The following is a 144,179-nucleotide window of genomic DNA, read 5'->3' as shown; positions in this document are numbered from 1 at the left end:
AGAAACCATAAGAATTTTTCAACATAGTTAAATAAATTTTTATTTTTCAAGAGATTAGTTAAACTGTATAACAGATTAAGCATTTTCAATTTCATCACCAACACGCAAAACATTTTGTTCAACCTGCAAGATTTTAAAATTTTTGAGCTCACTTTCTAACACCGTCTCCCCCTATCAGTAACAATTCCTCCAAGAATAACAGTTTTCCGTACATTAAGAATTTTTAAACAGAAAAAGACATTATTTTTGGATTTTTTATATTTTCTGAAAGCAAGTAAATAACAAAAACAATAAACACTCTATTTTTGTGAGAATCACTGGTAAGAAGATCATATCAGCACAAGCAAACTGTTTCACACAATCATATAATTCTTTATTTAATTTTTCCTGAAAAGCAGTTCAAGACGATTACCAGTATGTTTGTCCACTTAAACAAAATGCATGAACATTTCAAGTACCATTACCATATGATACGTTAAGGTAATTTTAATTACTGATATATTAGTGTGTCCCACTTCAGGATATACCCCCACGATCAAGGTATGCACAAAGATTCATCGTAGTAGGTGAGTATACTGATGTCATCCTTTAAGATATCCTGTCTGTGTTTAGTTCTGCATTTAACCTGTTTTATCATGTTTTGATTTCGTAACCATGAACACCCAAATAAATACTAATCAAATCCTGGAAATAAAAACAGCACATTCTATCATGCAAGTATCTTCCCTACCACATATTTCACAAGTCCAATCCAGATTTCTGAAATCTTAACTGGGAATAGGTTGAGAAGAGAACAGAATAGATCTTTAGTAGAGATGGTATAATATACAAATCAAATGAGATTTTCTCAGTTTGATATAGGTTTATTGGGTTTCTTTTGGGCACTAGAGGGCCTCTTTCGGGTGTATTAGATCTATAGTGCGACAACGTACAGCTAGGTCAGCATGTATCTGGATGCAGCAGAAGCTGTCGTTGCCTAGCACCTCCAGGTCAGCATATATCTGGATGCAGCAGAGGAGGTACACGACTTTTGTCAGAGAAGATTTCAGAATCGGATCAAAATTGTGTGTATCGGGAAATATACAGACATTCAAATAGAAATGAGCTAATTCCAAGTGACTATCTTTCCTGGGGTCATGTACAATTTTAGTTCTAACAGACAGACAGCCAAGATATCCCTAGTTGAAATAACAGTATAAAGACCCAAAACTTCAGATTTTGGCAATCTATCAACGCAAGAATTAAGGTCATTAAACCATACACCACTAATGTGTTCCCCACTCATATTCAGTTCATTTATGTTTATATCACATTGGTAAGTTGATTATTTCATGCTTTTTGCCTACTGGTACATCGTATGATGAAGCTGCTATCACACTTAAGCAATTTAATTTCAAGTTCAGTGTGACAGTCTAACTTGCTGATGTACTATCATTTCTTCTTTTCACACAGTGATAACTCATTTTTGATTTTCTAATTTTTTTTTATGTTTTTGATTTTTCAATTTTTTTTTTTTGTGTTTTTTATTTTTAAGAAATGCAATAAATTATTTACAAAAATTCTTATGAAAAACCAGTTATTCAGGATTCCTCATCCCGTTGAGTTCGACTAAGTGTTCAAAGCGAGCCCTGTCAAATGCTTTAGTATAAAGATCTGCCAGGTTATCCTCTGTGTCTACTCGATGTAATTCAATTGGTCTCTTTTCAGCACAATCCCGTATAAAATGATGACGTATGTCAATATGTTTTGTGCGACTGTGGTTCACGGGATTATTAGTTATTGAAATAGTGGCATTATTGTCTATCATAATAGGAGTACGAGTGAAATCCAAACCGTAATCGCGCATTTGCTGTTGTATCCAGAGAACCTGAGAGCAGCAGCTTCCAGCAGCTATATATTCAGCTTCACACGTAGAGGTAGACACACAGGATTGCTTCTTGCATTGCCAAGACACGATCCTGCCTCCTAAGAACTGACAACCACCTGTTGTAGACTTCCTGTTCGATTTGCATCCTCCAAAGTCTGAGTCAGTGTAAGCAACAAACGTCAAATCACTATCAGCTGGATACCACAACCCAAGTTTAGGTTTCCCCTTCAAGTAACGAATAATTCGCTTCACTGCTTTCATGTGTGACTCTTTAGGATTCGCCTGATATCTGGCACACAAGCATACGGCAAACATGATGTCTGGTCTTGAAGCAGTCAAGTACATTAGAGAACCAATCATTGCCCTGTATTGAGTAGGATCAACATCTTCAGTACTTTCATGATCTGGGCCAAGATTGTGATTTTCACATATGGGTGTGTTGGAAGTAGTGCAATCATTCATTTTGAACCGACTCAAAATGTCATACACATACTTTGTTTGATGAATAAACATCCCATCCGCCTTCTGTTCAACTTGTAATCCTAGAAAGTAGGACAGCTCACCCATGGCACTCATTTCGAATTTGCTCTTCATCACCTGCTCGAACTCTTTACACATGCTTTCATCAGATGACCCAAAGATGATGTCATCCACGTACACCTGTACCAGCAGAAAATCTTCCTTCTTCCTCTTGATGAACAGTGTACTGTCAATCTGACCTCTTTCAAAACCATTCTTTATCAGATGTGTAGACAGTGTCTCGTACCACGCCCTGGGAGCTTGATGTAACCCATACAAAGCCTTATCAAGTTTGTACACTCGATCTGGATAATCTGGATCAACGAACCCATCTGGTTGTGAGACATACACCACTTCTTGGACTTTCCCGTAAAGAAACGCACTCTTCACGTCTAGTTGGTAAACTTTGAAGCCCTTGAAAGAAGCAAAAGCTAGAAACAACCGAATTGCCTCCAACCTCGCCACTGGTGCAAACACCTCATTGTAATCTATCCCTTCTTGCTGATTGAAACCTTTGACCACCAATCGAGCCTTGTTTCGCGTGACTATACCTCTTTCATCCTTCTTGCACCTAAACACCCATTTAGTGCCAATCTCTCTTTCACCTTTAGGAAGATCAACCAACTCCCAAACCTTCAACTTAGCAAACTGGGCCAATTCCTCTTGCATTGCTTCAACCCATGAATTGTCTTTAAGAGCCATATGAATGTTCTTCGGCTCCTCTTGGGAAATAAAGCAACTGTACAAGCACTCGTTCACAATCCCAGTCTTCTCAATTGAAACAAATAACCCTGTATTCGCTGCTATGCTTCTTCTTGTTTGAACACCTGCAGTAGGATCTCCCAGTATCATGTCAACTGGATGATCTCTATTTGCTCGTGTAGTAGCAACAGCATCGACTTCTATATTGTCACCAAGGTTTGAGCCAACCTCCCCCTGAATATGCTGATCCGCAAACGGATTAATGAAATCCTCCCCCTGATTTGGTTCGGGTTCATCGTCACTTGAATCAGTATCAACAGCATCTTGGGAAGGTCCCGGAGCATCTGTTGTATCAACATTCGATCTAGGCATGAACTCGCCTTCATCATCACCAATCACTGTTTGAATCAGCTGAGACTCATCTGCATTGGAAAACTCAGGAATATTAAATGATTTAAAGACACTTTCATAATCATATAATATAGCTGGTCCACTCGTTGACTGTTGAGGTTTGTAAGAAGTGATTTCAACATTAAACACAACCTCAATTTTACCAGTTTTTAGATTAAAAACCCTTTTATTCGGTGCGCCAGGTACGTAACCTAGAAAGTAGCCCTCGTCAGCCACCTCACCGAATTTTTGTTTATCTTTATTTCGCACAATGGTGCAGGGTAATCCAAATGGTTCAAAGCCTTCTAAGTTTGGTTTCTTGTTAAACATTAATTCATGACAAGTTTTGTTAAAACGTTTAACAGTCAAAAATTTGTTTAGGACATAGCAAGCTGTATTCACAGCTTCTCCCCAGAAAAGAACTGGTAGCTTAGAATCTGAAAGCATTGTCCTAGCGGCTTCAATCAACGTCCTGTTTTTCCTCTCAGCAACTCCATTCTGTTGAGGCGTATAAGGAGCAGAATATTGATGTTCAATTCCCTTGCGAAGACAATAGAGATCTAGAATACGATTCTTGAACTCCGTGCCATTATCACTCCTTATCCTCTTGATCTTTGCATCATGGACGTTTTCCAATTTTGTAAAAAGATCTATCAACATCTCTGCTGTCTCATCTTTTGTACCTAAAAAGAAAACCCATGAATAACGTGAGTAATCATCAGTGACAACTAAACAATAGTACTTTCCACCTATGCTCCTCACGTTCACTGGACCGAATAAATCCATGTGAAGTAATTCGTAAGGGGCATCTATGGAATTTACTGTTTTTGATTTGTGAGGTTTCTTGTGTTGTTTTCCCTTTTGACATGGAAGACATTTGTCTTCCACTTGAAACCTCCGCAATGGAACCCCTCTCACTAGCTCATTTTTAACAAGATAGTTCATTTTGCGATAGTGAATATGGGCCATGCGTCTGTGCCACAACATCGATTCAGCTTCAGATGCTTTTGATAGTAAACACGCCACCACTGCAGTTGGATCCTTTGCACCCATGTCCATGACATAAGTGTCATTTCTCCTTGGCGCTCGCATCACTATCCAATCGTCCGGTATCTTCAAACCTGGTTTCAGCACTAAAGCTTCATTCTTGGTAAAATGGACCGAGTGACCCTTGTCGCAGACTTGTGACACGCTCATAAGATTGTGTTTAAGCTGCTCAACATAGTTCACTTTGTCCAGTGTGATCTTCCCATTGGTCACCTTTCCTCGACCTGTAATTCTACCACCTTTTGCACCCGCAAAATTCACTTGTCCTCCATCATATTCTTCAAATTCAGTCAACAACCTCGCATCCCCCGTCATGTGCCTGGAGCAGCCACTATCAACATACCACAAGTTGATAATCCTCCTTAGCAGCTCCTGCACACACCAACCAAGAAATTAGTTAGATTGGGGGACCCAAGCCTTAATGGTCTTGGGTCGTCCAAATTCACCAACCACCGGAACGTCCATCCAATATCCATTACTCCTAACTGGAGTCTTGGATCTTAGACCTGTTGGAAATTGATTTTGACTTCCACTAGGTCTTTGGTCCTGAGGGTTCCTTTGTGTGTTTGGACTATTTGACCTTTTAAAATTTGGATTTTGATTCCAAGAAGCATTATAGTTATAATTTCTAAAGCCATTGTTATAAAAATTTCGACTACCATTATTTTGGTATCGATTTTGATATTGACCTTGACTTCTGAAATTATTTGTATTTTGATTGTTCATTCTTGGTGAACTGCTTCTAGGTCTCTCAAATCTGCCTGATGGAGATCTAGGCTGAAATCTAGGTTGATTTCTTTGAAAACGAGGAACTTGTGGAGTTCCTTTTTCAGCCTTATCCTCACCAACAGCAACTGGCTCTGGTTGCTTAGTAGCAGATTTCTTTGGAGAGTTGGACACTCTCTCCTGCTGATCACCATTTTTCTCTGGTGACTTCTCTCTCTTCCTCTCATTCATCTGTGCTTCATTCGTTTTGTTAGGACAGCAGCTAGCTACATGTCCTTTGGTGTGACATTTGAAGCATGACATCCTTTTCGAAGACTTCTTATCTGAAGCCTTTGAACTAGATTCAGGTTTTGATGATGATGGCACAGAAGGATTTGGTTCAGTTTGCTTAATTTCAGAAGTTTCTTTGTTTTTATTTTTAGCAAACTCTATGTTCGATTCATTTTCAATAACAGCTGTTTCGTTTTTCATGTCACTTCCTTGAACAAAACTAATCTTTTTAACAGAAGTTGAGTTTTTATTCCTAGGTTGTGAGGTTTTCGTTTTCAAAACAGGTTTGCTGTTATTATCCTTCTTGGCCTCATCTCTCTCAGACTCCTCTCCTCGACCTGCTGTGGAACTACTCGGTGCTGTTGACATGAATTTGGTTAGCTCATCTTCATCAGGTAGGAATGAATAATCATGACTAAGAGGAGGTGGGACTTCATTAAAGCCTTGGAATCCCACACTCGTCTTGTCATTACTCTTCTTTAACCCACCCATCATGTGTTTCATAACAAAAGCAGAATCCCTGAATTGACCCAATTTCTTTTCAAGTTCAACAATTTTGAGTTGAGCATCTGACAACTCTTTGTTTTTATCAGAAATCTCTTTTGTTTTTTCAGCCATCATGTCATGAGCTAAGTCAATGACTTGAAGTTTTTCATTTAATTTGCAGGTTACGGCTTCAAGTTCACTTTCATAACCTTTTATTTTCTTCAAGTATGACGTTTCGTTTCTTTTAGCAAAAAAGTTTGATTCTTTAATGTTAGACATTTCGCTTACCAAACTTTTGTTTTGTGCAGACAACCTGTCAACCTCACCCTGCAGTTCACGACATTTTAAACACACAGAATTAGATTTTACCTCTCCTGTTTGTTTGTCAAGGTTGGCCATTAGAGCAGCAAGCTGAGCTTCCAATTGTTTATACTTAGCATCCTTTTCCTCAGCTTCTCTTTCATATTCTGACTTTTGTTTTTCATCTTCAGCACCTGTTGTCTGATCAACTTTCTTTTCTTCAGCTCTATTCTCTACCTTCACCTCAGCATCCACCTTTACATCAGCATCCATCTTCACATCAGCAACCTCTTTCACTTCAGCATCATCTACTTTAGCTTCACCATCATCGATTGGAGTAATCTCTGCCATGAATGCTTGAGAGACATCTCCATCATTTTCTAAGTGAATGCTCCAATCATATGAACCCTCTCTTGCCGTAGAAATCAACGCCTTTGAGCTAGAGTTGTTTGATGCATTTCTGTTGTTTGAACTCTGGCTCGAATTATCTTGCTTTTGTTTCTGACATTCCCTAGCAAAGTGCCCATAACTTTGACAATTAAAGCACCTCACTTTGGTCTTGTCGAAACCAACGCTCCTTCCAACAAATTTCCTCCCAGTTCTATTCATAAACCTCTTCACACGCCTAGAAATCATGGCCATTTGCCATTGCAAATCCATCTCTTCAAGATCATCAGGGTCAATCTGATCATAGTCTTCATCTAAAGTAGCAGGATCAGAAATCTTTCCCTGAATATAGTTTTCATAGGAAGCAACAAACGAAGCAAGTAGAGCCAGATGCTCTTCAGCAGACTTCACACTCATTGGCATTGACTTAGCAGTAGTACTCTGCTTAGAAGCTGACGATTTCTTAACTCCTGATGATCCTCCTGAAGCAGCAACAAAACACACATCACCATCCTGATTCACCATAACCTGCTCATTCTCACATGATAAAAACGCAGTAGCAGAGTCGCTAGAAGCGTTGTGAGATGAAGAAGATGTAAGCCCATTGTACACTGCCGGATCTTGAACCTGATCATATCCAGTATCTTTCTTCTTCATGCTGAGCTCATAAGCTCTCAACTTTCCTACAACCTCTTCAAGCTCTTTTGTTTCATAATCTGCTTCACCCTTGATCATTAAAGTGTAGATATCCCACTTAGTAGGCAAAGCATCTAGCAGCTTGTCATTCTTCTCTACATCAGAATAGCAATCGATCTCATAATTGTCCATTTCTGACATCAGATGGTAGTAACGAGTGATGACGTCTTCAAGTGACTCATGCTTCATGTACTTGAAAACAGCAAACTGCTTCTTCAGTAGATCAATCTTGTTCTTCTTGACATCAGCATTACCAGCGTATCTTTTCTCCAAAGCATCCCACATATCCTTTGAGTTAGTGTACTTTTTGAAGGTATGTTTGATGCTATCAGGCAACGACATTTTGATTGCAGCCAAGGCTCTCTTTTCAGCCTCATACATCTTTTTATCATTGTCTTGCATGTTCACATATTCTGTTCGACGTGGTCTGCCCTCAAAGTCGTGTGTTGGATTCACGTATCCATCTTCGATGCATATCCACATGCGCGTATCCTGATATTCAATGAAGGACTGAAAACGATCCTTCCATGTCAAATAGTTCTCCACCTTCATCATCTTAGGTGGTTTGTTGGTAGTACCAACCTCATGCTCCATTCTCAACAACTCGTTCAAACTAGACATGTTCGACATTTTAACGTTAACAGACTGAGAAAACCGTACAAAATTTTTCCGAAAACAGTGGTTATCAAATTACACCGTTAGAATCGTCTCGAAAAGACGAATCCAATGATATATAATGTCAAAAACCGAATTCGGGATTTTCCAGACTCTTTTTTTTTTTTTTTTTTTTTTTTGTCCTAAAAATCACACGAGTTCAACGGTGCAAACGGTTCTGTCTAACGAGTTACGGATCAATTTCTATTTGCAAAACACCGAAAAATTTCCGACGCTTGCCAACTGAAATTCCACCACTTGGTTCTCTCTTAATTTCGCTGGTTTTAAGTTAATTTCGCTTGGTCAGTCCAAGTTCAATTTCGCTGGAAAATCAGGTCAAGTTCGCTGGTCAGTCCAAGTTCAATTTCGCTGGAAAATCAGGTCAAGTTCGCAGGTCAAATTCGCTGACAACTTCGCTCCAAAATTGTCAAATTCGCTGGTCAATTTCGCTATTACGACGACCAGTAAATTCGCCGAGAAACCGTGTTAATTTCGCTGTGGAAAATTTACACGGTCACCAAAGTCGCCTTTGGATTTAGCTTCGCCGGTAACTTTGCTGGAACTTTTAAATTCGCTGGTCAGTCAGCAAAATTGGTCAAATTCGCCGGATAAATCTGGAAACTTGATCTGTTCGAAAATTTGAAGATTTTTCTGATTCTCTAACAACTTCCTGCAAAATTAAAGCAGCAAATCAGCAAAAAATTTCAAAAATTTATCAAGAACAGATTGAATAAACTCAAGAACACGAAGAACAGTCTTCGAATCTTCAAGTCTATCAGCCACAAACTTTTCCAGAATCAGCCAAATCTTTCCAGAAAAAACCTGCAAACCACCAAACAAACAAACCAGAAGATCAAAACAGCTAACAAAAATCAAAAATCAGAATCAAAACACACAAAAATTTCGAACATCTCAAAACCCTAATTTTTCAGGTTTCAAATTTTCGAAAATTCTTCCTTGTTTCTGCAGCAAACAATTCTGAACCGAGCAATCAAGAGCCTAACGCTCTGATACCAATTGTAGGTCCCCTTGAGTCTTATAGATCGTCACAGAATCGTCTTTCCAATCAAGAGTGCGGAATCCTCTTGATCAGAATTAGCAGAAAAGTGTAGAAACAGAAACTGCAATTCACTTTCAAACCGGATCTTTATTGATTATCTATCAATCTGATTACAATCAATCCAAGATCCCTAACCAAACCCTAATTTCGTCCAAACCCTAATGTTCTCACGAAATTGCTCTCTAACAACTGTTTTGGCTGATTAACTGATTAACTGATCAACCTAAACCCTAAAGCCTAACCTTGTTTATATAACACAAGGTTTACTATTTGGGCTAGGGTTTCCTACATGGGCAAAGCCCAATTCGTTCCCCCTTGACCCAAATGGGTTTAGTTAGCCCAAACATAACAACTAACTATTACAAAGCTAAACCCGCTAACTGTTTATCGTTTAACTAATTACAAGATATCCAAAGACCAAATCTAAGCTGTTGTCACAAACATGCACCAACAAAAACCACATAAAACACATAAAATTCCACATAAAACGACAAATATCAGAGTTAGCAGTTGCGGGCTCAGAATCGAAACACATAAAATCAGTGATCGCGAGCTTGAAATCGAAAATAGATTGTCTAAGGCTCGATAGACATTGACTACCCAAAGTGGTTCGACTATTCCCAATGACTTCGAGTACACGTTCTGGCATAATGGACTGTGCTTTATCAGCAGTACACGGTGAATGGCACGCATCCTTTTGGCTATATACGCAACTCGAGTCGTTGGAATCCATCGAGACTTTGGTGAGAGTTTTGTAAAACTAAATTAAAGAACAGAACGAGTCATCAAGGTTTGGGTTTCACCCCTAACTTAGGGACTTCATTCCTGTTTGTGCGATGAAATCACGAGATGGAGAGAAGAATCTGCGTCGAAGTACGGATTTCACTCCTGATTCAACGCAAATTCTCGTGTTTATAGTAAAAATACGAGTCGAACAAGCGATTTAATCGAGAGTTTGCGGTTTTGACACCTAATCTCGATCCGATCACTGGTTCATTTTCGTAAATAGTGCAGTGCGACTACCTTAGGAAAGGTTGTGTGATGGTATAGTGTAAGCGCGAGTCGATCGAGAAATAGCAATAGGCTCGTACGTAACCCCTAACGGGTTCGCACAAAGCGGTCTGTTGGTACTTATACTATAGACTAGGTCATTTCTAAGACTTCGACCGGGACTAGGTCGAGTCTTGCCTAATTCCCTATAGTTATGGCTCTGATACCAATTTGTCACACCCCAACCGATGGCGGAAACACCGGGGCATGGCACTGAGCGAAACAGATTGTTCAAGAGATTCCACAACAACTATTAAATTACCAAATCCTTAATGTTAATATCCAATACTACTAACAGATAAAGTAAAAATAGTTATTACAGATAATTGTCTAAAAAACAAGCAAACTGTTTCGACAACTCAGATTTTTATTAGGTTCGTTTCTAGACTCCATCCTAGCTTGATTCCAGCAAATAACAAGCAACATCCTAGCATTCAGACACCTGTCACATACGTTAAAATACGGTCAATACACATAGTGTAAAGGTGAGCATACAAGTTTGATAATAATAATAGAGTTCAAAATAGTTTACGCATAACCAGCATGTAACATGTACAAAGTGAAGGCAAGTAGGTTATCGACAGAGAAATATGCACAGACGTGACTGTGAGTTGTAGAATGCGCAACACATATCCCCACTGGGATACATGAAGTAAAGCCCTTAACAACCCCTGTCCGCGACAGGTGCTGAGTCCAAACTATAGTACTATCGTTGCTAAGGTGTCAGACAACAATCACTGTGTTAACATAACATACAAGCATTCATCGAATAACACGTAGCATGCAATAACGGTCAGCGTATAAATAGTGTTTGCGTTGTGTGTAGATTGTGATTTAGAATAAGTACGTATGTAACACCCCAAAAGTGCGTAAAGCAAAAAGGGTTCGAGTATACTCACAGATTGTGTTTAAGTAAATAAACACTCTCTTGGATTGAAGGGAGCGCTGAGAGATTAGCCTGAACAGTTAACGATAGCATAAACGATAAGCGACGCGTAAAATGGTGCAAAGTATCAAGTATCGGATGGTAATCCGATCAGATGGCAATCCGATCGGATGACCAGTCGACCGGATGTCAATCCGTTCGGATGGTCACCCGATCGGATGGCCATTCAATTGGATTGGCATCGTTTGGTAAGGATGTATTTGTGTATGATGGCTTTGAAGTTTTCGTTGTAGCATTTTGAAATCAGAGAAGTATCTCTACCCTTCAGGTCGATCCATCGAACGGTCGTTCGATCAGATAGCGATCCGATTGGTAGGACATTTAGTGAGAACAAGTTCACAGCAGGATTGTTACTCGATCGGATAGCAATCCGATCGGATGGCAATCCGTTGGAACTGACAATGTATTGAACATGTTGAAAATTGTTTAAGTGTTGAGACCAAGTGCACCCCGATCGGATGGTTGTTCGATCGGATGGCAATCCGATCAGACAGCAATCAGTCCCAAACGGCCTGATCGTCTTGACACTTGTTTATTTTGAAGGTTTTGTAGTTTTGATCGAGACGGTGTGATAACGTGCTAAACAACAGAAACCCCATCAAGACCCAAGTGACCCGATCGAACAGGAATCACCCTAGTCCGATAAGTCAACTGTTCGAGACGGTTGTTAATGTTTAACCCAAAATCGGTAGTCTCTTTAATAGAAATCAGATCTTGAACCGACACATCCCTAAGAAGGAGTAGAATATCAGAACGAGCTCCGATTCTATCGGTTTTGAGTGCTTTGAGTGTAAAAGAGTTGAAAGAAAGTTAGAAAACCATCTTTCAATCCTTTTAACCATTAATATGTGTAGATCTATGCGAAAACATTGTTTAATCATGTGGGAATCCTTCAGATCTGAGTTGCTCTTGGTGGAATGATGTCAAGACTTGAAGTTCATAAGAACCCCATGATGACATCACCCTAGAACACCTCTAAACCACTGATTTCACAGTTAAAAGTTGAGATTCAAAAGAGAAAAAGATGAAGAAATGCGTGTAGATCATAGAAGTACAATATTTATGTTGAAAACTTACAAGAATCGCGAGAAATGAGTGCTTGAGCGAGCTGGTCGAGTGGAGGGGCTGTCACATCACAAATGATGTGACAGGAAGGTATTTATAGGGTTTCCAAAAGAGGAAAGTGCGCAGGGTCAGATTGGCCACCGATCGGATGGCAATCCGATCGGATGGCCACTCGATCGGTTGGCCACTCGATCCTGGTGTCCGGCGTGCTGAGTTTTTGTCGTTTTGATTCGCGTGTTGAGCGTTGCGATGCGTTTCGAGCGAGCGATGCGATAGATTATTAATAAACACACAAATACTATATCTAACATACAATCATCATAAATAACTGGCGTTTAGCGTTTATAATTCGATTGCGATAGAGTTGCAATTGCGTTTCGATTAATCACCACAAACATAAACATAATTAGACATGCACAAGTAACACATAAATAACACACACACGTAAAACAATATCCAGAACGCATAAGTCGAGTTGCGCATGCGATTGCGATGCGATAAGCGATAAAGCGATAAAACATGCGATAAATAACGATTAAACCTCGATCATTAACAAGTACTCCACATAATACAACTAATGCGATAAAATAAATAGATTATCTACAAGCCAAAGAAGTCAAAGCAGGAGTTGAGCAAGGAGTGACAGATCGCAATTAGCAATCTTTTCTTCCTTTGACTTCAATCTTGACTTTGACTTTGACTTCCGTAACACGGGGTGTTACAATCGAGAACCTGGCTCTAAACACGAATATTTAACAGTTAAAGATCTTTGGTTATTCAGGACAGATAACCTGGCTCTCTCCCCCTATCAAATAACTAGATATCTGACCGGGAAAGAATACAAAATCCTCACAGATTAATCATCCAAGTCCAAATTAATGACCTTGGAGATTTCACAAACTATTTTTGAATTTTTCAGATAAAACCTCAATTTTCAAATTAATGAACTTGTTTATTTTTTAGAGACATGTTCAACATATTAAGATTTTGAAACTCAACTTTCAAACATCGGTTGTCGAACATAAAGTAGAAACAAAATCTTTTATTCTTTCACAAAGTTTATGCTAAAACACTCCAAAAATCTTTTTGTAAATTTTCTTTAACATAAAGCAGTAAAGAAATATTTACAGACAATATTTTTGTTTGAGTCCGCGTCAGAGGATCATATCAGTTTATGACAAATCACTAGCATCGTTGACCTTTAAAGACTTTAAGTCCTAAACGAGTCACTTAGATTGTGAGCATACCGATCCACATAAATTTTCACACAAACTTCAATTGTTTCGAGATATGAGATTTAGTGTTTTAAGAACTTAACTTATTCGCGTGTCCAACCTCAGAATATACTCCCGTATCAAAACCCAAGAACAACCTCCAAAATTTCGAACTAGCCTTCAACAACTCTCCAAAACCCAACAAACAATTCTGAACCGAGCCAATCAAGAGCCTAATGCTCTGATACCAATTGTAGGTCCCTCAATCCTATGAATCTTTCACAGAATTTTCTATCTAACATAGAGTGCGGAATTCTCTAGATCAGATTGTTACAAAAAATAGTAGAAACAAAATTATAATTAAACAATCTTCTATTGATTATCTAAACTTGCAGTTTTACAATCAACTCAAGACTCACACAACCTCACAGCCTATCTCTGTGATCTTGCTTATCACACTAATTTGTTTCTCTCTAGAATTCTCTAAAGCTTTCTATAGTTCTTGTTACAAACCCTAATCATAAAACATGTTTATATACCACATGTTTGTGAACTGGGCTTCTAACTGGGCTAGGCCATTCTCTAAGTCCATTACAATAATTAACTCTCTAACCAATAATGCTAAGCCCAATACAAAATATCCAAAGACTAAAAACTTAAACTATTAAGCTGTTGTCACAAAATATGCACCAATAGACTCCTCATTGACAATAGCTTCATCGTGTAACTTTGTCTTCAAACGTCGTGCAGTCTTTTGGTCTTTGGATAACTTCAGCTACACACAGTTTCTAACATCAACAAAGAACAAATGGAATTTAATTCTTCAAGTGTCGTACAAAGTATTTGAGAAGCTTGCCTGCGAGAAATCTGTATCACTTAGTTCAAATTGATCTCAACCACAGAACGTCTAACGCAAATGTTAAACGTTTGATTAATATCTTGAAAGCTGGAAGTCGTGATAGTAAATGGAAGATGTTTAAGTCTGCTGTTTGGAGACGTGTTAGAAGCAAAGATTCGGTGACCGGCAAAAGAATTAATATGATGGTGTATAAACTGGCTAGGTGTTTGAGAAAAATACCGATGAGGGAGTTCGACTTGAATATCTTGAAAGGTATTAACAGTTGGTATATAGACGGGAAAATAGGTGAAGGGGTGATCATGTGTAAAAATGTCTTGGATGAAATAGTTCATATTCTGGATCCTATGTGGCTGGTGAATATGAAGATGGAAGATCTGAAGAAGCTAAAAAGACATTCTTTAAAGTACACACATGATACACGAACGTTAGTTGTGCACTATATCAAATTTGTTCAGTTTTGTGTTAAACATGGAGTATGTGCTGGAAGTGCTTTCTCATCTCGTGAATGAAAACAAGCCAACAAAAGTTTTTGAAGATCCGAGCATTCATCAAGGGAGAGTCTGTAAGTGCACTAAAAGTGATGAAGTGCTGGATGTGACAAACCTGAGAAGATAAAGGGTCTTAGTGTAACTTTTGTTAATCAATGTTTGTATTACATGTATTCCGTATTAGTGTAAGTTCTGAATTACTCTAAGTAATTCGGAACAATCTTTGTTTTGTTATTTTGGTTCCGTATTATTAAGATGGGTACTACATAACATGTGTTAGTTCCATAGTACCAAGTATAAGTATGGTTTGTAACTTGTATTCAATAGAACTTATCAGGCATTTGTAGATCTGAGAAAACTCCGTGTTTTCTCTGTGTGTTTATACAAGTGCAATTTTGGTTAAAATCATATGTTTCTACTCTTTCTGATTGATAATCTACTCAGTATGAATGTGTAGTAGTTTTCGCATATTACATGTGGTTAGTTGTTCATAACAAATCCTATTTAGAGAGGTTAGGCGACCTATCATAGGTTTGTTTTGGTATGTTTCTCTCTCTAGGTTCTCACATTAAAACACACTATCACAGATGAATCAACTGCTTTAAACTTCCAATGTTGCACACCGTAATTAAATAAACTCCCTAGAAAGTTTTTGAATTCAAAACGCAGGGGTGAGAGATGCGAGCAATGATTGAAAAGTCTGTAGTTTTTTAATTCAAAACGCAAAGGCAAAAGATGTGAACAATGATAAAGAAATCTGTAAACTTCGGTGAAAACTGAAAAGTGAAACCCTAATAAGAGAAGTTTGGGTCTAAAAACCTTATAACTAAAAGTTGAGTTAAAAGACAATGAAGAAGCATGAGATGAGAATCGAACCAACATCCACCTATTAATACATAACGCTTACCATTGTTCGGTGGCCCCGCCCACACAGGGTGTAGGCCGGTTCTGCTACTAACCACTTTATTTTAGGTCATGTTTACACGATATATAACTTGTATACCTTTGTTATCCGTCGTAAATTTCGAACAAGGTTTGAAATAAATAGGGGTGTTCACAGTATGGACAAAGCTTGAGCACTCTTTTACAAGATAACCAAGACTACACTTTTTGGTTAAAGTACGGATGTGTGATTCTTTTTAGTAAGGCAATTCTTAACAAAAAAAAAAAAATTACGATCATAACACCTAAGCTCTTCATCAAAATAAGGGGCTTGTAGTCATGTATATCAAGATCATTTTTGTTACTAACATACGTTTATCTTAGTAAAAAAACCTCTATATGGTTACCGTAAAACATAAATCCATTATATAGAGTTAACATTACAAATTCGATTCGGTTATTTCGGTTAACCAAAGCTTCATAACCATAACCATAACCAATTGGTCGGTTAATCAAAGTTTCATAATCATAACCATCAGTTATGTTGCCATCAGTTATGTTGGTTATTGGTTAATAGCAGTTTAGTTATGTCAGTTATGGTTTGATTATTGATTATGGTGGTTAATTTGCTCACCCTGTATCGAACAATAACTCCAAACACGATAGACTAAAAGAGTTTGGTGTTCGAATCCACCTAACCATACAACCACACCAATTAGTCAAAACCTATCCCTCATTTCAGTGGAATCATCTCAAATCGTGGTTCACGATACTCATCGAGACACCTGCGCCCAGGGTGAGGGCTCGGACACAGACAGATAGACCTATAGATACATCTCAACCCTAACGATGGCGATGCAGCCGATCATGGCGGTGGTTCATGGCATTGCCACCACACACGCCGCTCTACTACCCTACCTCCTCCTCCTCCTCTCCACGCTCCTCCTCATCCTCCTCCTCATCATTTTCATCGCCTGTAAACCATGGCGATTTTTCTCTCGTAATCTCCGTTCGCAGACCATCAAGGCCACCGCATCCTCCGATGTATGTTTCTCATTTCATCGTTGATCAATTGCATCATTTCTTATTGTATGATTTTTCTTTTTAGGGTTTTTGTTCTTCTTTTATTTTTTTTTTCAAATGAATCTCAACTTGCGATCTGATCTTGTTGCGGTGATGTTTGTTAGAATTTAAATTCTTGTAATCGTGTGTTATTGAATACATGATTAAATGAACGATGTGAGGTTGTTTTGTATCGATCAAGTATGCACATTTATGAACAAGGTTTAGTAGAAGAGACTGGGAATGTTGATGCTGTTATTGATTTGGTCGGTTTTCGATACGTTTTGTATGTATTCATTTGATAAAAACTCTAATCAGACCTTAATGTCAATGTTAACAACACTGATGCACATAATAACCTTGTAAACTTAAGTATCAACTTCACATAATGATGCATACAAGAAAAGGCACCTGGTTGGTTTAATCGAACATATCTCACACTTTGCTATTAGCAAGTAGCATGATCTGCACTTTTGAACGGTATAGGAAATAAGAAAGAAGGATAGAACAAGCTGGATCGTGATTCTTTTTTGGGGAGTTTAAGGAAGCAACTCTCTTTATTATTTTGAGCAATACCTTCATAGGTCCTGTAACTTTGTTCATTTTAGTGGAACCATCTGAAGTACACTAGTAGTCTAGCACTACTTTACATGCAACTAAGATTGAATTAATATTGCACTATACATATGTTTGTTTATTTATTTTTGTAGTTGTGTTTTTTATGTGAGGAATGAAGTTAAACTAAATCATCAATTTTAATTTGAATTAGAAAGTCAAGTTGTGTGGCCTCATTCAGCATAAATTGGTTGCCTTAAATAAGTGGTGGGCTATGAGTGTCAGTTTCTTCTTACCATATGCCGATCCACCAAAAGATAATTGATTTTCATTGACTGATCAAGGAATACAATAGAGTTAATATAGTTTACCAAGCTACACTTAGGTATCCTCACTTTATCTAACAAACATAGAAACAGTATTAGTTTAATACACAATTTGAACTGTAGGGAGTTGAGATCGGTTTACAGAAAACATTTGCACTCTTATTGTTTGTAGAAATGAGTTTGATCGAAATTCAAATATTTTTATATGAGAGCTTTTTACAAATGAAGTGGAAATCATCTCTAACATGTTTTTTACTAGCATGAGTTATTGGATTAGCGGAGAGATAAGTTGCTCCAATATCATCATTCATCACACTAGAATATCATTATATCAGAGGTTGTTTTGGTGAAAGAAACTTGTAAGTTTATGATGAAGAGCTTGAAGCTAATCAAGTTGAGCAACTGCATTTACACGTGCTTTGCACTCTGATTCATTAGAGGATCTATAAAAATTTTGTTGTTTACGGGTTGTGCATGAAGTAAGATTAGCACCCCCATGTGAACCCCGTTTAAATCTAAGACTGCCTTTTGAATTTTGTTCTGCTTTTCTTTTTATCAATAGGCATCGTTAGAGGTTTGAATGAGGATTGAGTCTAGAGGCATGGCGAATCAATACACTATGGTAGGACAGCAAACCAATGCTTATCTTATGGAAAATGCATAAACTAGTACACTTTGTTAACTGTGAAGTGATATCAGGGCGAGGTAGGGTGCCATTTGAAAAGAACTGCCTACTTAGTCTGTGACTCTGAGATCTCAAAAGCAACACCCAAACGTAATTCAACGTGATTCATAGTTTTCTGATTATTAATGGTAACAATAATGTCGTCATCTTAAACCAACATGTACAAGAGAGTACCACCGTTAGAGTAGATGAACAAGGAAATATATGTTGTGGGTAATTTAAGTAGCAAGTTGATTTAATGATGTATCTCTATCAACAAGTTTTACTCGAATGTTTAGACCTAAAATATGATTTCATAGCCTCACTTACTCATCAATCCAGTATGGAATGTTGAATATATTCTGTTTCTACAGTGGTTCGTTATGGGTATATATAATGTCTTTACTGTAAATGTTGTGGTATAGACGTGATATTTAAATAATTATAATAATCCATGCTAAGGTCATGACATCATTTATTTTAGCCTATTGTTGCATAGAGCTACGGCGTTTATTAGTGAATTTAGCGTATCGTAATCTGAAAGGCATGCTGATTTGAATTTTTTTTACATCTTGTTGGTGTTTGTTTATATTTTCTTGTCCATGATTTGCTTTAAGGGAAATAAGAAAAAAGAAAATTGTATAACCCTGCCAACAGGCTGCTTAAATTGTGATTCTTTTGAACAATTTCATGAAATATATGTCTGCTACGTTTGCATTGTTGTATATCTTGCTGCTTACACACAGTCTGATATCCTGTTTAGGTTGACGAAGACGTACAACAGCCTCTCGTTTCTCAAGATTTAGAGAGCAACATCACTGAGCATTCTAGCAATTCCGCTTCTGAAGATTCATGTCATCAAACTGATGGGCTGCATCTCAGTTCACCGCGAACCCATGGCCCCACTCATAAACACAGGCTTCCACCCACTCCTTCGCAATTGTCACATGGTATAGCATGGTTCATTTTATTTTGTCATGAGTAAAGTTTTTGACAGTAAACAGAATCGATCTTCATTCTTCATACACTCTTTCCAGGTGACACCCTTATGTTTGATATGTCTGACCATTCTGAGGGTGTTGTGATTGGTCAAACTTTAAAGCGTCCTTCCGGAGAACTAAAATACGATGCAAAGGATGATACGAGTTACAGATCGAATAATAATGGTAGTTCCAGTCAGTCAGTATCTAGGTCTTCTGCATATCAAAGTAATTTCTTCTTTCTATGCTTGTGAGATTAGTTTTTAAGCCACTTGTTCCATGATTCTGTCTCTTGTTGGTTGAATTTGCGAGACGTGTCATCAAGTATTTCTGTTAGAAGTGCAGGAAGCATCCTTAATTTGGAGGTTATATCTGGTCCGTCGTGCGGTGCACATTACTTTGTACAATCAACAGACAGGTCTAAGCTCCCGTTGACTCTCGGAAGAGTTTCACCAAGTGATGTATTAGTTGTAGATTCTGAAGTATCGGGAAAGCATAGCATGATTAACTGGAACCTGAATGTAAGAGCCTATTATACTTGCTTCCTTTATCTGGTGTTGTCATAGGCCCGTAAATGAACTGAACGAACATGAACAAAGGCGTACATGAACAAAGGCGTGTTCGTGTTTGTTCATTTAACTTTAACCGAACATATAATCGGACACATTTATTTGTTCATGTTCGTTTATTAAGAAAATGAGCATGTTCGTGTTCGTTTATGTTCATTTGTTTACCAAACATTTACCAAACTTCAACGAACGTAAACGAACATAAACAAACAAACTTCAACGAACATAATTTACCAAACATTTACCAAACAATAAACAACACAAATGAACATAATTGAAGAAACATAAATGAACATAATTGACTAAATATAAACAAACATAAAGTGATATTTATGTAAATTAGTGATTAATACCATAGTTATTAAAGGCGTTAGGCGCACCCAAGGCGCATAGGCCTCGCTTGGGGCCTAGGCGCAAGGCGCAAATAAAGCGTGGGCCTGAGAAAAAAAAAGCGCACAATAAAAAAATTAAAATATTTTTGTATAACAGAAAATTAATACTATTTTTATAAACATTTAGTATCGTCTATTTAGTACCAAAAGTTATAAAATGCTAGTTTATTAGTGTAGAAAAGTAGTTTCATTTCATTAGATAAAAGTAGAAATCTAGCTGTAATCTTGCTGGAATTTAGAGAATTTGGCCGGAATCTGCGCATGAACCATCACATGGAGAATTAAAGCGCAATTGCCTCGACTTAAGGCGCAATTGGCTCGCCTCGCTGGGAAATTGGGCCTAGGCGCAAGAGGCGATGGCTTTTAACAACTATGATTAATACAATTCCATTGGAAAACCCATTTTTATTACTGGAAAGTCTAATTACCAATTATATATTTGTATAAGTAGTTAGAAGGTTTCTTTTATGTTTAATATTTATATAATTATAAGTATAAGTAGTTAACGCCCCGCTTGCGGTGTGCACGCATAATGTATATATGTGTGGGCCCTGGGGGGGGGGGGTGGAATTGCACTAATTTTAACCTTATTTTACTAATATCATGAAAATAACGGTAAAAGCGGGGAACGGTTAATCATGCATCATGTAGTGGCGTTGATAGCCGAAAGACAAGGGTGTACATGCACTAATCGGCCTTTTTGCCGAGAGTTATGCACCTTGTGTCTAAGGCTTGATGCAAAACTACTATGGAGTCGGGGGTCTCACTGAAAATAGCCTCTCTATTCCTATGGGGTAGAGGTAAGGCTGTCTACATCTTACCCTCCTCAGACCCTACCTTAGCTTTGCTATTGGTGGGATTTACTGAGTATGATGATGATGATGATGATGAAGTATAAGTAGTTAGAAAGTTTCTTTTATGTTTAATATTTTATAAATAATTATAACTACTTATGTATATAAATTGAAACGAACATAAACAAATGTAAATAAACAAACATAAACGGATGATCACGAACAAAAAATGTGTTCATGTTCGTTCGTTTATTAATAAACGAACTTCCCGCCGAACAAGTACATGAACGTTCAGTTCGTTTTACAGGCCTGGGTGTCGAGATTGAATCACTAATTTTATCATGCATATTTATTTCAGAAGTTGAAATGGGAGCTGGTTGACATGGGTAGCTTGAACGGAACTCTCTTGAATTCACGCGCAGTTCACCATCCTCAAACCGGTAGTAGAAACTGGGGTGATCCGGTGGAGCTGAGTAGCGGAGACGTAATCACTCTTGGCACAACTTCAAAGATATCCGTGAGTCAACATGCCAAGTTTTACTTTTATGCTTATTCATTATTATGTATACACATTCACATCATTACACATGTAGGGCTGCAAACGAACCGAAGTGTTTGTTTGTTAAGAAAATATATGTGTTCACAAGCTGTTCATGAACACTTTCCGAACGAGATTATGAACGTGTTCGCTTGTTAATTTTAGGTAACGAATGCAAACAAACGTTCATGAACACAAATGAAAACAAACGAACACAAACAAGTGTTCATGAACATAATATATAATACAGTAGATACTTATTAAATATTTTATTTATCGGAAATTTTTAAGTATTTAAATAAAATATAAAAGTTAAAAACACTAATAGACTATCAAACACAAACGAGCATAAAGGAACATGTTAACGTACGTTGACGAACATAAATGAACGAACACGGCCTCTGTTCATGTCTGTTCATTTAACTAAATGAACGAAATTTCTTGTTCGCGTTTGTTCATTTATTAAATTAAATGAACAAACACAAACAAACTGCCCCCCCTAATGGTTCACGAACTGTTCGCTGAAAATTTAGTTCGTTTGCAATTCTAACCACATGGATTTTTTTATAGATTTATTATTTTTATTATTTTAATAGCGTAACAGGGAGAATGAAAGTAACCCGTAGTCTAGGGAAGAGCTCGGTACCGGAACCGAAAGTACCGGTACCGAAAATCCCCAAAAGTAGGTACTGGTACCGGTACCGAATATACCCGGGTACGGTACAGTTCGATACCGGTACGGTACGGTACGGTTCGGTACCGGTACGGTACTGGTATTTGAGGGTAAAAACCGGTAAATACCGGTACCGAAAATGTCAAAAGTCGGTACCAAATCGGTACCGAAAATGTATCCGGTTCGGTAAATTCGGTACCGGTACCGGGTACCATTTGCTCATCCTAAACCCGTACTATATACCTTTATCATGTGAAAATACTTCCCTTACCTAAGTTCATTCAAAGCTTACTCTCACATTTATTTTAAAAATCAGTACGTTTTGGATCAATTTGCAGGTTCAAATTAATAAGCTTCCATTTGGAATTGGAGTAGTGTCAGATCCAATGTGTGCGCGTAGAGGTGGTAAGAAACTACCAATGGAAGATGTATGCTATTGCCATTGGCCTTTGTCGGGGGCTGATCAGGTACCCTAATTCTCCAATTCATTACTTCAAACTTATGCTCGTTATTCAAAAAGCTAGTAATATATACAATGTTTCATTTGCAGTTTGGACTGTTTGGCATATGTGACGGGCATGGCGGAGTGGCTGCTGCCTCATCTGCCAGCAAGTTTGTATTCCGTTAATTTTTTAATATATTTTTATTGTTTTAGCAATAAGTAGTTTATTTAGTAAATAAGATGTGTGACATGTGTCTGACTTAAGGCGTAAATTGATGTTTATTAGACATAGGTCTAAGCGAAATATGTGCACACAAACTAAAGAGATGATGTTTGTTGGGCCGAAAGGCCCGAAACCCAAAATTTGGGCCGATAATTGAGTAAACCGAACCGAAATGTGAGCAACAACCGAATTAAGTGAAACCGAATTACCCTATTAGCTAACTTTTTTTTTCATGTGCCCATTTGATCTGCGTTGTGATTTGCGGAGGCTTATTTATTTATATTTTTTGTATTTTTTTTTCTGCAGATTAATGCCTGAGATGGTTACTAGAATCTTATCAGATACGCTTAGAAGAGAGAAGGTTTTTTCACGGTGTGATGCTTCAGATGTTCTTCGAGAAGCGTTCTCTCAAACAGAAGCGCATTTGGACCACTTATATGAGGTTTTCCCCTCCCTTCACTTCTGTATAAGTTCAAATATGTTCTATCTTAATATCTTTAAATATTAGGATCGCATATTGATTATAAACTAGTGGGTTACCACCCGCGCTCCGCAGTGGGTTCGAAACTTAGATGAAAATAAGCAAATCACGAGAGTTAAAGTTGTATGATGTTTTAGTCAAGCGGCTAAACATGTCATTATTAAAGTTGAGGGGCTAAAGTTGTTTATTATTAAAGTTGAGGGGCTGACGTTGTTTGATGTAGTTAAGGGGCTAAACATGTCATTATTAAAATTGAGCGGTTAAACATGTCATTACTAAAGTTGAGGGGTTAAAGTTGTTTATTATTAAAGTTGATTGGCTAATGTTGTTTTAGTTAAGGGGCTAAACATGTCATTATTAAAGTTGAGGGGTTAAAGTTAGTTAATGCCAAAGTTGAGGGGCCAAAGTTGGTTGATGGGACAAAATAGCATATTTATATTTTATAGTATGTATAATTATTCAAATTATCTCGTCTTCAAATATGTGGATCACTTATTGATTATAATTTATCCTATGTATTTTGTTATATTTTTATGTATTTAGTAAAACTGTAGAAGTTCAGTTTTTATGCTAAAAGTTGTAATATTTCATTGTGAAGTTGATTAACATTTAGCGAATAGCGACAAATAGCGACAAGGGACCTATATGCTACATAGCGAATAGCGACACATAGTGACCGCTATTTTATAAATAGCGATACACTAGAAAAAGAATTTTGAAAATTTTATATGTATATTATATCAAAATACCTTGGTATATATGCCATTTTACATGTATATTTAACAAAAACCTGTAAATCCAGCTTAGCTTTATCTAATTGCTATTTACATAAAAAAAACCTAACTGTCGCTATGCACGCTATTGGTTGCTATGACCCAGATAGCGACACTTGGTCGCCTCGCTACATAGCGCGCTATAGCGGTCGCTATAGCAGCTATTGACAACAATGCATTTAACATAAAGCTCCACTTTGATCTTTATTTGATAAAAGGGCAAACGGGCAATGTCGTTAACCCTTATGATGATTTAAGTTACTAATCGAACTGTTTTCAGGGTTGTACTGCAACAGTGCTTCTAATATGGGCTGATGGTCATGACAATTACTTTGCTCAATGTGCAAATGTTGGAGATTCAAGCTGTATTGCAAAGTATATCTTGTGCTCATACATTTTCATTGTTAATGATTTGTTGTGTTTTGTTAACATTGAGCCTTGGTATTACTGTGCAGTATCGAAGGGCAACTCGTTAAGATGTCGGAAGACCATCGCATATCCAGTCACACTGAAAGACTGCGGATGGCAGCAGCTGGAGAACCACTCAAGGACGGGGAAACACGACTATGCGGTAATCGAGGGTTTGTTATAAATAATTACGCATCTTTAACTACTTATTACTTTCTTTATTCAATAAGCAAGTTTGGATACACGTTCAGGGTTAAACCTTGGACGAATGCTGGGAGACAAGTTTCTTAAGCAGCAAGATGCGCGATTTAGTTCTGAACCTTACATAAGTCAGGTCGTGTACATGAATTCAGAAAGCCGTGATTTTGCTATAATGGCCAGGTAAAGTTAATATTTTATGCTTTATAGCTTGCTTGAAATCAACATGTAACTAGGGGTGAGCAAATGTCTGGTTTATTACAAATAACTGGAACCGATAACCGAATTTCGGTTTTAGCAAAAACTATAACCGAAACCGATCGGTTAAGTCGGTTTGGTTAATTCGGTTAATATTTCGGTTATCGGTTCGGTTTCGGTTATGTTCGGTTAATTACCAAAAACAAAACTTTTGTAAATGATAAACTTAAAATAGTTGGTCAAGTGTTTTGAACCATTTTCAAGCACACAAATCCATGAGATCACATGAAAAATACATGAAATACCCAGGAAATACATGAAAATGTGGTTCAAATACATGCAAAATACGTGAATTACATGAAAATATGTTTCAAATACATGGATATACATGAAAAACACATAACTATATAACTATCGGTTCAGTTTCGGTTATTTGGGTTATGGAAGAAGGGCAAACCAAAACCATAACCGAATGATTCGGTTTCGGCCATATCTTAACCGTAACCTATCGGTTAAGTCGGTTTCAGTTAATTTCAGTTTGGTTTTCGGTTTTCGTATGCTCACCCCTACTTGTAACAAACGAGCTTGCTCGTTTAAATTTCAAGCCAAGGGGAGCCTGCTTGGTTCTACTTGTGAAGAATGATTCAGTTTGTTAAAGGTTTTTAGTATTGAATATGAACATTGGGTTTAGGCTTTAGGGTATGAAACTGGTTCGTGTTGTACTTGTCTGAAGTTAAAATGGTTTTGAATTGAATGCAGTGACGGGTTTTGGGACGTGGTTAACACGAAGAAGGCCATGCAAATTGTCCATCAGGTTACACATTCATCCAAAACCAAAAGCGATTAGTTCTTATCAAGTCACTTGTAACATGAGTTTTTTTCTTTTCTGCAGGAAAGAGAGAGAAATGCTGCGAGTTCTGAACATAGTTCAACAGAAAGGATTGCCGAGGCGTTGTTGGGTGAGGCTAGATCACAGCGTACGAAAGACAACACATCTATAATTTTCTTAGATTTTGACGTATACGATTCTTGTAAACGTGACGATGTATAGAATAATAAAGTTGACATCTAATTTATTATTATTTTTGTTATATGTAAAATATAGCTTAACACTTGTTGAAAGGTGTTTTTGTTCATATATAGGGAAAGTTGCACCTTGTGTTCTGGTGCCATTTTTTTCTTTTTGAAAGGCAGTGTTCTGGTACACTATTATAAATTATAATGGTAAAATAACACAATGTTCATTATAAATCTATAACGATAAACAATATAATCATATGGTAAAGCATCACAACAATTTGTTTTTTTTTTAAATATAATAATATTATACTTAAACTAACAATTTAAGTGTTTGTTTTTGTGGTGCAACTTCTAAAATAAGTAATAACTAGGATTTTGCCTGCCGCGCGTTGCGGCGGCACACGACGGGTGGAAACATATAGTAAGACAAAACACGATTCGTAAAACCCAGTGCGTAAAAGAGAATTACAAAAAAAATGTAAATCACAAAGGTAGACACAAAGTGTACAAAACAATGCCAAAGACATTTCGAAAAACACAATGCATTGTCATTTGCAAAAGTATGAGTTGTAGTCTAGGGGTTACAGTTGCAATTTTTTTAAAGTTTGGCCGGTGTAAAAATGGAGTAATAGTGCAAGGGGTAAAAACGCAAAGTCTAAAAAAGAGAGTAAAAGTATAGGGGTGGTGACGGAAATGTGTAAAAGATGAGGGGGTGTTGGTGGAAATGTAAAAGAAGAGGTTTGGTGGCGTAACTGTGTAAAAGCTAAGGGGGTGATGGTGGAAAACCAAAGTAGAGGGTTGGTGCTAGCAAAGTTTGAAAGATGAGGTTGTGGTTTTGGAAATCCAAAGTAGAAGGTTTAGGGACTAAATTTGTCATTTTATAAAACTTTGAATATACCAAAGTCAAGGGGCTCCAATTGCAACATCGTGAACGTATGGGGGCAGGGAGGCAAAGACAGTGGGAACCTGCGTGCGTTGCGGCGCAAGTACATTGCAAACATCGAATAGATTAGTCGAAACGTTATGTAATGCGTTAAACATATGAAAACGCACATTTTGACGTATCCAATTTAATTCAATAGCATTGTAGCTGAATAAAAATGTAAAGTATATCGTATTTATATGTGACCCGACTCATACATAGGAAACGTACAAAAAGCATAAAATGTGTATCAAGGGAAAACTAACACGTGTAATGAAAAGTGATATTCATATCAACGGAAAAAATTATACCCTTAGCGTGTTGCGGTAGGGTCGAAACATAGAATTGAAAACGTACATAAAACAATCAAAAACCAAATATATTTGACCTGGCCTGTTCCCTAAAAAAGTTTACATCGAAACGTATACCAACTCGAATTTATACCGACACATAAATTTTAATATTCATAATGCAACCCGCGTGCAATGCGTCGTAGGCACGTTGCAAACAGATTAGTCCAAGCGCCATGTCATGCGCAAACCATATGAAAGCGCATGTCTTGACGTATTTAGTTCAAGTTCAACTCAATGTATGGTTGAATCCAAACGTTTAGTTTTTTAAAAAAGAAATTAGCGAACGAAAATAATTAAAGAAAGCAATAAGCCAAAAATGTATAGATATACGGTACAAACGATAAAGTTGAAACATTATAAAGTTTTGAGATTAAACCTCAATGGTCTAATATTGCAATGTAATTGAAGTTTAACTTGGAAAGGAAATGGACCCAAAACACAATTTAACAAAACTAAAATCAAAGTGCCAAAATGTATTTTACTCAAAGTATGGATGAAAAACTGAAGTTTAACTTGAAAAGGAAAAAGACTCAAAACGCAGTTTAACAAAATTAAAAGCAAGGGGTCAAAATGTATTTTACTCAAAGTATGGGTGAAAAGAGAAAATGTCAAAATGGACTCAAAACGCAATTTAAAAAAACTAAAAGCAAGGGACCTAAATGTATTTTACTCAAAGTATTATGTGAAAAAAGGAAAATGACATATGCATTTGAGTGAAAAAGGGAAATGGCATGTGCATGACGGTGGCCTATGCCATCGACTTTGTACTTTAAGTTAATTGCTCCCCATGTATTTAATATATATGCTACGTAATTAAGTTCATAGGGCAGGAGGACATTTAATTGGACCATTTTCTATAAAGTGGACTTTTAGTAAATTGTAATAGACCACCCAAATGACATGTGCTCACGGCCCAATCCAGTAATACCTTCTTCTCCTTTAAAGAAAAGTCAACCAAAGCCGGTGGAAACCCCACCAGCTTTGGTTTTTAGAAAAAGTGGCCTATTTCCATACTATAAATTAAATTCATGTGCTTCATATTGTTGTACCCTATATGTTGTACCCTATGTTTAGGGAGTACTTCAAAAAAGTTTTTAATATTTTTCACTTTTAACCTAAAACATCTTATCTTTGCAATTTAACCTCTTTGATTTTTTTTACTTTTAACACAAAACTTTTCACTTTTTGCAATTTAACCCCAACACTTTTATGCTTTCAACTTTGGCCCCCATAGTTTTCATCTTTCGCAATTTTTTTGTTTTACGTTTCGTTCAAAATTTTGCGAGTTAACACGCCGCAACGTGCGTCTGTGGTTCAAAGTTTTTTCGTCTATTTATCCCATTTGAGAAGTTTGTCGCAACGCGCGGGTCCTAGATCGACTTAGGTAGTTTTCTATGTTTTACGTTTCAGCCTAAATTTTTCACATTAACACGCCGCAATGGGTGTGCGTGGTTCAACGATTTTACATCTGCTTTTCATTCGACTTTATTTTTATCCTTCTCTATTTATTTTGTTTTTATGAGTTTTTCGGCGTTGGTTGCTGGTAGTGGTGTGGCATTGGTGCTACTTTGTATGGTTTTACACCCCCGCCGCAACGCGGGGGCCTTAATACTAGTTTGAAAAAAAAAATTAACAGTTGTTGCCTATCTCCACTTTGTAAGTAGAACATCTTTTGGCAATGATGGCTAAGAGTGGGAGGGGTGCTTAAACACACAGGGAGTGGTAAACTTATCACCTAGCCAATCAACACATGTCATGTTAACTCTTCTCTCCACTCCTCATTTTGCACTCACACACTAATCTGATTGGTATAGGGTAATGAAATGATGAGGGAATAGAATGAACGAGGTAATGGAATGGACAAGAGAATAAAACTAATCATTTCATTCCATGGTGATGTTTGATTACTTATGTGAAGAGAATGAATCAATACTTTGTACAATTTGATAAAAAGAACAAAGTAACGAAACACAATTGTATTAAAAACGAAAGAGTAAACTACCATTTTGGTCCCTGAGGTTTGGGCACTTTTGCCACTTTAGTCCAAATCTCAAACCTTTTGCATCTGGGTCCCCGTGGTTTCATTTTTATTGCCATTTTGGTCCAAAAGCAAAATCAACTTAGATTTCTAAAAAAAACCATGCTATTTTGTCCTTTTCCTTGGGGTCAAAATGGTTATTTAAGCATTATATATATACATATAAATAAAATAAAAAAACCTCAAAACACCCCTCTCTCTCTATAAACTCTGCTCTTTCTCTCTCTCTAAATACCCCTATGTCTCTCTCTCTTCTCTCTCTTTCTAACACCACCGCCATCAAACCTCTGATGATGACGACGGTGCTCTGATGGCGGTTCTGATTAAAGGTGTTTGTAGATCGAATTTTAGGGTTTGGTTGTAGGTTTGAAGGTGATGAAGGTGCTAAATTATTGAAGGCGACGACAGTGCTGAATTTTAGGGTTTGGTTGTAGGTTTGAAGGTGATGAAGGTGCTAACACCACCTATGTCTCTCTCTCTTCTCTCTCTTTCTAAATACCCCTATGCTGCTCTTTCTCTCTCTCTAAATACCCCTATGTCTCTCTCTCTTCTCTCTCTTTCTAACACCACCGCCATCAAACCTCTGATGATGACGACGGTGCTCTGATGGCGGTTCTGATTAAAGGTGTTTGTAGATCGAATTTTAGGGTTTGGTTGTAGGTTTGAAGGTGATGAAGGTGCTAAATTATTGAAGGCGACGACAGTGCTGAATTTTAGGGTTTTGTTGCAGGTTTGTAGGTCAAATTTTAGAGTTTTGTTGCAGATATGTTGTTAATTTCTACTGAATTATTGAAGGTGTCTGATGGCGGTGTGTGATCCTAGGGTTCCGGAGTTTCGGCGCGGCGTAGGAGAGGCGGATCTCGGCGGTGGTGGCAGTTTGAAGACGAGAGTTATGTGGACGGAGTTCTGTGAGTAAACTGCCATTTTAGGGGTGGCCGGAGTTCCTGCTTTGTCGCCGAAGTTCTATGAGTTTTATCACCGCTTGTGGGGGTTGTTGTGGTGTGGGGGTGGTGATGCGAGAGGGTGGTGGCAGGTGGTGGTGCTTGTGGTGGTAGAGAGGAGAGAGGGAGAGAGAGACCAGCATCTTGCATCAAAGCATGATCATGTGCAACCTTTTCAACCCTAATTCTGTCCATGTCTTCATCCCCATAGCTCTTAGTTGACTTGGTTCTCCAAGTTGTCACTTTAGGAGGACACGAGGGAGCAATTGGCGCCTGAATTGAAGTTTGAGTTGAGCGGACATCCCCATGGAGGACCAAATTCACGTTACCCAGATTAACCAGAGGTTTTAAGGAGCAATTGGGGGAAGATGGAGAAGGTTCTGGGCTTTTATACGGTCAAAGGTTTAAATAAAATAAAAAATAAAAAAATGACCATTTTGCCCCTAACGAAAAGGACAAAATACAAGGACAAATCTGAGCTGATTTCACTTTTGGACCAAAATGGCACAAAACTGAAACCACAGGGACCAAAATGAAAGTTTTGGACTAAAGGGGTAAAAGTGACCAAACCTCAGGGACCAAAATGACAGTTTCCTCAAAACGAAAAAAGTATAATTGCCTCAATAATAATAATAATAATATTAATGGTAAAAAATTAATAATAAAATTTTTGATATATATTAAAATATTAGTACTAATATTAATGTTAATAATAATAATATAAATATAAATATAAATATAAATATAATAATAATAATAATAATAATAATAATAATAATAAAAATATATTTCTTTCCATTCCTTGAAGGAATGAAAAAGAAAACCCTTACAAAGGAATGAAAATTGTTATATTTGGAATGCTCTATTTCATTACCACATAATAACTAAACATGTTTCTTTTCATTCCATCAGAATGTTATACTCCATTTCACATCTCATTCCTTCATATCAAACGCTACCTAGGGGTGCTCAAACACATGGGGAGTCCATTTCTTTTTTTATTTTGTATTTCTATAAATTATGTTTTAATAAATAAAACATATTTTAAACAAAATAAAATTACATTTAATTAAAAAAAAGACATTACATTAAGAGTTAATTACATAGTTAGTCCCTGTGGTTTACTTAAAGTAACAATCTAAGGTACTAATAGTTTAAAATCACGTTTCAGGGTATTAACTTTTGATTTTTTAACAATCTAAGGTATTAACGTTAACGGTCTGTTAAAAACTAACTTTGACACCCTCATGTGCAAAAAATGTGAGGGTATTTTCGTCATTCACTATTAAATAAATAACTTAAATTAAATAGAGAGAAATAAAAACATTGAAGCAAGGAAAGACAGACTAACATTTGACCTCCCTTTGAGCACCCATAAAACATCAGATAAAATGTGCCTGGAACACAAGCCTTCATAAATTTCCATATTGTTTAAGTACCAATAACATTGAATCAGGATGCCTAATGTTCCATTCAGAACAAAAGAATCACCACCCATGTTCATCTCTTTCGGCACCAAGAACAAAAGAACCACCAGGTTCTTCATTTTGACATTAATCAATCAAGGATTAAATAACAATTCAAATATCCTATAGAAATTATCAAAGATGTTAATGTTCTGCACTTATGTCAAAAATCAATTTTTTGACTTAATAACCAGATATCTACTATGTAAAAGATCGAATAACAATTCAATATTCAATAACATAACTATACTCGACTTGCCTCTGTTTCTAGCGGCAGAATAGACAGCAGGGGATTGTGTCTCACAGCCGATTTCGATCTTGTCAAGCACCCAAGAACCTTAATTTGAACTGTACTTGACTTACCACTTAATTTGATGTTGGGGGTTGTTGACAACGCGAATTTCGAATACAAATCAGAACCCGAACCTTCACCATGGCCCGCCTCTTCATCTTCTATATCAATACTTTTCTTATTTCCACCAAAATCAGACACAAGATGGTCTGATTTACTTGATTAGAGGTCGTATTCACGGTATCTTGCACCAGATTTGAGGGGAGAGACGAAGGAACAATCAGAACCCATTATTCTATCTTGTATTTGCCCAACTTCGTTGCATACATGATCCAAAATGCCTAAAAATCCCTTACAATCATAAAAACTCTCAAAGGCTACACACCCTCCTTCACTGTATCGCCATGAAAATACCCTGTTACATCTTTAACCGATGACAACGCCTTCTGTTCATCCATCTTGATCCTTTGAAGCTCTGTTTCAGTTTCCTTAACGAACAATCTCATCGACCCCTAAAAGTTTCCTCGTGTACTTTCCGTATCGTGTAATTCATCACCTTCGGATCAGATTTTCTGCAACCCGAGTTCAAATTTCGACACGTAACCACGAAGAACATCTGCATCCATCCCTGCTGACTTAATTCCCGACTTAGCTGAACCAAACAAACCATCGTTGCACCCACTTAAGTCTTGGTTAGGGTTAGGGTTTGAATTGGGGATCTTGAAAAGGTTTGAAAGATGATTTAGAGGGGAATGGAAACTAATCCACTGTATTATTATTTATACAAATGGACTAAATGACGAAAATACCCTCACATTTTTTGCACATGAGGGTCTAAAGTTAGTTTTTAACAGACCATTAACGTTAATACCTTAGATTGTTAAAAAATCAAAAGTTAATACCCTGAAACGTGATTTTAAACTATTAGTACCTTAGATTGTTACTTTAAGTAAACCACAGGGACTAACTATGTAATTAACTCTTACATTAAATTAAAATAAATAAAATTACATTAACATAAAAATAAGACAAAACGTTAAAATAACATAAATAAAATGACATATTTTAGTCTAAAACTAATTTAACTATTCATCGTCGGAATCTGTCAAAAGATAGAGTAAATCTTGTTCTCCAAGATGCTCCACAAAAATCATATTCTAGTCTCCAATGCGTATCTTCATCAATGAGCTCGTTATAAACAGTATCATCGAAAATAGGCTCGACTGGAGGATCCCGAATATGTACCGGTGCAATCGCGTTTCTGTCGTCTTTTAGAATCAAGTTATGCATAATAATGCACACATATATGACATACCTAATCTTTTTTACACTCATATCACGCATCGGTTGATTAAGTATACCCCATTTTGACTATAAAACACAAAAAGCCCGTTCCACGTCTTTTCTTGCCACCTCGTGTTGCCTCTTGAACTTCTTTTCTTTCACAATGTGAGGATACGAAAATGATTTCACAAACACGGACCAAGTAGGGTAGATTCCATCGGTAAGATAGCATCTACACTTGTATAAGTGGTTGTTCACGTAAAATGGGCATTTTGGTGCAGTTCCATTTCGTTGAGTAAGAACTATCGGGGATTGTTAGAGCACGTTGATGTCGTTTTGAGAACCTGGTGGACCACAAAAAGCATGCCAAATCCACAAACAAAATGTGTACAATCAAGACTACCCAACATCCCAGGAAGGTGATGTTTATCCTCGTGAGCTTGGTACAAAAGCGCAATGTCGTGGCTTGTTGGTCTACGTAAGAACTCGGAAGCATATAAATTACATACTGTTTCACAAAAAAAATTGGACACTCACGGGAAGTCCTTTCGGCCGTGTTTAAATACTCATCGTTCTCGTCTCGAGGGTTACCAATTGCAAGTTGTTTATTCGCCGATGTAACTTTTTGCAACGGTGTAAAACTCTTCTTTATTCTCCCATCTACGCCCTATTGAAACCAAGAGTTATTCGCCTGCATATCACTCACAATTTTCAAAAAACAACCTTTTCGACATTCGAAACCTATGACGAAAAACTTCTTCATTGAATTTGGGCTCCTCGACAAAATAATCTGCCATAAGGGTTTCGTGACCTTTCTCTCGATCTCAACGGACAACTTTATTTTTTCTAGAAGTACCTGTGTCTTCTACTGCGGCGGCTTCCTTAATAAGATTTTGGAAAAAAAATTAAGCTATTAGCGCTTGAGGAAGAATCATCGTCTTCATTAATATCGAATGGAATGAATAGCGGTATGTCATCCGCCATTTTTTAGAAAGTAGGGTTAAATTTTTGGAATGTGAAAGAAAGGACTTGGTTGAATAGAAGTGAAAAATGGTGTTGGATTGAGAAGAGAAGTGAAAAATGGTGTTGTTTATAAAGAAAAGTTGTAATTTTTTTTATTTAAATGATATTAACGGCTACTCTCCAAATGGCAACGGTAACATGCTCACCATGCTCATCATTCACCACTCACCAAAAACATGAAAGGGGCGTCTCCCCGATTGGCAAACAGATTCACCGAAGGGGTCACCGAATGGTGCCCCTTCCACCCTAATGTACACCGCGGCCAAAAATACATTGAACAACAAAGAGCAGCTGTATCGAAAGAAGAGGGTAAGAATTATGTCGAGAAAGTGAACGTTAATTGTATCCCTCTAGATATCATGGAATATTGGATTTAAATAACCCCAACTGGTCGATAGCGCTCCCACCTTTCGATTTGTATCACACCATTTCCAGTTTTTAACTTATTTTTCTTTGACACTCTTAAACTAACTAAACGTTAACCCAGTTAGCCGACGTTAGCTGCCACATCACTAAACAGATGCCACATGCCAAGTCATCCATAAATGCAACGTCAGATGCACATCACTAAATAAGTGCCACATCATATGCCACATTAGCAAAAAGGCCACATCAGTTGCCACATCACTAAACAAAGTGCCACATCGGCAAAAAAAAAAAAAAAACTAACTGGGTTAGGGTTCAGTTAGTTTAGGAGTGCTAGAGGAAAACAAGTTGAAAATTGGGAGTGTTGTGGTACGAATTGAAAGTTAGGAGTGCTATCAACCAATTGATGAAAGTTGGGGTTATTTAAATACAATATCCCAGATATTATAAGCTTAGAAATTTTTTTATTATTTGGTAACTATGCTTTGCACAAAAATACACACATCGTTTGGGTCATGATTTGGCACTGATTAGCGAGTTTCATAAGTTTTTGGAACAATTTAGAGGCATCATGGGCTGCCCGAAACACTCAAGAACAACTTATAAAATTCTAGTCCAAGAAGGGTGTTGGAAATCTAAATCAGCCTTTTGAGAGTCATAGAAGCAAGGTTTTAAAAACCGATATATTCCGGCTAGACCGGTTAACTTGGATGCCGAAAGCTTGGCAATGGGCTACCTGAATCACTCTAGAACAACTTATAAAATTTTGGTTCAAGAAAGGGTGTTGGGAAGCATCTAAATCAGCTTTTTAAAAGTCATAGAAGCAAGGTTTTAAAAACCGATATATTTCGGCCGGACTGGTTAAACCGGATGCCAGAAGCTTGGCAAGCACGAATCACACCCATAAACTGAGGGAATGGCAAAGAAGTTGTACTGCCGGTTAATTGGTTTATACATGTTTAAACTGGTATACCGGTACCGGGCCAAAGTAAAAATTTACTTATTTAACATTGTCATAGTATATTATGATTATTGGTAACTAAAATTTCTTCTTTAACATCGTAGAACAAAATAGTTATGCTTTGACGAGGATGTCGTTGATAGTGAATTTCATTTTTTAAGCGATCATGAACTTGATGTATTCAACACTCCAATGGAGTAACTTAACGAGGATGACGTTGATAATGAATTTTTGAATTATTTTTTATTATGGAATAACTTTTAGAATATTTTTTATTATGGAATATGATGTAGTTTTGGATTATTTTTTGAGTTGAAATTGTATTTTATGGATTTATATGGTTAATTAGTCAACCCGGTTAAACCATCCGTTACAACCCGCTTTAACCGGTTGAACCATTTCTAAGCCTAACCCAATTCAAATTAAAACCAGTTTTTATAACATTGCATAGAAGACTCTAGTAAGACTCTAGTAAATCCTTCATAGTTATGGTAAAAACCAATTAGTCATGGAAGGTTCAAGACTCGTCTCGAAAGCCTTGCATGAACATCTCTCTCTAGAATTCTTCCAAAATATTAGAACAATCTAGATATTAGGTAAACTAGCATAAAAATATAGAGTTGCCTCATTTGTAACTCACCCAAGAAAACACACAAGTCTTTTACTTATACTCATAAAGCTCTCTTGTAAACTTTTGCTTTGTAAGTACTATAAGCTATATATGTGTTCAAAGTTTGCACTTTCACTGTAATCGCTATGGATTGTTAAAATTGTGGGTCAAAGGCTTATCTTAGAAAACATCAAAGATGAGAGTTAGAAGATGACTTCGTGACAATAGTATACCTTGTATTGTCGATTATACACGAAAATGGTGTTGTTTGGTGAACTTTCTATATGTCTAACTCTCTCTTTCCCTTGAATGATATAAACTAAATCATAGATTGAATTTCTTGCGGGTTGATGTACGAATAGAAGAAAAAAAAACCATCGACAATGCAGTTCCTTCAACATTCCATCCATATATCGCGGGTTGTTGTAAGAATAGTTTTATTGGTTTATAATGCATTAGTAAAATCAAAATTTGTAGAAAAAAAGTGTTATTGGTGAGAAAAATAGGATGGTAAATATTCATGGTTTTCAAAAAGGGTTTTGGTGGTAAATGGGTCGACTAGTTGGTGTTTAAGTGTAACAAAGGATGGGAGATAAGTTCAAAATATATTTCGAGCTTGTGAGGAAGTTTGTTAAAATAGACTGAATGTTTAGGTCAAATTACAACATATAAGATTTAGACGGAACGTAGAATGAGTAGTTGGAAATAATTCTGGCATAGGAGTGAATGAACGGTTTGGTTGCTATACGTGAGGGGTAAGATAGTAAGGGTATCAGATGGGATGTGAACATAAAGCGTCGAAGGATGTTAGCGATAGTTGTAACCGCTACGGCTAAAGATTCTGAGTACGGGATTTCGCGATAACCAACTGTGTATTTAGTGTTTCAAGGTGTATTCAAGTATAAGCAAGGAAAGTTGTGAGTCACAAAAGTTTGTTTGTTAGATGATATTATTTAGTAAGGTCCGACTAACACCGAATTTCACATGTCACGTTTTACGAAAGTTTGTTATCATGGTAGGAGCACTTATATATAGGAAGTACCAGTGGTGTATCCACCATGTCCTAACCAAGTTACATCTATTTCGCTATTCAATGTCATGTTACGTTCAATGTTACGACACATAGTAGAACCTACTATGGTTTTCATGTGCCTACCATTATAATCTCGTGTGCACCCATGATTATCTTGGTCATTGCATGATCCACATAGTTTGGACTAGTAGTGTATGCGTTAAGGGCAAAGTATATTATTACAAGTGAGGATATGCGTGTGACAGCGTATGAAGAATTAAGCATGTATATGTGATTGTATGCAAGTATGCGTGTGCCTAACGTAGGCAAAACCACTCGGGTTATGTCCATGTATAGATTCAAGTATGACTACCATGTAGTGAGAGATGTATGAATTTAAGTATGACTGGCGACAAACATGTGTAGGACTAGCGTATAATCTTGAGTGTATAAATCGAAGTATAAAGATGTTAAGCATATACAGGACTAACATATAGTATTGATTGTATAAATTGAAGTGTGAATCATGATATGTGTAAGACTGGCGTAAAATATTGATTGCATAAATCTAAGTTTGAAAAGATGGTATGTGTATGCCTTGTATGAAGTAGGGATCGTATAAGTTGAAATGTGAATAATGATATGCATGTGTATATCTAATCACGAAACTTGGACTTATAGAAAGTCATGATCACAAAGAGTTTGGAAAAACACGAGATTAACTCGTGTGTAAATTGTTGCTTCAAACGAATAATCGAGTTAGTTGACCTATAAAGATTAGGTTCATTGGAATTGGAGAATCAAATTCTGGGATGTTGGGAGAATATTGGTGTAATGCCCTACTTCTTCATACTTCATATATTTAGAAACCGTTGCTTGTATTTCTATTTTTAGAAACTTTGTATTCTTGTATTCGTCGTTTCATTGTAATTGTTGTAAAATCCGAGACTTGGATCATAATGAAATTCACATATTCGTTACATTTATGTTATATACACTTCATACATGTTCATACGTTCAAAAAACATTAAATATGTGATACTTTGTTCATACTATGTGCTAATTATGTCAACTTGCAAACATATGACCCCTAAACTCAATTTATGCGAAATACAACACTTATTCTCGACAATTATACACATTTATACTTGTTTTATATTTGGTTTATGATTCATTTGCATAACATACCCTTGGTTATGATTATTGTGCTTAAAACATCCAAATACACCTTAAAACATCAAATTTTGAAGTCTAGGGGTGAAATGTCAAAATATCAAACTTGAACCCAGCCCAAACTCCCTGGCGGCCCGTGACGCGGCCCGCCATTGTGCATCGCGGCCCGTGAGCCCGTCTGGTTAAGATCAGACTTAATCAGGCTCGTTTCTTTGGCGGGTTTTGGTGATTTGTTTGATTTTAAACTTGTTTTTCACATTAATTACTCAACTACAACCTACACCAACACTTCCCTATAAAAACCAACTATCCTCCACACATTTTCCACTTTACAACACTCACAATTCACTCTCAAATCACTCTCAATCTGCTGGAAATCAAGAACTTGGACAGATTCATATCAAGTTGTTCAAGTATGCATAACTCACTCATTTCTTATTCTTTTTCATTGACTCTTTTTCTCAATCACTTGGAACAACCTAAGGGATGATTCCACAGGTTCTCCATGGAAAACCAAGGCCTAGAACATCATCAAAACAAGCTCCAAAGTGAACAAACTTTCTGTTTTGATTTAAACTTTGTTAAACTAGCTTGAACTTGAGGTTTCTCATACACATTCCTATGTCCTTATGCTCATAATCAATTGAATGGTTAGTTGGGCTTAAAAACAAGGCCGTGACACTTAAAATCAGGGGATTTTTACATATTTCCCCCTCCTAAGCCTCTTTATTACGTATTTACCCAAACCATAAAATCAATTACATATTTCCCCTTCCTAACTCATATATATTACATATTTCCCCTTTTCATTTAAATAACTCTTATTTATGACTATTTTACCCTTAATGAACTATTTAATGATTATTACAAATTTCCCCATTCTAATATGTAAAATCAATTACATATTTACGCCTATCAGCCAGGTCAACTTTGGATCCTGTAGCTACTGTTAAACTACCTTCTTGAAATTAGATGATGGTTTTCTCTGATATCTTGTCATACCAGATGGATAACAAAAATCTATCTGTTCCTTGAACGTTTTGGAACCCCTAATGCAAATTCACCAGAAGATGAAAGCCATGGTTTGGCATTAGGTGTAGCTGTGAGTGATGCACCAACAGATACAGAACCATTGGTCCGTTGTGCAGCTACATAATGTAGCAAAATAGTTAGAGAGATGATGAGACACAGTGGGATTAAGGCTATAGGAAATTGCTTGAATAGTTAACCGAATTAGGATTCTTTAAATAATAAACATGATATCTTTTAAGTCAACTGCAAAACATAAGTCCACCCATATACAGGATGTCTTTTGTGGGGGCAAAAAAGTTCTTACCCCGATGACTATGCTTCAGTGTTCTTAATTTCCATGGAATTAACTCTGATGATGATATCCACCAAAATTTATTTGAGGGTAACTAGGTAATTTCTCAAAAAAAAGGGGAAATATGTAATTGATTTTATGGTTTGGGTAAATACGTAATAAGGAGGCTTAGGAGGGGGAAATATGTAAAAATCTCTAAATCAGAGGTTAAAACCTCATAAACTTTCTATTTTGATTAGGGTTTAACCCACAAGTAATGAACAAGCTTCAAGCTTGATGTTTGTGTGATTATAGGACTAGCTTGGGCTATCCTACTTGAAAATCCACACATTACTTGATGATTTCCCTAGATTAGTTGTACTTATTCATTCTTTATTTGTATGTTCATGACCCTCCTTGATTGTTTATGACATCAAGTGTAGTGGTGAACACCCAAGAGGTACCTAAATGAAAGACTTGTTCTTCCTACCTCATGCATGATTTGTATGAATTACACAAGAGGTTTCTAAATGGGGGATTCATCCCTCTACCTCATGCTTGACCTATATGACATATTAATATCTATATAATTTATATAATATATTCAAATAACCAAACTCTTGATGATGAACTAATGATCATTTGTCAAGCTAGTAGGTTGCATCATCTAAGAACCGTAATGCTTGTTACGATTCTAACGGGCTTTTGTCCCATGAAAACATTTAAACTCTTTCGAGTTTCACAGTGTCAAGAATAAGTGTCATGTGTGCTAGATGATTATTTGTCATATGTATACTTTCATGTGTTTTGAAACTCTGAATCTTAAATCTTCCGTTAAACTCTCCATACTCACCCACCTATGTTTCTTTGTGTAGAAGGACAAGGTGCTCCAACCTAAACAACCAAATACTCGCGGGATATCAAGTAGGAAGCTTGCAAAACCGTGAGTATACTCGACCCCGTTTTACCTTTTATCACTTTTGGGTGCAACATGTATGTTATACAAAATCACATGACACTTAAATTATTTTGATCGCACTTATCCATGCTTTAACATGAAACTATAGGATGCTTGTTAGACTTGTATGCTATGTAAACTATTTGTGTCGATATGTGTTTCATTAACTTTGCTAGCCTAACTTAACAATTATAGCGTTGTAGGATTAACACACCGCCCACGAAACTTGGGGTATTGTTAAGTTAAACATGTTAACCTCCCGTTATTCTTTGAGATAGGCTATATTAACGCGTTGGATTCTTGGGTTTGAATATATAGTACACCGTTTCAGCATGCTAGTAAACTTACATATTATGATTCATGTTGGATATGAGACTTTAAACAATTTTATTCTATATTATGCTATGTATGAAAACTTGTATACTCGCCAACTTTTTGTTGATATATTTTAATACATGTTGCAGGTTGATTGATGAGATGATGTTGAGAAGAAATGCAATTTAGGTGGACTTAGATACACATCTAGATTAATTTTGTTATTTTAATGCTATGTTATGAACAATGTTATCTTTTATTTGGAATCTTTGTATGACATTTTAGTCTTGAAATGAAATTTGAATTTGATTTATATTTTCACATAGTGTTATGAAGTTTTGAGCAATTTGTTCGTCTCATCCCGATGTTTCCGCCATCAGCTGGGGTGTGACAGATTGGTATCAGAGCCAAAACTATAGGGAATTAGGAAAAGTAGGAATGTTTGCACTAGTCTATAGTTTTAGGAACTTGATTCTTATTTGTCGTTTAAAACTTCATGCATTCTACAGTATTTGCTTCTTATTTCTTCTTCTTTGGTCTATTAAACTTATATGCCTTTCCTAAGGCCAACACAGTACACTTTGAAGACTTGAAGACACTCGTAACAAAAACGAGACAAATTTACCAAAATAGGCGTGCAACCCACAATTTGGTAAACGACTATCATTCCGTCCGATTTTTATTTTGCACGAAATTCACCGTTAAGTTAGGAGTGAAATCCACATCTTAATGGTACTTTCCATTTCAAACTCTAGTGGACCCTCGTCAAAGTGTCGAAATTATATTTTGACCCGACAAGTACAAACCACATTAGGGTACGAAATCGTCAAGTTAGGGGTGAAACCCGCATCTTGTCGATTAAGTCCCACTCCTCGATTTTCAATCTCGCCAAAGTCCCGATTGTTTCAATCGATTAGATATGTGTAGTAACTGGAAGGGTAAGATACCGTTAACCGCTTCTCGACAAGAGTATCTTACCTATAGGACAAAGCACGTTTTCTTTAATTCGAAAGGACTTTCGACCCACTTTGGAATAGTCGACGTTTCTCTACCCAAAACAATCCGATTGAGCCTCTCTTTTATGTTATCTCAATTTATATGTGATTTTATACTTGATACTTCGTTCATTTCAAAACCGTTACACAAATTCGCATGCTTATCGCAATCAAAAACAATAATAATCTCTCGCGAACAAACTAAATTTACGATGCTTCCCTTATCAATGTTATGCTATGTGAAATTCATGATTATGCTATGTAAAACGATTTGAATATTTCTATGCTACGTGAAACAATTTGAACATTTTGTATGCTATATGAGACTATATGCTATGTGATTCATTTCATGAAAACGATTTTCTTAAACAAACATTATGATCAAGTCTCACCTATTCGTTCTTTTTGAATCTTAGATGTCTTCTCATCTCTCCAACTCGACTAAGACGTCAAAGACCAGCTCTCAGAAGAAGATGATAGCATTTATGGCCAATTAAATCGCTCATATCGTCCCAAAGATCGTCACTGAGATCCAAGCTTCTAGTACTCCAAACTCCTCCGTCGACTCTAAGGTTGAGGTGCGCAAGCCCGTGTCTTTCAACCCTAAGCCATTCACTGGCAACGATGGGGTGACTGCCATGCTCGAGTGGTTTGATAGCATAGAGGTCAAGTTTATCAACAGTGAATGTCCTGAAGAACTCAAGATGCGAAGCGCTACTGGGGTCTTCCAAGGCCGAGCTTTGGAATGGTGGAACAACGAACGAAACCTCCTCTCTAACGAAGTTGCTTACGCTTTAACTTGGGAGGAAGTCAAAACACTCATGATGGAAGAATTTTGCCCTCCTCATGAGCAACAAAAGTTAGAAGAAGAATTTTGGGCTCTAAAGCAAGTTGGCGACGATAACCTAGCCTATACTACCCGTTTCAAATAACTCAGTTTCATTGTTCCCCATCTTGTTTTGATCATCGATCGCATGATTCGCAAGTACATCAATCATTTACCTGCCGCAATGCGTGATACCATTGAGGAAGCTAAACTCGATAATATTGAAGTTGTTTACCGTTTGGCCGCTTCCTTGAACAACAATCGCGTTCGCGATAAACTAGCTGCAAACCCCGTTTTTTCCAAGCCAGCCAACCAAATTACCCAACAATCGAATAGCAACAAGGGGAAGAAGCGAAAGCAATCGAACCCTGGTTGCAACGTGATTGTACCAGCTATCAATCCGAACCCTGTTAAGCCTGCAAACGATCGAACGCCATACACTAAGATTCATACCAAGTGTACTACTTGCAACTTTCACCATCCTGCCAATGTTAATTGTCGCCATTGTACCATTTGCAACCGTTTTGGCTATGATACCGCCTATTGTAAAAACAACCCAGCACCACAAGCTCAACCAGCTCTTCAAAACGCAAAACCAGCTAGAGCCTGCTACAAATGTGGTGACACAACTCATCTCCGTCCTCAATGTCCTCAACTGAATCAGGAACAACAACAACCTCCACGAGGAAGAGCTTTCAATCTCAACGCAAACCAGGTGCGCAATGACAATGAAGTCGTTAATGGTACGTTTCTTGTTAATAATCTTTATGCTTCGATACTATTTGATACTGGTGTGGATAAAAGCTTTGTGTCCGTAGAATTTAAATCTTTGTTAAACTGTACACGCTCTAAACTACCTAAATCGTTTTCTGTCGAAGTTGCCAATGGCAAATCTATCCTTGTCGATTCCGTTCTTCTCGATTGTCTTCTTACTCTTAACGAGCACGTCTTTACTATTGACCTTATACCCATGAAACTTGGTGGTTTCGACATCATCGTAGGCATGGATTGGCTTCGAAAGAACCATGTTGAAATCGCTTGCCACGACAAGTACGTTCGTTTGCCTCATCCATCTGGCGACACCCTACACGTTTATGGAGACCGACCTTCAAAAGGACTAAAGTTGATGTCCTGCACACAAGCGAACAAATATTTACGCAAACAGTACTTTGCTTTTTTAGCCCACGTTGTGGAAGAAAAGGGCAAGGGAAAGAGAGTAAGTGATGTTCCAGTGGTGCGCGACTTCCCTAATATTTTTCCTGAAGATTTGCTTGGTCCTCCTCCACCTCGATCTGTTGACTTTCATATTGACCTCGTACCTGGTTCGACTCCTGTTGCTAAAGCTCCTTATCGCCTTGCACCTTCTGAGATTCAAGAGTTATCTACGCAACTACAAGAACTTCTCGTTAAGGGAATCATTCGTCCAAGTACCTTACCTTGGGGTGCTCCCGTGGTTGGTCCATGCATTCAAGCCCAGAAGAACAGATGATAAGGAAAGCCAAAACTACTTCAGAACAGTTGATCATCATAAGCAGAGCTTGTTCAAGACTTTCCCCTTGACAGTGGTTTTCTAACATCTGATAGACTCCAAGCACTGATCATCTCAACAACTGATAAGCCAAAGTACTGATGAAGAATAAAGACTGAAGCTCTATCTACTGATGTCTCCCTAGCACTGTTGAAGACCAAAGCACTGCCCATTCAAGGACTGATCACCCTTTGAAGAAAGCACTGATGCTCGACATTAGTGCTTAGACTACAACAATGGAAAGCTGAATTAGTGGTTTATGTAATCAGTGTCTATTGTAATTAGTGTTTATATGTAACAGTGTTTAGAGTTTGTTAGGAGTTTAGATGTCACTTTCATGGTGATGTCAGCAAAGATGCTCAGTGGTTTCGTTTGTACTATAAATAGAACAGTACTCTGTACTGTTCCATTAGCTCTTTCTTCACAAGTCATCTTGTATGAACAAATCACTAAGCTCAGGCTGAGGGGGAGTCTAGTGCATGCATGCATAAGTTGAATTTTGTAATAGATACAATCTTTTGACTTAATGAAATCATGTATGCTTAAAGCTATTCTTCCATTATTGTGTGATTAAAGTTTATTTCCATTTTCGCTGCACTTCAATTCTCTGTTTCATCTTTCCATTCTAATTAAACAACACAATCTAAGAAACTCAGATCCTAACAATTGGTATCAGAGATAGGATAATTCGATCTAACAATCAATTTGACGTAAAAGTTCAGCTCAAATTTATTGATACTCAAAATTGTTCGTATCAGTTGATAAAAACAGAGTAAAAAGGTAATCACGTATAAAGTTGATTATTCTAAAATCTTTTGTAAAAATTAACCAAGATGGCATCACAATCACACGACCCTCACAACACCGGCACTCTTTTCAAACCACCGATGCTTGCCAGATCCGAGTACAACATCTGGCAATGTCGGATGGGTCATGTCCTGGCACAACAAAATACCGGCTGTTGGAAGTCAGTCATCTATGGACCACATGTTCCACAGGTACCTAGTACTGAAGATCCCAAAGGCTTTGTGCCTAAAAGCCCTGAAAACTACTCAGAACAAGATTTTCAAAAAATTGAATTAGATGCAAAGGCTTTTAGCATAGTAGCCTCAGCTCTTCCAAATGACATTTATGCTGGCTGTTACACTGTAACAGTGCCAAAGAGCTGTGGGATGCTTTAAAAGAACAGTTCGGTGGAACAGAAGAGGTGATAGAAAATAACAGGGAGGTTTTGAATCAACAATATGAAACATTCTGCCATGTGAAAGGAGAATCACTGACACAACAGTTTGAACGTTTTAGTTGTCTCATTAGTGAACTAAAACTTGTTAATGTTGAATTTTCAAAATCAACTCTAAATAGTAGGTTTCTAAGGTCACTTCCTAAGAAATGGGACACAATTGCTTTTGTAACCAGAAATTTAGTTGGATTCAAAGAGCTAAGTCTGACTCAACTTCATGGTCGACTCCTCACTTATGAGAGAGAGTTGAACCAAAAAAAGAAGTTACAAGAATCTGGGAAGGTTGCTGATGACTATACATTTGGTAGCACAACACTTCTTGGTCAAGAGGAATCTGGCAGTAGTAAGGATCAGAGTTATGATCATTACATTGACATAACTTCTGGTGGAGCTTTTAATAACTCTGATTCTTACTCAACTAACTATGCTTTCATAGCTAGTAGTGAAAACCAGAGTTCTGACAACTTATCCTTTGAACTCAATGATCTCCAGCATTTTGATCCCACTGATCTGGAGGAAATGGACATATTGCATCAATTGGCACTGCTGAGTGTAAGAACCAGCAAGTTTTATAAAAGAACAGGGAGAAAATTTCCAGGGTTACATGGGAACTTAAAAATTGGGTTGGATAAATCAAAATTAAAGTGCTACAAGTGTAACAGGTTAGGACACTTTGCTAGAGAATGTAGGAGCCAAAACAGTGGACCAATCATAACACATCCTCACCCTAGACCTCAAAACCCACAAAACACTATGCACTATTACCAAAATACCCCTGCTGCTCATGTAAACACTGCTCATTATGCACACCCTGTAACACCTGTTCTAGTGTAATATGTTCAAACCATTGTTCCTCAAATACAGTATGTCCAAGCCCCAGTCTCTCAGGTCCAAGTGCAACAACCTGCACCACAACATGCTGCACAAACATCTGCCCCTGCAGAGGCCAGTCAGCAAAGCTTCTTTACGAGGCTTTGTGTTGGGATTGAACCCTACAGAGGAACAGATGATAAAAGCCTAGATTGGTTCAATACAACAAAGATCCATCATAAGCAGTGTTTACACTGGACTCTCCTCTTGACAGTGGTTATCGAGCAACTGATAGACTTCAAAACACTACTCAATAGAACAACTGTTACTAAAGTACTGATGAAGATTAAAGAATGAAGCTCAATCTACTGATGGAATCCAAGCACTGTTGAAGAATCAAAGCACTACCCATTTTAGGTCTGATGACCCTTTGAAGAAAGCACTGATGTTCAACATCAGTGGTTAGACTACAACAGTGGAATGTAGAATCAGTGTTTATGTATCAGTGGTTAGAATGTAATCAGTGTCTGTGTTATCAGTAGTTGTAGATCAGTGGTTAGAGTTTATTAGTTTGTTAGATGTCACTTTCCCGAGCAACCTCCTTGTTTAGCATTATGTGTATATGTATTAACTAAATGAAAGTTCGTGAATTTATCTTAACGAGTTATGTGATCCTTGTATTAAGTATGTGTATTATATACATATGTATGATAGTGAACCGAGACCATAATGGACCTGACTCGAGACCACCCGGCCTCGAGTAAACCAAACCGGTTGGGCCGTTTGGGCCGCACCTCCTTGAGCCCACTCGGAAACCCATTAGGATTCATGGCCCTTGAATGGGTTATAAAACCCCCACATAAGCCGACACCTTCCTATTTTGGACACTCAAACCCCCAAACATTCTCTCACACTCACTCTCACACACTCTCTCTCTCCCTCAGTAAAACCCTAAGACATCACCACATCTTGCATTCTTGGAGCCGATTTGGAAGGAGAAGACGTGTAGCTAGACCATCATTCCATCTCGGACACACACTTACACACAATCGGTTTCGGTTAGTGTTTTCTCTTAGTTGTTTGTAATGAAAATGCATTTAAATAATGTTGATTAAGTGATAATATCCATTGTGACTTGTAAGTGTGATGAATGCAAGATGAACATGATTTCCTTTTGCAAGAATGTGAATCTTTGTAGGATAATATGATGGTAAAATGTGTTAAATGGTAAAAGAATGATAGTTGGGATTGTTTATGAGCATCTGATTCATGCTAGATATTATGGAACATGTGTGTTATGATGGTTTACAAAGATTGTCTTCGGACTTAGAATGAATGCATACATGATTATTGGTACACAAAAATTGTATGATATGTGTTCTAGTTGAATGAAAACCCTAAAGGTTGAACAATATGAATATGATATGAACATGTTATGAATATTTGAAAAATGCTTGTTTGATCCGTTCTTTTTGAGAATAAGACAACAAAACATGTTTGTACATTTTCATTGGATAGTACCTGGGATCATGAAATGAGAATTCTATTGGATAGTACGATTTGTGCAGACATTCTAGAAACAGCAGGTGTTGGAGTCGAAACCCTTGGTCTCGACTCGAAAACATTGAGTTACAACTCGAGACCGCAGTGATTGCGACTCGAGACCTCGACCAAACCACGCAAAACAGACTTCAGGGACTCGAGATCATCATGGTCTCGACTCGAGACGGGACTCGAGACCTCTGAGGTTGCGAGTTAAGCCTGCACTACTCGAGACCAGCCATTCGCAACTCGAGACCGCCTGGTTGCGGCTCGAGACCACGTGTTCTCAGGTCGAGACCACCTGGTCTCGACTGGGCTGCTTACTTTAGTTATTGGGCCACACTTTGATTTGTTTGGGCTGCCTGTTTAACTGAACCATGTGTTATCTGTAACTGTTTAACTGGTAGGACAGGCCCAAATAACGTGATATGTATGCTATGTGTTAGTTATGTGTAAAACCTACGTGACTTAACTGTATCCGAGCCTGACCCAAACTGGTAACCATGTTAGGACGTGGTGACCAGTGCGCTTGACCAAGTAAACTAATATGCCGAGCAACCCAAGGTGAGTTCACAACTTTTAAAGCATGCGTTCCCGGTGGTTTGGGAAAAACGGAACTTAAAACAACGCTATCCCTTGTAAGGGATACAAACCTATTTTCTCCCCTTGTGTGGGACTCTTAGTTAATTACTGTTTATACGGAATGCAACGAGCAACACTAAACGAAACTCTATCACTCAAGTCCCTACTACATAATACCGATTAGTCGCCGGGGCCAGGCGAACGGATTATTAGTTGATAGCACTATTTAGGTTCGACCAGCCTCACACCAACCCTTGTTACTGGGAACGGGCGTGAACTAATAGACTCTGGCATCCGTCAATGATGATAGAACATTGACAAACAGGGCACTGCGGAAACGTACGGTTAAGTAAGTATTCGGTATTGGAAAAACAGTTTAGTCGCTTACTTGTGGGGTAGCTCCCCATGGCATGTATAAATGGATAAATTAACTGGTGAAACAAGTTTTTGGTAATTAAAAACTGGACAACTCGTGAACTCGCCAACATTTTTGTTGATACCCTACTGCATGCTTTGCAGGTACCCAGTGACTCAGGAGCTTGCTACTTGGGGATGTGTAGTGGTCGTCTACCCCTGTGTTGGGTGCTAAATAAACTTGAACTATGAACCTTGTTTAAAACTGTTTTGTCTATGCTTCCGCTACTTACATTACTATTTGAACCTAAAACTTTTGAACTTGATCATGACTTTTGCTAACACTGTGGTTGGTGAATATTACTTATGTTATTAAATAAATTGCTCAGTATAATTGGTGGCTGGATCCTGGTCAGTCACGCCCCCAAGCGGTGGTACTCCGCGTGTAGATTTTTGGGGTGTGACAGATTGGTATCAGAGCCATTGGTTATAGTGAACTTGGTTTTAAAAAGGAAGTCTTTTTGAGAAAAACCAGACTATAACCCGTGACTCGTGACGACACTACACTCCAAGTGCAAGACTTAACGCATTAGACCTCGTAGCTCGGACTAGTGTTTACTTACTTACTTACTTTATGCTTTCCGTTCTGCTATACGTACTAGTGTGCCTAGTTAGATAGATACACCTCCCTCTTCTATCTCATTCTCGCTACATTACGACATCACACTCATACTATGTTTTCTGGTTATGAAGACAATGAGTGGACGCGGAAGAGGAAACGTTAACATGACTCAGGCTCAGTTCACTAACCTGATCAACACGGTGGCTGCAGCTTTCGCAGCTCACCCTAGAGGTAAACTCGTTATTTTAGGATGTTTAGATCCTACCGACGCATCGTCTTTTTCCCTAAACCTATTCGCTTCGCTTCTCACCACAGGTTAGCATGCGCCTGCGCAACCACGTGTATGTACTTTCAAAACCTTCATGGATTGCAAGCCTCTCCCTTTCAATGGCACTGAGGGTGCCATAGGTCTTCTACACTGGATTCAGAAGGCTGAAGTCGTCTTTGCTGTCTGCGAATGTCCCCTGCTAACTGGGTGAAGTTTGCTATTGGTATGCTTGAAGGAAACGCGCTTTCCTGGTGGAAGGCGCAAATTCAGATGCTTGGTTTGGAAACTGCTAATGCTACTGCATGGGAAGATTTCAAGGACATGATTAAGGAAGAGTATTGTCATAGGGATGACATCCACAAGCTTGAAAACGAGTACTTTGAGCTCAAGATGGTTGGATCAGAGATCGAGACCTACACCAAACAGTCAAACGACTATGCCGCTCTTTGCCCAAACATGTCTCGACCTATGTATCGAAGGATCGAATTGTACATCAAGGGTTTGGCCCAGAAATCCGGAGCCATGTGACTTCAGCCAACCTCAATACCATTCAGCCTGTCGTCCATCTTGCCCACAAACTCGCTGATCAGGCCATGGAACAGGGTAAGTTGCCCAAAAGGATCAGTGCTACTGATGCAACTTCTGGTGATAACAAGCGTAAGTGGGAAGGAAACCAAAGCAAGGACGCTAACCCCACTCAGGCCCCAACTCAGCAAAGGAAAACTGAAAACAACAAAGGCCCTCAGCAACAGGGTGGCTATCGGGGAAACTACCCTAAGTGTAACAAGTGTAACCGGCACCACAATGGGTCATGTAGCAAAGGTCAGTGCCAGCGATGCAATAAGTTGGGACATGAAGCCAAAGACTTTAGGAGTCAGTTTCCAGCTAGGCAGAATCAACAACAACCCCAACAAAAACAGCAGCAAGGAAATAACCGTGTATGCTATAAGTGTGGAGCAACGGGGCACATGCGAAGGGATTGCCCTGAACTGAACCATAACCGCAACAACAACCAGGGAGCTGGAAACAACGATCAAAACAACAACAATGCTGGGAATGGTGCAAGAGGAAGGGCTTTTGTGATTGGAGCTGGAGAAGCAAGGAATGACCCCAACATCGTGGCGGGTAAGTTCCTACTCGATGATCGTTATGTTTCTGTATTATTTGATTCTGGAGCCAATGCTAGTTATGTATCCCTATGTATTAGTAAGAAGCTTAAGCACCCGCCTACGTTACTAAGTTCTAAGCATATCGTCGAGTTAGCTAATGGTAGAAACATCGAGGCCTCACATGTTATCAGCAACTGCAAACTAGTATTGTTTGATCAGACCTTTAGCATCGATCTTTTCCCTATCGATCTTGGAAGCTTCGACGTCGTCATCGGTATGGATTGGTTATCCAAACATCGCGCTGAAATCCTCTGTCAAGAGAAAATGGTTCGCATCCTCCGCCGTTCTTGCAAACCCCTCCTCGTTCAAGGTGACAAAGGCGGAGAAGTCACAGGCATCATCTCGTTCTTAAAGGCCCAGAAATGTTTACGAAAAGGACACACCGCCATCTTAGCATTTGTCACCGACACACAAGAAAAGGAAAAGAGGATTGAAGATTTTCCAGTGGTACGTGACTATCCCGAGGTATTTCCTGAAGAACTACCTGGACTCCCCCCTCATCGTCAGGTCGAATTCCAAATCGAGCTAACTCCCAGAGCAGCACCGATAGCTCGAGCGCTTTATCGACTAGCCCCCGCAGAACTGAAGGAGCTTTCTACGCAACTACAAGAACCATTGGATAAAGGATTTATCCGTCCTAGTTCGTCTCCCTGGGGAGCACCAGTGCTCTTTGTTAAAAAGAAGGATGGCACATTCCGAATGTGCATCGACTATCGTGAGCTAAACAAGGTTACCATCAAGAATCGTTACCCACTCCCTCGCATAGACGATTTATTCGACCAGTTGCAAGGATCGAGTTACTACTCTAAGATTGACCTGCGATCAGGTTATCATCAGCTAAGAGTTCGTGACGAAGACATCTCCAAAACTGCATTCAGACTCGTTATGGTCATTACGAGTTCCTCGTCATGCCCTTTGGAATGACTAACGCGCCTGCAGTTTTCATGGATCTCATGAACCGAGTGTGCAAACCTTACCTCGACAAGTTCGTAATTGTGTTTATCGACGACATCCTGATCTACTCAAAAAGTCAAGAGGAGCATGAACAACACCTGCGTCTTATTCTCGAACTCCTTCGCAATGAACAACTGTACGCCAAGTTCTCGAAATGCGACTTCTGGCTTCGAGAGGTCCATTTCCTTGGGCACGTGGACAATAAGGACGGAATTCACGTCGACCCAGCTAAGATCGACTCTATAAAGAATTGGCTACACCTAAGACTCCGACCGAAGTTCGTCAATTCTTGGGATTGGCAGGATACTATCGTAGATTCATCAAGGGATTTTCGAAGATTGCTCAACCCCTCACGACTCTCACTCAGAAGGGTATTGCTTACAAGTGGAATGAAGCTTAGGAGTCTACATTTCAAAAGCTAAAGGATAACCTCTGTAGTACTCCTATTCTCTCGTTACCTGAAGGTACCGACGACTTTGTGGTTTACTGCGATGCGTCTATTCATGGGCTCGGTTGCGTGTTAATGCAACGCGAGAAAGTTATTGCTTACGCTTCTCGACAACTTAAGACTCACGAAAGGAACTACACTACGCACGACTTGGAACTGGGAGCAGTGGTTTTTGCTCTTAAGATATGGAGACATTACGTGTACGGTACCAGGTGCACCATTTACACCGATCACAGGAGTCTCGAGCATATCTTCAAGCAAAAGGAATTAAACATGCGACAACGTCGATGGGTCGAACTCTTGAATGATTATGAATGCGCCATCAAGTACCATCCGGGCAAAGCCAACGTCGTGGCAGACGCCCTCAGCCGAAAGGACACTACACCTAAGCGCGTGCGAGCACTACAGCTTACCATCCAGTCTAACCTCCCTACTCAGATACGAGGCGCTCAGGTTGAAGCATTGAAACCAGAGAACATCAGGGCTGAGTCCCTACGAGGATCAAGGCAGCGGTTAGAACAAAAAGGAGACGGCGGCGCTTACTATGTAACCGGGCGCATATGGGTCCCCCTTTATGGAAAGTTACGCGAGCTCGTGATGGACGAAGCCCATAAGTCCCATTACTCAGTACATCCTGGTTCGGATAAGATGTACCACGACTTAAGGACTACATATTGGTGGCCTGGCATGAAGGCCCACATAGCAACGTATGTCAGCAAATGCTTGACATGCGCAAGAGTCAAGACTGAGTATCAGAAACCAGCGGGCCTGCTTCAACAACCAGAAATCCCGAAATGGAAATGGGAGCAAATTTCCATGGATTTCGTTACTGGCCTGCCTAGATCTCAATGCGGAAATGACACTATCTGGGTGATAGTGGATCGATTAACTAAGTCTGCACACTTTTTGGCTATTAAAGAAACATACAAGTTTTCTACCTTAGCAGACGTTTACTTAAAGGAAGTGGTTTCGAGGCACGGAATGCCAACCTCCATTATTTCCGATCAAGACACACGTTTTACTTCTGAGTTGTGGCAAGCTATGCACAAATCCTTTGGCTCACGTTTGGACATGAGCACCGCTTATCATCCACAAACGGATGGGCAGTCTGAACGCACTATCCAAACCCTGGAAGACATGCTTAGGGCATGTGTGATCGATTTTGGCAAGAGTTGGGAGAAGCATCTACCTCTGGTGGAATTCTCGTATAATAACAGCTACCACACCAGGATTCAGGCAACACCCTTTGAGGCATTGTACGGTCGTAAATGCCGATCACCTGTGCTGGGCGAAAGTTGGTGACAGCCAGATCACAGGCCCAGAACTAGTGGTGGACACAACGGAGAAGATTGCCCAGATCAGACAACGCATGGCGGCAACTCGTGATCGTCAGAAAAGTTACGCTGATAAGCGTAGGAAACCACTAGAATTCCAGGTCGGTGACCGGGTTCTACTTAAAGTCTCACCCTGGAAAGGTGTGGTTCGTTTTGGTAAACGGGGCAAGCTTAATCCGCGATATGTCGGACCATTCGAAATTACCAAGAAAATCGGTAAGGTTGCTTATAGATTGAATCTGCCTGAAGAGCTAAGTGCGGTGCATAACGTCTTTCACGTGTCTAATCTGAAGAAGTTTCTGTCAGATGAAACACTCATAATTCCTTTCAAGGAACTCACTATTGACGAACGGCTACACTTTACTGAGGAACCAGTTAAGATCACGGATCGAGAGATCAAAACCCTCAGACGTAGCCAGATACCTCTCGTGCGAGTTCGTTGGAACTCGCGACGTGGCCCAGAGTTTACCTGGGAACGGGAAGACCAGATGAAGCGCAAGTATCCCCAGTTGTTCCCAAGCGAAACCCCCAGCACTGAAGCTACAACCGAATTTCGGGACGAAATTCCAAACTAACGGGGGGATGATGTGACACCCCGATGAAACGTTCTCACCTATACTAGCTTGACAGTGGCTGCCTTAACTTTCGGGACGAAAGTTCTTAAAACTTGGGGATAATGTGACTCTTTAGGTTTTCCCGAGCAACCTCCTTGTTTAGCATTATGTGTATATGTATTAACTAAATGAAAGTTCGTGAATTTATCTTAACGAGTTATGTGATCCTTGTATTAAGTAATGTGTATTATATACATATGTATGATAGTGAACCGAGACCATAATGGACCCGACTCGAGACCACCCGGCCTCGAGTAAACCAAACCGGTTGGGCCGTTTGGGCCGCACCTCCTTGAGCCCACTCGGAAACCCATTAGGGTGCATGGCCCTTGAATGGGTTATAAAACCCCCAGATAAGCCGACACCTTCCTATTTTGGACACTCAAACCCCCAAACATTCTCTCACACTCACTCTCACACACACACTCTCTCTCCCTCAGTAAAACCCTAAGACATCACCACATCTTGCATTCTTGGAGCCGATTTGGAAGGAGAAGAAGTGTAGCTAGACCATCATTCCATCTCGGACACACATTTACACACAATCGGTTTCGGTTAGTGTTTTCTCTTAGTTGTTTGTAATGAAAATGCATTTAAATAATGTTGATTAAGTGATAATATGCATTGTGACTTGTAAGTGTGATGAATGCAAGATGAACATGATTTCCTTTTGCAAGAATGTGAATCTTTGTAGGATAATATGATGGTAAGATGTGTTAAATGGTAAAAGAATGATAGTTGGGATTGTTTATGAGCATCCGATTCATGCTAGATATTATGGAACATGTGTGTTATGATGGTTTACAAAGATTGTCTTTGGATTTAGAATGAATGCATACATGATTATTGGTACACAAAAATTGTATTATATGTGTTCTAGTTGAATGAAAACCCTAAAGGTTGAACAATATGAATATGATATGAACATGTTATGAATATTTGAAAAATGCTTGTTTGATCCGTTCTTTTTGAGAACTAGACAACAAAACATGTTTGTGCATTTTCATTGGATAGTACCTGGGATCATGAAATGAGAATTCTATTGGATAGTACGATTTGTGCAGACATTCCAGCAGGTGTTGGAGTCGAAACCCTTGGTCTCGACTCGAAAACATTGAGTTACAACTCGAGACCGCAGTGATTGCGACTCGAGACCTCGACCAAACCACTCAAAACAGACTTCAGGGACTCGAGATCATCATGGTCTCGACTCGAGACGGGACTCGAGACCTCTGAGGTTGCGAGTTAAGCCTGCACTACTCGAGACCAGCCATTCGCAACTCAAGACCGCCTGGTTGCGACTCGAGACCGCGTGTTCTTGGGTCGAGACCACCTGGTCTCGACTGGGCTGCTTACTTTAGTTATTGGGCCACACTGTGATTTGTTTGGGCTGCATGTTTAACTGAACCATGTGTTATCTGTAACTGTTTAACTGTTAGGACAGGCCCAAATAACGTGATATGTATGCTATGTGTTAGTTATGTGTAAAACCTACGTGACTTAACTGTATCCGAGCCTGACCCAAACTGGTAACCATGTTAGGACGTGGTGACCAATGCACTTGACCATGTAAACTAATCTGCCGAGCAACCCAAGGTGAGTTCACAACTTTTAAAGCATGCGTTCCCGGTGGTTTGGGAAAAACGGAACTTAAAACAACGCTATCCCTTGTAAGGGATACAACCCTATTTTCTCCCCTTGTGTGGGACTCTTAGTTAATTACTGTTTATACGGAATGCAACGAGCAACACTAAACGAAACTCTATCACTCAAGTCCCTACTACATAATACCGATTAGTCGCTGGGGCAGGCGTACGGGTTATTAGTTGATAGCGCTATTTAGGTTCGACCAGCCTCACACCGACCCTTGTTACTGGGAACGGGCGTGAACTAATAGACTCTGGCATCCGTCAATGATGATAGAACATTGACAAACGGGGCACTGCGGAAACGTATGGTTAAGTAAGTATTCGGTATTGGAAAAACAGTTTAGTCGCTTACTTATGGGGTAGCTCCCCATGGCATGTATAAACGGATAAATTAACTGGTGAAACAAGTTTTTGGTAATTAAAAACTGGACAACTTGTGAACTCACCAACATTTTTGTTGATACCCTACTGCATGCTTTGCAGTTACCCAGTGACTCAGGAGCTTGCTACTTGGGGATGTGTAGTGGTCGTCTACCCCTGTGTTGGGTGCTAAATAAACTTGAACTATGAACCTTGTTTAAAACTGTTTTGTCTATGCTGCCGCTACTTACATTACTATTTGAACCTAAAACTTTTGAACTTGATCATGACTTTTGCTAACCATGTGGTTGGTGAATATTATTTATGTTATTAAATAAACTGCTCAGTATAATTGGTGGCTGGATCCTGGTCAGTCACGCCCCCAAGTGGTGGTACTCCGCGTGTGGATTTTGGGGGTGTGACAAGAAGCATGTGTTTACGAAAAACTATTTTCCCTTTGATTGTGTTTACAAAGTTTGTTTCCATTTCCGCTGCATCTAATCCCATTTTACTTTCATTCATTTGTCCAATTATGACAAACAAACATAATCATGACAGCCTCAGATCCTAACAATTGGTATCAGAGCTCGGATAGTCAAATTCGATCTAACAATCAATTTGACATAATAGTTCAGCTCAAAATTTTTGATACTAAGGTTGGTCGTCTTTGTTGAAAAACAAAAGTAAAGGATAATCACGTTTAAAGTTGGTTATTCAAAAACTTTTGTAAAACAACCAAGATGTCATCCACCACATAGGATTCACGTAACACTGGTAATCTGATATAAACTACCGATGATTGATAAAGTTGGTAAAATTTAGTAATCTCGGATTGGATAGAATTTTTCATAGATTTATGAGTGTTTTTGATGAAAACTATGATTGGTTCCGTGATTGACTGCTGTTAAGGGTTTATCTCATGTCATTAAAGACCTGTGTTCAAAAAATGGCAATTATGCTCGTGGTAACATATGAGAGATAAACAAAACCTTAGGAACAAAGTCTTGTATGTGAACAACAATTTTGAAAAACCTTCAAAAGTTAAAACAAAATTGTTTAACATTAAGATAAAAATCAGTAGTCTTAAAGATTTGCATTAGATATAACCATGGATCAACTCAAAACTATGATAGTGAAATATCTGTATTGTAAAGAGTTTGAAATCAGCACAGATCTCTTGTGAGAAAAGGGGTGAAATCCTACAATGGTTATATGTTTGATGTTTAGAAAACCAGATCATGAGTAATGTGAAATTTGGCATAAGCATTAGCAAAAATGTCCAAGTCTCTCATAACATTACTGAAAATGATTTTGGATTAAGTTTTTCTTCCTTGAAAACCTTCCAGTAAAAGTTTCAATACTTTTCTATGGAAAGGGTAAAAAGGGAAAGAAGAAATATTACAAAAACTCAAAAGTGTGTTTATCTCAAAACTTTTGAAATCAAAAGAAAAGAGTATAAATCTAAAACACTTAAGAGTCCACAGATTAGTCCTACAAAAGGAAAAACCAAAAATAAACATATATTCTTGGTCAAACATATGTCAACAAACAACCATGTGCAATCACTGTATCAGGGAAGTTTCAGGTAACAAAGGTATCACTGGATAATTATTTACAAAATAGGAATTGGCCAAATTTTCAGAAAAATTCTTCACATGGTACAAAAAGTTAACAGAGGACTTTCAAAACCACTGTGAACAGGCTACCTCACTTTTACAATCATTTAACAAGGTAATGGTATCAAACAATGGTTATGAAATGTATTTCAAAACCCTGACCATCATTCTAAAGTTGATAATGAAAATGATTCTGACCAAATTAAAAGTTACATTGACTTTTGACAATGCACCAGATCTAATTAATGTTGTTTTCAGAAAATCTTTACCTATTTTTTCTTGAAAAGACTCTTCCTAATAAAACAGGATATATTATTCTTCATTTTTTTAAGAATGATATATTTTGCATTTTTACTTGTTTTAGATGGTAAAAATCCAATTTCCTGTCAGGATATAAAACCCTTTTTGTTTTTGCCTAGGGTAATATATTCTTTGATAATGGGTCAAAAAGAGTTGGTGCTAAGGGTCTGGATCATTCCATTCACAAACTCGGGACTAATTGAGTAATAAAAATGATTGTCAACAGGCTTAAATATTTGGCTGCACATGTTTTAGTCTAAATTCTCAAAGGATTAAAATATAAAATGTGTGGTCAGAGTAAAATGTGGTAATCATCTGGGATACTCAACCACTGTTAAGATCTATAGAGTGTTTAAAACATGAAGTAGATGTGTGGTAAAACCTTGAATGCAAAAATCAGTGAATTCTCTGCATTAAAAATCTCTGTAAAACTTGTTATGATTAATCCTGATAAACTTGCATCTAAAATGTGTTTGTCAAGAAGTTGATCTTGAAGGAAACTCACAATCACCATCAACAGATGTTGGACATGATACTAAAATCATTTCCTTCATCCAGAGCAGCAGATGTACAAAACAGCTGTTAAAGCTCATCCACTGATGCACAAACAGTGTTTGACCAAAATCGCTTTCTAAACCTCTACCACTACTTCACCCCAAACCACTGTTGATAAATATCGCTCAAAAATGGATAAAAATTATAAGATTGGCCAAACTCATCTTTTTAATACTCTCACCTCCATTTCAAGCCACTGCTGGAACATCAAAGTCACCAGCAGTGGTTAGCTCAGATGATTCACATCTGCAGCTTCACCTGTTAAAAACATCAAACCTCTTTAAAATTCAACCATTTCACCACTTACTTGGCAACATCAATGAAAAAGGTTTTCTACAAAAGGTCTATCCTGAAACATGTGTCTTCTTGCTGACTTTCTACCACTCCATCAACAAGTCAAAATACCATAAAGCACTAAAAGACAGAAAGTTGGGTAGTTGTCTTCTAAGAAGAGCTTCAACAGTTCAGTGACAACAAATTTGAAAACTTGTACCATTACCAAAGGAAAAGAAATCAAATGACAAATAGTGGGTCCCCAAAGAATATAGCATATGTTGAAGCATGGTTGTCAAGATTTATAATATTCAGATAAGTACCAACACCAAGAGTATGAACGCTTACATCAGAAGGATGTCAATACCTAGACAATAAATTTAGTGTTTTGACTAGGCAAAAAGCAAGCAGATGTTTCCATGACCACTCATTGAAGAATATTGTGATGCTGCTGTAAGCTGAATAGTCCAACTATTTGTAACTTCAAAATATGTTATTGGATTTTGATATAAATTGCTCAAAAGACTTCTTTTATGCAGGACAGTCAAGTAGCTGAAAAATATCATCAAAAAATCAGTATCTCATTTATTCACTCTCACTTGACATCAGACATCACTCTGTGAAGGTTTGCTATGAAAAAGGTTTGATTTCTCTATTTCATATTCTAACTAAGGATCAATTGGTAAATGTGTTAACCTAAACATTAGACATATTTACCCCTGAAAAGTTGATCCCTAGGACTGATATGACTTACATGGATAAACAAGCAAAACTTGTTTGAACATGAATTATAAGCATCATAATGTTTTCAGAAAATCAAAAATCCATCCTTTAAAATAGTTAAATGGAAAAAAAAATTCATAAACCTTAAATGTCTACCATTACCACTGTTTTTGGTTCAAGCATCTGTTCTGTTATATGCTGTTCACTGCTGAAAGGCAACCTCTGTTCTCTCATTTCCTTGGTAATCACTGTTGATCAAACATCAGTGTTTTAACCCACCGATATGCTATCCACTGATAGTTTTAAAGTCACCCACTATTCTCATTTTACCGTTGCAACCACTGATATTGCTCCATCAGTGGTTTCCACAAACAACTATCTTCCATTACTCATCAGGGGTTGGCACGTGGACAGTACTTAGCCGTCAGATCTTTTGTAACCGCTGCCATGTCAGCATTCACTTTGTCCACATATAAAACCCTGATCAACACCCCAAACAGGGTTTTCACTGTCGAATCAAATTCAAAATTCCTTTCTCAAAGCAGTTACCATCAAATTCTCTCACTAATCACTCATATTCTTCATTCGTTCTTACCATTTTCGATTCACCATGGCACTTCCTTTCAAAACCCCTCATAACTACCTGTGCATACTTGAAAAACCAAGTGACAGTACAATATTTCACTCCGTTATCGATGCACTATCATCTTCAAGGTACAAAACCTTGTTGACTTGCAACCCATCCATATACCTCGATACTCTTCGCGATTTCTGGAAAAATGCACAACTAGAAGTTCAGGACAAAAAGCCTTGGGCTATTACTTCTTCGGTAAAGGGAATTAAGGTTGCTGTCACACCTAAGGATATTTCTGAGGTGTTTGAATTGAATGACATTACATGTAAAACTTCTTTCTAAAAAACCGATTATCAAACTGATTTCATTGAGAGAGGGTATGCAGAGGAAATGAAAAAGGATACTTTGCAAAAAGGCAGTTTTCCACTTGCCATGAGGTTTTGTTCCATACCCTCCTCCTGTGTGTTTCAAATAAGACCACTGCTTTTAATGAAATTCCATTAAAAGTCCAATACTTGGGGTATGCTATCATGCAAAACGAAACTTTTAATTATTCCCAAGAGATTTTTAATGACATGGTCAAAAATGTTAATAATATCAAAGAAAATAAAAAACCATTTCTATTGTTTCCAAGGTTTTTGAGCTTTTATTTGCAAAAGAAGATTCCAAACGATAGTACTCATGTACTTATCCAAGGAAATCCTATTGAAATCAACATCCTATCTTTTGAAACCTTTACTAGGCTGTCAAAACCTTCGAAAACACAAACAGAGGAGCCTGAGCAGAATTTAGCAGCAACAACTGCTCCTCAGGTTACTGCTGTTGAGCCCACTGCTCAAGGTGATCACAGCAGCCCAACCACTGCTGTGAAACCCACACCTAAACCCACCAAAATACCTAAAAGGAATAATATCCAAAAGCCCTCCAAACCCACTAAAAAGTTAACTCAGGAAGATGAGATCCCAAAGATTATACCAGTGACAACACCAAAGTCACCAATAACCACTGCTGCTACTTCCTCCCAGCAGATGGTTGAAAGATCTCAACCTGAGCCTCAAACTCCTCCTGCTTCTTCTCAAAAAGAACATGTTGTAAGCCAAGGGACACCACAATATGAAACATATGATTCACTTGAATCTATGTTCAATAGCCCAGCTCTCGGGGCAAATTCTCTTTCCACACCCATACTCACTGCCCAAATTCCATCACAAATATTACCCTTGTTGGATGCACTTGATATAGCTCAGACATAATTCAGTTCTTCTCAACCACCTATAACTGAGAATGTGCCTCAACAAGTAACTGAGCCTGAGCTCCCTATCATTTCTAACCCACCAACAACTGAGGAGGTTGCACTGCAGGAAGTACAAGTACTTCTTGTCAGTAGTTCAAGTGGAGCAGCTACTACAAGTGTTGAACTGGTTTACACTTGGACATTAGTTTCATCAGTCAGACTCCCTTGAAGGCAATTTCTTCATCGGGAACCAGGGTGTTTCAAGTATTCACTGGTTCACTAAGATTGGTTAACCCTCCTGAAGGAAGAAGTCCCCAGTACCAAGACAAAGGGGCATCAGTGGATGATTTTTGGGAAAATTTCCCTAAGTCAACCACTGATACAACCACGTCTGGTGGGAAATCAGATGATCCCATTAACTTGGGTGATGGTTTAATGTACAAGGAATTGACGGAGAGGGTTGGCAAATTGGGCACATCTGTTGCAAACATTAAGTCTATGCTGCAACAGTTGTTACAAGCACACAAGGCAACACCCACTGCTGCACCAGCTGCAACATCTGCTCCATCATCTGCTCCTACTCCCACTGAGCTCTGGAGTCTATTTCAACCTTTGCTTCACCAAAAAAGAGAACATGCTGACCAGCAACATGAAATTCAAGTTCAAAAGATCGGAAATTTAATGGAAGCAAGGTTCAAAGATACACAAGCAGACATCAAGGCAATCAAGGCCCATCTGTTGCAAACCACTGGCACTGCTCCTCCTACCATAATTTTTGTTGATAATTCTCCACCCAATGATGCCAAAAAGGGGGAGAAAATGAGGCAGTTAAAGAAAAAGGGATATGAAGATGGTCTGTATATTGCACCAGATAATTCTAGTATGCTTGCAGACATCCCTAAGCCAGATGGTTCCAAAAAGGTTGATGTAACCTTAAATGCTATTGCTGATGCAAAAGCAAGGCTGAAAAAGGATATGGAGGCAAAGGGTAAATCAAGGTTTGAAGAGGAGAAGAAAGTTTTTATGGAGATGGAAGAGCAGGGTAATTCTGAGCCCAAGGATGAAGAAAGTCCTAAGCCTAAAAGAAAACAGCCCACTAGAAAAGTGAGGCAACCCAAATCCATACCTTCCAGACTCACAAAACATACTCCCCAAACTCCCAAAAGCTCTACTCATCAACCTTCCAAACCAACAGATGTTACCCAAAAAACTGCCACCACTACCACATCAACACACACTTCAACCACTGCCCCACCAAAAACATCCTCACCACCGCTTCAAACACCACCTGCCACAATGCAGAAGACAACAGTTGACAAATCAATTGTTGTAATGACAACAGTGGTTGAAACACCTGTTGTTTGAACAACTGATAGTCAGTCACCCATTACCACAAATATCTCCTCACAAGCCATTGTTCTTTCGGTTCCAACAGTTCAAACAAAAACACCTTCTCCTAAAAAGGTGTATATAAGAAAAAGAAAATTTCAGGTGCATGAGGATGAAATACCAGCACCTGATCCTATTTCATCTGCTCCTTACAATGTTATTAAGCCTCAACCTTTCATTCCTCCAAAATTGGCCAACCCAATCAAAGATCCAATAGAACTCCAAGGATATGACCCTGCTGATGTTGTACCAGTAGCTGCCAATTATCCACTAGAACTGCATGCTGTAAAGAATGAAATGAGGCAATTCTACATAGTAAATGATCCTACAAAGAGGAAATTCCCTTCTCTGATTGGTTATAGAGATCCAGCCAACATGGATGAATATCTAAAACTCAAAGTCAGACAAGCAGATTTAAGAGCTAAACTTGAATGCAAAGGGAAAAGTGATAATGAAACCTCAAGTTATATGCAGTTTTTGCTCACCAAGGTTAAACAATTAGAAGACTATGCAAGAGACCTGAGCAAGGAAATGTCCAACCTGCCTCTAGAATCTGGTTTGCAGGTAGATCTGAAAGAAGACCTCATCAAGTTAATCTTGAGTGAAAAAATCTATCCTGCCACAGCTGAACAATTCCAAGACTGGCCTCTGGTTACTCTCAAAACAAAACTAAATAGAATTGTAAGAATAAATGGAGATCCGGGCATGAAAAGGTCAGCACCAAATTGGAGTAAGTACAAAAAGAAAATTGATAATCTTACTTTGTAATATAAAAGGAAGAAACAAGAGTTGGTTGATGCAAAGGTTGGAATTGCCAAAGCCATAGCAAAATGGACAAGGCAGTATACTGATGAGGCTTATGAAAGGCTAAGAAAAAGGAGAGAAACAGATCCAAATCTTCCAAAGAAGCCTGATTACAAAACCACTGCTAAGCAACAGGCTCACACTTCTGAACCACTATTTACATCATCAGATACCTCTGTCATTGTGATAAACCAAAGAAAGAGGCAAAAGCTGACTGATGCAGAAGAAAAAGAAAAAGAAGCTGAATATTTTAAAGAGGCTATCAAGCAAATGGCTCTAGAAAGTGATGACTCAGCACAACTTCAAAAGATAGTAAAAAATGTTCTGAACGGGGCTCCATCTCTAAATTCATCTAAAATAAAAACTCTCCCAAGAAACCCACTGAACTCAAAAATACTAAAATGGATGTCTGATCAAAAGACCCATGTATTGACTTTTGTGACAACCCTCACTAAATCAGGTATCCGTACGACTTAATTAATAATTAATTACTGCTTAATTACTGTGCTTACCTGAAATTGTGGATAAACTGCTACTTGAATGTTGATACATGTAGATACTTGCATCATACTCTATTTACTGTCACTACATTATTTACATGCTGAACCTTAGTGACAAACATGATGCACAAAAGCACAGTAGCACAATGAACGGATAACCTATTGAACGTGCTGTCATAACCAGCACCAGGCAGACACTGCCTCTAAGGCCTGTATGAGCCCGAGATAGTTAACTACACTAATAGTGAGTGTAGAGATACAAGGGTTGTAGAACTGCGTCTCTAGGAATAAGTTACAGTGACAGGATGTGCCTAAAACGAACTCTAAGTACAAAATTCAGCACTTTAATTAACAATTCAGCTTTTAGCTAACTAATAAAGTGCCAAAGCATGAGAAAAATATCACTAGACACTTTCCAAAGTGTCGGGAATAAGTTGTGTCACTAAAAATAGTATTAACGACACTTTAAAGCTTTGTTAAGCGCTTTAACGGATTACTATCCAACCGAACAACCGGACTATACCCGGAACATAAAAATATTGCCATATACATTATTCATCTTTTTCTGAGCCAGTTAGGGTCCCCGAATACCCTAACACCCAACGTAAAGCACAACACACTAGTAACCGGGTTAATCCCTAAACTAACTAGATTAACCTAACTAATAACTAATGTTTAGTTGAAATCTAACCAGATTACCCCCCCCCCCCCCTAACCAAACCGTCCCCAAGAGGGGGACACCCTTTGTCCTTCAATTGATTATTTTAATGCTTTTGTCCCATATCAAGAAAGCATAGAAACCAAAGGTTAGTGAACTTGATCTTGGTCTATAAGTAGCAAGCTTTGCACATCATAATCATTCACACTCACAACTCACAACAACACACCCTCCCTCTCTCTCAAAGGCTCTCGGCCGAACACCCACACTTCCAACCATCCATCATTCGATCTTGTTCAAGCCATTCCAAGATCACACAAGTGTTAAGGATCATATCCGAGGAGGCTTGGTGCATTCGGAAGGCGAAGGACCTCACCTCATTGCTTTTATCCACTCATTTTGCGTCTAGATTCTTCCCTAGCCTCGAGCTAGTAGTAAGTTACTATAATCACACTCTCGAACTATTTTAAGGTGGTTAAAATGATATGTAACGGTTAAAAGTCATGGACATGCAAGATGATACATAAAAGTCTACTAAAAATGCTAGTAATGATGGTTAAAAGCTTGAATGTTGTGTAAATCTTGTAGTATTTGACTTGTGTAGTTATTTAGGCCCGATCTATGTTGTGGTAGCTCGGATCATCGTTTAACCCGGATTGGTCATGATCATGGATCATGACATAAAGCTTGTTTAAGTGTAACAAGCGTTAAGTGATGAAACTCTACCACACCTCAAACTTGAACTTGTGTAAAAAATGGTTTTACTTACGAAATGGTGTTTAAAACTAGTAGATCTACGGATCTACAAGCGGTATTTTCAAAGGACCGAGTGTCAAAGAAAACATATTTACTAAAGCCGGATCTTACACTAACAAGGATGATTTTCAGAACGCACGAGTGTGTAAACACATGTGTAACACAAAGTTTCGACAAAATAACTATTTTTGTAAAAATTTGCAAGAAGATGTAAAGACGGAATTTCTTTAAAAACGAGGTTTTTATGAAACCGGATTGATATATATAAAGATCCACTAAAAGTAGTGAGACTTACTTCATAGTTTTGGAAAACTACAAGTTCATGTGATTCTTGCGATTTACATATTTATTGACTAGTTTGTTGTTTTGGACATTGTTTTGATTGAATGAAAAGATTGTTGGTTTGATTTATAAAAGAAAATGATACGCTTGAAAGCGTGGCCACCTCCCGTTACAAAGGAAACTCTGGCGAAATTTTTCCAAAAACCTAACACTTAGAATTATTTTCACTACAAGTGTGAGAAATACTTTTCGACTTGTTTTCAAATTATAGATTTCGCCACGACTTTATTTACAAAACATCGGAGGTGGGATTTCACAAAATAAAACTTGGTAAATATATATTTAGTATATATTCTTCATAAAGTCACTTAATATGTGTTTATGATTATTTTGTGAAGTACACAAATATTATTTTTAGGGTAAAAATAATACTATCGAATGTTAACGAATCCAAAATAATACAAACGCTTTCACGATAAATATATAAGTTACACCGGTAATTATTATTACCACTCGATCATTAAAACGTAACTTACGCATTATTAAGAAAATATGACTGAACGCGTATTTTGTCAAGGTATTATTTTGGAAAATTTTATGTAATAGAAAATATAATATTTTTAAGAAGACTATTTATATTTTTGGAGTTAGAAATAAAATATATTTTAAGTGAGACTTAATAATATATTTCGAACACACATGTATTAAATCCCCCATCCTTGGGAAGGAAAATAATTACCAAGTATTTACAGAATGTAAACACGAAATAGTTGTCTAACTATTTCCCAAAAACTTAAACCATAAAGCTAAGGCACGACCGTCCGTCTAATAGAGCTAGTACGTGTAGGTTGTCGCACAGCTGCTTGAGCAGGAGATATACTTGGTAGAGACGCACCACTGTGAGTTCATGTCCCCCTTTTCTCTTAACTGTTTTCAGTTTTCTAAACTACGGGGGTGAAATACATGTTACTTTGATTACAAGTACTTTATACATGGTATGGTTAGCGTAAGAAGGTTTACTACTTAGATCATGTGAGTGGGTAGGAGCAACATGAGGCCATTAATCCTCATGGTAGGACCGAGGGACAGGAGCGGTAGATCTATCTGGGTGTAGCGAGCCCAGCCCCAGGCCAAACTAGAAACGGACCTCGGGGTGACTTTGTGCCTAACGCATAAATCTGCTAGGTTTGAGTCTCCCTACTTGCACTTCACACATATCAATGGCCTTGCAAACCATTGGTGATCTCTTTTTCCTTATTTGCTACATACCAGGATTTTATACATACAAAGGTTTATTTACTCACTTACATATGAACTCGCTCAACATTATTGTTGATTTTTCAACTTACATGTATTTCAGGGAATTAAAGGATCTGGCGCGGTATGACGCGTTTTCCCGCTGCACTAGTTACGAGGTCATCCGGGTTTAGGGGATGTGACTCTTTCCTGGACAAGTCACAGCCCTTAAACTATGTTTATGTCATGTTAATGTTTGTGTTTGTTGAATAATGTTTATGTCGTTAGGATGTGTTTCCGTTGAGACAATATTGTTGTATTTGGTTTTTAAAACTTAATTAAATGGATGATCTTGCATGGTTTTATTTCATATAGCTTTGTTATGGTTAAGCTATGGTATTAAGAAGTCACACCAAATTAACCACGCTTCCGCAAAGCCAGGGTGTGACAACTTTGCTCAAGTCCAGTGGTGAAGTGAAGCACATATCAAGGGAACAAGCACTAGGCCTGGGTGTTGAAGATCTACAAGATCTCCTTGAGCTTACATTGTGTAGGGATGAGAATGATGAAGATTCCATGAACTTTGAATTACAATTCAAAGGGCAAGTAAGGGAATTATTGATGAGACAATAAAGATGTGAAATAATGAAGTGTTTTGGCATCATCTGTTCCATGGGGAGATTGTTGGGATTGAACCCTACAGAGGAACAGATGATAAAAGCCAAGACTGGTTCAATACAACAAAGATCCATCATAAGCAGTGTTTACACTGGACTCTCCTCTTGACAGTGGTTATTTAGCAATTGATAGACTTCAAAGCACTGCTCAATAGAACAACTGTTACTAAATTACTGATGAAGATTAAAGACTAAAGCTCTATCTACTGATGGAATCCAAGCACTGTTGAAGAATCAAAGCACTGCCCATTCAAGGTCTGATCACCCTTTGAAGAAAGCACTGACGTTCAACATCAGTGGTTAGACTACAACAGTGGAATGTAGAATCAGTGTTTATGTATCAGTGGTTAGAATGTAATCAGTGTCTGTATTATCAGTAGTTGTAGATCAGTGGTTAGGGTTTGTTAGTTTGTTAGATGTCACTTTCATGGTGATGTCAGCGTAGATTCTCAGTGGTTTGATCTGTACTATAAATAGAACAGTTTGTACTATTCTATTTAAGGAGTTTTCTTCTTCAACCAAGTCATCTTGTACGATCGACCTTTGAGCTCAGGCTGAGGGGGAGTTTAGTATATAAACATGTATGTAATCTTTTGATTGTAATCTTTTGATGAATGAGAAGCATGTGTTTACGAAATACTATTTTCCCATTGATTGTGTTTACAAAGTTAGTTTCCATTTCCGCTGCATCTAATCCCATTTTACTTTCATTCATTTGTCCAATTATGACAAACAAACACAATCATGACAGCCTCAGATCCTAACACTTTGTTGATTGGAGTAGCATGCCTGATGAATTAACTGATGAAAACTTTGCTCTATTTGCTAAGAATGATGGTCCTATTGATGAATTTTGTTTTGTAGCATTAGAGTCAATACCTGAAGGGTTGGAAACTGAAGAAGGAGAATCCAGTGCTGTAACAGTGGATGAGATTGCTGAAGCAGTGGTTACCGCTGTTGTTGGTGAACAACTGATGGAGAAGGAAAACAAACCACTGTTAGAACCTCTTGCTGACCCATGGTGTAAAGAAGAAGATAAGGAGAAGGAGAACAACAGTGCTTGTGAGAATGTTTGTGATTGTGCCATGATAGTTGCAGCTAAGGTATCACCTCAGGTCTTAAAAAACCCATGTTCAGACAAATGCATCATAGCATTTGCTAATGTTAAAGAGGTGAATGAAAACCTTAGAGACAAGATCTTAAAAGATGAAATACAATTTGAAAAGTCTGTTAAAGAATTGAAAAACAAATTGTTTGATAAAGAAAGTGAAATCTGCAGTCTTAAACATGAACACAGCATAACCAAGGACCAACTTCAAGCCATGATAGAAAAATATCATGCTTGTAAAAAGGAGTTGGAATCCACCCAAATCACTTGTGAAAATGGGTAGAATCTTGCAAAGGTTATGAAGTGATGCTAGAGAAACAGATCAAAAGCAATGTAAAATTTGGCATACGTTTCAGGAAAAATGACCAAGTTGAAAACACTGCTGTAAATGAGTCTGGTTCTGTTGAGATAATTCCAACAAACAAGGATGGTCAAGAAATTAAAATAACTGATAAAGATGGTAACAAAATCACTCTAGAAAGACCAAATGGGTCCTTAATCTTTGAGGAGATTGAAAAATATCAATTCATACCCACCTGGTCAGATGAGTGTGAAATTCTTGAAAATTTCAAACCAATGGACTTTTCCACAGTGGATGGTGTAAAAGCACCTAAGGCCAAGATCATTCCTCTTAAAGACATTTCAACAGTGGTTCAAAACTCTGTTGCAAAGGAAGTTGAAAAGAGGAAGAAAAAAGAAAAAGTTAAAAATCTGTTTTGTGACTTTTGTGAAAAGAAAAATCATTTAATAAAAGATTGTTTTCACTTAATAGCCTATGACATTAACAAAACAAGCATCATTGAGCCTGCAAAAAGCTGCACCATCTGTGGAAAATCAAACCATCTTACTCATGAGTGTGTGTACCTCAAAACTTTTGATGTTAAAAGAAAAGAGTACACCTCAAAAACACCCATGAGTTCATCAAAACAACCTATCATGAAACAACCATTTGTGTCTGTCCAAAAGCTGTTACATAACAGTTGAACAAAAACACTGTTCCAAGAGATGTGCAAGTGACAAATGCACCACCTGCCAACCAATTCCAAAGAGGAAAGGCAACCACCATACCAAAGGGTCCCACATGTTTATGTGACCTACAAAAGGCCCCCTAAACCAAAAGTGAATAGGCATCCTTATGGGTTTCAACATCTGACAGGAAATGGTCCACAACAGTGGTTAGAGAAATAAGTTTCAAAAACTCTCCAAACCCCTGAGCTAACCACTGTCCATGTTCCTGGACTTAACACTGACACTGTTGTAGCCCCATCCAAAGCCTTATTGGCTTTGGAGACCCTCATGAACTAATTGTTTACTTAGGGAGCTTCTGCATGCTTAAATAGTCTTTGGTATGTAGATAATGGAGGCTCCAAGCACATGACTAGATGTAGAGCCCTACTCAAAGAATTCAAAACTCATGGAGGGGGTGATATATCTTTTGGTAACAATTCTAAGGGAAAGGTGATGGGGTCTTGAACAGTTCAGTCTGGAAAAGTCAAGTTTGAAAATGTCAATCTCATTGACAATCTAAAATTCAACCTCCTTAGTGTCTCACAAATGAGTGACAAAGGCTATGGGTCATTCTTTACTAAGGAGAGTTGTTAGATTGTTGGACCAGAAATGGTAAAAAAGATTGAAGAAATAATAGCCAATGGAAAAACTCAACTTGTTGCTCAAAGGAGTGGCAATGTTTATGTAATTGATTTGTCAAAAGAGAGTCCCATGACTGATGTCTGACTGTTCTCAGCTGCCTTTAACAAAGAGACAGAATTATGGCACAGAAGATTGGGGCACACAAATCTCAAGACAATCACTGCTTTATCAAAACAAGGCCTTGTAAGAGGTCTTCCACCAAAATTGTTTACTTGTTCTGAGCATTGTGTTTCCTGTTTAAAAGGCAAACAACATAAAAGCTCATACAAGTCAATTGAAGAGTCCAAAACAACCAAGTGTTTGCAAATGCTGCACATGGATTTGTTTGGCCCAGTAAAAATCAAGAGCTTGAAAAAGAAAAGATACTGTTTGGTAATTGTGGATGATTTTTCTAGGTTTACATGGACTTATTTCTTACATTCTAAAGATGAGAGTGCAGGCATTTTTCAAGACTTTGTCAAACAGGTTGAAAAGCAATTTGACTTGCTAGTAAAAGTCTTTAGGAGTGAGAATGGCACAGAATTCAGAAATAGGGAGTTGGATGAGTTTTGTGTGTCAAAAGGGATTGTAAGGCAGTACAGCATCCTAAGAACACCAGAGCAAAATGGGGTGGCTGAAAGGAAAAAATAGAACTTTTATTGAAGCTGCCAGAACCATGCTTGCATATTCAGGTTTGCCATTAACTTTCTGGGCAGAAGCTGTAAACACTGCCTGTTATGTCTAGAATAGAGTTTTGATCAACCCTAGGCATCAAAAGACTGTCTATCAAATTCTGTATAAAATCAAACCACTGATTTCATATTTCAAAATCTTTAGCTGCCCATGTTTCATTTTAAACTTAAAAGATTCAATTTCAAAATTTGTAGCCAAAGTCGATTGTGGTTATCATCTGGGATACTCAACCACTGCCAAGGCTTACAAAGTGTTTAACACTAGGACTAGGTGTGTGGAAGAGACTTTGAATGTTAAGTTCAATGAACTTTAATCTCTAAAAATCCCAGCAAATCCTGCTGAACAGTTTGATTTAGATAAATTCACTTTTGAAGATGTGTCTGTCAAGACTAACTTTGAAGGTACACCACAATCTCCATAACCAGACAATGGATATGAAGTTGTAATTCCACAAAAAATAAAATTCACATCCACCACCAGAGCAGCAGATGTTCAAAACAGTTGTCAAAGCTCAACCACTGCTGCGTCAACAGTTGTTGACCAAGGTAGTCCTTCAACCTCTGCCACCTTATCTTCAACCACTGTTGATAAAAATCTGCCAACGGTGAATAAAAATCAACTTTGTGACAAACCAATTCCTCTGATCCCTCCACCTCCATTTCAAACAGTTGTTGGATCATCAAAGTCACCAACAGTTGTTAGCTCAGATGATTCACATTTGCAGCCTTCACCCTTTAATGCCATTGTTCCATACAAGGGAGATTTAATCTTCTGAAGTCTCATCCACCAGACCAAATCATTGGCAACATCAATGAAGGGGTTCTCACCAGAAGTCAATCCCAAAACATTTGTCTTTTTGCTGGCTTTCTATCTCTCCATCAACCAGTCAAGTACCAAGAGGCACTGAAAGACAACAGTTGGGTAGAAGCTATGCAAGAAGAGCTCAAACAGTTTAAGAGACAACAAGTATGGGAACTTGTACCACTGCCAGAAGGTGTGAGTCCTATTGGTAAAAAGTGGGTCTTCAAAAATAAAACTGATGAAAGGGGCCTTGTTGTCAAGAATAAAGTTAGGCTTGTGGTTCAAGGTTTCAGACAGGAAGAGGGCATTGATTATGATGAAACTTTTGCCCCTGTAGCAAGATTGGAAGCTATTAGACTGTTCTTGGCCTTTGCTGTCAACCACAACATCAAGGTGTTTCAGATGGATATCAAATGTGCATTCCTCTATGGTAAGATTCAAGAAGAGGTATATGTTTGTTAACCTCCTGGCTTTGAGTATCCATTTAATCCAAATCATCTCTACAAGCTAAACAAAGCTTTATATGGCCTGAAACAAGCACCCAGAGCCTGGTAAGAAACTCTTTCCACTTTTCTAATCTCTATTGGCTTCACAAGACGCAAAATTGACAAAACACTATTTTTAAAATGGAGAGGAAAAGGTCTGATGATTGTCCAGATTTATGTGGATGACATCATTTTTGGAAGCACATGTAACAAAATGTGTGAAGAGTTCGAAAAACTCATGACAACTGAGTTTGAAATGGGTGCAATGGGTGAACTCCAGTGCTTTCTTGGTCTCCAGGTAAAGCAACTGCAAAATGGTACTTTCATTCATCAAAGCAAATATGCCAAAGAACTTTTAAACAAATTTGAGATGAATGATTGCAAACCATGTAATACACCCATGGCAACCACCAAGCTAGTCATGACTGATGAAAAGGATGATTTGGTTGATCAAACTTTATATAGAAGCATGATTGGGTCCTTATTGTACCTAACTGCATCTAGGCCAGACATCATGTTTGCAACATGTGTTTGTGCAAGATCCCAATCAGCCCCTAGGAAGTCTAACCACATAGCTGTGAAAAGGATATTTAGATATATAAAAAGTGCTCCCACACTTGGTATCTGGTACCCTGCTAATGGGAATGTTAAGCTTTCAAGTTTTTCAGATAGTGACTTTGCTGGCTGTAACACAACAAGGAAGTCCACATCAGGAGGGTGCCAATTTCTTGGTAATTGCTTAGTATCTTGGTAAAGCAAAAAACAAGCAGCTGTTTCAACATCCACTACTGAGGCAGAATATATTGCTGCTGCAAGCTGCACAGCCCAACTATTATGGCTTCAAAATCAACTACTGGATTTTGGTATAACTGCTTTAAAGACACCTCTCATGTTGGATAGTCAAGCAGCTGAAAATATCATCAAAAATCCAGTTTCACATTCAACCACCAAGCACATTGACATCAGACATCACTTTGTGAGGTATTGCTATGAAAAAGGTTTGATTTCTCTACATCATGCTCCAACTAAGGATCAGCTGGCAGATGTGCTAACCAAAGCATTAGACACATCCACCTTTGAAAGCTTGATCTCTAGGATTGGCATGCTTAACATGGAATAACAAGCAAAATCTTGTTTTTCTATGAATAAAAAGCATTAAAATGTTTTCAGAAAATCAGAAATCCATCCTTTAAACATAGTTAAGAATGAAATTTTTCATTAATCCTTAAAAGTCTGTCATAACCACCGATTGGTTCAAACATCTGATTGTTAAAAATCTTCCACTGCTGAAAGACAACCTCTGTTTCCTCATTCTCATTGTTAAGCATTGTTGACCAAACATCAGTGTTTCAATCACTGATGACTATCCATTGATAGTTAAAATCAGCCACTGCTCTCATTTTTCACTATTGAGAACGACTGATATTGTCCATCAGTGGTTTCCTAAACAACTGTCTTCCACCTTCCATCAGAGGTTGTCACGTGGACAGTTCTTAGCCGTCAGATCTTTGTAACTGCTGCCACATCAGCATTCACTTTTTCACCCTTATAAAACCCCTGATAAACCTCCAAATTGAGTTTTGGCTGCCGTATCGAATTCAAAATTCCTTCAAAAGCAGTTTCCATCTTTCATTCATCATTTTCTTCCATTTTCAAATTTCTCCAAATCACCATGGCTTTCGCTCTCAAAAACCCACATAACTACCTTTGTACACTTGAGAAAATAAGTAAAAACAAAGATTTCCACTCGATCATTGATGTTCTCTCATCTTCAAAGTATAAAACTTTGTTGACCTGCAACGCACCTATCTACCAAGATACCCTACGAGATTTATGGAAAAATGCAAAATTGGAAGTTCAAGACAAAAAGCCTTGGGCAATTACATTTAAAGTAGGAGAAATTCTGGTTTCCATCACACCCCAATCCATATCAGAAATTTTTGAGATGAACGATCTGATCGAAAGATGAGTATCAAACTGATTTGATCGAAAGAGGGTATGTGGGACAAATGACAAAAGCCACTTTGCAAAAGGGAGAATTCCACCTCCCAGGAAGTTTCTATTGCATACCCTGCTCATCTGTGTTTCAAATAAAACAACAGCTTTCAATGAAATTCTATTAAAAATTCAATACTTGGGATATGCTATTATGGCTAAAGTTGATTTCAATTACTCCCAAGAGATTTTCAATGATTTGGTTAAAAATGTAAATAATATCAAAGGAAAGAAGAAACCATTTTTATTGTTTCCAAGGTTTTTGAGCTACTACTTACAGCAGAAAGTACCAAAAGACAATGCACAAGTGCTTGTCCAAGGTGCTTCTTTTCAAATAAACAGTCTTTCTGCTGAAACATTTACAAGATTGTCAGAGTCAAAACCTTCCAAAACACAAACAAAGGAGTCTGAGCAACATTTGGATGAGTCCACATCTGCTCCTCATACTTCTGCTGTTGAGCCCACTGCTCTTGGTGAACACAGCAGCACAACCACTGTTGTGCAACCCCCACCAAAAATCCCTAAAAAGACCAAAAAGACATCCAAAAGGCCCACTAAACCCTCTAAAAAGGACCTTCTGGAAGATGAGATCCCATAAGTTAATCCAGTGACAACACAAATGTCACCAATAACCACTGTTGCTACTTCCTCACAACAGTTGGAAAGATCTCCACCAAAAGCCTCAACTCCTCCTGCTTCCACACAAAAGGAACAGGTTGTAAGCACAGGGACACCACAAAATGAAGCATATACCTCACTTGAGGATATGTTTAATAGCCCTTCTCCCTGGGCAAATTCTCTTTCAACTCCTATCCCCTCATCACAACTACCACCATCTATTATACCCCTGTTTGATGCCATTGAGCTTCAGACATGAAACAACCCCTCTCACCAACACATTACTGAGAGTACAACCACAACAATGGTTGTGTTTGAAATCCCTCAATTGGTTATCCCACAAACAGCTGAGGACATTACACCATAGGAGTTTCATGAAATTCCTGTTGGTAGTTCAAGTGGAGCAGCTACTGCAGGTGTTGGATCCACTAATCTACATCTGGACAGTAGTTACATAAATAAGACTCCCTTGAAGGCAACCACTGTTGATGCTATCAAGGTATCCATTGGTGTGTTCAAACTAACCACTGGTGTGATCACTAAGGTAACTACTGCAGAGGGAAGTCCCCAGTACCAAGAAAAAGGGGCATCAGTTGATGAACCATTGGAGACTTCTCCTGGTCCAACAGCTGATGCAACCACTACTACTGGGAAATCAGATGATCCCATTAAATTGGGTGATGGTTTAAAATACCAAGATTTGACGGCGAGGCTTTCTACTTTGGAACAATTGTTACAAAAATGAACACATCCATTGAGTTTCTGGTTCAAGCTTCCAAAAGTCAACCCACTCCATAACAATATTCCTACGAGCTATGGAATGCAGTTCAGCCAATTGTTACAGCTCAAAGGGAATTGGCAGAAACTCAGCACAACGATTAAATGGCACTACTCAGAAATATGGTTGATGCAAGATACAAGGATACTCAAGCTGACATCAAAGCCATCAAAGAGGCCTTGGTTAAAATTACTGGCACTACCCTTGCATCCATTTACAAAGATAATGATGATCAAGATGATGATGCCAAAAAGGGGGAGAAACATGACATGAAAAAAGTTGGTAGACCTACTCCAAAGACAAAGCCAGAATTAGAAAAGAAGTCTTCTGAAACCACTGCTGAAACACCTGCAAATGAAAGGAAAAAAGGAGTTGATGAAACCCTTAATCTTTTAGCAGATGAAGCGGAGAAAAACAGAAAGACAATTTAGAATCAGAATGAGACAAAGGAAAGGCAGTGGAGAAAGGAACAAAATGCAAGAAAATCATGGGAAATGAAAACAAAGGATGTTGGCACTTCCACCAGGAAGAAATCTTTCAAACATAACAAACCACCACTTGCCAAATTCTCAAAACCACAGACAAGAAAACAAACACCCAAAAAGCCAACCACTGATGGTCTCAAAACCACTGATGGCTCAGAAAAACCAACCACTGACAAACCCAAAACTACATTCACCACAAAAACCTCCTGCCAAAAAGCGGAAGACAACTGTTGACGCTTCAATAGTTGTTATGACAACAGTGGTTGAGACACCAATTGTTTCAACAGTTGTTAGTCAGCCATCCACCACTCTCAAAATTCCTTCCCAAGCTATAACCATTTCTGTTTCAAAATCCCAAACAAAAATCCCTTCTCCTACAAAGGTTTACACCAGAAAAAGGAAGTTTCAGGTGCATGATGATGACATACCAACACCTACTCCTATATCATCTACACCTTTCATTCAAACTAATCCTGAACCATTCATTCCTCCACCATCATCATTATCAAACCCATTTACTGACCCAAAAATACTTGAAGGACATGATCCTTCAAGAGTCATTCCATTAGCAGCAGACTATCCTCTGGAACTGCATGCAGTTAAAAATGAAATGAGGCAGTTCTATACAGTAGATGATCATGCAAAAAGAAAATTTCCTTCCCTTCATGGCTTTAGACCTCCAAAGAACTTGGATGAGTATTTAAAACTCAAGGCAAAACAAGCTGAATTACAAGCCAAGTATGAAGGTCAAAGGGAAAGTGATAGTAGCATCTCAAGTCGAATGCAGCTTGGGCTTAGTAAAGTAAAGAAATTGGAAGACTATGCAAGAGACTTAAGCAAAGAGATGTCCAATCTACCACCAAATGCTGATCTACAAAAAAAGCTGAGGAAAGATCTTTTAGAGCTGATCATGAATGAAAAGTTTTATCCTGCCAAAGTTGAACAATTCAAAGACTGGCCACTTATTGCTCTCAAAGCTGAAGTCAACAGAATTGAAAGAATAAAGAATGATCCTCAGATGAAAAGGTCCACACCAGACTGGAATAAGTATAAAAAGACAATTGCAGATCTTACATTAGAATACAAGAGGAAGAAAGCTGAGTTGGTTGCAGCCAAGTATGGTTAAGCAAAGAACATTTCAAAATGGTCAAGGCAGTATACTGACATGGTTTATGAGAAGCTTGAAAAACTAAGAGAGACAGATCCTACAACACCAAAAAACCAGCATACAAGAACAAAAAGGCTGATGAGCCAAAGCAGCAGGCCCTCTCTTTAAAAACATTGTTCACATCATCTGACACTTCTATCATTGCCTTAAATCAAAGAAAAAGGCAAAAGCAGATTGATGAAGAAGATGCAGAAAGAGAAGCTGACATTATGAAAGTGGTCATCAAGCAGATGATTGAAGAGAGTCCTGACTCAGTAAAGTTACAAGAAATTGCCAAAAGATTCATGAGCAAGCCTCCATCACCAAACTCATCAAAAATAAAAACTCTCCCAAGAAACCCACTGAACTCAAAAATACTAAAGTGGAAGTCTGATCAAAAGACCCATGTATTGACCTTGCTCAAGTCCAGTGGAGTAGTTGAACATATATCAAGGGAGGATGCACTAGGCCTGAGTGTAGCTGACCTCCAAGATCTCTTAGAACTTCAACTTTGCAGGGATGAGGATGATGAAGATTCCCTTAACTTTGAACCGCAATTCAAGCGGCAAGTTAGGGAAATGTTGATGAGACAATAAAGATCATGAATAATGAAGTGTTTTGGCATCATCTGTTCTAGGGGGAGATTGTTGGTCCATGCATTCAAGCCCAGAAGAACAGATGATAAAGAAAGCCAAAACTTGTTCAGAACAGTTGATCATCATAAGCAGAGCTTGTTCAAGACTTTCCCCTTGACAGTGGTTTTCTAGCATCTAATAGACTCCAAGCACTGATCATCTCAACAACTGATAAGCCAAAGTACTGATGAAGAATAAAAACTGAAGCTCTATATACTGATGTCTCCCAAGCACTATTGAAGACCAAAGCACTACCCATTCAAGGACTGCTCACCCTTTGAAGAAAGCACTGATGCTCAACATAAGTGCTTAGACTACAACAGTGGAAAGCTGAATCAGTGGTTTATGTAATCAGTGTCTATTGTAATCAGTGTTTATATGTAATAGTGTTTAGAGTTTGTTAGGAGGTTAGATGTCACTTTAATGGTGACGTCAGCAAAGATGCTTAGTGGCTTCGTCTGTACTATAAATAGAATAGTACTCTGTACTGTTCCATTAGCTCTTTCTTCACAAGTCATCTTGTACGAACAAATCACTGAGCTCAGGCCGAGGGGGAGTCTAGTGCATGCATGCATAAGTTGAATTTTGAAATAGATACAATCTTTTAGCTTAATGAAATCATGTATGCTTAAAGCTATTCTTCCATGATTGTGTGATTAAAGTTTATTTCCATTTTCGTTGCACTTCAATTCTCTGTTTCATCTTTCCATCTAATTAAACAACACAATCTAAGAAACTCAGATCCTAACACCCGTGCTTTTGGTCAAAAAGAAGGATGGCTCGTTCCGCATGTGCATCGACTATCGTGAGCTTAATAAACTCACTGTCAAGAATCGTTATCCCCTTCCGTGTATCGATGATCTCTTTGACCAACTTCAAGGCGCTAGTTGCTTCTCCAAGATCGATCTTCGATCTGGTTATCACCAACTTTGTGTTCTTGAAGAGGATATTCTAAAAACCGCTTTTCGCACCCGCTATGGACCGTACGAGTTCGTGGTTATGCCTTTGGTTTGACCAATGCACCCGTTGTGTTCATGGATCTTATGAATCGCGTTTGTAAACCTTATTTGGATCGTTTCCTAATCGTCTTTATTGATGATATCCTCATTTATTCTAAATCTCAAGGCGATTACGAACGTCATCTACGCCTCATACTCGAGCTCTTACGTGTCGAACGCCTATATGCGAAATTTTCCAAGTGCGAATTCTGGATCAAAGAAGTCCAATTCCTTGGACACGTTGTTAGTGAAAAAGGAATCCACATTGATCCTTCCAAAATCGAAGCAGTGAAGAATTGGACCGCGCCTAAAACTCCTTCCGAAATCCGTTCTTTCTTAGGATTGGTGGGTTATTACCGCCGATTCATCTCGAACTTTTCAAAGATCATCGTTCCTCTCACTTCGTTTACTCAAAAAGAGAAGCCTTTTTTCTTGGGGTCCTGAGCAAGAGGAATCTTTTCAAACTCTTAAGGACTTCCTTTGTAACGCTCTGATTCTTGCTCTCCCTGATGGGAATGATGATTTCGTGGTGTATTGTGATGCTTCCAACCATGGTCTTGGTTTTGTTCTTATGCAACGAGACAAGTTCATCGCTTATGCCTCTCGTCAACTCAAAATACATGAGAAAAACTATACTACCCCTGATCTAGAGCTTGGCGCAGTTGTTTTTACGTTAAAGATTTGGCGACACTACATATATGGTACGAAGTGTGTGGTTTTCAATGACCATAAGAGCCTACAACACATTTTTAACCAAAAAGAGCTTAATATGCGTCAGCAACATTGGGCGGAATTACTTAACGACTACGACTGCGAGATTCGCTACCATCTTGGAAAAGTTAATGTCGTGGCCGATGCTCTTAGTCATAGGACTCATGTTAGAAGCGTTTGTCGTTTTCAAGTTTCTAGAAACCTTCACACTTGCATTCGTGAAGTGCAATATTCGTCAGCCAAGGAAGGTACTTTATTCATAGAAATACGTGGTGCAACTGAAGACCGACTTGTGACTAAATCTGATGGACTTCAATACTATCTCGATCGCATCTGGGTGCCAGATCGTGACAATTTTCGTGAACTTATCATGAATGAGGCACACAAATCCAAGTACTCGATTCAACCTGGTGCTGACAAGATATACCATAATCTACGTACATCCTATGGTGGCATGGTATGAAGAGAGACATTACCACGTATGTTTCTAAATGCCTCACCTGTTCGAAAGTCAAAGCCGAGCATCAACGACCTTCTGGTCTACTCGAACAACCTGAAACCCCCGTTTGGAAATGGGATAGCATTGCTATGGACTTCATAACCAAATTACTCGTACTCCTTCTGGTCACAATAGTATCTGGGTAATCATAGATCGTTTGATCAAATCTGCTTATTTCCTCCCTATCCGTGAAGATTTCAAGGTTGAACGACTTGCTCAACTCTACACGGACGAAATCATAAGTCGTCATGGTATTCCTCTCGACATCATTTCTGATCGTGATGGTCGTTTCACTTCGCGTCTTTGGCAAACTTTCCAGTTCGCTATGGGTTCTCATTTGAATCTCATTACGACCTTTCATCCTCAAACGGAGGGACAGACTGAACATACTATCCAAACCCTAGAGGACATGCTCCGTTCTTGTGTCATCGACTTTGGTGGTAGTTGGGATGTGCATTTACCATTGATCGAGTTCTCGTACAACAATAGCTACCACTCCAGTATTCAAATGGCTCCTTTCGAGGCATTGTATGGTCGAAATTGTCGATCACCTATCAGCTGGCATGAGAATAGTGACAAACATTTTACTGGCCCTGAGCTCATACAAGAAACAATGGATAAGATTCTTCAAATCCGTGACAACTTACTCAAGGCTAGAAGTCGAAAAAAGAGCTATGATGACAAACGACGTAAGCCATTGGAGTTAAACGTTGGTGATCATGTACTCCTCAAAGTATCTCCTTGGAAGGGAGTAGTTCGTTTTGGTAAAAAAAAGGAACACTCGCCCCTCGCTATGTTGGTCCTTTCAAGATACTCGAGAGGATTGGCAAGGTGGCTTATCGACTCGATTTACCTCAAGAACTCAACAACGTTCATCCAACGTTTCATGTCTCGAACCTCAAGAAATGTCTTGCTGAAGAAGGACTTCAAGTTCCTCTCGAAGATCTCTAAATCAACGACACTTTGCATTTTGTGGAGAAACCCGTCGAAATCATGGACCGATGTGTCAAGAAATTGAGGCGCAGTCAAATTCCTATCGTTAAGGTTCGATGAGAAGGAAAACGTGGCGTTGAATTTACTTGGGAACTCGAGAGTGATATGAAGACCAAGTATCCGCAACTTTTCGTTACTCCTTCCTAAATTTTGAGACGAAATTTCCTAAAGGATGGGAGACTGTAACGCCCTGCTTTTTCATACTTTCCATATTTAGAAACCGTTGCTTGTATTTCTATTTTTGGAAACTTTGTATTCTTGTATCCGTCGTTTCATTGTAATCGTTGTAAAATCTGAGACTTGGATCATAATGAAATTCGTATTTTCGTTACATTTATGTTATATACACTTCATACATGTTCATACGTTCAAAAAAACATTAAACATGTGATACTTTTTTCATACTATGTGCTATTATGTCAACTTGCAAACATATGCCCCCTAAACTCAATTTATGTGAAATACAACACTTATTCTTGACAATTATACATGTTTGTACTTGTTTTATATTTGATTTATGATTCATTTGCATAACATACCCTTGGTTATGATTATTGTGCTTAAAACATCTAAATACACCTTAAAACATCAAATTATGAAGTCTAGGGGTGAAAATGTCAAAATATCAAACTTGAACCCAACCTAAACTCCCTGGCGGCCCGCGAGCCCACCTTTGTGCTTCGCGGCTCGCGAGCCCGTCTGGTCGAGATCATACTTAATCAGGCACGTTTTTTGGCGGGTTTTGGTGATTTGTTTGAGTTTAAACTTGTTTTTCACATCAATTACTCAACTACAACCTACACCAACACTTCCCTATCAAAACCAACTATCCTCCACACATTTTTCACTTTACAACACTCATAATTCACTCTCAATCTGTTGGAAATCAAGAACTTGGAACAGATTCATATTAAGTTGTTCAAGTATGCATAACTCACTCATTTCTTATTCTTTTTCATTGATTCTTTTTCTCCATCACTTGGAACAACCTAAGGGATGATTCCACAGGTTTTCCAAGGAAAACCAAGGCCTGGAACATCACCAAAACAGGCTCCAAAGTGAACAAACTTTCTGCTTTGATTTAAACTTTGTTAAACTAGCTTGAACTTGAGGTTTCTCATACACATTCCTATGTTCTTATGCTCATAATTAATTGAATGGTTAGTTGGGCTTAAAAACAAGGTTGCGACACTTAAAATCAGAGGTTAAAAGCTCATAAACTTTCTGTTTTGGTTAGGGTTTAACCCACAAGTAATGAACAAGCTTCAAGCTTGATGTTTGTGTGATTATAGGACTAGCTTGGGCTATCCTACTTAAAAATCCACACATTACTTGATGATTTCCTTAGATTAGTTGTACTTATTCATTCTTTATTTGTATGTTCATGACCCTCCTTAATTGTTTATGACATCAAGTGTAGTGGTGAACACCTAAGAGGTACCTAAATGAAAGACTTGTTCTTCCTACCTCATGCATGATTTGTATGAATTACACAAGAGGTTTCTCAATGGGGGATTCATCCCTCTACCTCATGCTTGACCTATATGACATATTAATATCTATATAATTTATGCAAATAACCAAACTCTTGATGATGAACTAATGATCATTTGTCAAGCTAGTAGGTTGCATCATCTAAGAACCATAATGCTTGTTACAATTCTAATGGGCTTTTGTCCCATGAAAACATTTAAACTCTTTCAAGTTTCATAGTGTCAAGAACAAGTGTCATGTGTGCTAGATGATTATTTTTCATATGTATACTTTCATGTGTTTTGAAACTCCGAATCTTAAATCTTCCGTTAAACTCTCCATACTCACCCACCTATGTTTCATCATGTAGAAGGACAAGGTGCTCCAACCTAAACAACCAAACACTCGTGGGATATCAAGTAGGAAGCTTGCAAAACCGTGAGTATACTCGATCTCGTTTTACCTTTTATCACTTTTGGGTGCAACATGTATGTTATACAAAATCACATGACACTTAAACTATTTTGATTGCACTATCCATGCTTTAACATGAAAGTATATGATGCTTGTTAGACTTGTATGCTATGTAAACTATTTGTGTCGATACATGTTTCATTAACTTTGCTACCCTACCTTAACAATTATAGCGCTATAGGATTAACGCACCGCCCACGAAACTTGGGGTATTGTTAAGTTAAACATGTTAACCTCCCGTTATTCCTTGGGATAGGCTATATTAATGTGTTGGATTCTTGGGTTTGAACATATAGTACACCGTTTCAGCATGCTAGTAAACTTGTACATTATGATTCATGTAGGATATTAGAATTTAAAAAATTTTATTCTATATTATGCTATGTATGAAAACTTGTGTACTCGCCAACTATTTGTTGATATATTATAATACATGTTGCAGGTTGATTGATGAGATGATGTTGAGAAGAAATGCAATTTAGGTGGACTTAGATACACACCTAGATAAATTTTGTTATTTTAATGTTATGTTATGAACAATGTGGTGTTTTATTTGGAATCTTTGTATGACATTTTAGTCTTGAAATAAAATTTGAATTTGATTTATATTGTCACATAGTGTTATGAAGTTTTGAGCAATTTGTTTGTCTCATCCCGATGTTTCCGCCATCGGTTGGGGTGTGACAATTGGGAGAAAGTAGTATTTTATGACAAAAGATGTAGTTTATAAAGTGCCACCTTTTTTAAAAAAAATTGGATTCGTATACGTCGTAGGTTGTCCGGTCTTATGAATTTTCCTTCCCACATGTTTAGATTTAAAATTGTGTATTAGAGATTTTAAGAAGAGTTTTAGGCAGTGAGCTGGTTTTGTTAAAATTATTTTACACCATAATGAGAAAAGTCGTGCTTGAAAGTTTTTGTGGAAAACTTGGTTTTGAAAAAATTTCTAGTAAAAACAGATTTATAGATAGTCAAGCTTCGTTGTCTTGTTGTGTATGCGTGGAGTTATTATGTCTAGAGTATGTATGAGGAGTTAGGTGGACCAGTACGATGGTTGTGATAGGTTAGTTGAGTGGTAGTTTGATGGTAGGGTGTTGGGCTCCAACTAAGTGTCTAGAGGTATGACGCTTGGTGCACAACGACATGATGTACAAGTGAGTTACCGATCATGGGTAATGAGAGGTTCCCTAGGTACAGTTCTTACCGGGTTTCTTGGGTTGTGAGTGTAGAAGAGGTTTGTAAGAGGTCTAGAGTGTTTTACCCTCGTTCTAAGGCGTTGATAGAATTACCGATAGGAAAGCTAGTTCTATGTTGGGGTCTATCGTTGTAAATTGAAGTCTCTAGGCTGTGTATGTTCACTATTTGTATTCATTGGGATTGGGTAGGTTGACTCTTGGTTGATTATGTTTTACCAGCTAAGCGAGGTTAACGTTAAAACGAAGCGACATCTGTAAGAATTATACGCATATGAAAAAAGTTTTTGGTTCCCTATTGGGAATAAAATGTCTTTAGTATAATAGAATAATGTGAGTGTTTATTAGTGATTAGATCAAATATGAAATTCGTGGGCAAGGATTTACTAGACCAATTAGGTTGAAAGGTAGCATATTGTAAGACTTAGAAAACTGTGTAAGAAAATATTTAAGGCATGAATGGGATTATCACACATAGTGATTTGCGTAAATAGGTTGTAGGGTTAAAATGCGTTTGGCAAAACAATGGAATTTAAGATTCATGCAAAAGTTGAAAATTTTGACACAATGATGAATGATTCAAGTATAAGACTTAATCGAGTGGTTTTCACGGAGTGGGTCAAGTTGCGATTTAATCTCCCTGTTGAGATATAGACGTCACTCCTAACTCAAGGGTAAGGTTTCTGCAACAAAAGAGAACTGGTAACGATCGCCGAGGTAAGTAAATCACTCCGAACTCGGTGAAAATTTTTGTAAAGCGGAGCTAATCATCAAGGTAAGGGCATCACCCCTATCATGATGATGATGCTTTCGTTTTGGAGAGTATGAGTAGTTATTTTACTTGTGGGTGACTGGTGTGAGTAAAATACAACAAATAAATTATATCAAATACGACGTAAAAGCAACCCTTTTTTTAGTACTAATGTTGGAAAAAGCTCGTGTTTTCGTTCCCTTTTGATTTTCAGGGTTAAAAGAGCTTAAATTTGCAAAAGGAGCAAAAAGATAGCAAAACCCAACATAAATGTAAAGAAGGAGAAATTTCCGCAACTCGTCAAGCCCCGATTCACATCCAAACCACAAAATAGCAAGAACAGAAGACTTGACACGGGGTCGTGTCCGAAGATGGATGTTGTGCAGATAAAAAGACAACTGCTAAGGACAAAACTGGCAGCCAACACGGGGCCATGCTAAGCCAACACGGGGCGTGGTCAACATAAAGATTTTCAGAATCTACGATAGTACAACAAGTACTTTGACCACGGGCCGTGCCATTAACACACAGGTCGTGTTAGTACAACATCTGACAAGCAGTTAATGAGGAAGGGGGAGAGAGAGATGGCCATGGGGCTGTGCCAGGCGGGCACGAGCCATGGTGAAGCTTCTGATTTCAGCTATAAATAGAAGTTCTTGGTTCCACTTCAAACCATCCCTTGGCAAACCACTTCTCTCTCACTTGCCATCACTCCACCACCACTACAACACCATCATCAACCACCATCATCCATGTTCCATCTTTTAGAGTGTGTGTGTAGTCTCGGGATCCAAGATTGATAGTAAGAATCTTTGTCAAACAAAGGCCATGCTTGGCTAAATTCTTACATCACTTGGTGAAGACATGTCTTTTATGTATTTCTTTTTTATTTCCAATCTTTTGGCAACTTTATAATTGGGTATGTATTAATGACTTTAATAAATAGTTTTTTGTATTTAAGGCGAATCTATTCAACCATTCTTCATATGTGGTTTATTCACATATTCATGTCTTTACGGTCTATATAAAGCATGTTAACTACTTGGAACGGGGTTAGAAGGGTGGTCGGGTAATTCTATGTCTCGTTCAGTGTATAGATCTGCGAGAACCTGGGGCAAGTTTAGTACTACCCCATGTATTGGCCGGGAATGACTGGCCCGACTGAGAGTAAGAAATCACTTGCACCCCTTATTTACAAACTACTATTAAAACTTTAAACCAACCTCGTGAGGACTGTATCCCTGCTGACTCAGACCATCGAGTTGAGGGTGACCGCTGCCTGGAATGGGCCCACCACATTTTGCATTAATAACTTACTTCATTATCTTTCAATATTCCGACCTAGTGAGATTGTATCCTTGCTGACTCAAACCACTAGGTTAAGGGTAACGTCGCCTTCAAAAGAGGGGCCAACTACTATAACTAAGATAATCTCTTAAAATGCCTAAAGTGTGGAAATCATCAAAAGGGTACATGAAAGATAAGTCGGATCCAAGTGATTCATTCTTATCTATCTGTTTTTATTTTATTTTATTTTCTGTTTTTATCTTTTTATTAGTTTAAAAATATTTTCTAAAAGTTTGATTCGATTAGATGTTGACGATAAGCCGGTACTAAAAGCTCTTGTGTCCTTGGACGACCTCGGTATCTTGCCATAAAATCCATACCCCAAACATCAAAAATTTCACAAATAAGAATGCCATTTTGAGGCATTTCGTTTCTTGATGAGATATTACCTGCTCGTTGGCATGCATCACATGTTTTAATTAAATTGTATGCATCCTTATGGATGGTTGGCCAATAAAATCCTGAATCGAGTACCTTTCGTGTGGTGCTTGTGACTCCATGATGTCCTCCGTACGTTCCTTCGTGACAATGGCAAAGAATTTTTCTTGCTGCTTGACCATGGACGCATCGTCGGATGAGTTGGTTGGCACATATTTTAAAAAGATATGGGTCTTCCCAAAAATAGTGTTTTACATCGGTAAAGAATTTTTTTCTTTGTTGATGTGACCAACCTTTGACTAGAATGCCATTAGCGAGGTAGTTAGCATAGTCGGCGTACCATGGTTCTTCTTGATATTCGACCATCTCCAAGGATTCAGTGGGGAACTTTTCATTGATGAGTTCTCCCGAGTTAGCTTCAAAGCGGGATCTTCTAAGTGATATAGATGATCGTCGGTGGTGTTTTCGGCTCCTCGTTTATCTTTTATTTCAATGTTGAATTCTTGGAGGAGAAGAATCCACCGGATCAAACGTGGTTTGGCATCTTGTTTTTTAAAAAGGTATCGAATGGCGCCATGGTCCGTATAGACTATTGTTTTAGAAAGAACAAGATAGGAACGAAATTTATCAAAAACAAATACTACGGCTGGTAACTCTTTTTCGGTTGTTGTATAATTTTCTTGAGCATCGTTAAGAGTTTTACTTGCATAGTATATTGGGTGAAAGTGTTTTCTTTTCGTTGTACTAAGACGGCTCCAACTGGAAAGTCGCTTGCGTTACACATAATTTCAAAAGGTAGTTTCCAATCGAGTGCTATCATGATTGGTGCATTGACTAGCATTTCTTTTAGGGTAAGAAAAGCTTTATTGCATTCCTTGTCAAAGATGAATGGTGCATATTTTTAAAGTAATTTTGTTAGAGGTCTAGAGATTTTTGAAAAGGCTTTGATAAACCGCCTTTAAAATCCGGCATGTCCTAGGAAACTTCGAGTGGCTCGAACGGAGGATGGTGGAGGTAATCGGGAAATAGTATCTATTTTTGCCCGATCCACTTCCATTCCTACGCTTAAGATTTTATGACCGAGTACTATTCCTTTAGATACCATGAAATGGCATTTTTCCCAATTAAGTCTGAGGTTAGTTTCCTCACATCGGGATAGCATTCGTTCAAGGTTATCGAGGCATTGGTCAAATGTATCTCCAAAGATAGAAAAGATGAAAACTTCCATGGTTTTTTCTATCATGTCGTGGAAGATAGCCACCATGCAACATTGAAATGTAGCGGGGGCATTGCATAGACCAAAAGGAATGCATCGATAAGCGAAAGTTCCGTAGGGACATGTAAAAGTTGTTTTTTCTTGGTCCTCTGGTGCTATGGGAATTTGAAAATACCCGGAGAAACCATCGAGAAAACAATAGAATTTATGACCGGATAGTCTTTCTAACGTTTGGTCGATGAATGGTAAAGGAAAGTGGTATTTCCTTGTTGCTGTGTTTTCGATACAAAACCCTCCATCCAGTAACGGTTCTCGTTGGTATGAGTTCATTTTTATCATTAGTTATTACCGTCATACCTCCTTTCTTTGGCACTACTTGGACAGGACTTACGCATGGGCTATCGGAGATAGGGTAGATAAGTCGGCGTTTAGTAGCTTGATGACTTCAGTTTTAACCATTTCTTGCACGTTTGGATTTACTCTTCTTTGTGTTTGTATTACCATTTTATAGTTATATTCCACTAAAATTTTGTGTGTGCACATGGAAGGATTGATGCCTTTGATATCTATGAGCCTCCAGGCGATTGCGTTTTAATGTTTTTTTCAAAAGTTTTATCAATTTTTCTTTTTCAAAAAGTGTTAGTTTAGAAGAAATGATGACGGGGAGCTTATCGTGTTCATCCAATGCGTATCTAGACCTTTTGGTAGTTCCTTGAGTTCGAGTGGCGGTGGGTCTTCAAGAGACCGCTTATTTTCTTCTTTATTAAGATCGATGGCCGAAAAGGTTTGTTCGATGGCGTCCTCCTCTTCGATGAATTGTTCTTCTATTTCTTCTGTATCGGGTGGCTCCGCTTCATCTTCAATTAGGGGGTCGTCATTGCAAATTGGGAATTTCATTGATTCATCGAGATTGACGTACCTTTTGTCGGCCCCTAATTAAAGTGGTAGGTTGTTTTGCTTTCGTTTGGTCATGGTTTGATGGGATTTTAGAAACGGTTGTCCCAACACGAGGGGGGTATCATCTAGGATGATAAAGTAGGTTGGTACTACCGCTTGGCTTGTTTGAATTAAGACATCTTCAACAATTCCCGTGGCGTTATTTGTTTTTTGGTTAGAGAGAAAAATAGGAATTTTAAGAGGAGAAAAATCACTAGTACCCAGTTTTTCGAAAATATAGTTTGGCATTATGTTGACACAAAGATCTTTATCATTTAGCACGTTATTAACAAAGAGGTTTTGAAAAAAAAAACATGGTATTGGTTTTATGTTTAGTTCATAGCATTCATCTTTTACTAGCGAAGTTTGATCATTTGTTAACGTGATGCTAACTAACTCTTCGAATTTAGTAGTAGTGTTTAACTCTTTTAAAAACTTGGCATGAAAAGATACCAAACAATGATTTTCAAAAGAAGGTTGTAAAACGTGAATTTCTTGAAAATTTTGTTCTATTTCAAAATCGTGAGTTTTAGACTTACCTTCTTCTTGGTTTGGTTAATGTGTGAGTTTTTCGTTTTGTTGCTCTTCTATTTTTACCTCTTCGATTATTACCTCTTTAGTACAAAAGGCCTCCTCCTTTTCACGAGATCTCTTAATTAAGAGTTCTAGATTTTTGAGACTTTGTATTAGGCTTTCGGCTTCGGGATTAATTGTTGGTGGTGTGTCGTATGTTTCAAACGGATTGGCATCCTAGTCAAAGTTTGACTTTGGAAGCTCAAACCTTGGTTCTTCATATGTGGTGTATGAGGTTGATTGTTTGGAAAGGTAACAATGTTGTACCGAATGGGATTCACCACAAATGGTACAATAAGCTTCCTCATAATCATCCTCAATGTAGTAGGTGTAGTCTTTTGAGTAGTAATCCATTGTATTTGAAGATACCCAGAAGAATAACGAGCCTCGGGATCATAAAACAGAAGATTAAGATTTAACAGATTGTTGACCACGACCCGTGCTGAACTGGCACGACCCCGTGGGCAGATCTGTATTTGGGCTTTTGAAAAGGTTTTTATAAAAATTTGTAGCACAAGGGCGTGTCCCAGTAACACGACCCCGTGTTAAACCTACTGTTAAAAGAAAAAGTTTTGAAAACGGCCGCACAGTTTTGAAAAATGTTTAGAATTTGATTAGGCCGCTAATTTTAAGCTTTCTTAAAATCCTTATGTCCCCGAAAACGGCGCGAAAAACTTCACGTGATATGAGTGTGTTATATTTTTTTTGATATATTTTTTCTCTTTTTACTCGCAAATTCAAGTTTTAAATATATAAAACACGATATAATACTATCACTCTACACACTCGTTAGGGCAAGTGCACCCATCGCGGACGTAGTATAGTGATGGCAAGATACCGAGGTCGTCCAAGGACACAAGAACTTTTAATACTGGCTTATCATTAACGTCTAATCTAACCAAATTTTGATAAAAAGATTTTAAAAGTTATAAAAAGATAAACTAGAAAGCAAAAATAAAATATAAGGAAAAACAAATAGACAAGAAGGAATCACTTGGTTCCAACTCCTCTTTTATGTATCCTTTAATGATTTCCGCACTTTGGGCATTTTAAGAGATTATCTTTAAGTTATAGTAGTAGGCCCCCTTCCAGGCAGCGTTACCCTCAACCTATTGGTCTGAGTCAGCAGGGATACGACCCTGCAAGGTCGGATTATTGAAAGATAATTAAGTAAGCTTTTAATGCGAAAAGTGGTAGGCCCCCTTCCAGGCAGCGTTACCCTCAACCCTTTGGTCTGAGTCAGTAGGGATACAGTCCTCGCCGGGTTGGTTTAAAGTTTTAATAGTAGTTTATAGATAACAGATTCAAGCGGTTTCTTACTTTCTTCCAGGGCGGACAATACCGCCCATCTGTGAAGTATTACTAAGCTTGAACCAGGTTCTCGCAGGATCTATACACTGAACGAGAAATAGAATTACCCAACCACCCTTCTAACCCCCTTCCAAGTAGTTAACGTGCTTTATATAGACAGTAAAGACACAAATATGTGAATCAACAACATATGAAAAATGATTAGATAAATTCGCTTTCAATATAAAAAACTGGTTATTAAAGTCATTAATACATACCCAAATAAAAAGAAGTCAAAGGTTGAAAATAAAAAAGTAATACATAAAAGATTTATCTTCACCAAGTGATGTAAGAGTTTAGCCAAGCATGACCTTTGTTTGACAAGAACTCTGGATCCCGAGACTACTTCACACTCTAAATGATGGAAGATGGATGATGGTGGTGGGTGTTGGTGTTGGTGTTATAGTGGTGGTAGAGTGGTAGCAAGTGTGAGAGAAGTGGTTTACCAAGGGATGGATTGGAATGAAACCAAGCACCCCTATTTATAGCTGAAATCAGACATTCAACACGGCCCGTGCCCGCCTGGCACGACCCCGTGGCCTTCAATCTCTCTCCTCTTCATTCACTGCAGTGTTAGACGTCGTACTAACACGGCCCTGTGCGTCAACGGCACGACCCGTGGCCAATGTACTTGCTGTACTCTCTCAGATTATGTGAATCTTAGAGTTGACCACGCCCCGTTTTGTCTTGGCATGGCCCGTGTTGATCTTCTGATTTGTCCTTTGTTGTTGTCTTTTTCTTTTGCAGAGAATCCTAACTGGGCACGACCCATGCCTGGTGGGCACGGCCCCGTGCCAAAGCTTCTGATTCTTGTTATTTTGTTGGTTTGGATGTGGATGGGGGCTTGGCGAGTTGTGTCAATCCTCTTTCTTTGTACTTATGTTGGTTTTTGCTGTTATTTTGCTCATTTCGCCCGTTTAAGCTTTTTTGATCCTGTTAATTAAAAAAGAACAAAGAAATAAGTTTTTTCCGACATTAGTACTGAAAACGGTTGATTTTACGCCGTATTTGATATAATTTATATGTTGTATTTTACGCACATCATCCGCATTGGACCTTCAGAACCAAAAGTTTGGCATTTTGTCATGTTTGACCCTTCCACATCCAAACTTCCACACCTTTACGCATTTGGTCCCTCTCGTCCAATTTACCGGGAATATTTGAGAGTTGATTGGACACGTGTTGCCATATTATTTGTTTTGAATTTCCGAGGTGTTACAATGAACGTAGTAAATCGGCAAGTGAGGTAGTGGAACATAGTTGGAAAGCCAAGGCTTCCATGGTTCACACTTTCACCAAAACACAAGTTTCACCATATTGAAGATGATGAACTTGGATGGTCTTAACACTCGTAGGTTGTTTAAGATCTTGTTAAAACAGAAAGTTTGGGAGGTGTTTAGACCTCTAAACTTATGAGAATCAACTATACTCAAGCCCATAACCATAGGTTTGATTAGAGGCATGGTAGGTGCAAGATTCTCACAAGATGTATGAGTTTATGAAAAGTTTATAAAAGATAACATCAAAACAGAAAGTTTGGGCCTCAAAATGGTGATGTTCCACCTTAGTTACCATGGTAAACTTGTGGAAACACTCTTACAGATGTTCCAAACTTTCAAGAAGAAGAATAAGTGAAGAGACATGAAGAAAGTGAGATGGAAGCTCACTTAAACTTAGGATAACTTTGCCTTCACTTGATAATTTCAGTAGTTTGAAGAGTTCGGAGAATGTTTAGAGGGTTTGGAAAAGTGAAACTAGTGAATGGAGGCTTGGTTATATAGTAGAGGTTTAGTGTTAGTGTTTAATGGTGTTTGAATGTTGATTGATGAGGAAAAGATGTGAGAAAATGGACCAGCCCGTATGAAGGAAACATGTTTCTGCGGATTAGGGTTCCTAGCATCCTGAGGGGAGGATACCCTAAGTTTCCCGCGGGGCGCCGCATGCTTATTTTCTACAAAAGTTTGTTTTTCTTTCATTTTGGCCCCTAAACTTTGGTTTGTTTGAGTTACGAAATTGTGTTTTTGCTACTTTTCAAGCATCGTAAATGTATCAAGTATGATGCAAGTGTGATGTACGTATAAGTGACGTTCCTAAAGTTTAATGAGTCTTAGTTTTGCTTATAAACGCGTATTGGATGATTGTTTGGATAACCAACAAGTATGGATATTAACATGGTAAGTATAAAACATGAATTCCATTAAGATTAACGCATCGGATTGTGAGTTTGAAATTGAAATACGAATGTAAGGTTTCTAAAAATAGAATGCGAATACGAACTTTCTAATATAGGAATACAAATATACAAGGCGTTTCTTCTATGTTTTTTGCCACTTTTCCTCAACATAAAATAGGTATAGGGATGGGGCATAGGATGTGAATGCTCTTATTGTGTTTTGTGTTATGGAGGGGCTCCAACCTTGACTAAAAGTGATGCCATGTGACATCTGTAAACACAATTTTTACACCATTCACACCACCAAGAGGGTGTTACGAGTAACCAAGCCCTCAACGGCGCCCCTATGTAGCGGTGTTCGCACTCCATGATGCGACACCCATGACGCCCCATCAAACCCCATAACATATATCGTCTTTGGGTGATGCTTTACACTATGTTCCCGAGTCTCATTTAACAGGAGGAGGGGAAGGAAAATTTTCTTTCCTGATCTCTTCAATTTGGGAGGATGAATATATGGTCATATTTGGTTATATTTTCTTCCCTCTCCTCCCTTGTTAAATGAAACTCGGAAACATAATTTTTTATATTTTTATCTTTTTTTCCTTCCCATCTTCTATTAAATGAGATTCGGGATCATAGTGTTAATGTGTGCGAGAACGTGACACCCTAGTTGAATCCTTATACGCCTAGCCTCCCTACTTGAACACAAAAGGTTTCATACACCGTCGTTACACAATAACAATGGCTACAAAGAAGAGAAATGAAGCTGAACCTGAAGCAGAAACCCATGTCTCCAATGGTGGCTCTCATGAGAAGAAAAAGAAGAAAAAGCACAAGACACGAGACAAAGAGCAGAAAAGCTTTGTAGCGGATGGTGATGACGTCACCCCTCCAACTGTCACCATCGCTCTTCCTGGCTCTATAATCGATAATACCCAGTCTTTCGAGCTCGCTACTCGGGTAATAACCCATTTCAACCTCATTATTTGAGGCTGGTTTGATCTTGTAAATGAATACCCATTTGCACACCAACTGTTTGATGATATGTCTCAATGAAAGAAGCTGAAATTTTTAGGTTTTATCTTTCTGGGTAGTAGCTTTTCAGTTTGATGGGCTTGTTTCTTTAGTGAAGTTAACAAATTTGTAGTTTTTGTATTAAGTTTTGGCTGAATTTTTTTCTGCTGGTTTGCAGCTTGCTGGCCAAATCGCGCGTGCCGCCACCATTTTCCGGATTGATGAGGTTAAAACTTTAGTTATGTTTTGTTTGGATTACTTGAATATGATTGTAGAATGTTCGTGGATTGAACAAGAAGAAGCTTTCCATCATTAACTACTTGGGGTAGGGTGTAAGCTTGGTTTAGAAAGGTGTGCCTCATGTAGTTCCGGGTCAAAATTAGGGCGTCTAGGAGGTTTATATGTACTTACTACTAAGGGTTGAAGAAATTATGAAAGGTTAACTTGATAAGTAGGTTGATAATTAAAACAGATAAGAGAGACACAACATCTGGTTGTATATAAAGCTTATTTGGTCGTACATAGATGCACGCCTCGCACGTCGGCTTTTGGGACCAAAACGCCTCGTAGCGCCTCATGCGTTTTTAAACAAAGGGTGTAGGGAAACAATGGGTAGGTCAAAGAGGTTTATCCCTTTTGTGATCAATAACAAAAGATGATCAATGATTAAATTTGTAGTACCATTTTGTCTCCTTAACAACATATGAAACCTATTACGGAGGTTAGCCATTTGTTGTTAAGTTATAAAAGAGATGTCTTACAGCATTGTTAATTAAGTTATCTTGGATGGATGGAAAGCATAGGGTTTGGTTTCTTTTACGTATATAAAATGACATTTGTAGAAAGTTATAAATTCACTGATGTATACGATTGTGTATTTGGTTTTGTGTTTGTAGGTGATCATATTTGATAACCAAAGCGAATCAATGGCTGATTCAGATGTGACACCTAAGGACACTTCAGATGAAAACGAAAGTGGTGCCGCTTTCTTGATAAGGATCTTGAAGTATCTGGAGACACCACAATATTTGAGAAAGGCTCTTTTCCAAAAACATAACAGCTTAAGATTTGTGGTGCGAACCTAATGTGTTTACATTTTCAAATCGCATTCAACCAGTAGATTCATGCTCTATTAATCAGTAAATGCTTGTTAGTTTTTTAAGCTTTTTGTGGCATTTTATAGGGTTTGCTGCCACCGCTTGATGCCCCACATCATCTTCGAAAGCATGAATGGGGTCCATATAGAGAAGGTTGTTTTTTTTCTCTTAAATGTCGATTCAAATGCATTATCATAGTAAAATATGACATTTCTGAAGTGCTTCGGCTCCTCTATAAATTTTTGTATTTAGCAATCTGTGTACTAAAACTTGATGATCTATGTTCATTACTTAATAGGTGTCACACTCATGCAACAAGCTCCAAGTTCTGGCAGCACGCTTGTGGATGTGGGGCTTAGTAAGGTATGCGGTGCCGGTTAATCAATATCTGCATGGTATACTAATATTGTTATATGCATCCGGTATCAATGACAAACAATTACATAGATCTTACTAATATTTTGTATTTGCGTCATCTTAATGATTGATCTTAAATGTAGAGCTCTTTCCGGCATTTATATGATGCAATTAGTAATATGATAGTTATGTCTTGTGTATGCATCTTCTTAAATCAGCTCCACCTTGAGAATCTGAGCGACACTTATGTAATATGCCTCATTGAAGTCTTGCCACATGTCATTCCATGCAAGCGTCACTCTGTGCTGTTAAACATTTTAACATGCTAGTGAAATCCAATATGCATGCACCCAAGATGCTATAATCAGTAAGTAGGTAATAAAAGTTGGTTGGCACCTCGGATTAATAGCTTGTTTACATAGACATAAAGAGAGAATTAGTGCTAATCAAATCATCAGTTTGTAAAGTAATATTCATGTCATTGAGTTTACCAGTAACGGGATCTCATGGTTACTAAAAAAATGTAACAAGAAACCACATGTTAAATTCTTTTGAGTGAAACATAATTCCTTTGAATAAGAACTGATCCTCGGTATACTTTTTGGCTTTGCATGCTTACAAGACATCACCTACCTATCTCTCTCTCTCTCTCTCTATATATATATATATATATATATATATATATGGTCCAGAGGTTTTCCATGTAGATCAAGAGAGCTCTATATATGTTTGTTTAAATGAAGATCATCCCTCCTTGCAGAATGTGGTAATTGATCAAGCACTTGAGCCTGGAACAAGAGTGACTTTAGCCATGGGAACTAATCGCCGACTCGATGGTATTTATAATTTTTCTTCATTTGTGTTTCAACTGTGTAACAAATGCTTTCTGACCCCTATGTGTGTGTGTGTAGTCTCTTCTAAATTTGTTTAATTCAATTTTCGGTAGCAATGGTGTGAAATGTGAATTGTGTTGTCTGATTTTGTAGATGAGCCACGTGCGGTTGTCTCATCATCGAAACCTAGGGAAGAAGGAATGTATTGGGGCTATAAAGTAAGATATGCTGCCAATATCAGTTTAGCACTAAACGGCTGCCCGTATAAGGTACACATTTTCTTGATTAAATATGTTATTATTTTCTTGCACACCAGGTTTCTTTCATCTTCAGTATATTATTTAGGGTGGATATGATTATCTCATTGGTACCTCAGAGCATGGCAATATTGTCAAGTCATCAGAGCTTCGGTTACCATCTTTCAGGTATTGTACCATGGCTGTGGACACAACGTTGTTCCTTATTATGATTCGTTAGATATTATGAAACATTGAGAATATTTTCTTTTAAGATGACTAAAAGCTCAAAGCATATATACATGTATATATTTTGTTGAAAAAAACAAACATGCAACTTTGTGGACATGCGAAACCAATCAACATCCTATTATATTCTAATCTCAAACTAAAACTGTAATTATCTAGAAGCAAGATAGTGATTAAACTCTAATTAATATCCAGAAACGAAATTCCAATAGACGTGATAAACAATTCACTCTTTGTGGATATATTGTGTACTTCACCCTTCCATGAAAACAAGTTAAGAAGCAACCATTATGAAAACAAGCTAGGTAGCTGCAGGCGCCAGGCGCTTAAAAAACGAGGGCTTTTTAAAGCAAGACACAACATAAACAGACCATTTTTAGGGCTTTATACATGTTTTAGGCTTGTTTAGGGCATAGTTGTCGATAGCGAATAGCGACAAATAGCGACAAGGCACCTATAGGCTACGTAGCGAATAGCGACGGCTATTTTATACATAGCGATTACACTGGAAAAAGAATTTTGAAAATTTTTATATGTATATTACATCAAAAATTCAAAATACCTTTGTATATATGATTTTACATGTATATTTAACAAAAACCTATAAATCCAGCTATTTTATAGGTATATCTAATTGCTATTTACAAAAAAAAAAAAAAAAAAAAACAATCGCTATCATCTCTATTTGTCGCTATGACCCATATAGCGACACTACGTCGCATGGCTACATAGCGCGCTATAGCCGCTATTAACAACTATGGTTTAGGGCTAGTTTAGGTTGGTTTCAGGCCAATTCTGAGTGTTTCAGTTAATATCGTGATAGATATATCACCGATATATCGGTTATTATTGGTCCCCATGTGAGATATCGGTACCATCAGCGATATTGACCGATACTAGGCTGATATTTGACCGATATATCACCAATTTTCCCGATAACAAGATCTTTCTTCGTAGTTCTACCATTTGTCTTTCTTCTTAGTGCTGCTATTGGTGTTCTAAGTGTTAATTGTTAGTGTTTTAATTCTTAACCAGTTCTTAGTTGCTACAATTGTTGGTGTTTTGCAAGTTGCAAAAGGTTAATTTGTTAATGGTAGGAGAGTATACTGAATTGTTAGTGTTAAATTGCTATATATATAAAATTTAGCATGATTTTAAAATTACCAATTGCCCCCCGCGATTGCCAATATCTCAAATATCGGTCCTTGACCGATATTCGATTTTTTACCGCATTAACTGCTTAGGTTTCAGACCAGAATTTGCAGAATTCGGCGTGAATTTCGGCGGAGCGCTTTGATGGTCACAAGGTGGTATGGCTGCGCTGCGCCTAGGCGAGCTCCTTGTGCGCCGTTGACTACTAGGAGAACAAGTATATTTATAAACAAGTGAAGAAGTAACCGTTGTGAGAACAAGTAAATATTATTATACTAATACTTCTACGCGGTCTCACTACAGCAGCCTTCCTCTTGGTTGCTACATCAAAGTAGTAGGATCTTGTGGGATCCAAACCAATATCAATATAGTTTCTTTGTAGTTTAAAGTAACATATCTAGACGTTTAAGGCAGAATTGATGTATCTTTATATCTACTTTTAGATTCAATGGACTTGCATGTAACTGAATTAAGTTGTTAATATTTGATAGGCATCTGTTGATTGCTTTCGGCGGACTTGCTGGACTGGAAGAGTGCGTCGAAGTAGACAAAAATCTCAAGGTCTCTCTTTGTCTGTGAATTTGTCATGACTTGTATTGCTATACCTCATATGTTGTTTTGTTGGGGGATTTGTTTTAGGCTTAAACGCACCGGCCTAGCAAGCGTAGATTCATTTGAGAACAACAAAAAACTTGAGAACCGAGGAAGCCAATCTTGGCCTTAGATAAGAAAAAATTTAAGGGTCAAGATTAATATAATCACATGTATATCGACCTATGCACATGTGCATACCTTATGTATATGTGTTTTGTAATTCATGTATACATGGGGTTACTTAATCTTGCTCCCCTTCATTATATTTTTTTCATCCAAGGGTTCTGGTTCCGTCATATTCAAGTTTTTCATGGTTCTCAAACGAACCTCCTCCACGCATAGCTTGAAAACTTAATGATAAAGTTGGTTATTTCAGGGAAAAAAACCGAGGGATATATTTAACACATATTTGAACATATGCCCTCATCAAGGTAGCCGAACAATTCGAACAGAGGTATGATTTATTCTTAATGCACTTGCATATAACCTTGTTGGGAATTTGTACTGATTTTGTTACTGCAAACAGGAGGCAATCTTCATCTGTCTACAATATTTCCAAGAACCAATTGATCGTGTATTACATGCATAGATGCAATTAGTGGCCCCTTTGTTTTGGCCTTTCTGACCCGGTTCATTTTCAGATAATTGATGTAATACATCCTGCCTTCTTTTGTTTTGCTATATATGATATAGATTTTGACCTTTTTATTTGAGTGATGACTATCAAAGTATCAAAACACAATTCCTTTTAATTTGTCTTCTACGCTCTCCATTCAATTCAAAGTGATTCATATGTTTTATTAACATATAAAACAAGCATTAACCTACAAAAATAGTTTATATTTCGGTTATATTAAGCTTAAATCGTAACTACCTTGTGTTTTTAAGTTGGAAAATTTTGTTAAACCCGTTTTATTTAGCGAAAAGTTTTAGCCATAAGCAGAAAATTTTAGTCGTAAATTATCAGTTTTGAAAACATTACAAATAAAACATTGAGTTAATTACTGTTTTCGTCCCTGTGGTTTGTTAAAAATCACTATTTCAGTCTATTAGTTTAAAAACTGTGATTTCAGTCCCTGTGATTTCACTTTCGTAACCATTCCAGTCCCTATGGTTTCACTTTCGTAACCATTTCAATCCATTTAATCTGCAAGTACAGGGACTGAAATGGTTACGAAAGTGAAACCACAGGGACTGAAATCGCAATTTTTAAACTAATGGACTGAAATAGTGATTTTTGACAAACCACAGGGATGAAGACAGTAATTAACTCTAACACATTTTAGTTGGGTGTTATTGTGGTCAAGGCATCACAATACAAATGTAAGTTTAGGCATTAGTGAGTTTAGTTCAACATGTCTCGTTATAAACTAGGTTTTTTCCCTGTGCTATGCGGTGGGAGTTTGATTGTTTTTCTCTATGATACGCGGCGTGACTTTGGTTGTTATCGGCTTGACATGTCAGAAACCATAAAAGCAAAGATCGATAAAAGCAAATATCAATACTGGTTCTGATAATTCCAACTAAAAAACAAAAAAGGTTTTTACCACCGCGCTACGCAGCGGTAGTTTGATTGTTTTCCCCATGCTATGTGGTGCGACTCTGGTCGTTATCACCTCGACTAATCGGAAAACATAAAACCGAATATCTATATCGGGTTTTTTTTCCCTCGCGCTGTGTGGCGGGAGAATGATCGGTTTTCCCTGTTGTTACACAACATGACTTTGGTCGTTATCGGCTTGACTCATCGGAAAACTATAAAGAGAGAATATTGATATCGGTTCTGATAATACCAATTAAAAAAATAAAATAGGTTTTCCCCACCACGCTACGCGGCGGGAGTTTGATTGTTTTCCCTTGGTGCTACGTAGCGTGAGTTTGGTCGTTATAGGCTCTACTCATTGAAAACCATAAAAACGAATATAAATACTAGTTTTAATAAAATCAAGAAAAAAAACCAATAAAGTAAAAAACCATAAAAGACAAAAGAACCACTAAAATAAGAAAACCATAAAAGACAAACGAAAGAAAACACTATTCATAAGCCTATTTGTAAGGTTTCGTAATTCTGTGCTTTCCTTATTTAGAAAGTTGTATTCGTATTTCTATTTTTAGAAACTTGTAATCGTGTCGTATTCGTATTTCATTTCCAATCTTATAATCTGAGTCTTTGATCATAATGGAAACTCATTTTTATAGATATATGTGTTACATACTTGTGTTATACGCAATCAATCGTTGAATACATGTTTATACGCAAAGCCGAGACTCGAAAAACTTGGAAATATTAATCATACATGCATCACACTCATACAATGCCTTGAGACACTTTGAATACCTAAAAGCAGGCCAAATTACAAGTTTACGGCATAAAATAACACAATTACAAAGTACAAGGGCCAAAAGTGAAACAAAGCAAACAAATTTGAAATTCACTCCCCCGCGCCACGCGGGAGACACCCAGTCACTCGTCGCGTGGCACGATGGGGGTCGATCCACAGCCAGCTATTTTCAGCTCGTGGGTTGGCCCATTTTCCACCTCTTTTCACGCCCAATCACCTTACAACCTTCTTTAAACCAAACCCTAATCCCCCTGTAAATATATGCCTCTCACACCTTCCTAATACCTTTACACACTTCACAAATCACTCCTGATGTGTGTAAAATGCAACATATAAAACACATCAATTAAGGCATAAAACTAACCCTTTTTAAGTACTAATGTTGGAAAAAGAGTGTTTTTGTCTTCCTTTTGTATTTTCAGGATGAAATGAGCTCAAAATCACAAAAGAAGCAAAAAGACCCCTAATTCTACCATAAATACAAGAAAAGGAACAAAAGTGGACTGCCCGGACCCTCAACGGCACCTCCCAAGACAAAGAGAAGAAAACAGAGTCTGAACACGCCCCGTGTCCAGCGAACACGGGGGCGTGCCCAGGAAGCAGCAGATAAGACAAACCAGTAGAAGCTTCTATTGCTGGGCACGGGGCCGTGTCCAGCGAGCACGGGGGCGTGTTGAAAGTACAGCAGGCGCATTAATTGTAATTCGCAATTACAATTAATGAAGAGAGAGAGTGTCAGACGGGCACGGGGCCGTGTCCAGCGGACACGGGGCCGTGTCCAGCGTTCTGTCCAGCCTATAAATAGAGGAGCTTGGTTTCATTCTCTCTCATCCCTTGGCACACCACCTCTCTCACACTTCATCCACCACCCACCACCACCATAACACCATCATCCACCACCATCATCCATTGTCCATCATAGAGTGTGTGAGTCGTCTCGGGATCCAAGATTGATCGTAAGAGTTCTTGACAATCAAGGCCATGTTTGCCTAAGTCTCTTACATCACTTGGTGAAGACAAGTGTTTAGTATAATACTTTTTATTTTTAATCTTTTGCACTTTTTATTTGGTTTTGTATTAATGACTTTAATAACTAGTTACTTATGTTGAAGGTGATCTTTCCTTATCGTTTGTCCGTGGTGTCTTGGCATTATTTTACTGTCTATATAAAATAAAAGATTTTCACCATTCATATCTCCACGGTCTATATGGAGGTATGTTGGCTACCTGGTCGGGGGTTAAGGGAACGGTTTGGTAAAGGTCTTGCCCTTGTTCAGCGTTTAGAGGTCCTGCTTGGGACCTGGGTCAAATTTAGTAGGATCTCCTTCAATGCCCATAGGTATTGGATGGCGGGGATCCAAACTCTTTGACCCCCTCATAAGCTAACTACTATTAATACTATAACCCGGCTATTTAGGACTGTATCCCTGCTGACTCAGACTACTTAGCCGAGGGTAACGTCACCGCCAAAAGCGGGGCCTACCATAATTTGCATTAATAACTTAATTCATTATCTTTCAATAATCCGACCCTTTAGGATTGTATCCTTGCTGACTCAAACTATTGGGTTGAGGGTAACGTCGCCTTCAAAAGAGGGGCCTACTACAATAACTAAGATAATCTCTTAAACAAGTGCAAAAGTGCGAAAATAATCAAAGGTTATACTAATACACGTGTCGGATCCAAGTGATTCATCTTGTCTATCTGTTTTTATTTTATTTTATTTTTCAGCATTTAGTTAGTTTTTATTTTTCTTAGTTTAAAACATTTTTCTAACTTTTTTGATTTGGTTAGACGTTGAGGATAAACCGGTATTAAAAGCTCTTGTGTCCTTGGACGACCTCGGTATCTTACCAACACTATACTACGTCCACGATGGGTGCACTTGCCCATATGTGTGTTTAGTGTTAGTGAATATCGTGTTTTATAAATTTAAAACTTGGTTAAAAGTGTAAAAAGGGCTTAATTATATATAAAAATTATATACACACTGACACGCATCAACTCCAAACATCAAAAAACTCTTAAGAATTCTTATTTTGGGCAGAAACATCCAAGTGTTCTAAGTGAGTTTTCACTCACTTTTCTTCTTCATTTCTACTTCATTTCTTCTTTCAAACTACTTGTATAACCTCTAGGAAGGTTTCCACAAGTTTTCCATGGCAAACTAAGGTGAAACCTCATCACATTTGAGGTCCAAAGTAGCATAAAAATTCTGCTTTAACTTATTTTCTTGTTTCTCGTATATAATACTTAAAACTTGATGGAATCTTACACCAACCTTGCTCCCAACTAAACTCATAGTTCTGGGTTTGTGTTTTGGTTGATTTCTTCAAGAAATGAGGCTTAAAACCTACATAAAATTCTACGTTGAAGGTCTCAAGTGATCTACAAAGTGTTGGAACCATCGAAGCTTTCAACCTTCAATGTTGAAAGACTTGTGTTTTGGTGAATGTGTGAACCATGGAAGCTTTAGCTCTCCAACTTTGTTCCACTACCTCACTTGTTGATTTACTATGTTCATAACACTAAGTCTCAAACAATTTCCAACAAAGGGATAAGGCTACATCACGTCTCCAAACACTTTTCATGTTTGGGTGCACGCATCTAGCTAGGTCACTTGGTTGTTTGTAGATTTAGTAGGTTTAAGTTCTTATTTTCATATTCATGGCCAACTGAAATCATCAACAAAGTTGATGATTTTGTGCTTTGGTGAATCATATAATGAGGTTAAATGGGTGGAATTCATCCTACCTCCTTGCATGACCATTCTCATAGTACTTAATTTTACATTTATATACGTTAACTCCTAATTCCGAATCCAATCCGTTAAAACCGCAACTCACACACCTTCGTTTCCCTCCTAGGGTAACTTCGGTGTTCCAAAATTCAAGACTCGTCAAACTCACTACGTAGAATTACTTCGCAAACCGTGATTATACATGACCCTCTTTCCATTTTCACACTTTTGGGTGCAATATATATACCGTATAAAAACTCACACGAACACACTTATGCAAATACATTATTCATAAAAGTGAATCCGTTATACATGCTTTATACGTTTATACTTTAGGAATACATGCATGCTAGAAGCCATTCTTGCACTATACTTTGTCATTAACTTCGTACGAGCCTACCTTAACATGTATAGCGCTATAAGAGTAGCACACCGCCCTTGTTGGGTCTATGTTAAGAAATCATACAAACGGTCTTGTTGTTGCGACGACAATATTACGCTAGTGGAATGGATAAGCATTGGTTTGGTGGTAGGGTTTTTAAGAGAGAGATAGAGAAAGGATGTAGAAGACAAGGGTAGGCCCATTTTTATATTTTTTAATTGTTCAGGGGCAATCTAGTTATTTCGCACACATTTAACTAAGAAACTTAACACAGGTTAGTGATAAGGATCACCCGAGTTTAAAAAATTGTAACCATTGGGACCAACTCTATAATTATTGAAGTTTGAGAGCAACTCTGCAATATCTGGAAACCATATGACCAACCAGACATTTAACTCTTTATTTTTAAAGTTCTTTCTATATATTGGCATATATTTTAAATAAATAGATAAAGGACAAATTACCCTCATGTGGGGGTCTACATGACAAATGTTAACGATGAAAATTAACTAGGTTAGGGTTAAAGGAAGGACGACGCAAAGGTTTTAAAACGTAAAAGATGATCCTTGCCAATTCAAAAAGTAAAGGGGCATGTACTGAAATTTAGTATAAATACAAGGGATGAAAAGTGTAATTTACCTATATATTGTATACAATCTTAAAACACAAAGTCGGTGGCGTAAACCCTCCCCCTTTTCATTACAATACAAGGCCACCCCTTCCACTTTTAAATAAAATACAAGGCCACCTCAACATTAAGAAATAATATTTTTAGCCTTTACTATATACAATATAATAAATCCAACCCCCAACTTTGTAAATGGTATTTTTAGCCCCTATTTCATTTTATGGCACCCCCTATACTTTCAAAGTTTACATTTCTAACTCTTTTTCTCTTAGTTTTACGTTTTTTTTCCAAAGTTTCACCACATTCCAATTTTAGTCCCTTGGCTTTACAAACGTCAATGTTTAATCTCGCATGTTTCTATTATTCTAGCTTTACCCATGTACCATATATAATATGCGTTTTTAACATGTTATTTTCTTTAATGATTGTCGTTCGCTAATTTTTTTTTTCAAGAACTAAAATAGTCACTAATCTCCTTGAATTTTAAAAGTTTCTACTTTACCCTTTTTCGTTCTTTTACTTGAAAAAAAAAATTAGGTACAGATTTGTATGTACATATCGGTATAAATTTACGTGCGAATTTTTATGTATGTATTAGTATAAATTCAAGTTGATCTCTTTTTAGACGAAAACTGATATTGGGAAATGAGTCAGTGCAAGTATAATACGTCTTTTACATACCATACCGAGTGTCGTTAAATATAATATATTTTCATTCGGTATAAATTTGAGTTGCTTTGCGTTTCGTGTGTTTCCTATTTGTTTAAAGCTATAATAAGCCCCTTTTGGATTTTGATCGTTGCACATCGATCGCGTTACATAGCACTTACATAAATCCATTCGATATTTGTAATTTACCCGTGCCGCAACGCGCGAGGGTCTATTTACTAGTTAAAACTAAACAAACATCGGAATGGCGGTTTTTCAAATTGGAGTAAAATAAGGGGCGTACGATTGTTCAGAACCTCTCCGTTGCGTCTGAGGTTGATCGGAAGTTACAACCGTATCAGAAAACTTAAATACGATCCTCATTTCTCAGTGTGATGTGAGTTCATATTTTGTTGAATATTTTCATAATTATTTGAAGTTTCAGTAGTTCTAGGGTTTTATATTTCTCATTTCGTGTTAGGGTTTTAGTCTAAGGTCAATATAAATTTATTATGTTGCGCATTGTTGTGTGTTAGTGTTAGGGCTTTTGATCTTCTAGTTTAGACATCATTTGACATATTCGTGATACCGACACCATGTGTTATGATCTATTATAAAATGCACAATTTAGTTGTGAAAAAGGTTACAACGGAATCTCAAGGTATCTACTGAAATTTAAAGATAACTGCCATTGAAACACAAGATTTTTGTATCATTTTGGTTTGAATTTTGTTAAGAAAGTGATTATAAACTCCAATGTGTATGTATATCAGTATATGTACATTTGTAGGTAAAAGATTTTGTTTGATTTGTGTATTATAAAGTGCTGATGAATCAACAAAAAGCCATCAACTTGAAGGTGAAGAGACCAAAAAGGAACTGGTTGGATCTCCCATCAGAGATAACAACCAATATACTCCACAGAATTGGTGTTTTTGACATTTTTCAGAATGCCCAGAAAGTATGCACCGCGTGGCGTGAAATCTGCAAGGACCCTGCTATGTGGAAGGTCATTTATGTGGATGCCTCTTTTGACCCAAATGCTAATCTTGCATTTGAAGAGATGTGTAAGCGTGCTGTTGACAGAAGCCAGGGCCAACTAGTTGATATCACCATCGTGCGATTCCGCAATGAGGAGATTCTTGAATACATTGCTAACAGGTATGGGAGCTTAATATAACTGTTAGTTGCATCATTTTGCACCACTAATGATGTCTTTCAATTGCATATGTTTTTTTGACAGATCTAGTCAACTTAAACGTCTCACAATCGCGTGTTGTGATGATTTTTCGTATCGTATCTGGACCAAATGTTTGGTGAAATTTCCATTACTGGAGGAACTGAGCCTTTATGCAACAAATATATCGAAAGAGGGTATTGAAACTGCTGGCCGTTATTGCTCCAAGCTTAAAACACTCAAAGTGAATCAAGAAAATTATAGCTTCTGGGATGATTGTATAGCTACGGCTATCGGGGAAAACTTACATGAGTTAAGGCACCTTGAACTCATCGGGAACCCAATGATGAATGAAGGGTTGAAGATGATTCTGGATGGTTGTCATCACCTTGAATTACTTGATTTGCGTCGGTGCTTGTTCATCCGTCTTGGTGGAGTTTTAGGGAAAAGATGCTTGCGACAAATTAAATGTGTAAAACTTCCCAATGATTTTCTTGAAGGTTGCCCATATGAAAAGGATGGATTTTTTGATGAATCTGACGGACATTATGACGAATATTATGATGAATATTATGATGAATATTATGATGAATCTGAGGTAGGATATGATGAAGAATCTGAAGGAGGATCGGATGAAGAATTTATATATGAAAAGGATGGATTTTATGATAAATCTGATGGATATTATGATGAATCTGAGGGAGGATCCGATGAATAATCTTGTGATGAATCTATGACGGTTTTCTTTTGAAAGATGATATTGTGACAGGTTTGAAGTCGATAGAAGACTAAAAGTAGACTATTAGTATCTTGGGTCGTTTATGTTTTAAAGTTTTGTACCAACTCGTAATAGTTTATGTAAATTTATAATTTATCTGCACTTGTTTTGATACCAATCAGTCATGTTAGGTCCTGTTCAAGCTGGGTATAACACTATTTGGCTGAGTTCGATGAGGCGAAAGTTTTAATTTTTCAGGAGGGGTTGGGTTGGGTTGGGTTGTTATTGCTTCTTAGAACTTGTTTATGTAGCCTCCATCTGAAATGGAAACTTGATATGAATATGAAATTGTAGACAAATTGCCCAGAAACTTATTGGCTTTTGTCTCTGATAATTAGTAATGTGCTCATGAAAATTAGGATTTGTTGGATGATTTCTGTTAAGTAAATGAGAATGTTTGGCGAATGTAGAGTGGTGTTGCCAAAGCGATGATGACAAAGGGAGGGTGGGGTCGGTGGTTTAAGTTCTCACGCAATGTTGCAGAAATCGGCCGCCTAGCGCTAGTCGGTAGGGCTGTAAACGAACCGAACGAACACGAACAGGGCCTTGTTCGTGTTCGTTCGTTAAGGAAATAAATGTGTTCACGAACGGTTCGTGAACACTTACCGAACGAGATTTTATGTTCGTGTTTGTTCATTAAGGAAATGAGCGTGTTCACGAACGGTTCACGAACACAAACGAACACAAATAAATTTGGCGAACGCGATGAAGGATAAAGGTGGATGGCCCAGAGAGTTGCACTGGAACTTGAATCCCTTATTGTGGAACGGAGGTCGATCATATACATCGATGTAAATAATGAGAAAGGAAGGGAAATGGTGCATAAACAAGGCGAAATAGGGTTTTCTAGTTTAATTGTTAGGACAATAAAATAAAATAAATGAAACTTTAATAATATAAAAAAGTATAGATAAGATATATGAAAGTACAAAAATCTATAATTAAAACACAAACATACGAACATAAACGAATACAAATGAACGAATGTTCACGAACACATTCACAAACACATTACCGAACATTCACGAACACAATTGAACGAACGAGACATATGTTAATGTTCGTTCATTTAACTAATTGAACGAAATTTCTTGTTCATGTTCGTTCGTTTATTAAACGAACGAACATAAACGAACTTCCCGTCGAACAGTTCACGAACTGTTCACTGAATGTTCGGTTCGTTTACAGCCCTACTAGTCGGTGGGTTACTGCCTAAATTTAAGCTAGTCGGTCAAAAAAATTGGTTATGGTCAAAATCGGTCAAAGTCGGACAAAATCGGTAAAAATCGGTCAAAATCCGACTAATCGGGCCCATGTTTTTTGACCCAAAAAAACCCAATTTTTGAAACCTGGCCCATGGTTTAAAACCCAAATTTTAGTTATAAACCTATTTTAACATTTAAGTTTAGGTATTTTAACATTTAACCCCCTCTATCTTTCAGTAGTTTACATATGGTTCCTAAACTTTTAGATTTATTAATAAAAAGTATAAAGTTATCTCCTAAACTTGTAAATTTATTAATAAAAAGTATAAAGTTATCTATATATATAAATGAGAAAAATGCTCGGATAGTCCTTGTGGTTTGTTTTTTTTTTCACCTTTAGTCCCTAACTTTCTAAAATTACAACTATAGTCCTCAACTTTTGCAATTTCGTTCCCGGATAGTCCCTGGCACAGATGGATGTTAGTTTTTTGTGTTAAGTGAATGTGAAATGACGAAATTGCCCTTACTTAAATAAAAATAATTAAAACAATAAACTAATTATAGTATTAAAAAAATTAAGCCCCACCTTTTTCCTTCCCCACCCCAACCTCTCTCCCCTTTCTTTCTTCCTCTTTGTCTGCAACAATCAAACCATCACCACCGTCCTCTCTCCGGCCACCTCAGCGTTCACCACCACCACCCACTCTCTCTCCGGCCATCACCCACATGTTTTTCTATTCAATTAAATAAGATAGAATATGTATGAATCACATTTTCATGGATTTTGCAACCAAAAGCATAGTAATACTTTGTAGATACAAATATAATGTTTTCCCACACTTTTCTTTGGCCTCTTTACAGGGAAAAAAAGGACCATCAATGAAATCAAGCAGTTGACTGCTTCAAATACGCAATAACATATGCCCGATCCCATGGGTTCTTCATTCCATGAAACATCTTCTTTGTTCCAGGAATGTATTGCCCAACAGTAAAAGAAATGTGAAATATAATGCCAGAAAAATAAGGATAAAAAATGTTTATGCAAAGAAACATTCAATTTAATAGGATCAGTGCTTCTGCAATTTGGCAGACCTTCCACCCACCGCTTCCATAAACTTCCTCCGACTTTAGACAACACCTAAAACTTTAATTGGTGACAAACGAAATGAATCTGAAATATTAATTAAATAGGTTTCATTATAAAACATTTATGAAATTTATGAAATAAGTTATACATAAACCTAATTTATTCAGATTCAAATAGATTACTACAACTCAACTTTACAAAAGTGTAAAACTTACTTGAATGTTTAAATTTAGCAGAGGAAATTATTTCTTGAATGGAAAAACATGTGGGTGGTGGCCGGAGAAAGGGTGGATGATGGCGGTGAAGTCTAAGGTGGGGTGGGTGGTGGCCGGAGAGAGGGTGGCGGTGGTGGTTTGATTGTTGCAGACAAAGAGGAAGAGAGAAAAAGGAGAGGGGTTGGGGTAGGGTAGGGTAGGAAAAAGGTGGGGCCTTTTAGTAATTTCAAACATACTTAACACCAAAAACTAACCTCCATCCGTGTCAGGGACTATCCGGGAACGAAATTGCAAAAGTTGGGGACTATAGTTGTAATTTTAGAAAGTTAGGGACTAAAGGTGAAAAAAAAGGCAAACCACAGGGACTATCCGAGCATTTTTCTCTATATAAATATAACCTATATCAGCACATAAATTCATCTTCACTATGCCGTGGACTTTTCCAAATACTTTGTCTCATAAATGTAACCTATATCAGCACAAAAATTCATGTTGTTGAATGTGTATTTGCATCGATTGTTCACTAACTAGTTCTTATTTATCGAGAGCTATGCATCCTGCAATTGTGCACCAACTAGTTCATATTTTGCAGATAGTTTATTTTGCTTACAAATATGCATGAAATCACCTGTATATTTTTCATGTTTGAAAAAAACCAAGTTATATAGCACAATTTAGGTTTATATGCTACATAAAATGTCAAAACAATATACCACAAAAAGAACATAAAAAGCATTATCATGCTATCACATTAAATGTCAAAAATGCTAGATACATCATATCTCTAGCTTTTTCAGTGTCAAAACTGCGAAGAAAAAGAGATTACACATCATACAGTACTATGAAACATATAAAAATTTATGTAGGTCAGTTCACAACAATTATTGTTTTGTCGCACTCACACGAGACTATCGAGATTCATGACTCCGAGAGCGAGCATGTATTCGAGACCTCTCCGACCTCAGTCTTACCAGAGTTACCACGCACTACCTCACAGTTTTTTGACACGGCCAGTTTTACCTCGTCATTTTATGTCGGTCCCACTGCTTTTGCCAATCAGGTTGACCCACATTACGCCCATACGAGTAACGGTTGGATTGGCGATGATGATTCGATTGTTCCACCCTCAGTTTTTGAAATTGGACAATCATCTAGGACTGTGCCTGTTGTTGATGAGCTAGATAGAGGTATACCTATGATTGGAGGATCTTTTGGAGTAGCACCAGTGGTGGACGCCACTGTTGTCACGGCTCGAACTTTAGAGCCATTGATAGTCCCAACCACCGCTACTGTTGAGCCTACGTCTGAGATCCCTTCGCCAGTCATATTCGAGTCGTCCGTTCTGTAGTCTGGATCACGAGTTTCTACTACTCCTTTACTAGTTTATACTCATCGTAGGAAGAGAACTCGACCCGCTGGAGACATTGCATCGACATCTAGAGCTGCGACTGAGTCTGCTTTAAAGAAGCAGAAAGGAGTTTGGGTTGACCGATGTTCTCACTGTGATCGTTAGATTGCTACCTTACGCGGAGATTTAGCGACGACCAAGGGCAAGATGAAAGAGCTTGAAGTCCAGATGGATGCGTATAATGAGATTCAGGAGTTAGATGACAGTGCCTTGGATCAGATGCACTGGAGGATTGTGGAGCTCGAGGAGCTAGTTAGGAAACTTTTGGAGTTTCTGGGTTTTACGTGATAGTTGGTTGTCTTGTTTTGTCTCTTTTGGTAACCCTATTTAGGCTTGCATGCCAATTAGATATTTTAGGAGGAAATTTGGTGAAACTTGTTGACGGTGCTTGATTTCATTCACACCAAATTTTCTTAGCCCTTTGTGAACTACGAAAAAGCGATATAATTTCCATGATAAAATATCATATAACAGGTTTTTGGTTAAAATTTTCAAATTGTTATGTGGTTGTGATTACATGTGTATTGTTTAATACACTCGCATTTAATGATTGAATTATTTAAATATTGTCTTACGTTGTCATTATTGTTACAATAATAGAAACGTCAATATGCCACCAAAAACGAGACAGGGTCCCTCTACCGACGGTACCGGATTACCTACCACTCCCGAGGAGTTGGCGCAGTTTATCGCTCAGCACGTTAACACTGCCTTGGAACAACGTGAAGCTAACCAAACTACAGGGCAAGGATGTGGACGCGGTGAGAATGCGTACAGTTTTGGTGGAGCGCCGATTGGATACACTCCAGGTAGAATAATGATTGGGAAAGTTTTAGTAGTTTCTTGTGTTATGATATAATCGAAGAGTAATGTTGATTTTTCATTAACCTTGTGAACAGTGCATGGATGTACATACAAAACATTCCAGGGTTGTAACCCAAGATCATTAACTGGAGCTGAAGGACCCCTTGATATCGTTAGATGGATTGAGAAGATGGAATTTGTGATGGCAATCAGTGGTTGTGTAGCTGATTAGAAGGTTATGTATGCTTCATGTTCATTTCTTGGCAAAGCTTTATCCTGGTGGAACGCCCAAGTTCGGATTTTGGGAGAAGACGCTGCCTATGGTCTTACCTGGAATGAATTGAAAGAGATGCTTCTTAAGGAATACTGCCTGGGTAGTGAGCTACAGAAGATTAAGACAGATTTCTGGAATCTAACCATGGAAGGTTTGAATGTCAGAGCTTATACGACTCGATTCAACGATCTACCTAGATTGGTTCCTCGAATGGTCACCCCTGATTATGTTAAGATTGAAAGGTATATTAGGGACTGGCGCCACAGATTCGTAGTATGGTTACATCAGCAAAACCCACTACCTATCTGGAAGCCACTTCATTCGCAAAATCATTGACCGACGATGCCACTTGCAAAAGTAGCCTTAACAAAAAGGATGAGACGGGGAAGTCATCAGCAAAAGCCAATGCAGACAGGAAATCCGATCGATAGGAGCGCTCTGAGCGTAGATATGAGGATTCAAGGAAGCAAAAGTTTGAGAGTTCGTGGAAGGATTCTGATGAGAAGCGTGAGAAGAAACGCAGTTCTGGTAAAGCGTTTGTGGCTAACACCAGTGGATCAGGGAAAAATGTGAACAGTGATGATAAGAGTGGCTCGATGATGAGAACTCAGGGTGATAAGCAAAGGAAATGCGCTAGATGCGGTCGATCTAGGCATGTGACCCGTGAGTGCTACGCTAATAGCATATTGGATGGAGTCAAGCTCGAAGGATGCTTTGAATGTGGGGAACAGGGACCTTTCAAGCAAAACTATCCTAAGATGAAAGGTCAGAGTGCCAGCGGGTAGAGCATTTTTGCTGAATGCTGGGAAAGCTCATGATGATCCTGTAGTTGTTACCGGTACATTCTTAATCAATAGCCATTATGCTTTTGTGCAATTTGATACTGGAGCTGACTTGAGTTTTGTTTCAAAAAACTTCGAACCGTTTCTGTGTTCTTAAGCAAGTAAGCTCGATAAAAAGTATTCAACAGAATTAGCAAATGGTAAAATGATAGAAACCAGTGAAGTTATTTGTGGTTGTAGTATTCGGTTATACGATCATAGTTTTAGTATCGATTTGTTACCAGTGGAGTTTGGTAGTTTCGATGTAGTTGTTGGGATGGATTAGCTATCCAAGAATAAAGCTGAGATTATTTGTTCGGAGAAACTAGTGTGAATACCCCACTTTGGCGGTGAAGCAATAGTGATTCACGGAGATCGAATAAGTCGGGAACCGAGAGTCGTTAGCGTTATGAAGATGCACAAGATGTTGCGCAAGGGTTATCCTGCATTCTTGGTCAACGTGGTTGATACGAAGATTGAAGGCAGGAAGATTGGAGATATTCCTGTAGTTCGTGAGTATCCAAAAGTTTTCCCTAAAGACTTGCCTGGATTACCCCCTGCGAGAAAGATCAAGTTTAGAATTGATCTTGTTCCTAGTGCAACACCGATTGTAAAATCTCCTTATAGATTAGTACCTTTAAAAATGAAAGAATTGTTGAATCAGCTTCAAGAGCTACTAGACAAAGGTTCATTCGACCAAGTTTTACGCCTTGGGGAGCACCAGTTTTGTTTGTGAAGAAGAGGGATGGTTCCTTTAGGGTGTGTATAGATTATCGGGAGCTAAGCAAACTAACTATAAAGAATCCGTACCCATTACCGAGAATCGATGACATGTTTGATCAATTGCAAGGATCCAACTACTACTCGAAGATTGATTTGCGTTCAGGCTATCACCAGTTGAAGATTGCTGATGAAGATGTTCCAAAGACTGCTTTTAGAACACGTTATGGCCATTATGAGTTTTTAGTCATGCATTTTGGCTTAACTATTGCGCCTGTAGTGTTCATGGATCTCCTGAACAGGGTGTCCAAACCTTATTTGGATAAATTCGTGATAATATTCATTGATGATACTTATCTATTCACGAACCAGAGAAGATCATGAGCAACACCTGAAGATGATTTGGAGCTGTTGAAGAAAGAGAAGTTGTATGCCAAGTTCTCTAAATGTGAGTTTTGGATTCGAGAAGTTCATTTTCTCGGACACGTCATAAATGAGAAAGGTATACATGTGGATCCATCGAAGATTGAAGCCATTAAGAATTGGGAAGCACCGAGGACTCCCTCAGAGGTGCGACAATTCTTAGGACTTGCTGGGTACTATCGGAGATTCATAGAGAATTTCTCTAGAATAGCGCAACCGTTGACGCTATTGACCCAGAAGGATAAGAAGTTTGGTTGGACAGAGAAGTAGGATTAAGCTTTTCGGTTGTTGAAGGAAAGGTTGTGTAGTGCACCTATTTTATCCCCGTCTGAGGGAAATGATGGTTGTGTTGTATACTGTGATGTGTCACGTTTGGGCCTTGGTTGCATGCTTATGCAAAAGTACAAAGTGATAGCCTATGCGTCCAGACAACTGAAAGTGCATGAGAAGAACTACACAACTCATGATTTGGAGTTAGAAGCTATTTTGTTTGCCTTGAAGATTTGGAAACATTATCTGTATGGCACGAAATGTACAATCTACACTGACCATAAGAGCCTCCAGCATATCTTTGATCAGAAGGAACTCAATATGAGACAACGGCGTTGGGTAGAGTTACTCAATGATTACGAGTGTGATATTCGTTATCACCCAGGTAAAGCAAACGTTGTTGATGATGCGCTTAATAGGAAAGAGCGGGAAAAGCCTTTTCATGTTCGTGCTTTGTGTTTAACCATACATACGAGTTTGACCGTTCAGATTCGTAACGTACAGAGAGAAGCTTTAAGAGATGAGAATTTGAGGAAAGAAGGATTAAGAGGTTTGGAGTGTAAAATGATACCGAAAGCGGATGAAGTGATGTACTTCATGAACCGGATTTGGGTTCCGCTTAGGGGTAACCTATGTGAGCTGGTTATGGATGAAGCCCATAAATCCAGATATTCTAGTCACCCAGGTTCTACCAAAATGTATCTATACATCAAGGAGTTGTATTGGTGGCCGAATATGAAGAAAGATATTACGGTGTATGTTCGTAAATTTCTGACTTGCTCGAAGGTTAAGGCTGAACATCAGAAGCCGTCTGGGTTTCTACAGCAACCAGAGATTCCGAAGTGGAAATGGGAGCATCTTACGATGGACTTTGTAACCAAATTACCCCGTACGTCGCGTGGACATGACACCATATGGGTAATTGTGGATAGATTGACAAAGTCCACTCATTTCTTACCAATTAAGGAAAAAACAAGACAGATAAGATATCACAGTTGTACCTTAACGAGATTGTATCTCGTCATGGAGTACCTATGTCAATCATCTCTGATAGAGATTGACGATTTGACTCCAGATTTTGGCGATATCTTCAAGAGTTGCTGGGTTCTCCGTTGTACATGAGTACTGCATATCATCCTCAAACGGATGGTCAGAGTGAAAGAACCATTCAAACTTTGGAGGATATGTTGCGAGCGTGTGCGATAGACTTTGGTGGAAGTTGGGATACTCATCTACTATTAGCTAAGTTTTCCTACAACAACAGTTATCACGCGAGTATCAAAGTCGCTCCGTTTGAAGATTTGTATGGAAGAAAGTGTCGATTGCCTCTCTGTTGGTCTGAAGTTGGCGAAAGACAACTAACCGGACCCGAGCTTATCCAAGAAACCACAGATAAGGTTGCCCAGATTAAGGGAAGGTTGAAAGCCGCCGCGGATCGACAAAAGAGTTATGCAGACAACCGAAGGAAACCGTTAGTGTTTTAGGCCAGTGATCGTGTTCTGTTGAAGGTGTCACCTTGGAAGGGTGTTGTTAGGTTTGGAAAAGGGGGAAGTTGAGCCCGCGTTATATAGGTCCTTTTGAGATCCTAGCTCGAGTTAGATCAGTCGCTTATTGGCTCAAGCTACCACAGGAATTGAGTGGAGTACATGACATGTTTCATGTATCCAACCTGAAAAAGTGTGTCGGATGAGACACTGATTATACCCCCTGATGAGGTTCATGTTGACGATAAACTTAGATTTATCAAAGAACATGTTGAAACTTCTGGATTGGAAGATTCAAAAGCTTAGGAGGAGTCAGATTAAGCTGGTAAAGGTTCGCTGGAATTCCAAATGTGGACCCAAGTTCACATGTGTAACACCTCGAAATTTTTGTGTCCAATAATGTGTTGACACGTGTCATGAGTTTACACGTGTTATTAAATATTTAATAAAGGACTAAAGTTGACAAACCTTGAAAGTATGTAAATTCGAGGGTTATAAATGTCAACGAAGGGTAAATATACTGTATAGTAACCCTAAATGATGCTCGTACCTTCAAACGAATAAATCATGGATCGTACGGAGCGAAACGCGGAAGAAAGTGAGAGATTACAAGCTGCAGGGGTTAATTGTGTCAACATGTTTAATTTATACCTCTGAGTGACCCTTTGACGAACCCAAGGCTTTGTAACAGTAAAATACGCTCACTAGAATATACGATATAAATTTCACGAAGTTCCGTTTTAAAACGAGAAAGTTATGACCAAATTCGTATGCGAGGGGTTAAAAGCGTCAACAATGAAAGTTAAGGCTTTTCCGATAGTAATTAAACTAACCGGGGACTTAACAATGTGGGTAAAAGTCACGAGGCCCTTAATTGTAAATAATCGAGGGCCAAATCGCAAAGTTACCCCTTCGGAACCGAAAGGTCAGGTTAATCATGACAAAAGATTTGAAAATCTTGAAATTCAGGCCTCAGGCGGCCCGCTTGGGTGTAACAAGCAAGTCAATGCGGGCCGCGAGCCACCTGTGGATACGTTTCCTGACATGAAGATTCAGGGGGCCCGCATGCATGTAGCCTGAATCTAATGCGGGCCGCGTACGAGTCCCAGATGCAGAAACTTTGGACAGACCTGTTGTTTGAGCTTGTGAACGATCATTTGAGCAATTAATAAAGCATGGGCGCCCTCTACATGACCCCTAGCACCCAGGGCCACCTGCTGAACATCCATGATGCCTTGTAGGTTGAGTTGTAATGATCTTATGCCAAGTTTTTCACTGTAAAAGGACATACATTGTGCATAAGTGAAACACACCTCAAAACCTGCTCTCTTGGTCATCTCTGGAGCTCTCAAGCACTCTTCTAACATCCTAAGTCGTGCACCAAGCTTCTGTAAGTGTGTCTACCCTTTTGTGGCTTTGTTTTTGCTTAGTTTAGCTTAAAAGTCAATCCGTCGTAATTAACGATTGACTTTGCGATAAATCACGAATGGTCCAGTGATTTATCGAATCAAAGATAGTTATATGATGGTAATCATGTGGGCATTAAACCCCTAAAAGGGCACCCTCTGATTCCCACTCTAACTAGTCCGAATGTCGAGTCAAACGTGCTTAGAAAAAGTCAACAGAAATGCCATTTTGCGATTTCATGCATAATCTGTAATGTAGACGATATGTAACCTGTTTAAACACTCATAAAACATGATAATAAGTATATTAACTAGTCTAAGCTTGTTTGATCCGACCATTTATTGTTTTAACCCGGTTCGGAGCCGGATGTCGCAAAAGTTTGACTTTTGCTTTGACTTCAGTTCTGACCCGTTAAAGTTTGATATAGATATGCCTTAGGACTCTCTTAGGACCAGGTTACATGATGGTATAACCCTCTGTGACCGGTTCGTTGGTTGTCCGAGTCTTTTACACATTTCTGTTAAATGCTTAAAAGTTGACCGTAACGCCCTTTTTATTTTAAAACGAGAATTTCGAACACATGAACGGATCATAACCTTGGTTACTGATTTCTAAGCATGTCCCAAAAATTTCACGTCAATCCGAGGTCCAGAATGGGAGTTATGCTAAATAGCGCAAATTACGGAAACTTTAGTAATTTAGTAGCGCAATTAGCATAACGCCTATCTAAACCCGGATTTCGACACCAAACCTTTTACACACTGATGTAAAATAATATTTTGGGATTTTTAAAGATTTTTAATTATTTTTAACCTGCTCATAACCTGCGGTTATGGCAACGGTTCGGTAAATACCGAATACACCCTTTTCGGCCATAACTTGAGTTCTACAAGGTCTTTGGACCCGATTCCAGTTGCTACTGATTTTATATAATAAATAAAATATTTTAGACTTTATAAACTGTTCGGGAAACTCAGATTTCCTGTAGAACTCAGAAACCTCTTTTATAATCTTTAAAAAGACCGAAATACCCCTACGGGGCATAATATGAACCTAAACTCGTTACGGGCATTACGGAAGGTATCCTACTGATACCACAACCTCTTTAAGGCATATTGACTTAGGAAAATCAGTGTAGGACTCTTACGGTTACCCGTTGCGTCTTATGCGTGCACGGTTCGGCTTATGTAACTAGTTTACATTAACTAGCCGAAACGGGTCAAACCATATTGTTTTGACCCCAAAATACAGAGTGTGATTATTATACCCCTATAAAACAAGTCTTCAAACTTGTTGGGTCAAAATCAAATTCCATTCCCGGTTTTCGCCTTTCACGCGATTAAACCGTATCTATCCGTTGAAACTAACCGGTCTAAGCTACGGCTAAATTAAAAGACCCGTTAGGATTCTAATAGGTTAATTTAAGCCTTCGTTTCAGAATAGGAGACCAGTAAAAGCTATCTGCAATTTATTTCAATTAAGGAATTATACTTGCAAAGGTAAATACTTTTAACTTATTTTCCGTTATACGGGCTTGGGTTACGGTATTTAAAATACCGCTTGGTCAGGCAATTGACCCCAACTCATTAGTAGTTGGGTATTATCAATGTGACCCGTTTAAAAATTTGTTTTGTTTGGCTTTACGCCTTTGGGGGCTTAATGACCATGTCCCAGATATCCTCGACAGCATTTTACGAAATGGCCACGACCCTGACATCCGAGTGTAGGCGTATACTCGGCATTATGTCCATGACTATAAAGTTATAGCCGTTGGTTTACCCACCACGGTTTTATACTATGTGGTGTGTCTATTAAACTTTAACCCGGCACGACCCGGGCGACCGAACGCATAGCAAACATGTAATTCTTTACAAGATTTAATTATAAATTATCCCAAGTTATAAAGAGTTTGTGCCTTGTGCATTTAAACCAATTTTATTAAACATTTTACAAAAGTGTCAGTTGAATGTATTTACCAGTGTAAACTGACGTATTTTCCCAAAAAAACTAAATGCAGGTACTATGCGTAATTGGCTGGGATTTCTCCTTAGCATCATTAGAAGTCTCGCAAGCTTAAGATGCCTAAAGTCTGTTGAACAATACTTTTGTTATTATTATTGATCCCCTGTGGATTTTATTTTCAACAATGGTGATACTTTGATATTACACTTAACGTTGAAATATATTTATCTTTATGCTTCCGCTGTGCATTCATATAATTGTGTGGTTTGACTATATTGTTGCCAACTACGTCACGGTAATCCCCCACCGGGCCCACCGGTGAGACACGTGGAAATCGGGGTGTGACAGGTTGGTATCAGAGCCAACACTGAGTGAATTAAACACTAGCCTATGTGTTTAATCTCAGTTACACAATTGCACATACTTGAGTCTAGACAAGAACATAGGACAAATTCGAATTGTTATTCCAGTTTGTCTTTTTATTGTTTATTGTTATTTAAAGTTTTGAAAGCAGGAAATATGCCACCTGCAATCAGACGAGGAAGAGGAGGAAGAGGCAAAGGGACGATCATTACTCACAATGATCACGAGGCTGGACCTTCGAACATGCGAGCTCCTTCCAGTACAAGGAGTGAAGAACCACAGAGACGAAGAAGAAACCTCTTTGAACCTGCGAGACATTCTACCTCGCATAGCTCAACACCCTCATACCGTCATTCGTTTGGACCAGATTCGGAAAACAATCCCAATAACCCTCAACCATCCTTTATACCTCTTCAGCGATCTGCTTCGCACCGTTCTTACGGCGATCCTTCACCTTTCTTCATAGGACAGTTTAACCCGGCGGATTATGTCCAAGAGCCAATAGGGTATAACCCTTTAGGACCAGAGGATCACTTTTCTGAAGATAATGCAGTGGATATGGACGAGGATACGGACCCCGTCGAGCCTGCAAGGGGTACTCCCAACCATCCAATCGAGATTTCTGATGGGTCATCCTTCCATGGAACACCCTATCAAGGTCCTGACAGCTACCAGGCGAGGTTTGACCAATGTAATTGGTACTTTACACCTTCACATCATTTCTCGCCTCACGACCAATAGCAACAACAGGATCCTTCTGAGGATTCGCGGTTTGTGGCCGTTACGCCACCGCCACCGCCACCGGTTCAACCAGTAATTCCAGATCCGCCAAGGCGTAGAAGATCAGGCGCACGGATGTCTACCCGAGGAGGGGAATTTCATTTCAGCACCCCTCGCCACTCGAGTGCTAGTCACTTTCCGCCAGTGCCTGAAGAAGAACCACAATTAGGGGAACCTTCTGGTTACCCTGCAGAGGTGAATTCTGCACCAGTTGCACCACCTCCGCCACCATTCGGATATGACAATCCGATACCAGCGTACGGCGCTTCCACGGCGTACAATCCGTTTGAGCAGCCGACTCACATGCACTACAACTATAACTATGATGCCGATCCATATGTGGTAGCGGCTAATTATACTTCCCTCCATGGAACCTCTTGGAGACCAGATTACTCAGCTCATGGGTATCCTATACCTCCTAGACCTCCGGTTCAGCAACCGGCGCAGCAACCACGTTTTTCTCCACCGGAGCAAGAAGAAATACTCCACCGTTTAAACCGTGTGGAATGAGACTTCGAACAAGAACGCAAGAGTAATCGTGGATTTCTCAAGGGCCTAGCAAACCTACTAAAAGGGAGGAAGAAACGAGACCATTAGTCTCCTTATGTAATGGTGTATTTGCAATTTAGTCCCTGCGTGGACATTTATAGTATTTTAGTCCCTGCGTGGACTTATCTTTTAGTCCCTACACGGACATCTATCTGGTATTATGATCCCTGCGTGGATATGTCTTGTCATAAACCTCTGCGTAGGTACTTACTTATTTGAAAGTCCTGTTTAGGGCAGCGTGTAATCATATTTGAAATTTATGGAATGTTATGTTATGAATTTCATTTTTGTTATTACTATATATGAAATAAATCAAAAATCATTCCTTTTAAGTTAATCTGCCTAAACAAAGATTCTTAAGAGTGAAACCTAGCCAGGTGTCTTTATAAGATCCGGCCAAGATGGTAAGACCTGATTAAAAGATTCAGATTCCCAGTTAACCTCTGTAATCATGTTAACGTTTATGGCAGATGTGATTCGTTAAAAATCGCACGCGTCATTCTTGTATAAGAATCCTTCTAAGGATTCCAAAGCCCAAATTAATGATTTATAAATCATGGGTTAAATCATCAATAAAGATGATAACTTATTAAACATCCATTAGCGATGTAGTGCCTACGGGCCGAATTTATTAAACATCCATTAGTGATGTAGTGCCTACGGGCCATAATTATTGTCATATAAGACAAAAGGTAGTGGTGGTCTATGACTCCCTGTCAGAAAAGGTAAAAGGACTATGGTTCAAACCTTCATGCCTTGATTCTCTAAAATCCCGGCTAATATTATAAAAACGTCCTCGTGACTAGGCTTTTATGCCAATAACAATATTATTTGTAATTAGGATAAGTATGTCCAAATCCTAAATAAAAGTGAGTAACAAATTAACCAGATATGGTCTCTGTTTACCATGGTTAATGAATTGCCATAAAGGACAATTCCATAATAAACTCCTAAATAAAATTTTTCGTTATCTTCTATAACAGATTCAAGTTACCATGGCTGATCCTAATGGGGAGAATAGTCATACGAAAGAAGACGAATACGATAATGCCCAGGTTCATTTGACGGGCGCATAATTAAAAGCTCTTGTCGACAATGCTGTTAAGACAGCCCTGGATCGACAATACGAGGAGTATACTGAATCTCGGAGCAGAACCATATCCAAACCACACTCAAAGCCGAAAACCCACTCAAAATCTCACAGCAAACCACCGTCCAAGCCTAAAAAGGACGATGATAATCACTCGTCCAATGAAAACAGTGTCCGTCAAGAAAAAGTGTATACTGATGCATCTCGTGCAAGGGGCTGCACCTACAAGTATTTCGTCTCGTGCAAACCCCGAGACTTCACTAGAGAGAAAGGCGCGGTTGATTGCATGACGTGGCTAGAGGAGATGGACACCGTGGTGGACATCAGTGGGTGCGCAGAGAAAGATGTGGTAAAGTTTGTTTCACAATCATTCAAGGGCGAGGCCCTGGCTTGGTGGAGGGCTTTGGTTCAGGCCTTGGGAAAGGCTGTTCTATACAACATGACATGGGAGGAATTCATTTCTCTCCTCAAGGAGAATTACTGCCCTTAACATGAGGTTGAAAAGATAGAGACTGACTTACTGTCATTGGTGATGACGAACCTTGACTGTCAAGCTTACCTCACGAGCTTCAACACGATGTCCCGGTTGGTTTCGTATCTGGTAACCCCGGAGCCAAAGAGAATCGCTCGTTTTATCGGTGGGTTAGCCCCCGAAATAAAGGCAAGTGTGAAGGCCTCTCGGCCAGCGACCTTTAGATCTGTAGCCGATATATCTTTGTCCCTTACTCTTGATGCAGTCCGACAAAGAGCGTTGACGAACAAAGAGGCTGAGAAGAGAAAGTGTGAAGATGATACTTCACGGAGGTCGGGCAAGAAGCACCGTGGAAACGGTGATAACAAGAGAGGGTCGAAGTCAAGGAAGGATGGGCAACAGTCTGGTGAGAAGCCCAAGTGCAAGAATTGCAAGAGACATCACTTTGGAAAGTGTAGACTCGAATCAAACTCGCAGACTCAGTCGAAGTCGTATGCTTGCGGGTTATGCAGATCCAAGGACCACAAGACCGTGGATTGCAAAAAGATAAAATATGCAACTTGCTATAACTGCAGCGAGAAGGGGCACATTAAAAGTAACTGCCCTAAGTATGCCAAGAAGCCTGAAGAAGCCAAGAAGAACAATACAAGAGTCTTCAGGATGGAGGCGAAAGAAGCAGTGCTAGATGATAACGTGATCACAGGTACTTTTCTCGTAAATGATATCTTTGCAAGAGTACTTTTTGATTCGGGCGCTGATAAGTCTTTCGTAGATCATAAATTTTGCAAATTGCTAAATATGCCTGTCAAAACCTTAAATGTGAACTACGAGGTAGAGCTAGCAGATGGCACCATAGAAACCGTCTCCACTGTGTTAGATGGATGTGTGATATCCATTAAGAACCACTCTTTTCCTCTATCTCTACTTCCCTTTAATTTGGCTGGTTTTGACATAGTTCTGGGTATGGACTGGTTATCTCATAACCAGGCCCAAATCATCTGCAACAGAAAGCAAGTGGTGATAAAGACTCCGACTGGTGAATCGCTTACCATTCGAGGAGATACCCAGTACGGATTGCCTGAGCAAGTGACTATGCTCAAGGCTTCAAAATGTCTAAAGAAGGGTTGTGTCATCTACATGGCACAGGTGATTATTGAAGAACCTTAACCAAAGATAGAAGACATTCCCGTCATTTCGGAATATCCAGAAGTTTTCCCTGAAGATCTACCTGGTTTGCCACCAGATAGGCAAGTGGAATTCAGGATCGATATCATCCCTGGAGCAGCACCTATAGCTAGAGCACCTTACAGGCTAGCACCAACCGAAATGAAGGAGTTGAGGACCCAGCTGGATGAACTGCTAGCTAAAGGTTTCATCAAACCTAGTTCGTCCCCCTGGGGAGCACCTGTCCTGTTTGTAAAGAAGAAGGACGGATCGATGCGTCTATGCATCGATTATCGCGAGCTTAATAAAGTCACGATAAAGAATAGATATCCCTTGCCGAGGATCGACGATTTGTTCGATCAGTTACAAGGGGCAAGTTATTTCTCGAAGATTGACTTGAGGTCAGGCTACCATCAACTGAAAGTCAGAGATGAAGACGTACATAAAACCGCATTTAGGACTCGCTATGGTCACTATGAGTTCCTAGTGATGCCTTTTGGGCTCACTAATGCACCGGCTGCGTTCATGGATCTCATGAATCGCGTTTGCAAGCCGTACTTAGACAAATTCGTCATCGTTTTCATCGACGATATTCTTATCTACTCGAAGAACAAAGCTGACCATGAGAAACACCTTCGTTGTATTCTCAAACTACTTCATCGTGAGAAACTCTATGCCAAATTCTCTAAGTGCGAATTCTGGCTTCGAGAAGTCCAATTCCTTTGACATGTTGTCAGCGAGCGTGGTATCCAGGTGGATCCCGCTAAAGTAGAGGCTATCATGAATTGGCAAGAGCCAAAGACACCTACAGAGATTCGTAGTTTCCTGGGGTTAGCAGGATACTATAGGCGATTCATTGAAAATTTTTCAAGGATTGTTGCGCCCTTAACTTCCTTGACCAAGAAGAAAATAAAGTTCTTTTGGGGCCCTAAGCAGCAAGAGTCCTTTGATATTCTAAAGCAAAAGTTGAGCAACGCTCCTGTGCTGACATTACCTGAAGGTACCGAAGAGTTCGTAGTTTACTGCGACGCTTCACACACTGGCATGGGATGTGTGCTCATGCAGAAAGGCAAGGTTATTGCCTATGCTTCGAGACAGTTAAAGGTGCACGAGAAGAATTACACCACCCATGACTTGGAGCTGGGTGCCGTTGTGTTCGCACTAAAACTGTGGAGGCATTACCTATATGGTATCAAGTTTGTGATCTATTCGGATCACAAGAGCCTTCAACATCTGTTTAATCAGAAGAAGCTAAACATGAGGCAACACCGTTGGATGGAGACTTTAAATGATTATGATTGTGAAATCAGATATCATCCCGGCAAGGCGAATGTAGTCGCTGATGCCTTAAGTAGAAAGGAAAGGGTGAAACCCATCCGAATCAATGCCAAGAGCATTGAAGTGAAGAATAATCTGATTGAAAGGTTGTTAGCTGCACAAAGAGAAGCTGTGTTGGAAGCTAACTATCCTAAGGAAAAGTTAGGAGTAACTGAGGAGCAGTTAACTCTTAGCAAGGACGGAATTTTACGATTGAATGGGCGAATATGGGTTCCAATTTATGGAGGACTACGAGATGTTATCCTCCAGGAAGCCCATAGTTCCAAATATTCTGTCCATCCTGGAGCAGATAAATTGTATCAGGATCTAAAGGCAAATTATTGGTGGATAGGCTTGAAAAAGTCTGTAGCCGCTTATGTAGCCAAATGCTTAACTTGTGCGCAAGTCAAGGTTGAGCATCAGAAGCCGTCAGGCTTGCTACAACAGCCTGAACTTCCAGAATGGAAGTGGGAATGTGTAACAATGGATTTTATTACCAAGTTACCCAAGACGAGGAAAGGAAATGACACAATATGGGTTATAGTCGATAGACTGACTAAGTCAGCTCATTTCTTACCCATCAAGGAGACTTATAGCTCCGACACGTTAGCCCAGTTATACGTTGATAAGATTGTAGCCCTACATGGCATACCTGTGTCTATTATCTCCGACAGAGATACTAGATACACGTCTCATTTCTGGAAAAGCTTCCAGCAATCTTTGGGCACACGCTTGAATTTTAGTACGGCTTACCATCCTCAGACAGACGGTCAAAGTGAGCATACTATTCAAACGTTGGAAGACATGCTACGTGCATGTGCTATCGATTTGGGTGGTAGTTGGGATAAGAACCTACCATTAATCGAATTCTCCTACAACAATAGCTACCATACCAGCATAAAGGCTGCGCCTTTCGAGGCATTATACGGTAGAAAGTGTAGATCGCCTGTTTGTTGGGCGGAAGTTGGAGACGTCCAATTATCAGGACCAGAGATAATCTTCGAAACGACGGACAAGATTGTCCAGATTCGAGACCGTCTCAAGGCTGCCCGAGATAGGCAGAAGAGTTACGCGGATCTGAAGCGTAAAGATTTTCACTTCGAAGTAGGTGAAAAAGTGTTACTTAAAGTATCACCCTGGAGGGGGGTGATGCGTTTCGGTAAGAAAGGCAAACTAAGCCCGAGATACATAGGACCTTTCGAGGTTATCGAACGTGTCGGGTCCGTTGCCTATAAGTTAAACTTACCAGAGGAGCTCAATGGAATTCACAATGTGTTCCACATCTGCAATCTAAAGAAGTGCTTCACTGATGAATCATTGGTGATACCTCATACAGATGTGCATATAGATGAGAGCTTGAAATTTATGGAGAAACCTTTGTCGATCGAAGGTCGACAGGTAAAGAAGCTTTGAAGGAAGCATGTACCTATCGTAAAGGTCCAATGGGATGCCCGTAGAGGTCCCGAATTCACGTGGGAGGTTGAAGCCACGATGAAAGAGAAATACCCTTATTTATTTCAGTAAATCTCGGGTCGAGATTTATTTTAAGGGGGTGAGGATGTAACACCTTGAAATTTTTGTGTCCAATAATGTGTTGACACGTGTCATGAGTTTACACGTGTTATTAAATATTTAATAAAGGACTAAAGTTGACAAACCTTGAAAGTATGTAAATTCGAGGGTTATAAATGTCAACGAAGGGTAAATATACTGTATAGTAACCCTAAATGATGCTCGTACCTTCAAACGAATAAATCATGGATCGTACGAAGCGAAACGCGGAAGAAAGTGAGAGATTACAAGCTGCAGGGGTTAATTGTGTCAACATGTTTAATTTATACCTCTGAGTGACCCTTTGACGAACCCAAGGCTTTGTAACAGTAAAATACGCTCACTAGAATATACAATATAAATTTCGCGAAGTTCCGTTTTAAAACGAGAAAGTTATGATCAAATTCGTATGCGAGGGGTTAAAAGCGTCAACAATGAAAGTTAAGGCTTTTCCGATAGTAATTAAACTAACCGGGGACTTAACAATGTGGGTAAAAGTTACGAGGCCCTTAATCGTAAATAATCGAGGGCTAAATCGCAAAGTTACCCCTTCGGAACCGAAAGGTCAGGTTAATCATGACAAAAGATTTGAAAATCTTGAAATTCAGGCTTCAGGCGGCCCGTTTGGGTGTAACAAGCAAGTCAATGCGGGCCGCGAGCCACCTGTGGATACGTTTCCTGACATGAAGATTCAGGCGGCCCGCGTGCATGTAGCCTGAATCTAATGCGGGTCGCGTACGAGTCCCAGATGCAGAAACTTTGGACAGACCTGTTGTTTGAGCTTGTGAACGATCATTTGAGCAATTAATGAAGCATGGGCGCCCTCTACATGACCCCTAGCACCCAGGGCCACCTTCTGAACATCCATGATGCCTTGTAGGTTGAGTTGTAATGATCCTATGCCAAGTTTTTCACTATAAAATGACATACATTGTGCATAAGTGAAACACACCTCAAAACCTGCTCTCTTGGTCATCTCTGGAGCTCTCAAGCACTCTTCTAACATCCTAAGTCGTGCACCAAGCTTCTGTAAGTGTGTCTACCCTTTTGTGGCTTTGTTTTTGCTTAGTTTAGGTTAAAAGTCAATCCGTTGTAATTAACGATTGACTTTGCGATAAATCACGAATGGTCCAGTGATTTGTCGAATCAAAGATAGTTATATGATGTTAATCATGTGGGCATTAAACCCCTAAAAGGGCACCCTCTGATTCCCACTCTAACTAGTCCAAATGTCGAGTCAAACGTGCTTAGAAAAAGTCAACAGAAATGCCATTTTGCGATTTCATGCATAATCTGTAATGTAGACGATATGTAACCTGTTTAAACACTCATAAAATATGATAATAAGTATATTAACTAGTCTAAGCTTGTTTGATCCGACCATTTATTGTTTTGATCCGGTTCGGAACCGGATGTCGCAAAAGTTTGACTTTTGCTTTGACTTCAGTTCTGACCCGTTAAAGTTTGATATAGATATGCCTTAGGACTCTCTTAGGACCAGGTTACATGATGGTATAACCCTCTGTGACCGGTTCGTTGGTTGTCCGAGTCTTTTACACATTTCCGTTAAATGCTTAAAAGTTGACCGTAACGCCCTTTTTATTTTAAAATGAGAATTTCGGACACGTGAACGGATCATAACCTTGGTTACTGATTTCTAAGCATGTCCCAAAAATTTCACGTCAATCCGAGGTCCAGAATGGGAGTTATGCTAAAGAACGCAAATTACGGAAACTTTAGTAATTTAGTAGCGCAATTAGCATAACGCCTATCTAAACCCGGATTTCGACACCAAACCTTTTACACACTGATGTAAAATAATATTTTGGGATTTTTAAAGATTTTTAATTATTTTTAACCTGCTCATAACCTGCGGTTATGGCAACGGTTCGGTAAATACCGAATACACCCTTTTCGGCCATAACTTGAGTTCTACAAGGTCTTTTGACCCGATTCCAGTTGCTACTGATTTTAAATAATAAATAAAGTATTTTAGACTTTATAAACTGTTCGGGAAACTCAGATTTCCTGTAGAACTCAGAAACCTCTTTTATAATCTTTAAAAAGACCGAAATACCCCTACGGGGCATAATATGAACTTAAACTCGTTACGGGCATTACGGAAGGTATCCTACTGATACCACAACCTCTTTAAGGCATATTGACTTAGGAAAATCAGTGTAGGCCTCTTACGGTTACCCGTTGCGTCTTATACGCGCACGGTTCGGCTTATGTAACTAGTTTACATAAACTAGCCGAAACGGGTCAAACCATATTGTTTTGACCCCAAAATACAGAGTGTGATTATTATACCCCTATAAAACAAGTCTTCAAACTTGTTGGGTCAAAATCACATTCCATTCCCGGTTTTCGCCTTTCACGCGATTAAACCGTATCTATCCGTTGAAACTAACCGGTCTAAGCTACGGCTAAATTAAAAGACCCGTTAGGATTCTAATAGGTTAATTTAAACCTTCGTTCTAGAATAGGAGACCAGTAAAAGCTATCTGCAATTTATTTCAATTAAGGAATTATACTTGCAAAGGTAAATACTTTTAACTTATTTTCCGTTATACGGGCTTGGGTTACGGTATTTAAAATACCGCTTGGTCGGGCAATTGACCCCAACTCATTAGTAGTTGGGTATTATCAATGTGACCCGTTTAAAAATTTGTTTTGTTTGGCTTTACACCTTTGGGGGCTTAATGACCATGTCCCGGATATCCTCGGCAGCATTTTACGAAATGGCCACGACCCTGACATCTGAGTGTAGGCGTACACTCGGCATTATGTTCCATGACTATAAAGGTATAGCCGTTAAACTTTAACCCGGCACGACCCGGGCGACCGAACGCATAGCAAACATGTAATTCTTTACAAGATTGAATTATAAATTATCCCAAGTTATAAAGAGTTTGTGCCTTGTGCATTTAAACCAATTTTATTAAACATTTTACAAAAGTGTTAGTTGAATGTATTTACAAGTGTAAACTGACGTATTTTCCCAAAAAGACTAAATGCAGGTACTTTGCGTAATTGGCTGGGATTTCTCCTTAGCATCATTAGAAGTCTCGCAAGCTTAAGATGCCTGAAGTCTGTTGAACAATACTTTTGTTATTATTATTGATCCCCTGTGGATTTTATTTTCAACAATGGTGATACTTTGATATTACACTTAACGTTGAAATATATTTATCTTTATGCTTCCGCTGTGCATTCATATAATTGTGTGGTTTGACTATATTGTTGCCAACTACGTCACGGTAATCCCCCACCGGGCCCACCGGTGAGACACGTGGAAATCGGGGTGTGACAACATGGGAACGACAGGAGCAGATGCAACAGAAATATCCCCATCTCTTTTTGTCTAGTGTGAAATAGAGACCTGTAGTGTAGAATTTCGACGACGAAATTTCCTAAACAAGGGGAGACTGTGACACCCGACTATTTTGAGTCTGTACCGAACTAGTGTGACACGTGTTATCAATGAATAAAGACAATATTTTATTGAATTTGGTGTTAATTAATGGTATTTGATGTGTTGGTAAATCCAAACTTTGTTAAAAATTATGTTGCAAAAATAAGATAAACGCTTATCGCGTAACGAACAAAATGTGAAACGAACGTCGGTGACCGTCCGGTTAATGTGAAAATTCTAAAAATAATACGTATATAATTAAAATGCTATTTTTAATCATATTCGTGAGGAAAAATTAAGTAAAATGCTTAAAAACAATGTTTTGCGAATTTAAGCGCGTACTGCGCGACACTGTGACACCTGTGTCACCACGAACACCAAACAATTGCCAAATCAATGAAATATTAAGTTTCATACTTGGGATTTGTATAAATATGTGTATCATTTGCACATATCAATTCTTGTTCGATTCCGAGCTTTAAATCGCTTTCTGGAAAGTTATACGCGCACTGGTATGTAAACATAATCAGTATAACGCGACAAACACTCCGGAATAGTGAAATAGGCTTAACATACCTTAAATGACCTTTACATAACTTATAAATAAGTTTTGAAGGCTTTGGTATGGCAAAAACAAGTTTATTCGCTCTCAGGGACTAATTGCGTCAACTTGCAAAAGTATGCCGTTTCGTATGGAGCCGTACAGTCCAGAACATGATCATAAGTTAAACATACCATATATAACCTAAACATAGCTTAGAAATAAGCTTTGATAGGTTCGGTGTGCGAAAACATGCTTATATGATCTTTCAGGGACTAAAAGTGTCAAAAATGACGTAGGTTTGCATTTTCGCGCATATCTTACGTTCTGACCACATCTGGACATCCAAAATATTTGTACACACTAAAATATTTTTATTTTAGTGATCGGCATGCAAATATTCCATTCGTCGCTTAATTTTGTTCGTTTTCGCGTCCGTATGAGTTTCGTCATAATTTAACGAATAACGCGACCGTACGACCAAACGAGCCGACATCCGAGAGTTTTCCAAGCATATGTTGAGTCCTCTAAACTTTATTGACTTTTTAGAGCCTTGAAAATGGCTTAACGGAGGTCAAAAGTGCCAAAAATGGGCTCAAACACATGCAGGGACCTGAACTGTAAATTAACAAACTTGTGCTGAACTGGGGAGCCCAGACGGGCCGCGTAACCCCCTCCCCATATCTTACGCGGGCCGCGTGAATGTGCCCAGCGACAGATTCTAAATTTCAGCATTCTGTTGCAACTTCAGGGACTTTCCATGCAATTTCCTTGTGTGGAGACCAAGTTTAAGTGTTCTCCAAGTCCCTCAATCAGTTCCTAATACTTGTAGGGTCATGATTCTTGCTTGGAGACCACACAAACACATGTCATGATCTTGTGTTCTTGCAACAACTATAAATAGCATGGCCAACCTCCTCATTCTTGGCTCATTTCCTCATTCTCTTCTCTACAATCTGAATTGGAGCTCTCTAATCTGATTTGGGAACTTGTTTTCTTGTAGAAAAGATAGCAAGGACTTTAGTGCCACCTGATTCCTTGATTTCCTGAGCTTTGTTAGGACACGTAATCAAGGATACTCGCAACCTCAAGTGAGTACATAGTCCCCTCTTTTACTGTTTTCAATTGTTTTGGGGTGAAACATATATGCCTATTTGTTATTTTCATGATTTTAAACTATATGACTACACATGCTTAGTACATACTCTTTTGACAAATTAAACGATTACCTATGGTTTAAACACGGATTTTCAAAACTTATAAAACTAATTGTTGGATTGTACCATTTTTATACATTCACCCAGCCGATTGGTAGTACGTGTAGGATCGCGTGCTGACCCGAACGAGTCAATCGGAGGTGTTCTAATCCGTTTCAGGTGCGGAATAACAAGAAACTGACACGAAAAATAGCTTGTTCTATTAAATCTTGCCTTGTATATTGATTTCACACTGATTACAGGTCAAACGGCACTTCGGCAGCAGTTCGGTACCGGAAACTAGAAAGATACAAATGATTTCGCTCATACAACTATATATAGGGAAGGGGTTTCGCTCTTAATGACCTTATGTCATTTCGGGCGAAATCACAACCTTGTGATTTCGCTCCAAATGACATGTTGTCATTACGAGCGAAATCAGCTCACAAGAGCGAAATCAGACCTATTACAATGTAATTTCTCGAACAACGTGCCCTGATCTTAACATTCTAAGTCTAAGACTCGATACAAGATGAAGTCGACAGATGTATGCACCAACAGACTCCCCCTTAGATGTTGACGAGTCTTAAGTGTCGAGTCTTCGCATCTTCAGTCTTGATCAGTCTTCGGGCATCCAGAATCTCTATCTATCTCTTGCATCTTCAAATTCTTTCTCTAACAGACTCCCTCTCAAAATATTGTGGAATCAAAGTCTGACTTTTACAGCATCAGAATGGCAACCTGGCTTTACATAGTCCTCTGGTATTGGAATCTGACTCTTATCCAGCTCAAGAAATCCTACACATTCTCTACCCAAAACATAAGATTCACAAGAATAAGATATTTAACACATTATCAAATTTCATGCACCAACACTGACTCCTCTACAATCAATATACAATCAGGTATTAACAGTGATCATTTAATAAGTTTCTTTTTACTGAAAAACTTTTTCAATCAAATTCTCCCAAACCTGTTCATCATGTTCAGCACTCGGAATTTTGAAAATCAGCTCCTCAATATCAGTTGTTGAAAATCTTTTTGGATTTTTTTAAAATTTTATGCTAAAAACATGCTGAAAATCTTTTTGGAATTTTGTGAAATAATCGAAATGAAATGCAGTAAGAAAATATTTACATACAATATTTTTTCGAGTTTGTGTAAGAGGATCATATCAGTTTATGAGACAAACCAACAACACCGTTAAGCTTTAAACATTTTAAGTTTTAAATGATTCACTTAGATTGTCAGTATACTGATCCACTTAAATTTTCACACAAAGTTCAACTGTTTCGAGATACGAGATTAATGTCTTAGTGACTTAAACTTATTCGCGTGTCCCACCTCAGAATATACTCCCGTATCCAGATCCCAGTATTCAGTCTTACAGGTGAGTATACCTAGATGATATCTGTAAGGGGTTAGGTGCGAAACCGTGAGAGCTCAGGTCAGAACTTCCGTTCAGCAGAGAGATGACGGCTCAACTTTAGGTGGGTCCCCTTTAGAGGATCTTTTTACAACAGCAATGACTATCAGTTTTGTTGTTTCATCGATTTGCTGAGGGCGGCGCTGTATTTCAAGCATTTGCAGAAAGTATTATCCGGGGACTAGGTCAGTATTTCCATACAGCAGAAGTCCCGGGATAATACCCCAGATATCACTAAGCATAAAGACCTAGTATCTCAGAATAAGGGACCTTTCAAACAAGATTTCGGGGGTTACCCATATATCCGAGAGATGTTACCCACGAATTAAGCAAGTTTGAAATTTAAGTTTATATCTCGTCACAGTTTATTAAATGTGCAAAAACCTACTGACACATCATCAATGAGACCGTTTAACACTATTTTAACTTTCCAATTCTTTAGCATGTCGTGGTCGTCCACTGATGTACTATCATTTCCTCTTTTATACAACAAAACTCATTTTTGATTTTATCATGTTTTTGGCTTTTTCAAATTTTTAATGTTTTTGGATTTTCTGTGAAATTTTTACTCCCCCTAAAATGCAAACACATTAACGAAAAATTGACCCACTTGAAGAAACAAAATCAAAAACAAACTGTACAAATAAAGTGACAACTGATATCAAATCACTTCAAATCGCCATCCACTTGGCATAAACAATCAGAACTCCCCCTCACAACAAACCATTTTCTCATTTAGATTTCAAAACACTTAAGTTTGTTTTAATCAAAATGATTTTTCCGAAAAATGAGTTTGTTTTTACCACTTGTAGATTTACCACTTGTTAAGTATGGGGATATGGTTCATCATCTTGTTCATCTATTTATCATGTATAGTAAATCAAGTACAATTTAATGTCCCTGATTTACCATTTGCAATTAAACAACCTCTGTACCACTTGAAGAAAACACACTACCAATTGTAGGAATATCACATTGACACAACCATTGTACCAATCAGGATGCCGATTCCTGCTTCGCACTTACCAACCTGGAAGCTCCAGCGTAGTCCTTCATCCTGTAAAATTTTAATACTATCAAAAACTTTCATACAACCTCTTTAATCATGAAAGATGCCGATTCCTGATCCACGATTACAATCTTGGGATCTCCGGCAAGTCAAGTGTTTAATCAAACATAACATCCAGCCAAGCCTAACCAGCCTTGGGTGATTTTGGAACACATCTGTGTAACACCTCGAATTTTTGTGCCCAATGATGTGTTAACACGTGTCATTTGATTACACGTGGCATCTATAATAAATAAAGGACTAATTTTGACAAACCTTGAAAGTATATATAAATTCGAGGGTTATAAATGTCAACAAGGGTAAATACACTGTATAGTAACCCTAAATAATGCTTGTACCTTCAAACGAATAAATCATAGATCGTACGGAAGCGAAACGCGGAAGAAAGTGAGAGATTACGAGCTACAGGGGTTAACTGTGTCAACATGTTTAATTATACCTCTGAGTGACCCTTTAACGTTCCCAAGGCTTCGTAACAGTATTATACGCTCACTAGAATATACTATACAAATTCCGCGAAGTTCCGTCTTAAAACGAGAGAGTTATACTCAAATTCGTATGAGAAGGGTTAAAAGCGTCAACAATGAAAGTTAAGGCTTTCCGGATAATTAATAAACTAACCGGGGACTTAATAATGGGGGTAAATAACACGAGGCCCCTATCGGTAAATAACCGAGGGCCAAACCGCAAAGTTACCCCTTCAAACCCGAAAGGTCAGGTAAATCATTACGAAAGATTTCGTTATTAATTACCAGGATTTCGTAATCATTTCAAAAGATTTTAAAAATCTGAAAAACAGGCCTCTCGCGACCCGTGTGAAGTTTAGGGCTAAGTTGAGGCGGGCCGCGAGCCTCCTAAATTACGCGCCTGATATTTGAATATCAGGCGACCCGCATTATAAACGCATGGAACTCCCATGCGGGCCGCGTAAAACGCCCAGATGCAGAATACTTGTAACTACATGCCTTTTGGAGCCTTTGAACGACCAACAACCAATTAATGGAGCATGGGCGCCCCCTACTCGACCCATATCACTTAGGGGCACCTGCCCATCATCCATTATCAGTTATAGGCTGTTGTGTAATGATCTTGAAGGCTTTTGAACACTATAAATAGCCACATTGGCTCATAAGTTCACCACACTTCAAACACACTCATCTCTGATCATTCTAAGGCTCCCATGCATCCATCTCTGCTCTATAAGCAAGAAATAACTTCTGTAAGTCGTTCACAATCAATATGGTCTTGCATTTCCATAGTTATAGCTTATAAACACAACCGTCGTAACTAACGGTTGTCATTACAATAACTTGCAAATGGTTCAGTCTTATAACGGATCAAAAGTAGTTTTGAGTAGGTAATTATGTGGGTAATAAACCTCTAAAAGGGTTCCCCCTGATCACCACTCTAACTATGTCAAATATCGAGTCAAACGTGCGGTTAAAAAGTCAACAGAAAGCTATTTTAGCGATTTATGCATAATCTGTAATGTACATACTAAGAAACCTGTTTTGACACTCATAAAATATGATATTAAGTATATAAACTTGTTTGCGCTCGTTTGAATCGACCATTTGCTATATTGAACCGGTTCGGACCCGAATGTCGCAAAAGTTTGACTTTTGCTTTGACTTCAGTTCTGACCCGTTTTAGTGAGGTATAAATATACCTTAGGACTCTCTTAGGATTAGGTTACATGATGGTATAAACCTCTGTGATCGGTTCATGAGTTATCCGAGTCTTTTACGCATTTCCGTTAATCGCCTAAAAGTTGACCGTAACGCCACTTTGAAAATAAAACGAGTATTTCGGACACGTGAACGGACCAGAACCTTGCTTATTAAATTATAAGCATGTCCTTAAAGTTTCACGTCAATCCGAGGTCTAGAATGAGAGTTATGCTAAAAAGCGCAATTAAAGTAAACTTTAGTAATTAACGGCGCAATTAGCATAACGACCATCTAAACCAAGATTTCGTCACCAAAACTTTTACCCACTGTATTAAAATAATATTTTGGGAATTTTAAAGATTTTTAATAAATTTTACCTTGCTCATAACCTGCGGTTATGGCTACGGTTCGGTAAATACCGAATATGCCCTTTTCGGCCAAAACTTGCGTTCTACAAGGTCTTTTGACCCGATTCCAGTTGCTACTAATTTTAAATAATAAATAAAGTATTTTAGACTTTACAAACTGATCGGGAAACTCAGATTTCCTGTAGAACTCGAAAAGCCCTTTTTAAAGTCTTTAAAATGACCGAAAAGCCCCTACGGGGCGTAATATTAACTTAAACTCGTTACGGGCATCACGGGAGGTATCCTACTGATACCACAACCTCTTTAAGGCATATTGACTTAGGAAATAAGCGTACGACTCTCATGGTTAACCGTTTCGCCTATTGCGCGCACGGTTCGGCTTATGAAACTAGTTTTCATAAATTAGCCGATACGGGTCAAATTATATTATTTGGACCCCAAAATCCAGAGTGTGAACCATAAACCCATATAAAACAAGTCTCTGAACTTGTTGGGTCAGAATCGCACTCCATTCTCGGTTTTCGCCTTTTCACGCGATTAAACCATATTCACATATCGGAACCAACCGGTCTAGGCTACGGCCATTATAACGACTCGTTAGGATTCTAAGAGGTTAATTAAAACCTTCGTTCCAGATTAGGAGCCCCAGTAAAAGCTATCAGTGATTTAATCCAAATTAAGGAAATATACTTGCAAAGGTAAATACTTTAACTTATTTCCCCTATATGGGCTTGGGTTACGGTATGTTAATACCGCTTGATTGAGCATTGTATTTTTCCATCGCTTAGGTGGTAAATTAAATAATATGATCGGCTCATTTAAACAGTTTTGTTTCTTAAAAGCCTTTGGGGGGTTTAATGACCGTTGTCCCGGATATCCTTGGCATCATTTTACGAAATGGCCACGACCATCGACATCCCGGTGTAGGCGTACACCCGGTATATATTGTCGACATTAAATTAAAAGACGTAGCCGTTGGTTTTTATACTACGGTTTTACGCAATGTGGTGTGTCTATAAATCTTTAACCCGGCACGACCCGGGCTACTGAACGCATAAAAGAACATGTAAAACGTTCACAAGATTTTAATAATTTTCCCAAGTTATAAAAGAGTTTGTGCCTTGTGCATTCAAATAAATTTTAAATAAACATTTTCAAATGTGTCAGTTGAATGTATTTACCAGTGTAAACTGACGTATTTTTCCCAAAAAGATTAAGTGCAAGTACTATACGAAATGGGCTGGTATTAGCTTCCTAAGCATCGTACATAGTCTCGCAAACTCGATGCTGCATCTGAATGAACAATATTTATTATTTTTGATCCGCTGTGGATATATTCAACTTCTGTAATACATTTGATATTACAACCAGAGGTTGAAGTTTATATATTTATCTTAAGCTTCCGCTGTGCATTTATATAATTGTGTGGTTTGACTATATTGTTGCCAACATCGTCACGGTAATCCCCCACCGGGCCCACCGGCGAAACACGTGGAGATCGGGGTGTGACAGGTTGGTATCAGAGCCAACATTGAGTGAATTAAACACTATCCTATTGTGTTTAATCTCAATGACACAATTGCACATACTTGAGTCTAGACAAGAACTTAGGACAAATTCGAATTGTTATTCCAGTTTTGTCTTTTTCTTTTATTATTGGAATTTAAAGTTTTATAAAGCAGGAAAATGCCACCTGTTATATTCCGAGGAAGAGGAAGGGGAAGAAGAGGCAGAGGAGATATCGTGACACATCACGATAACGAAGCTGGACCATCAGGTACAAGACATCCTTCAATGACAAGGAGCGAAGAACCACAACGACGAAGAGATCTCTACGAACCCGCGAGGCATTCCACCTCACACAGCTCGACGCCATCTTATCGGCACTCCTTTGGACCAAACTCAGAGAATGATCCCAACAACCCACAACCTTCCTTCATACCTCTACAACGTTCGGTATCGCACCGAAATTACGACGACCCTACTCCATACTTCATAGGTCAGTTTAATCCGGCTGACTACATACAGGAACCTTCAGGCTTTGTTCCATTAGGGCCGCAAGATCATTTCTCCGAGGACCATATGGATGAAGATACTGATCCAACTGAACCTGCGCGTGGTACGCCCACGCATCCGATAGAAGTCTCTGATGGGTCATCCTTCCATGGCACACCCTATCAGGGACCAGACAGTTTCCAAGCGTTGTTCGACCGACATGAGTGGTACTACACGCCACCTCAACAGACATCACAACAACCGCGACATCCACAGGATCCCTCTGAGGATTCACGCTTTGTGGCAGTTACGCCACCACCTCCGCCACCGGCGCAACCAGTAATACCTGATCCGCCAAGGCGTAGGAGGACAAATGCTCGTATGTCTACACGAGGAGGAGGGGGTATCCACTTCAGCACTCCTCGACATTCTAGTAGTAGCCACTATCCGCCACTACAAGAAGAAGGACCTTCAAGTCCTATACAGGAGGCGAACTCCGCACCAGCTGCACAAAATTCGCCACCATTTGGGTATGACCAACCCATACCTGCTTACACGGGTCCAACGGCTTACAACCCGTTCGAACCATCACAAGCACAATACAACTACGGCTATGAGCGCGACCCATATGTGGTGTCGGCAAGATATAATGCGCGCTACCCTGACGGAGCACATGGAAACATGGGACCACCGGACTACTCAGCTCATGGGTATCCAATACCTCCCAGACCTCCAGTTCCGCAACACGCACCACAACCACGATTTTCTCCTCCTGAACAGGAAGAGATACTCCATCGACTAGATCGTGTGGAGAGAGAGTTCGAGGAAGAGAAGAAAAGCCACCGAGGATTTCTCAAGGGCTTGGCGAACCTACTAAAGGGCAAAAAGAAGAAACGTGACCATTAGCCCTTAATAGTAGTACTAATGTAATTTCTACTTTGAAATAAGTCCCTGCGTGGACACTTATCGTATTTCAGTCCCTACGTGGACTTATCTTTTAAATCCTTGCATGGACATTTATCTTATGTTAGTCCCTGCGTGGACTTGTCACTTATTTTATACCTCTAAGGAGGTATGTACTATTTGAAAGACCCGTTTAGGGCAATATGAAATTGTATTTGAGATTATGGAATGTATGTTATGAGTTTTGTTTTAATATGTATAAAATAAATCAAAACCATTCCTTTTATATTGATTTGCCTAGATAAAAAAATCTTAAAAGGTGAAACCTAGCTTGGTGTCTTTTAAGATCCAGTCAAGATGGTACGACCTAATTGAAAAGATTCTGATTCCCTGTTAACCTCTGTACGCATGTTAACAATCATGGCAGATGTGATTCGTTAAAATCACGCACGTCATTCTTATACAATAATCCTTTAAGGATTTCAAAACCCAACTAAATGATTTATAAATCGTGGGTTAAATCACCAATGAAGGTGATCAATATTATTAAAACATCCTTTAGTGATGTAGTGCCTACGGGCCAGTATTATTAAAACATCCATTAGTGATGTAGTGCCTACGGGCCAATATTATTAAAACATCCATTAGTGATGTAGTGCCTACGGGCCAGTATTATTAAAACATCCATTAGTGATGTAGTGCCTACGGGCCAGTATTATTAAAAACATCCATTAGTGATGTAGTGCCTACGGGCCAACCTTATTAAAACATCCATTAGAGATGTAGTGCCTACGGGCCAACCATATTAAAACATCCATTAGAGATGTAGTGCCTACGGGCCAACCATATTAAAACATCCATTAGAGGTGTAGTGCCTATGGGCCGCAATAATTGTCTTATAACGACAAAAGACAGTGGTGGTCTATGACTCCCTGTCAGAAAGAGATAAAAGAACTACGGTTCAAATCTCTATGCCTTTGATTCTCTGAAATCTCGGCTAAAATTATAAAACATCCTCGTGATTAGGCTTTATGCCGCCAATACTAATTATATAGATGGAAATAGGATATATTCAAATCCTAATAATTAATAAGTAATAAGTTAACCAAATATGGTCTCTGTTACCATGGTTGACAAATTGTCATAAAAGACAATTATATAATAATCTCCTGAATAAAATTTTGTTATCTTCTGTAAGCAGATTCAAGTTACAATGGCGGATCCCAATGGAGAGAACAGCCATACAAATGAAGATGACTACGACAATGCGCCAGTGCATCTGACAGGCGCACAGCTAAAGGCTCTGATTGACAATGCTGTTCAGGCAGCTCTTGATCGTCAATATACTGAGTCCCAAGGCAGAACAGTATCAAAACCACCCTCTAAACCAAAGACACACTCCAAACCACCCTCTCAACCCAAGAAAGATGACGACAAACACTCGTCCACTGAGAACAACGTTCATCGCGATAGAGAATATACTGATGCATCAAATGCTAAGGGTTGCACCTACAAATACTTTGTATCTTGTAAGCCCCGGGAATTTACAGGGGAGAAAGGTGCTGTGGATTGTATCACCTGGCTGGATGAGATGGACACTATTGTGGACATCAGCGGGTGTGCAGAGAGGGATGTGGTGAAGTATGTGTCCCAGTCATTTAAGGGCGAGGCCCTGGCATGGTGGAGGGCGTTGGTGCAGGCATCTGGTAAGTCTGCTTTGTACAAGATGACATGGGAGGAATTTATTGCTCTCATTAAGGAAAACTACTGCCCTCAGCATGAGGTTGAGAAGATCGAGGCTGACTTCGTGTCACTGGTGATGACGAACCTGGACTGCCAGGCTTATTTGACGAGTTTCAATACAATGTCTCGTCTGGTCCCATACCTTGTGACACCAGAACCCCGAAGAATCGCCCGTTTCATTGGGGGCTTGGAGCCCGCAATAAAGGCGAGTGTAAAGGCTTCTCGGCCGACGACCTTCAGGTCAGTTACTGACCTCTCCTTGTCTCTCACCTTAGACGCTGTCTGTCTGAGGACCCTAAGGAGCAAGGAGGCTGAGAAGAGGAAACGTGAGGATGATACCTCACGAAGATCAGGGAAGAAGCACCATGGAAACGGTGAAGGCAAAAGAGGGTCGGAAGCGAAGAAAGATGGGCAAACTAGTGAAAGGCCCAACTGCAAAATCTGCAAGAAACCCCACTCTGGGAAGTGCAGGTTTGCTTCGAATTCACAGTCACAATCAAAGACTCCTTCCTGTGGACTATGCAAGTCCAAGGATCATAAGACTGTGGAGTGCAAAAAGATCAAGGATGCGACCTGCTATGGTTGCAACGAAAAGGGGCATATCAAGAGCAACTGCCCTAAGTATGCCAAGAAGGCGGAGGAGACCAAGAAGTCAAATGCGAGAGTCTTCCGCATGGATGCAAAGGAGGCAGTACAGAACGACAACGTGCTTACAGGTACTTTTCTCGTAAATAATATATTTGCAAGAGTACTATTCGATTCTGGAGCTGATAAATCCTTTGTAGACCAGAAATTTTGCCAACTACTAAATATGCCTATCAAAACCCTTGATGTGAAATACGAAGTAGAGTTAGCAGACGGCACGATAGAAACCATCTCTACTGTTCTAGAAGGATGTGAAATGTCCATTAGGAACCATTCTTTTCCTTTATCTCTACTTCCCTTCAAATTAGCGGGTTTCGACATAGTCCTAGGCATGGACTGGTTATCCCGTAATCAGGCCCAAATCATTTGCGGCAAAAGGCATATAGTAGTAAAGACTCCGAGTGGTGATTCGCTTACCATTCGAGGAGATACGCAGTTCGGATTGCCCGAGGACGTATCTATGCTCAAAGCTTCAAGGTGTTTGAACAGAGGCTGCGTAATTTACATGGCTCAGGTGATAATTGAAGAACCGAAGCCGAAGATCGAGGATCTTCCTGTCATTTCTGAATACCCCGAGGTTTTTCCTGAAGAACTACCTGGTTTGCCACCAGATAGACAAGTGGAGTTCAGAATAGACATCATTCCTGGAGCGGCTCCGATAGCAAGAGCACCTTACAGATTAGCTCCGACGGAAATGAAAGAACTGAGGACCCAGTTGGATGAACTGTTGGCGAAAGGTTTTATCAGACCTAGTTCATCTCCCTGGGGAGCTCCTGTCCTGTTTGTAAAGAAGAAGGACGGATCGATGCGGTTGTGCATCGACTATCGAGAGCTAAATAAAGTTACCATAAAGAACAGATATCCTTTGCCAAGGATCGATGATCTGTTCGACCAGCTGCAAGGAGCAAGCTATTTCTCGAAGATCGACTTAAGGTCGGGCTATCATCAGCTAAGGGTCAGAGATGAAGATGTACATAAGACAGCATTTAGGACTCGCTATGGTCATTACGAGTTCCTAGTGATGCCTTTTGGGCTCACAAATGCACCGGCTGCGTTCATGGATCTCATGAATCGCGTCTGCAAGCCGTATTTGGACAAATTTGTCATAGTCTTCATCGACGATATCCTTATATATTCCAAGAACCAAGCTGACCACGAGAAGCACCTCCGTTGCATTCTCGAATTATTACAGCGTGAGAAACTCTACGCCAAATTCTCGAAATGTGAATTCTGGCTACGAGAGGTTCAGTTTTTAGGTCACGTTGTGAGTGAGCGTGGTATCCAAGTGGATCCCGCTAAGGTAGAGGCAGTCATGAACTGGCAAGAGCCAAAGACACCTACCGAAATTCGTAGTTTCCTGGGATTGGCAGGTTACTACAGGAGATTTATTGAGAATTTTTCGAGGATTGCTGCGCCCTTGACTTCCTTGACCAAGAAGAAAGAAAAGTACATTTGGGGCCCAAAGCAGCAAGAGTCCTTCGAAATACTGAAGCAAAAGCTAAGCAACGCACCTGTGCTGACATTACCAGAAGGTACAGATGAATTCGTAGTTTACTGCGATGCATCACACACGGGCATGGGGTGTGTGCTTATGCAGAAGGGCAAGGTGATTGCCTATGCTTCAAGGCAATTAAAGGTGCACGAAAAGAATTACACCACCCATGATTTGGAGTTGGGTGACGTTGTATTTGCACTAAAATTGTGGAGGCATTACCTTTATGGTATTAAATTTGTGATTTATTCTGATCACAAAAGCCTCCAGCACCTGTTCAACCAGAAGGAGTTGAACATGAGGCAGCGTCGTTGGATGGAAACCTTGAATGACTATGATTGCGAGATCAGGTACCATCCCGGCAAAGCGAATGTGGTCGCTGATGCCTTAAGCAGGAAAGAAAGGGTAAAACCTATTCGAATCAATGCCAAAAGCATTGAGGTCAAGAACAATTTAATTGAAAGGATTTTAGCTGCACAGCGAGAGGCTGTGTTGGAAGCTAATTATCCTAATGAAAAGTTAGGAGTAACTGAGGAGCAGTTGACTCTTAGCAAGGATGGAATCCTTAGACTGAACGGACGTATATGGGTTCCAATTTATGGAGGACTACGAGATGTTATCCTCCAGGAAGCCCATAGTTCCAAATACTCAGTCCATCCTGGTGCAGACAAAATGTATCAAGATTTAAAGGCAAATTATTGGTGGATAGGCTTGAAAAAGTCTGTGGCCGCCCACGTAGCAAAGTGCTTGACTTGTGCTCAAGTCAAAGCCGAGCACCAAAAGCCATCTGGCTTGCTACAACAGCCTGAACTTCCCGAGTGGAAGTGGGAATGCGTAACTATGGACTTCATAACCAAGTTACCCAAAACCAGGAAAGGAAACGAT

General features: G+C 38.7%; 5 protein-coding genes across 7 annotated transcripts; all 5 read left to right on the top strand.

The window, feature by feature from the left end:
* The first annotated feature begins 16,335 nt into the window (after window positions 1-16,335).
* On the top strand, window positions 16,336-26,043 carry LOC110898350 (protein phosphatase 2C 70). The gene is made up of 13 exons (XM_022145123.2): window positions 16,336-16,652; window positions 18,979-19,165; window positions 19,253-19,423; window positions 19,541-19,716; window positions 21,309-21,467; window positions 22,500-22,628; window positions 22,712-22,773; window positions 23,133-23,268; window positions 24,361-24,455; window positions 24,536-24,651; window positions 24,740-24,869; window positions 25,644-25,698; window positions 25,777-26,043. Exons 1-13 carry the CDS (start codon window positions 16,458-16,460, stop codon window positions 25,933-25,935), a joined length of 1,770 nt encoding a protein of 589 aa, XP_022000815.1. The 5' UTR covers window positions 16,336-16,457; the 3' UTR covers window positions 25,936-26,043.
* Window positions 26,044-79,934: 53,891 nt separating this feature from the next.
* LOC110901132 lies at window positions 79,935-80,339 on the top strand. The gene has a single exon (XM_022147980.1). The coding sequence runs from the start codon at window positions 79,935-79,937 to the stop codon at window positions 80,337-80,339; it is 405 nt and encodes a 134-aa protein (XP_022003672.1).
* A 13,534-nt stretch (window positions 80,340-93,873) lies between these two features.
* Window positions 93,874-99,519, top strand: LOC110898351 (putative methyltransferase C9orf114 homolog). Its single transcript, XM_022145125.2, has 11 exons — window positions 93,874-94,195; window positions 94,428-94,475; window positions 95,146-95,322; window positions 95,433-95,499; window positions 95,645-95,709; window positions 96,464-96,539; window positions 96,690-96,805; window positions 96,882-96,961; window positions 98,665-98,734; window positions 99,144-99,221; window positions 99,294-99,519. Exons 1-11 carry the CDS (start codon window positions 93,977-93,979, stop codon window positions 99,354-99,356), a joined length of 1,059 nt encoding a protein of 352 aa, XP_022000817.1. The 5' UTR covers window positions 93,874-93,976; the 3' UTR covers window positions 99,357-99,519.
* Window positions 99,520-105,720: 6,201 nt separating this feature from the next.
* LOC110898352 (putative F-box/LRR-repeat protein 23) lies at window positions 105,721-107,620 on the top strand. 3 transcript variants are annotated; one of them, XM_022145128.2, is made up of 3 exons: window positions 105,721-105,904; window positions 106,298-106,668; window positions 106,751-107,620. In XM_022145128.2, the coding sequence occupies exons 2-3, from the start codon at window positions 106,337-106,339 to the stop codon at window positions 107,400-107,402; spliced, it is 984 nt and encodes a 327-aa protein (XP_022000820.1). In that variant the 5' UTR covers window positions 105,721-105,904; window positions 106,298-106,336; the 3' UTR covers window positions 107,403-107,620. The 3 variants fall into 3 exon arrangements, with proteins under 3 accessions (XP_022000820.1, XP_022000819.1, XP_022000818.1); XM_022145127.2 differs by having other exon boundaries at window positions 106,281-106,668; XM_022145126.2 differs by having other exon boundaries at window positions 105,725-105,904; window positions 106,332-106,668.
* Window positions 107,621-112,419: 4,799 nt separating this feature from the next.
* LOC110901133 lies at window positions 112,420-113,240 on the top strand. The gene is made up of 2 exons (XM_022147981.1): window positions 112,420-112,697; window positions 112,904-113,240. Exons 1-2 carry the CDS (start codon window positions 112,420-112,422, stop codon window positions 113,238-113,240), a joined length of 615 nt encoding a protein of 204 aa, XP_022003673.1.
* Window positions 113,241-144,179: the final 30,939 nt, after the last annotated feature.

The sequence above is a fragment of the Helianthus annuus genome, chromosome 6 (assembly GCF_002127325.2).
Source record: "Helianthus annuus cultivar XRQ/B chromosome 6, HanXRQr2.0-SUNRISE, whole genome shotgun sequence".
Classification (NCBI taxonomy): domain Eukaryota; kingdom Viridiplantae; phylum Streptophyta; class Magnoliopsida; order Asterales; family Asteraceae; genus Helianthus; species Helianthus annuus.
Note: the sequence above shows the minus strand (reverse complement) of the source record. Positions and strands in the feature narration are given on the sequence as shown.

Bases quoted from the DNA above. Each gene is read 5' to 3' on its own strand.
- LOC110898350 (XM_022145123.2), top strand. From the start codon at position 16,458: ATGGCGATGCAGCCGATCATGGCGGTGGTTCATGGCATTGCCACCACA. The intron at 19,717-21,308 runs GTAAGAGCCTAT...TATTTATTTCAG, and splicing joins TGATTAACTGGAACCTGAAT to AAGTTGAAATGGGAGCTGGT. The intron at 24,456-24,535 runs GTATATCTTGTG...ATTACTGTGCAG, and splicing joins GATTCAAGCTGTATTGCAAA to TATCGAAGGGCAACTCGTTA.
- LOC110901132 (XM_022147980.1), top strand. From the start codon at position 79,935: ATGCGTCAGCAACATTGGGCGGAATTACTTAACGACTACGACTGCGAG.
- LOC110898351 (XM_022145125.2), top strand. From the start codon at position 93,977: ATGGCTACAAAGAAGAGAAATGAAGCTGAACCTGAAGCAGAAACCCAT. The intron at 94,196-94,427 runs GTAATAACCCAT...GCTGGTTTGCAG, and splicing joins CTTTCGAGCTCGCTACTCGG to CTTGCTGGCCAAATCGCGCG. The intron at 98,735-99,143 runs GTCTCTCTTTGT...TGGTTATTTCAG, and splicing joins AAGTAGACAAAAATCTCAAG to GGAAAAAAACCGAGGGATAT.
- LOC110898352 (XM_022145128.2), top strand. From the start codon at position 106,337: ATGAATCAACAAAAAGCCATCAACTTGAAGGTGAAGAGACCAAAAAGG. The intron at 106,669-106,750 runs GTATGGGAGCTT...TTTTTTTGACAG, and splicing joins CTTGAATACATTGCTAACAG to ATCTAGTCAACTTAAACGTC.
- LOC110901133 (XM_022147981.1), top strand. From the start codon at position 112,420: ATGTATGCTTCATGTTCATTTCTTGGCAAAGCTTTATCCTGGTGGAAC. The intron at 112,698-112,903 runs GTATATTAGGGA...CTCTGAGCGTAG, and splicing joins GATTATGTTAAGATTGAAAG to ATATGAGGATTCAAGGAAGC.